General features: G+C 34.7%; 6 protein-coding genes and 4 long non-coding RNA genes across 14 annotated transcripts; 7 read left to right on the top strand and 3 right to left on the bottom strand.

Moving 5' to 3' along the window:
- Window positions 1-13943: 13943 nt before the first annotated feature.
- Window positions 13944-14991, top strand: LOC123317552. The gene has a single exon (XM_044904136.1). It carries the CDS (start codon window positions 14066-14068, stop codon window positions 14825-14827), a length of 762 nt encoding a protein of 253 aa, XP_044760071.1. The 5' UTR covers window positions 13944-14065; the 3' UTR covers window positions 14828-14991.
- A 1059-nt stretch (window positions 14992-16050) lies between these two features.
- Window positions 16051-17274, top strand: LOC123317763. Its single transcript, XM_044904373.1, has one exon. The coding sequence runs from the start codon at window positions 16051-16053 to the stop codon at window positions 17272-17274; it is 1224 nt and encodes a 407-aa protein (XP_044760308.1).
- A 3019-nt stretch (window positions 17275-20293) lies between these two features.
- Window positions 20294-25481, bottom strand: LOC123317587. Of its 3 annotated transcripts, none has more exons than XM_044904179.1 (3): window positions 25171-25481; window positions 24767-25055; window positions 20294-21079 (listed from the first exon to the last, which is right to left on the bottom strand). In XM_044904179.1, exons 2-3 carry the CDS (start codon window positions 24770-24772, stop codon window positions 20294-20296), a joined length of 792 nt encoding a protein of 263 aa, XP_044760114.1. In that variant the 5' UTR covers window positions 24773-25055; window positions 25171-25481. The 3 variants fall into 3 exon arrangements, 2 of the variants coding, with proteins under 2 accessions (XP_044760114.1, XP_044760113.1); XM_044904178.1 differs by having other exon boundaries at window positions 24767-25107; XR_006538186.1 differs by having other exon boundaries at window positions 20294-21072; window positions 24767-25107.
- Window positions 25482-31370: 5889 nt separating this feature from the next.
- LOC123317764 (ubiquitin carboxyl-terminal hydrolase 10-like) lies at window positions 31371-35757 on the top strand. The gene is made up of 7 exons (XM_044904374.1): window positions 31371-31376; window positions 31443-31460; window positions 31605-31728; window positions 31828-32292; window positions 32524-32722; window positions 32782-33022; window positions 35056-35757. The coding sequence occupies exons 1-7, from the start codon at window positions 31371-31373 to the stop codon at window positions 35755-35757; spliced, it is 1755 nt and encodes a 584-aa protein (XP_044760309.1).
- A 4433-nt stretch (window positions 35758-40190) lies between these two features.
- Window positions 40191-110796, top strand: LOC123317766 (ubiquitin carboxyl-terminal hydrolase 10-like). The gene is made up of 10 exons (XM_044904375.1): window positions 40191-40196; window positions 40263-40280; window positions 40424-40547; window positions 40647-40883; window positions 40925-41127; window positions 41183-41213; window positions 107406-107604; window positions 107664-107908; window positions 109635-109660; window positions 109830-110796. Exons 1-10 carry the CDS (start codon window positions 40191-40193, stop codon window positions 110649-110651), a joined length of 1911 nt encoding a protein of 636 aa, XP_044760310.1. The 3' UTR covers window positions 110652-110796.
- On the top strand, window positions 64187-68276 carry LOC123318001. Of its 3 annotated transcripts, none has more exons than XR_006538232.1 (3): window positions 64187-64428; window positions 64493-64766; window positions 67845-68276. It is a non-coding gene; the product is annotated as an uncharacterized LOC123318001 (long non-coding RNA). The 3 variants fall into 3 exon arrangements; XR_006538230.1 differs by lacking the exon at window positions 67845-68276 and adding an exon at window positions 64829-65262 and having other exon boundaries at window positions 64189-64428; XR_006538231.1 differs by lacking the exon at window positions 67845-68276 and adding an exon at window positions 64829-65262 and having other exon boundaries at window positions 64189-64379.
- Window positions 68448-68778, top strand: LOC123318004. Its single transcript, XR_006538235.1, has 2 exons — window positions 68448-68688; window positions 68748-68778. It is a non-coding gene; the product is annotated as an uncharacterized LOC123318004 (long non-coding RNA).
- Window positions 77938-79035, top strand: LOC123318002. Its single transcript, XR_006538233.1, has 2 exons — window positions 77938-78203; window positions 78266-79035. It is a non-coding gene; the product is annotated as an uncharacterized LOC123318002 (long non-coding RNA).
- LOC123318003 lies at window positions 104453-105132 on the bottom strand. The gene is made up of 3 exons (XR_006538234.1): window positions 104873-105132; window positions 104700-104790; window positions 104453-104637 (listed from the first exon to the last, which is right to left on the bottom strand). It is a non-coding gene; the product is annotated as an uncharacterized LOC123318003 (long non-coding RNA).
- Window positions 110797-131356: 20560 nt separating the features above from the next.
- LOC123317767 (ubiquitin carboxyl-terminal hydrolase 10-like) lies at window positions 131357-135851 on the bottom strand. Its single transcript, XM_044904376.1, has 6 exons — window positions 135749-135851; window positions 135397-135520; window positions 134758-135297; window positions 134403-134601; window positions 134103-134343; window positions 131357-132058 (listed from the first exon to the last, which is right to left on the bottom strand). Exons 1-6 carry the CDS (start codon window positions 135767-135769, stop codon window positions 131357-131359), a joined length of 1827 nt encoding a protein of 608 aa, XP_044760311.1. The 5' UTR covers window positions 135770-135851.
- Between the last annotated feature and the right edge of the window lie 8328 nt (window positions 135852-144179).

Raw genomic sequence — 144179 nt, forward strand, 5'->3', positions numbered from 1 at the left:
GTCTATTTCCAATAAAATTGATACCCTGGAAGTACTTGTGGAGGAAACTAACCCTGATGTGCTGAGTGTGGCTGAACACTGCTGTAGTTCGGGTAGTGTCAGTGTTGTGTCAATCGCGGGTTATGACCTAGCGGATTATTTTTGTCGCGAACGAATAGACGGAGAGCCAGAGCCAAAAAAATTCTCTGAGTTTCTTAAGCCTGGTTTTTTCTCAGGTGATTACAATCATAACATACAATAAAATGCTGCGGTCAGTCAAGTGGATGTTAGAACATGTGCCTCTTGTGCGCGATCAAACATGTCGTGATCACCGACATAATAAAATCAATTTCTTAAGGCTGAAACTTTATAAACTTTTGTATTTTGGTATGTAAATGAAAATTATGATAGTCAGTCAACGTTCAATCGGGACACAGCTGGTCAGTCAGCTTTAATGTGCGTAGCGCGAGGCGTAGCGTCGTTTAGAAGGGTGCAATTCGTTTATTAAGCGTGAAAATTTCTTGTAACTACTACTGACTATATTATTAATGAATTAAATGGTCAGTCAGCCATTCCGTAAAACAACGCCCGTCAGTCAGTGGATAAAAAATTAAATTTTTTTCGCTCTCTATAGATATTACATCATAATCATTCCAAGTAACACATTTATTTTAATAAGGCACTTCAATGTCGCAATTGTGCCTTAAAATCTCAGAAATAAAATTCGTTCGAAATCAACAGTGTACTCAACTAACGCAGGTATACGCACAGGTAAGAACTCCTTGATTTTCAAACATTTTTAACTAATATTCATTTAATTCATTAGGGATAACAAGCTTTAAATAATCATCACATAATTCATCATCTGAATCTTTCATATCATTATTCTCACTATCGTGATCTGACACGTCAAGCTCAGGTGTTGCAGAATCTAAAAAATAAATCAATTTGTGATTGTTTAATTCAAATAAAGATATTTCTATACCTGTATTTTCTTGTAAAGGCTGAATAATATCATCCTGTACAAGTTCTGGTAATTGATCGCCTTTGAACCGATGACACTCATATTTCTCATCCACCAATTTTCAGCCGTAGTCAGTAGGAGATAGCTCCGTTGGAATTTGACGGTGAGCATTACGCCAAATATTTGTAATTAATCTCGCTCTTAAGAGCTTCTGCATCAATTCTGATTGGCATGGTGGCATACTTGACCCATCTACATTGATTATTTTAATTTTAAAACGAGACATTTATACGTCTTCTAAAATAAAACGAATCTTGCCTCGTCAATTGATTTAATTTTTTTCAAGACGTACAAATGGAAAACAAATCCTTGAACCCTATTTAACATATTATTCTGGTTGCTTTCATCTGCAAGTCCAAGGTCAGCGAATATTTTTTGAAAATCTTCGCTCTGCTTCATTATCTGCAGAGGTTTTTTTTACCTTTCTCATAAAAAGTTGGATTAAAATCACTTTCAATTAGAGCATGCAGTCCAGGAAGGGTATTGCAAACAATTTCACAGTTTTTGATGCATTCTACGCATATTAATCATCCTTTGATGATTCCTAGTCCCAACTTCTATCTACGCACATTAATGCTGACTGACCAGCTATGTCCCGATTGGACGTTGACTGACTAACATAATTTTGATTTAGATACCAAAATACAAAAGTGTATCAAGTTTCAGCCTTAAGAAATATGGATGGGCAAGGGTGAAAAAAATATGGATATATATATTGTATCGATATTTCTCAATAGTATCGATATATATCGAGGAAAAAATATCGATATTTCGATATATCGGTAGATTCACCAAAGGTGTGATTACACGTGAGTTTTATCAAAGTATTCGGAATGAACTGAATGAAGTACGTACGTGGTTGTACAACCACATGCAATTCAACTACATTCAACTTACTGCCAACTTGTAATTGACTAAAGTCGAAATCGCTGATTCACTGTAATCCCGAGTAAGGAGAAAGCATGAAAAGGTCCAATTTTAGATCGTGCATGGGTACACACTCATATTTTCTCGTTTGACCAGATTGACTTTTAGATTCATAGTGAAACTCAATTACACAACTCGCCGCCATTATACACACATCAGATCAACGTCCTCCAAACAAAAATATCGAATTTGATACTCTGGAAAAATATCGATAGTCGATAGTATCGGAATTTAAAATATCGACGATATTTATCGATAATGTTCTGAAAAAATATCGATATTTCGATATATCGATATTTTTCGCCCATCCTTAGCTTCCTCCCCAGAATCGAGTGCGACACCCTGTCGAACGCCTTAGCGAAATCAGTATACACAACCTCGACCTGCCCATGATTTCCCAAGGCCTCAAGAACAAACTGAACGAAGACAAGTAGATTGGTCTCAACACTTCTACCCCGAAAAAATCCGTGCTGCTTAGGAATAATTTTATCATAACATCTAGACTTTATTTGATCATGAACAATAGACTCAAACAACTTAGGGATGGCACTCAGTATGGTTATTGGTCTATAATTAGAAACATCCTCCTTAGAACCCGATTTGTGAACAGGCTTGACAAACGCAGACTTCCAAGAAGTCGGGAAAATTCCATCATTCAAGGATTTGTTGAATAAAATTTGAAGCGGAAGAGCAATGGTTTGCTTACATTTCTTCAAGAATAACACTGGAATATTGTCGGGTCCAGATCCTTTATTCACATCGAGAGATTCAATGCTATTCAACACATGTTCAACATGAATCACCGGGACAGAAATCATGTCTTCGGAATCGTGATATGAGTTGTCAGTGGATTCGCTGGAAATATTCAGATCGCTCGGAATATAGACTGACTGAAAGAATTTACCGAAAGCATTGGCTATATCTTTTTCGGTATGAAAATGATCATCCCCATAACACATAACACCTGGTAAATTAGTATCGGATTTCCTAGCATTCAGATAGTTCCAAAATTTTTTAGGATTGCTACGAATAGATTCTTCGCTCTCCTTGACAAAATTATCATAGCATTCTTTAGTCAAACTCTTACATTGCGATCTGAGGCTACAAAATTTCAAGTAATCATCCCATGTGTTTGAAATCTTATATTTCTTATGAGCTATCTTCTTACTATCCTCTTATGGTTCTGTACTAGCGGCTCAATTATTTGAGTCAATATGTCAGAATATCTATCTCCTAAGGGAGAACATTCTTTAAATAATGCAAACATGTGTAGGGTTCTATCTTACCAGTTAAAGTTCCATCATAAATGTGAACATCGAGAATTGCATTATTTTTGATGGCGCAAAAAACATTGAAACTCCAGGTCTCTTGAAAGTTCCATTGTCTGAAGTGGTGGTTGTTCTCTTCATCCCAATAATGACTGTTATGAATAATTTAAAGAACCATTCTTTGTGAATTTAGATTCATCTATCCAAATTATACAGTCCAAAAAGTTTTCATTCTCTTGAAATCGAATCATCATAGCTTCGCAAAACTCTGTTCTCCTGACGAAATCAGTTTCCTTCAAATGCTGTACCCTATTGAATTTATATGGGTGCATTTTATGTTTTTTTAATATTCTCCAAACACTCGATTGAGATAATCCCAGATCAATCTCGGCATCTTTGAGAGAATTTTGAGGATTCACACGAAAAAATATATGCAAAAACTGTAATTTCGTTGTTCTCATCTTCTACTACACTTTTTTCTCTGTGTATAGTTTTCTTAACGAAAGATCCGACATTTTCAAGTTTGTCATGGTTCTGTTAATGGTATCTCTCGTTGGTCTGGGTCGGTCAGGAAAACTCTCAATGAACAGTCGAATCGTTCTATCTACAACTTTATTACATTCTCCATGAAGTAGAATGAGATTTAAATAATCTTCATAGGTAAAATTAGGCATAGTGATCGATTTTATAACTTAATACGAATTAACACCAAAATAATAGTAAACACAAAATGCTACTGAAAAAAGAGGAATTTGGCAGATGTAATCAATGATATCTATCATAAAAAAAAGAATGTAAAACATGGCAAGTTTTTGCATATGGTTCATAAGGAATTATTTATTTATCACCGATGGCCGATTAGTTGAAATAAAGAGGTTTTCGATACAAATTCGAATCAAAATTCGCCATCTATTTAGGAACAACCTCTAACTTTTTTCTCTTGCATATTAGGGTAGTAAAATCTAAAACATGGTTTAAGTAACAGTTCCTGAAAATTTCATCTTTTTGGCGTGAAGGGAAAAGAAATAGCTGAAAATTCAAGACGAAAAACAGTTTTTTGTGAATAACTCAGAAAATATCCACTTTAGGGCAAGGGTGTGATGCATACACTCACATTATTTTTCAACGTAGATTCAATATCGACCATAAAAAAATAGTGTTCTGATTTGAAAAAATTGATTTTTCACGATTTTGTCATCCCTAACTTTGAAAGCGATTTTTTCTTTTTCACCCCCTGTATCATGAATCGCGATTTCGATTTTTAAAGTGGATACATCAATCTTTCATCTTAAAAAATCCGAAAAATGAAAATTTTCCATCCAAAAACCTCGAAGTTATTCTTGTTTCAGCGGAGCTCTATTTTCGATTTTTTTTTTCGAATTTTCCCGCTCAGAGAGAATTTTCCAACCAAAACTGAAAAATTTTAAATCAAAATAACTTGAAATTTTCTAAGGAATCTATTTCTGCAATAAAAAAATGGTGTTCTAATTTGAAAAACGGAAGTTGACGTCATTTCCGGAAAAACCGGAGGTGCTCATGCCTTGAAAATATTTTAGATTTCATCAGCATCGTGAAATACTTATATAAGTGCTGAATTTCATGAAAATACGTTCAGTAGTTTTCCGTATAAATATGGGTGAGGTTCCTCGTGAAAGACCCTGTATATAGGGAGGTTTTTTCATGATTTCTTGGTCTTTTCGGATTAGTTATACACTTTTATATCATCCAGGCTTTCGGTAATTTTTATTACCTTTTTCGAGGATCTGTAATATGAATACAGTAAGTAAATAACATTGGACTAAGATGATAGCATGAACATACATATATTGTGGTTTTTGTCCTCTGAGTTATGAGCTGCATATGAATAGACTTGGTTTGATCTCACTCTCACCGGGATTAATGTTCTTTGGTGTTGACTTTATTTTATTGGATTCTGGATTTTGTTTCGCCAATTTTCAATAGCTCGAACAGATCTATATGCATGATCAATTGGCTTTGACATTTTTTTGTCAGTGGCGATGTCAAGCAGTTTGTCGGATTTCTTAGAGTTTTCTTATTCTTCGTTGGAGCCGGTATGTGGTGGCGTTGATTCCCGGAATGGTTGATGCGATATTTTTGATGAGTAGAAGTATATGCTATTCAGGTTGTTTGTGTCTTGTTTTGTGTTCATTGTGTTTTCGGATGTTACTATGGATAGCATCTCTAGGAAGAGTCTTTTATTGTAGTGAGGTTCTCTAAATAGTATCCTCGTGTCTGTGTAGTTCATTGAATGGTTGTTATTGTTAGCATGTATAGCCAGAGCACAAGTTCTTGAGTTTCTTCTTGCATCTCTTCTGTGAGAGGTAATTCTTGCTTTGATCCATCGTGAGGTTTGTCCTATGTATATTTTCTCGCAGTTTTTTCACAGGGTATGCTGTAAACAAGCCCCGATGCATATTTCTCTTTTTCTCTATCCTTGAGTCTGCTGAAGGCCAGTTTATGCAAGGTGTGTTTCATTGTATTGACTATTTTTATGTTTTATAGTCCTTGAATATTATGGAAATTTTGTTAGAGATGGCCGGTATGTATGGTATGGTGGTGCTGACAGGCTGTTCTGTTACGTTGGTATTTGCTTGCATGGTGTCAACAGGAGGAGGGGTTTCGGCAGCTACATTGTGGAGTAGCAGGTTGAGGAGTTTATTCGGGTATCCATTCAGCAGGAACAGCCCTTTGAGTTCGCTGATGCATTCTTTTTGGTAGATGGGGTGTGTCAGTCGTAGTATTCTGCTCTTCATTCCTATTTACAGGTTAAGTTCCATGTTATAGGGGTGGCAGGATTGGAAGTGGATGTATCTGCCGGAACTGGTGGGTTTTGTGTACCATTTTGTTTTCAGTGTTGTTTCCGATCTTATGATTCTCATGTCCAAGAAGGGTAAGCTGTTGTCGACTTCTTCTTCCGACGTGAACTGTAGGTGTGCGCTGTAACTGTTAAAGCAGCGAAGAACCAGGTCGATTGATCCTTTGGGGATCATACATACAATATATCGTCAACGAATTTCTTCAAGAACGGTATGGTGAATGGTATTTTCGGTAGTACTGTCCTTATTAGGTCATCCATCACGTATTGGGCCAGGATATTGGAAATCTTTCCTCCTATTGGGGTTCCCAAGGTTTGCTTGTAGTATCGTTGTTCAAATGAGAAGTAGGTGTTATTAAATAGGAAAGTGACTAGTTCTTTTAGTTCGTTTTGTGTCATCTGTGTGTGTTGTGATATTTCAATCCAGTAATTGGACTGACTGTTGTATTTCAAGGTTGAATTTGTTTATGAATAATACACTTTGGATGAGTTATTGTTTAATACTGATTCTTGTAACACAGAACACATCAAGTAGCACCTGTGTGTCCCCTGCGCAGCAGGTGGCGCACACTAATTATCTAATACTACAACATCTCCCTCTTTTCCTTTTTGTTGTTTTTTTTTTAAATAAAATAAATTCATTATTTTCACCGAAAACTCAAATCACATTCTGTATTTATTAATTCCTCAAAACAGAAAACGTCCATGTGAGTTTGTCTAATATTACTAAAAAAAAAAAATGACCAAAGTAAAAACAAAACAGATTATAATCAAACATAAATTTTTTATTTAAGGTGGAAATCTGTCAACTGGTTTCACCACTCTACCATATTTTGTTCGGTACCAATTATTCTGGGCACATGTTTCATTATCAGATTTGAAGTCATTTACATATTCACTAACGTTCAAATTCATACTTTCAAATTTTTTCGATGATGGTTTAGGATCTATTTTTAAATGTTGCCCATTTCTGGTGAATATTCTTCCAGAACTGTGTTTTACTTCATAGCTTCTGGAATTTTTATTGACCCTAATAATAGTACCAGGAATATTATATTGTTTGCCATTTTTTATTAGAACTCTTTGGCTTACTTTCAACGAGGGTAATTTTCTTGTTTTTCTATCATAATAGAATTTGCTGACTTTTTGCTTTTGCTGTAAATTTTTTCTATGTGAATGGTTGTTAATTATTTTAGGCTTTAGGTGACTTTTTGTTATAGGTAATATGCTCCTAAGGTTCCGAGACATAAGTAATTGCGCGGGGGAGTATAATTTTTTTCAATCGGAGTATTATGTAATTCTAATAGAGCTAGATAGGGATTAGTTTTTTCATAAAAGCATTTGTGAAGAATGGTTTTTATCGTACCTTTTTGTCTTTCAACTTGACCATTAGATTGCGGGAAATATGGACTTGAATATGTGCAATCGAACCCCCATTCTTCGGAAAATTTTTTGAATAGATCAGAACATAATTGTGTACCGTTATCCGATACTATTTCGGAAGGTATGCCCAGAAGCGAGAAGATATGTTTCAAATATGAAATTACGTTTTCTGACGTGATATTATTCTGAAGACATTTTATATCACAAAATTTCGAAAAGTAGTCCACAAAGCAAATATAAAAGGATCCGTTCAGTTTAAAAATATCCATGGCAATTTTTTCTCAAGCTCTGAGAGGAATTTTGTGATTGATTAAAGGTTCCATAGGAGGGGAATTCGAAAAAATAACACAGGATCGACATGATGCTATAAGGTTGTCTATATCTTTCGATATGTTTGGCCAATAAAATAGATTACGAGCTCTAAATTTTGTTTTTTCTCTACCCTGGTGGCTGGTATGTAATTTTTTCAATAACTCTGTTTGTAACGTCCTGGGAATTATAATACGCCGATTGAAAAATATAAGTCCGTCAGAATAAGATAAGTCTCCCCTAATAATGTGATATGATTTTAAATCCGAGTTCAAGCTTTTAATTTTCGGCCAGCCATTTTTTATGTACTCAATTAATTTTGATAATATTGTATCTTTTTTCGTTTCATCTTTGATGTTCTGAATCTGACGTTCAGAAATTGGTACGTTGGACTGTATTGATAAGATTTGTGATTCAGTTTTTTCATTTAATGGGAATTCGTCGTTGTTTTTATCTTTTTTCATGTCGTGTGCTCTAGATAAAGCATCTGCAATGTAGAGACTGGATCCACATCTATATTTCAGATTTATGCTATAGGGTTATAATTGAATCAACATGCGTTGTAAACGTAAAGGACATGAATTTAATGGTTTTTTCATAATTGATACCAAGGGCTTATGATCAGTTCCTATTGTTATGTCTCGACCATCGATATATTGATGAAATCGCAAACATGAATATGTAATTGCGTACATTTCTTTCTCAATTTGTGCCCAATTTTGTTGATTTTCTGATAGAGATTTTGAAATGTAATAAACTGGTAAATTACACTGAAGTAATACCCCCCCTATTGCTTTTTGTGAGGAATCTACTGATAAAGTTATTGGTTTTTTATCATCGAAAAATTGTAGTACGGGACTTTTTGTTAAAATTGTTTTTAGACGATTGAATGTATCTTGTTGGGGTTGATCCCAGTGCCATAATATGTCTTTTTTTAGAAGTTTTCGCATATTTTCGGTTTCAAACGACATGTTTTTTACAAATTTGGATACATATGTGATTATTCCAAGAAATCTTTCAACATCCTTTTTGTTTTCCGGTGTTTTGAAATTTTTTATAGCTAATATCTTTTCCTCGTCAGGTTCAATACCATTTCTCGAAATAATATGACCCATGAATTTTAGTGTTGTAACGCCAAACTCGCATTTAGAAAAATTTAACTTGAGATTTATCTGACTCGTTCTCTCTAATACTTCAGAGAGCCTTTTGTTATGTTCATTTTCGTCTTTCCCCTATATTAGACAATCATCTACATATGACGCCATGCCCTCAATATCATCAAAATGTTGACGAATGATTTTTTGAAATACTTCAGATGCTGGCTTAATGCCGTAGGGCAAGCGCAAAAATCTGAAACGACCAAAAGGTGTATTAAAAGTGCATTTGTATGAACTTTCCATATCTAGTGGTATTTGCCAAAATGCTTGACTGGCATCTAATTTCGAAAAGTATTTAGCACCAGCCAGCTTTGAAAGAATTTCGTCTACCGAAGTTAAAGGATAGTTCTCTGGTATTATTTTCCATTTAGTTTTTTGGGATCTATACAAATCCGAATATCACCATTTGGTTTATGAACCAGCACAAGACTGTTTACCCATTCTGTTGGTTCATTTACCCTACAAATAATTTGTTTTTTCTCTAGGGTTCCTAAAAGAGATTTCAACTTATTATGTAACGCAAAGGGAACTTTTCTGGGTGGATTAATTGTTGGTTTTGCATTGGGGTCAGTATTTACATGGTAACTTTGACATTTTAATGTTCCTAACCCTTCAAAAACGTCTTTGAATTCATCAAGTATTTCATTTAAATTTGATGTATTTAAGTTATGATCACTGCGTGGTTTACTTTTGCATTTCTTTTCTTTGTTATTCGATTCAACCGAGCCAATAAATTCCAATACACCCAAGCGTTCGCATTCTTTTTTGCCAAAAATAGCAGGCGCATTTTCATTTTCAACAACATAAAGTGTAATATAATCCTTAAAATTTTTATATTCACATAGTACCTTACATTTCCCTAGAATATCTATACGTGAGCCTGTGTAAGTGGATACTTTCAAATTGCTCGGTAGTAAGTTATCTTCATGAGTAGTATAGCAATGTATGTTCTAGCTCAAATTTGACCTTGAGATATTAGAAATCGTATGAATATGGGGCCCCTGAGTAGTGGGGCGCGGAGCGCTGGGTCTCCTGAAAGGGGGTTCCATTGTGGGGATTCAGAGATGTAGTTGTATTTTGGGGCCGTAATAAAAAAAAAGAAAAAGGGGGAAAAAAGAATCTTGAAGTCGACGGGATTCGAACCTAGGATAGTTTTATATAATCCGATTATCAACGCGGCCGCGCCAGCTCGCTAATAAGGAAATTGAATTGTTGGTGATACGTTGATGACGCGATCATGGACTACACGTGCCGCCTGGGAGTACACTGAACCCTGAGATGTCACTGGGGGGTCTGAATGATGTAAAAATATTGGGGGCCCCAGAGTGTCGCCTCCAGAGTATCGCCCCCCAGTTAATTGAGTCCTGAAGGTCTGGATTGAATATATTATATTTGTGATAAATAAAACTATCTAGGTAATTCAATTTTTTTATTGTTCTATAACTACAAATGTATTTCATTTCAACTGAATATAATTATAATATGAAAAAGGTTAATGATGGCATATTCCATGGAACTTCTTCGACTTCTGATCGGAAATCATCATTTTTTCAAAACTTTTAATCATCTTCTGCTTAGTTTCATAGACTTGAATTTGTTTCTTCAGATTCTGAATATTCTTGAGGTGCTCATCTAGTCTATCCATTTCAGGTGGTAGGACAATGATACCTCAATTCTAAAGTACGTTCGTTGAATCAATCCAAGAGTCATGCGACTTGTCTAAGCCCAACCAACGAACTAAGACTTTCTTTCCTTTTCTACGAAGAACTTTTTCCACTAGAAATACATCTGAATATTTTACTTTCTGTAATTCGAACTCATAAAAAGCGCCCCCTATCGGACGACTACTGGAATCCTCAAGAAGATATGTTACAGGATTGGTTATTTGAACTTTTTTTATTTTAAAAATCTCTGTGGTCCAGTTGGGTGTGTAACCTTTCGAGAATATATGTTTGACTTTGCTGATTCTCACCATATCATTAACCTTAAATTTTCCCTTTCCAGCGACCTTAATATGGTTGTATCTAGTATTCAATAAACTCTGCTCATTATTTTTATTAACATCACATGGTTTCATTCCAATAGTACGATGTTTCGTCTGATTATATTCATTAACAATACTGGATATGCTGTCGATCCATTTGTATGTTCCATGTAAACTGAAGTATTTAAACAGTTTTTCCTTAATAGTTCTTATAACTCTTTCTGCTATAGAAGCTTTGGTTTTGGAATAGGTGCAGTAATGTATTATATCATTTTCCTTCATCAGAGATTGAAAATTTACATTAAAAAATTCCTTTCCTTGATCTGTTTGAAGATTTTTCGGTTTAACTCTGCTATCTAGCAAAATTTTCTTGAAAGCGTTCGATACTTTCACACCGGTTTTTGTTTTAAGCGCTCTCACTCGAACAAATTTACTAAAACAATCTATAACTACTAAAATATATTTAAAATTTTTATTCTCCTTCGCGTAAAGATCCATTTGCGCTAAATCAGCTTGCCATAGGTCATTTAATCCTTTAATTATTGTTCTTCTGCGAGGGAAGTTTTTGCGAATTGGTTTGTGCAGTTCTCGAACCACTTGTATTTTCTCCTTCGTATACATGAAGGGTAAATTTTTCATCTAATTGTTTGATTTTATTATTTAATTTATTTAATGCTTCTATAACCTTATCTTGAAATGCGTTTAATTTATCTTCCTGGGACTTCAAATATACATCAAGTTCTAGTTTCTGATAGTATTCGTGCGAAAGTGAAGACAATGTTTGATTGCTTCGCCTTAATTCTTGTTCGAAATACTCAAACCTCTCTTTAAGATTTTCATCAGATGTCTGTTGTTTAATGTCAAAATTAACTAATCTATTATTAACTTCACCCTTAAATTGATGAAAAATCAGTCCTAACTTTCCGAATTCTGCGGTATTTAATTTGATTTGATTATGTATTGTATCGAATTGAATATCTACATATTCCTTATTAGCGCTATCGGAATCGGCAAGAGGTTTACCAACATTACATAATTTGCGGTTACCGAAATCAAAGTCACCATCTGCGGTTCGCAGAAAGATAGGGATAGTTGATTGAATATTTCTTAATTTACTTCTATGAGAAGAACGTCCGAACTTATCGAGAGACATATTGAATTTATCACTTTGCTCTCAATGCAATTCAATATATAACTTTTTCTTTTCGAAGCTCCTCGACTATTGACTCTATTTCATTATCAACAGATGTATTTCCGGCAATTTTGCACGCATATAGTAACCGAAGTCTACTAACAATTTCGTTTACATCATTCCAATAAATATACTCAATAGGTTTTTCGGTGAATGACATTAATCCATGTCCAGTTGATGGTTTTATGATTTCACGATATTTAAATCCTTTATTCGCTTTAACAGGATTATTAGAATCGAATTTTCTCCTATGAACATTAGTCATTTTCAGTATTTTCCGATAATTTTCTAAATCAGATTTATTATACTCTTGTGGCTCTTTTTTAAAGAGCAAATTATAAAGCCCATCTGTACCACTAAACCTTTCATTACCAATTAGTAAGTCGCCAGTTTTCTGATGAAAGTCTACAGTTGTTTTACCTAAGGTCCATTTTGAAAGTTTATGATTATATTTAGGTCCGTAAGCATGATCATAATTATCACGTTGTGTTAACGCCGAATAAACATAATCTCTGACCCTTTCTGGATATTGTTCCAAATAAGTTTCGGCATTATTGAAATTGCTCAATTCATTTAGAAACTGTTCAGATTCATTATTATCTCCATCGATAAAAACTGAATCATTTCCTCCATGGTCTTTATCATCATCACCATCATCATCATTTTTTGATGTAACAATTTCTTTTGTAGGTAAAAAATTCACTAGTTGACGTTTCAAACCAGTTTTTTGAGGTTTATTGAATTTCAATTTTGGTGTAAATGGCGAGGGCACTTCTTCTTCTTCTTCGTCATGCGTTTCAATCTTATTGACTTTCTCTTCTTCTTCTTCTTCGGGTGAACGGAAATGTGATGGCTTCATAATGGTACTCATTCTCTTATATGGTTGAAAAGATATCTCCTGAGTTCTTTTACGAGGAAAAACTCTATTATCTGGTGTTGAAGAAAATTGTGGTTCTGAAATCTTCTCTAGTACTTGCAGATTCTTCAAATCAGTAGTATTCTGGTTAACAGACTTTTTACCAAGTTCATCTTCTATACGCTTGAGTTGTTTTGTTATTGGAGTATATAGCCTTTCCAAAGTTTCATCACCCTCAATTTTTCCAAGTTTAAGTCCAGCATGTTTTTTCTTAATATTCTGAATGAGTTGTTGAATAATAATTTTCCTATTCCGAGCTGATTTGATCTTCATGTTGGAATGCATCGCATACGAATAAATATTAATCATCTAGTGCTATATATTTATCGGACCCCAATCGATAACGACCATTGTTCAAATCAAAGTCTTTAACAATTACCAAAAATCCAAAATTGTCATTCCAACAGATTCCACAAATTTTTTTAAATTCATCATATGTCATATCCGGTGACACATGTTCATTGAATATATGTTTAAGATTTACATCATCTTGTTTGAATATGACCAATATATTCGCATTATCTCTTATTATGTGTTTTTTGGCTGCAACATATGTCTGACATAAAAATGCTACATCTATCGATTTATGTCTACCCATAGCATAGTATGATTTAATCTTATCTTGATTTTCACCTAAGACATCGTCAAAAATAAAAATAGAATTTGCTTTCGCATCGTTTGGTTCGTCAATTTCAGCATTCTCCTTAAATGGGAAATACCCCACTCCAGGCACTTTATTTAAAATATGTTCTAAAATCTGGTATTTCGGCTGGTAGAGACTTTTTGAGTAAATATAGACATTTTCAAAATTCAAACCATTTAAATCGAAAATTAAACTCAATAACGCATTTGACTTTCCACAACCACTTGGACCAGCAAATATGAATCTACAACTGTTTGGAAAGAGATCACCATGTTTTCTCCTTTTTTCAAATTCATAATTATCATCCAGATAATCCAAATTAACAACTGGGAGCACCGTTTGATGTTGTTCAATTCGTATTTTCCCCATTACTAAGCAGAAATCCATATAGATGATGAATATATAGGACTATAAATATTGAATTCATTATGTAATATTGTCATTATTATGTTATCATTCGGAGGTGGAGGTTTAGTGAATTCAATAATTAATAAATTACCTTTCGAGTTACATTTGCCTGGATATCATTATTGTGGCCCTGGAACAAGACTTTCAGAACGTCTTGCTAGAAACGATCCGGGTATAAATAAACTTGATGAAGCTTGTAAGGAACACGATATAGCTTATTCCAAACATACGGAATTGTCTGATAGACATATTGCTGATAAAATATTAGAAGACAAAGCTTGGGAACGAGTGAAGTCCAAAGACGGCACATTTAAGGAGAAAAGTGCTGCCTTGCTAGTCACCGGAGCAATGAAAATGAAACGAAAGATGGGTATGGGTCTTCGGAATAGACAAAAATCTTTCAGAAGTTTTGTCTTGAAACCAACTCATAAAATTTTAAAGAAATCAGGGGGCGATGATTTGAGAAAATCAACGTTGATCGCCCTCAAAACAGCTCGAACTGCAATTAAGAAAGCAGGTGGAAAGAAAAATATTAAAATTCCCCGAATCATACCATTCGAATCAAAATCCGGTGGAATTCTACCACTCATACCCATATTCGCAGGACTGTCAGCATTAGGAACCATGTTAGGTGGAGCTAGCGCTGTTGCCAAAACGGTAATTGATGCTAATAATGCTAAGAAAAAACTGGAAGAAGATCAGCGACACAACAAAGCGATGGAGTCCATAGGACATGGACTTTTCATAAGAAAATCCAAACGTGGATTTGGTTTATATATTAGAAAACAGTCAAAAAACTAGATAAGCTACCCAAACGTGCCCTTTATGATTATGAAATCGAATCTTTTGCGAGAGAAATGAAAATAAAACATTTCCGAGGTGTTTTCATGAGAAATACATTACCAAAATTCCCAAAGAAGAATGAATGTGCAATTCTCAATTTAGATTCAGTTGAGGGTCCTGGAACGCATTGGGTGGCATATAAAAAGTATGGTAATGAAGTTGAATATTTTGATAGTTTCGGAAATCTCAAACCTCCCAAGGAACTAATTCATTATTTAAAATCCTGCAAAGTGAAGTACAATAGAGATACTTATCAACAATTCAATACATCCAATTGTGGTCATTTATGTTTGAGATTTCTAATTCAATAAATTAATATGATTGAAGAGATTTTTCACAGTATATCAATCATGTCGATGTTGTTCACACTCAAAAATCGATCATCAATTTTATCGATTGATTTTGCTGTTCCCATAGAGCTGAACAGTAATTTCAACTATGGTTTGGCTTTGATAGGATTCTATACATACAACACTATCCCGAATGTTGAAAAATATAATAAATTATATTATTCCGTGGATGGTGAAGATAAAGTCTTGACCTTTCCAATTGGAACTTATGAGATATCAGATATGGAGGAATTCATTAAAAGAAAACTCGAACTAGAAACTGGAAATAAAGAGGAATCTCCATTATTCTTCTTGAGACCTAATAATAATACTTTAAAGTGTGAAATATTTCATGAAAAATATGAAATTGACTTTCGACCGGAGGACTCTATTGGTGCCCTATTAGGATTTTCATCTAGGCTTCTCAAGGCAGGACAAGTTCATGAGTCAGATTTACCAGTGGATATCATCAAAGTTCGAACAATAAATATTGATTGCAACTTGATAGAGGGTTCATTTATCAATGAACTCCCATCTCATTCACTTTATGAATTTGCGATTAATAGTGATCCTGGTTACGGAGTGAACGAGATCCCCAACAAGGTGGTATACTTACCTGTAACAACACATCGAATACATAATATCACAGTGAAAGTTCTTGATCAAGACGGTGAATTGGTGAACTTTCAAGGCGAGGAGATAATTTTGAGATTACAATTGAAACGATGCTCTTAGTCGTTCCATATAAATATCAAACTACATACTACAATCAATCAGTTGATAAACAACAACTATCAAAACCACACAAACATCTTTCTCACGAAAATTGGATTTTCCTACAATCAATTGGTCATGTTGTCCAATCACGTTTTCAACCTCTATCAACCCGTAAACACCGATGAATCTATAGTAAAAATCGAAAGTCGAACCTATTTGCCATTCGTTAAATCCTTCAATCATTCCGATGTCATTGAAATCACGATAAATCGAACAGACTGTTGGCTTTTGATGCATGATGCTGCTATCATTATCAAAGGAAAAGTACAGAAAACAAAAGGCAATGGAGATGTTAAACTAGTTCAAAATGCTGGAGCATTTCTCTTCGATTCAATTATTTATGAACTCTGCGGTATGGAGATAGAGAATGTTCGAGATCCAGGTATTATATCAACAATGCGAGGATACCTAATTTATGAGGAGGATGATTCAAAACTACTCGAAACGGGAGGATGGAACTACCCGAAAACACCAACTGTGAACACAGATGGAAGTTTTATATTCAGAATACCAGTCTACCATTTATTCAACTTTTTCAAAGATTACCAAATGGCTATGTGTGGTAAGCAAACGTTCCGATTCTTCAGAGCACAAAATGATCATAATGCGATAAAAATAACATCGTCGGATCCTAAGGATCATACAGAAGCAAAAATCACCATTGATAGTATGGAATTGAAGGTGAAACATATTTATCCGAATGATATTATCAAGATGGATTTATTGAATGCTATAAGGTCTAATAAACCTATATTAATGCCATTCAGGAAGTGGGAGATTCATGAATTACCATCATTACCACATGGGGGTAATAAGGAGATTTGGGCTGTTAAAACATCTACAGAAATCGAGTGTCCAAGATTCATAATTTGTGGGTTTCAAACTGATAAGAAAAATAAAAGTTCTGAGGACATAACTGAATTCAATCATATAAATATAACAGATATTCGAGCATTATTGAATTCGGACATCATTCCGCAAGAAAATTTACGTTTGAATTTCGATAAGAATGAATATGCTGAAGCTTATCAGAATTACACTCAATTTGCTCAGAGTTATGGAATTTTCAAGAAATCCCCACTCCTGACCTTCAGCGAATTCAAAGAAAAGCCTGTTTTTGTACTGGACTGTTCCAGAAGAGATCAGACGTTCAAAGCTACAACAATTGATGTGAAACTAGAAATAGAGTCCTCGAAGGGATTTCCAAATAATACAAGAGTTTTATGTATTATAGTACATGACTGCATTATAGAATTTAAACCTCTAACAGAAGAAATTAAAAAAATTACTAATTTCTAAGAAAAATGCGTATAATCATATGTGATATTCAAGGGTTTTCGATAGATGGAGAATTCTATGTTAAGGAATTATCATTTGTATTGGGGGATAAAATATCTCATTTCATTATGATGCCTCCAAAAGAATTTTCATCTCTAAGTGACAAAGATAAGAGAACTGTTAAATTTCTTGAGAAAAAACTCCATGGGTTAAGATATACCTCCGGATACATCGAATATGGAAAGTTACCAGAGATTTTAAAGAGTATTTTACAAAGTGGAGATGTCATTTACGTGAATGGACATCAGAAGCATGATTTTTTTAAAAACATAATGATAGGAAGAGAAGTGCAAGTACTCAATGTGGAAGAGCACGGATGGACCCCACCAAAATTCGAGAAGAAACCTCCAAAGTGTATGAGTCACATACTCGATCAATGTATGTGCACTCTTAGTAATTGCGATGATCTATATCGATGGGTGTGTATGTTCCTACCGAAAGTTACATTAGTTAGTAGGCATCTCGAGTATAATGAACGCAACAATGGATAACCCAGAAGCTGTTAAAATAAATTTGGATAAATGGATGACGAATGTTTTTAAAAATGTTAATAGATTTAAAAATTTAAAATGTAAACCACGCTATATTCATCTTGTGGAATGTATTGATACAAATTAATTTTCAGTTATTTCATTATCATTATGTCTATCATGTATGAATTATGAAAATAAAATAGAAAACTTAAAAAATAAAAATAAATAAAAAATAGATTTTGTTGAAGAATACCTCAATTGAAAATATCAATGTCACTTTCATAATCAAAGAATAAAACCACAAATATTAGACTTTACGGAAGATCTACAGTTCACTCGAAGATAAGATTATACATCCTCCATAGAGAGCTATAGAGTATATACCCCTAGGTAATATAGATTTCAAAAAGGATTCCATCCATATTTATCAGAGACCGAATAATGAAATCGGACTATTCCATCATAATGAGTTTTATAGAATTGATTCGAGCAGTTTTGGGGTGATACAAAGTCATGAATATAATTGGATGGGTCTCCCACGTAGTGTGATAGTTCATGGGGTATTGAATACCTATAAAGGTAAAACATATATCTTTTATAATAATTTTTATTGTGCTGAAATTGATGAATGCAATTTATCAAGGAAATCCATGAAATATATTAGTGAAATATTCCCAACAATTTTTCATCAGTATTCAGATATATCGATGGAACGATCTATTTTCATTAAAGATAATATGATATATGAATTCAATGAATTTCTAAACAGAGCAACTGGATCATATAAATTTGAAATGGAGACACTTCTGAAAATACCATGTCAGTCAGACGGATTACTGAAGCAATTGAAAAATCTTTTGAGTATGATCATAACAAATCAAATCATTATCAGTAACACCAATTAGATGGAGTGGGGATGATGATATATGAATATGATTTTTTAAACGACTTCGATCAGTACTAGAACGTCAAAACTGTTAAAATGGACGTGTATGATTTCAATAAATCTAAAAGGTTTTATAGTTATCTCTGTCAAGAACTACATCTTGCTCTGTTATATCATGATAGTGAAAAATTCTCAAAAGTTTTGAATGATCTGGGATTATTTACACCAACAACAATTTTTCGTGAACTGGTGTTATTTGGAGCACCACAGACTATAATAAGTCAAGTGTTTCAACACAAAAAAAATAATGATTCATTTATTGAAGATATTAAAGAATCTTTCAAAAAAGATGAAATGACATTGAATGAAGTGAAGCTAATCTTGAATAATTTTGATAGTGTTTCATCCTATGATTTAATGAATATTCAGATGCTGTTGAACGGGTCATCCAAAGACATGACAGATTTTCGAAAATGTTATTCCACAAATAATATTTGGGGTGGATATAAAAAATTGAATTCATTTCTGGATGAAATGGTTAGCTTAGCAGCATATTGTGGGAATTTCATAACAATTTATCATATGCTGATGGAATTCAAGAATTGTGAAATCAATTTCGAATTTGATCCTGAGAACAATGAGAACCACAAGAAGATCCTAAGTATGGTTGATGAAGGGATATCAGGAGGTTTAATGGGTGATGATTATGCTGGGAATATAAGACCTACACAAAAAACGTATTATTATGAATTTATCAAAAACTTCTTATGTCAGAGAAATGATGTATTTTTATGATAATAAAAAGGAAATGCTATAGAATAATTCCCCCACCTCAACAGTCTCAAATCACATGACTCTTGGATTGATAAATCAAATCGCTTGTAAAACCTAGCAAAAATTTCAATTGTGAGTTTGAATTCGAGTGATCAATATGTATAAGAGTGAATTTCATCCGATAAACTATGATAGTTTAATACTGAATGTGGAAAAATCGTTCATTTTGAATATAAATATCCCGATGATTGAACATACCATTGATTTTGGATTGAGTAGTTTGAGAAATTTCGAGCCATCAGTGAAGATATCAACAAACGAAGCGTCTTTACTCCACGACAGAAAGTTATCAATATCCTTCGATATTCTACAATGGATAATGTTCATTGAAATTCTCAACTTAAATGGAGAAAATGACATTAGATATGTGGATGATATTTCTATAATAAACACAACTGTGAACGGTTTCAAAATTATACAATTATGTAGGAATGATAATTTTATATATTTAATCGGTGATGAGGTGACTAAGATACTAGAAATCAATGAAAATTCAATAAAGAAACGTTTTGACATATTAGTGAATCTCAATTTTTCATCTCATTATAGGAATTTTCTATGTGTCATGAATGATATCAGAAAAAATAGTTCTGAGTCGATTGTAAAATTAATTGAAAATTTTTGTAACCTCAATCCCTCAATTGAGAATGTAATACTGAACGAATGTTTTATTTTATATAAAGATAAAATACTTTACGACATGGAAACAATGTAAAAAGGGTTATAATAAAACAACTTCGAATTAATTTCAATGTTTTTTTTTTTTTTTTTTTTTTTCAAAATATAATCAGAAATAATTCACGTCGTCATCACCATCATTATCAGAAAAATCATGAAAGCTTTCAGACATAAGGTCAGGAACCTCTAGTTTCCAGTACAAGTAGTGAAAGCGTGGATATATTGATAACAGAAATTTAATTAATGCTAAATATTTCAAGGGTGGTGGATTATACACTATTAAATCTTTATAAGTTTTGTCATCATCGTTTTTATAAGTATGACATTTGCTGAAGTAAATATCGATTAACATAGATTCTTTTATTATTAACGCTTTCCTCTCTATATGACATGAACAATTACGACTCAAGCGTTCAAATATACTCAAATATAACTTGAATCCATCCGTTCTCTGATTATCAAACAATGTAGAATAACACATGACTTTTACTGTAATAAAGATTTCGTCTATGGAAATACTGTATGATATTGGTATAAACGTTTCCTCAGAGTCATCATCATAATCCTGGCTATCATCAGAATATTCATCCTGACTATCATCATCATCAGAATGCCACCTCTCAGAGTTTTCATGGAACCATTCTCTCATTACCAGACGATGAGGTCCCACTATCCATATTTCAATTTCATCTAATGTCTGAATTAACCCTTGTAAATATAATACAGTTTTCCCAACGATCATCCATTCTTTGACCGGAAGTTCAGTCAATTCGTTGTATTGATTCAATAATTTTATTTTGAACTGGTCGGTTAATTGAGGTTGGAAGGAAAATGTCCTCTCTATAGCTGACATAGTATACTTCAGCATTCTATCCTCACCCTTATTTTCTAAAAACTAAACTATTTTATAGTGACCCCACGGAAGTGAATGATGGTTTTCGGTTATAAAACGTTTTGTATCAGTTCTACATAGAGCCACTTTTTCTTGTTCCATTGAATAAACCCGATGATTTTCAGATATTATGTTTCTTTGAGTTATGATTTTACTTTGTCCATCAAATAGACAATTCAAATAATCATCAAATGAAATAACTTTCTTAACTACCCCCTTTTTAATTCCCTTCGCTTTTTTAGTGATATTATTGTTTGAATCAATTTTGAAAGAATACATTTTAGAGCGTAATCCAACAAACTCGCTCATTATAGCACCATTGTTCTCATCTTTCATGAGCCCTGGAACCTTTTTATTTACACGAGGAATATCATAAATATTGCTATCTGGATAATCTGAAGTATCAAAATGGGTGAGACAATCAAGTTTTATTAATTGATATGGATCTTGATCTCGAATTTCATAAATTAATGAATCAGTATCTACATATAATAGTGAAGAGTCGTTGAATTTAGTGAGACTATAATTATAATGAAAGTCGTATAAACAAGTTTTTGAAATATCTAGTACGGCAGAACCAATATACACAGGTTTATTAAAGATCAAATTAACTTTTTTCATTTCAATTGCCAATAAATTTTCCCCAAATATTATTCTTCCCTTAAAATGGGGGCTACTTATGAGATTTTTGGCGCCATAACGACCTTCCCATTTGTTCACTATTTTAACTATCCTATGTTTGCGTATGTTTTCCATTGTCTTACCAAATACGGCATTATTCATTAGTTTGTAAAGATTCTTTTCAAAATCGTTCGAAGCCTTCATTCTAAGCTCGGTATTGAGATCAATATAAGATTTAAGCCATGCTGATTGTTTGAATTTTAATACCCTATGGATTTTAGTGAGAACCATTCCGTTTTCTAAGGCCTGTTTCAAATTTCTATAATGTAAAATATATTTCTTCTTATCATATAATGTTGTTAACAATTTAGGTAATTTTGAACCTGGAGGTACTCGATTTTCCGGACAAAATGGTAAATCTGAATGTATATCATGTAGGTGTTTTGGATATTCCAGATCAACTTCTAAAAAATACCCTTCTGGAGCATTATCTGGAATTTGTATCACATCAATATTAGTGTTAGTCCACTCAAATTCATCATATGGAAGAAACTGACTCATTGCCCAACCATAGAGATTATTAACATCAAAGTAAATTATATATGATGATAACTTTTCAGAATCAAATGTAGTCATATACTTATTATTTGCCTTCGCATATCGATTAGAACACTGACTTATTCCACCTCTTATACTCTCTTCAATAAATAATATCATATCGATATCCTTGATAATTTGTAATTTCATTGATGTATATTTCAACATACAATCAAACGTAAACCCCGGGAGTGTATAATACCAAGCTGGATCTAATCCATAAGTTGTATGACAACTTACACGAAATTGTTCAAATATATCAGCTAGTAAAAGGACATCTGTTTTAAGATATAAATTGGAATAGTCTAATAAATTTTTACAATCAAAAATTGACCAGACTTGTTGAGCATGTGAATATTCCTCATCAGTTATATCTTCATCATTCAATTTATTATAAAATTTTTCTCTAGATGGGAGTGTAGTCTCTGTCAATTTTTCAATACTATCAATGTAATCATAGGGATAAATACCTTTTCTAGTAAGCAATTTATAGTGTTTAGCAGATAAATTTGGAAAATGTGAGTATAAATTAATGAATGAGTCAGGTTTCAAGTAGGTTGCTAACTTTTCAAGAGATGATTCCATAAATCGAATACTATCAATAAACCTATATTTAATTTGATGTCCCTCAAGATGAACTGTGAACGAAATATACTTTTCTTTATTCAATGGTAACACTGATATCTTAGCAAATTGAGAAAAATTTCTTATTAAGAAATGAGAGTCATAACCGCTTAAATTGTGGAAGACAACTGGTATCATAAATGATTTTTTATATTGTAAATTACATATCTTATGAGCCTGTCCTCTTATTTCACCCGTGAAATGATCATGATCTATTACAGATTCATCTCCAGCAGTAAATGACCTCTCACATATATGGCACAAATCAGACATTCCATTTTTCGGATATGATTTCATAGGTTTTATGTTCTTTATTTCAATATTCAATTTATTTGCTATCATCTCTAATTCATCATTGAACCATTTCATACAATTTTCACCAGTATAACTGTTATAAAATGATTGAGATGAATCATGATTACATTTTAAGTAATAACCCACACTCATAGGTATATGCTCCTGATACTTAAATGACTTTGAAAATGTAGTTGAAGATGAATTATGTTTCTTCAAATATGATTCAAAATCCGCATAAATTATATATGGAACTTTTTGTTTGTATACATAATTTTTGAATTCAATATGTGAATCAATAGGAAATTTGATCAATGAGGGATCATGTTTCATGCAATATTTCTTATGCTCATTTAAATTGTTTTCAGTGAGGAAATAGTTTAAACACAGGTCACAAATATACTTTTTCTTCGTATTTTTCGAAAGTTTTGAGGAAACAAGGCGAGATAAATTTTTGATTAGCACATAATGATATTTAATGGGTGTATCATCATGATCGTCATAATCAATTTCGCTATTTTCAGGAACGTATTTATCCTGAATAAGAAGTAAGTTGAAATGTCTATCGAAATTTATTTGTGTGGATATACGTGTAGGCACAACCTCGAATTTATTCTTATTCAATTGTAGCGAAAAAATATTCACTGATAAATTATTAAGTTTCTCGAATTTATGAATATCTCTAATGCTCATTGGAAATTTTATATCTTGACAACTAAGAACATTTTTGAAATATGGATAAGATTTCACACGATCACAATTTTTCTCTCTAGGATGAAGTCCAGCAACAATACTCCAAGCGAAACAAGCATTATCATAATTTTTGATATTAATACAAGCCTTTCGACGTTTGATCTCATCGGGCAACTCAATATATGAGCTACCATTCCCCATTTCAAATTTATTAATATTAACTTCAAGTGATATAATAGAATGAAGTGCGTAACCGCTGTCTTTTTCTTGAAATTCTTCTAATTTTTTTAAGATTTTATCTAATATGAGCTCTGATAAAAGTCGGTCAAGATCGCAACCAGAATCAACAATGAAATTTTCTGATTTAAAGTATTTGAAATCTAGTATTTCAGAATATCCAGATTTTTTTATGAACTCACCACAAAAAGTTGTATTCATTTTAATCATATTCAGTTTTTTCAATAGATTTTTCAATCTTCTTTTAATGAGAACAATGGCATCTACGAAAAACTCATTTATTTCAATATGTTTCAGATTTATAATAACTCCAGTTCTGACTCTACCAGTAAAGGTTGATTGAAAATCTTCCCACTTTACCCTACGAGAACGTCTATTCCGTAAATTACCCCCTTTTTTAGATGAAACCATTCGTTGTAAAATTGTTTTATATCGTTTCAAATGATTTATGTTATTTTGAATTTTGAATTTATGACTATGAATATTTGTTTTTTTCATCATCTTGTTGTATAATTTTATGTGATTATTTATAAGAACAATCCATCTGAGCTTACATTTCAAAGATTTAATTTTTTCTAAATACCTGAATGCTCTATGAAAAACTGATATAGAATCATCATTTACCTCCATGGCGACGACTTCTAACAATTTTATTCTTCACTGAATTCGAAATTTGATACAGGATACTTCGTTCCAATATCCTTCACACCTGTGAATTTTAGAAAGATCTTCCCCTCATTCAATTGATCCAGGCACTCCTTCACAGTATCGGTAGCTCGTTTCGGTAGGAAGACTTTATTTTTCTCCAGCTCTAAGAGTATGGTCTTCCCATAACGAGTTTTCAACAGGCTCGCCTTTAAAATACGAAATTTCTCTCCAAGTGGTAAGTCTCGGAGCTTGATTGTAGATTTCTCTGAATAAAAACATGCTGTATTTACTCTTTCGAAATCCATTTTTCTGGATATCTTGAATTGAGAAGAAAAAAATTTATAGAAAAACATTTTAGAATAATTTAAAATTTTACTCACCTAGATCACTATTGCACTAACTTGAGACGAATGATTGAAAACGTCGAATGATTGAAAACGTCGAATGTTATCTGTTTTTATAACTTCTTCATAACAGAGAAGGAAAAATATCTTCCATTTCCTTTATTTTTATTGCGGGAATAGGACAAATTACAATATGTCAGGTTTTCTTCATCCTGCATTGTAACAAGAAAATTCTTCGGTTGTAAAACGATGCCAGCTTCCTGTTTAAATTCTGCCAATGTTTCACTCGGTGGTATGTGATTGTATCGTATATGCGGTGTAGTGTGTCGTAGAAACCAATATCTCCCATTATATAATTATGATTTTCGATCCGCAAACTCTGTTTTTAAAAAGAATTTTATTCTTTCAATTATAAATCACAATTTCGAAAAACTAAATGACTTTATAATTGGACAGAGCGGAAAGGAGTTACAAACAGAATGAATTCTAAAATGGAACTAAATAAACTAGAATGTGTCTCTTTTCACATGGAAACCTTGGATTCTGGAAGAATCCGAGTCATCACTTTCTTCTCGCACTAACACTTTCCGCGAAGACGAAGCTGGCGTCAGCGTTCCAGTACGAGGAGCATCTCGTAATAATATCGATATAATCTTCCATTTTCTTGATTCAGAACCACATCCTCATAATCTTTTGGAACATCACAAACATCGGATATTATGACATTTACATTTTCGAAGCAGAAAAATATTTTTCAATTTCCCAATTCGGAACCGCATCCTCATATTCTTGTCGAAACACGAAAACAATTCAATCCACAATGATAACAGAACCGTGAGATTAACATTGATTATTTTTTTCTTTCAATATTCTTATTCAAATCGAACTGATGAAAAACTTAAAACTCATGGACTCAATTAACTGGGGGGCGATACTCTGGAGGCGACACTCTGGGGCCCCCAATATTTTTACATCATTCAGACCCCCCAGTGACATCTCAGGGTTCAGTGTACTCCCAGGCGGCACGTGTAGTCCATGATCGCGTCATCAACGTATCACCAACAATTCAATTTCCTTATTAGCGAGCTGGCGCGGCCGCGTTGATAATCGGATTATATAAAACTATCCTAGGTTCGAATCCCGTCGACTTCAAGATTCTTTTTTCCCCCTTTTTCTTTTTTTTTATTACGGCCCCAAAATACAACTACATCTCTGAACCCCCACAATGGAACCCCCTTTCAGGAGACCCAGCGCTCCGCGCCCCACTACTCAGGGCCCCCATATTCATACGATTTCTAATATCTCAAGGTCAAATTTGAGCTAGAACATACATTGCTATACTACTTTCATGGATATTTATTAATTTTAGATATTTAGATGGTATAGCATTGATTTGGGCACCTGAATCTAACTTGAAATTTATGTAAGTATTATTTAAATTTAAGTCAATATTCCAATCAGAGTCAGAAATCGAATTGATTGTTGCAAAATGATCATTGTGAAATTCATCGCTTTCGGAAAAGTCTGAAGTGCAATTTAAATTGTTACATTCAATTGAAACTTGATTAACAGACCTGCAAAATTTGGCAAAGTGATGTGATTTTCCGCATTTAGCACACGTTTTTCCGAAGGCTGGACATTGGTTCACTCCATGAAGTCTTCCACAATTCCGGCATGAGAACTGCCTCTTTTCTTGATTATAATTACCAGCACTATATTTCTTGCAGTGATGACAACGTTCTCCTTGAATTTTTCGAGAAGGACTTTCGCTCTTCTTGTTTCCAGTATAATTTGAATTGGATGTGGAGAATTGCCTTTGATGCACATTCACTGTGTTTAAGGTTAAGTCAGAAGTATTCTTGGTAATGGTTTCCATCTGCGCTTGTGTTCTCTCGGCGAGTTTACATATTGAAATTGCTTTTTCCAAATTTAATTCTTTCTTCAAATTGTTGTTGAAAATGCCTAATATCAATTTATCACGTATTAAGCTGTCTCGTAGATTTTCAAATTCGCAGGAACTACTTAATTGACGAAGAACTTTGATATAATTATCGATACTTTCATGTTGTTGCTGATTGCGTAGAAAAAAAATATGTCGTTCATAGGTTAAATTTTTTTCTGGTTTGAAGAAATTTTCAAATTTATTCATTACGGTATCTAAATCCATTTTCACTTCATCGTCGTTCCATTCGAACTGGTTGTATATTTTCAAGGATTCATTTCCAATGCAGCTCAAAAGTATGGAACATTTCGTTTCGGATGATTTTTTGATGAGATCTGATGCTTTCAGGTAAAGGTCGAATTTTTGCTTGAAGAATTGCCAGCTTTCGTCCAACGGGATGCTGAAATCCATTTGATCTGGTGGTGAAATTCCCGTTGCCATTTCGAAGTATAATTTTTAATATAACGATTATTAAAATGTAATTTCACTTGATGTACTTAGTATTTGTACGATCCTGTTCGCAGCGCCATGTTGTATTTCAAGGTTGAATTTGTTTATGAATAATACACATTGGATGAGTTATTGTTTAATACTGATTCTTGTGACACAGAACACATCAAGTAGCACCTGTGTGTCCCCTGCGCAGCAGGTGGCGCAAACTAATTATCTAATACTACAACAAAAATGAATAGTGACAAAAAAATTTATTATATCATGAATAATGAATATTTTTCTATTATCCATCGTGTTTCATATGTTGGAGGACTTTGAATTAAATCTTAGTGAATATCTTGAATAGAAATGGACAACAAACCTTTTGGAAAAACATTCCCTGTGATTTATTATTGAAAAAGACCCGAAATATTTGAGTTAAAAACTGTTTTTTCTGAAAATCTCAATTTTAATGAAAGTTTACTCTACATTGACTGTATAACTTTTTTTTTATATTTTCTCGGGAAGGTTTTGAACGAAACAAGACACATTAAATGGAAGTAAAATTCAGGATTTCACCGAATCTTATGTGGAAGAAGAGAAATGAACCATTTTCAAAATACTGAAATGCTGATTTAATACTTTCGTTCTCCACCGTGGAAAAATGCTGTGTTGCTCTGATGAGGCCAAATGAGGCCGAAACCATGGTCAGCATCTGCTCTTCTTCGGTGGAGCGTACTCCATTTGGGGCCTTGACGATGGCAAATTGGCTAGCTCAATTCAGATCGTAACACTTTTCGATATTCATATCGTCGGGTGGTATGCATCTGAATTTATCCTCAATAATGTTTAAGTTCACCCATATTAACTTTCTTGACCGAAATATTGGGAAATGAATTAAGACTCTTTTATCTGCATAATCCGTTCATTGAAATTTCTTAGAAAATGGGTAGGTAGGTAATAGTTCCGATTAACGGCGGTAAAGGGATTCAAACCCTTCGGAGAATGACCATTTTCAAAAGGGATGTAATTATGAATATCGATAAGAAATAGAATTCAGAAAAATAATAAAACGTTAAGTTTGAAGAGACATGCTTTTCAAAGAAAATGAGTTATGGAACAATATTGTTTGAATTTATGAAGGGAAAAAGGGTTCCTTCAGAGAAATCGATAATGAAGATGTTAAGCTTACGAGTAATATAGGTACCTGAATAAACTGTTCAATTACGTATCCTTCAGATTAGTTGACTGTTCAAAATCATTTTTCATGATTTAATACACAGGGTGTCCCAAAACTATTCGTTAAATATAGAAACGACAACAAAACTAGGAGAATAAACTCTGTACTCTATCCAAGTCATAGATTACCTATGACCTAAAAAACTGCATTTTATTACTCAATAAGGTTTTTTAACTGCTTTCCAACGAATATCATAACCATATTGTCCTTAATTTTGAGAATAGAACCATATAGCATTGAAGAATTTTGTTCAGCATATTACAGATTGAGATGAATATGTTTGTTACCTATATATTGTGTTTTTAGATTAGGTTCAAATTTTGAATGTGACGTATTTTCTTTTCACTTGTATCTTTGTTGAGCTGCAGTGATGTGAAAATAAAGTTATCTATATATCTATCTATCTAGTGAATCAAACGTCACACCACGATAGAGTAGACCAAATATTATCGAATGACACCAACATTAGTTCAACGAAAATGCACTGTTTCCAAAATAATCAGAATTTTATTAAAATACCTAAAGTTTTCGAAATATTTTTCTTGATCACAGGGCCAGTTTATGAAGAAGGATATCGATTTTAAATTATATTGAACTAAGATGGCATTTATGCCTCCTTTGGGTCCTTCATTTATTGTAAATTTTTGAGGAATTTTGGTCAATGAACTGAACTAAACTAAACTAAGTTTATTGTTTTATCTCCCCTAATTGAAATTATTTCAAGTGGTTGATCGATAACCTAAGTAAATCTAAATTAAAACAATTGCTTTTTCTACATGATTTTCATTACTCAAGATAAACCCCCTCTATAGGGGTGATAATATGGGAAAAAAACGCTATCCTTTCATATCCTTTCACAAATTGGCCTTGTGATTGAAAATCAGCAACTTTAGGTTAGGTTGTTTTCAGAAACGGTACATTTTCGCTCAACTAATGTTGGTGCCATTCAATATTTGATCTACTCTATCGTGGTGTGACGTTTGATTTACTAGTTTTGGGACACCCTGTATATCTACCTATTATTTTAAAGTCTTAAGTTTTGATATCCAATTGTTTTTATTACTTAGAAGTATGAGGATTTGAGTTTTATAATCATAAAAACAATATTTGTATGGCTTGTTACTTTTTCCCTTGAAGTAAATACAAAAATAGCTGTTACTTTCTTACTTTGAAAACACCAATACACCTGACTAGTTGAATATTTACCCAAAATAATGAAACTTTAGATTTAAGCACAGAAAACTGATAATTCGCTCATATAGAAGGTGAGTTTTTGACTCATACACATATTTCCACAGTATATTCTTGAAGTCAAAAGAAACACTTTTTTTTATACCATTTTTTCCGAATTGGCTCTTTTTGAAAGATGCAGGCTGTTGAAAAAACATAAAAAATGTTATTTTTAGTTTTATCTCACAAACGGTTTCGTCGAATGAAATGAATTTATAGTTTTTCATTTATTTGATGACCTAATCTTTTCGAACACAAGATATCACCCCCCGTCTTCCAGTTTTTTCACTATGAACATTACGTTCCATGAAAAATACCAAAAAAAAAGAATCAAACGCTTGAAACTAAGTTTGACGAAAGTTTTGTAAGATGAAAGTGTTCTTCATATTTTCTCTTATAATGCGACATTTTCGATCAATTTGATGTTGAGAAATTGAAAAGTATCTGTGAATTTTTAAAAATTGGGTACTTTGGCTGATTACAACTCTTTTTAGAAGATATACAGATGTGTCGTGTCACCAGTAAACTAATAACCCAAATTGAGTTATTAGATCACCTATCTCCTTATGAAAACTTGAAATGAAGAAATCTATTCATCAGGGTCGAATCGAAAAAAATGGTATGGGAAAAAAGTGTTTTTTTAGCTCAAGAATCTACTTATGAAATTATTGTACGAGTTAAAGACTTACCCTGTATAGATTTAAATGAATATGGAAAACTGCAAATTTCACACAATTCAACTATTCATTTTAGGCCTTAAATTGTTTCAAAAAAATTAAGAGTACCTATCCACTAATCCAACAGGCAAAAAAAATTGAGGGAATACCATTCGAGTCAAATAGAAAAGAATATGATAAATATTGAAGAATTAGATTTCATTGAAATGATTCCTTTTCTTCGACAAAACTCACATCTTAGAAGAGTTCCGGTATGTTCCATTTATGAATTTTACGCGATAAAATAATAAAAATGATTTGTGATGAAAACGAAAATACAGAAATTAGATGAAATAAAACTCAATTTTTCTAGAAAAATATCAGTATGCGCTTTTAACTGAAGAAATAGATATTGTAATATCTATTATCAAATATAGAATAACAACATTTGAAATCGAAAATTAGTCAGATTTCCAAATTGTGCGCAAGAGGGCGGTCCCAACCCCAGGTAGAAGCATGATGCCATTAGTCAGAAACGACGAAACTAGGTAGAAAGTGGGAGAAACGGCAGCGTGCTATATAACCTAGCAGTCATTTGTCGGTCTCAGAGTTGAGTTACCTCAATGATGTTAAGATTGTTTAGACTGTTTGAATACTCGCAAGTTTTCGAATATTATAAACGAACTTTAAGGTGACATTACAGTGTTGTGATTGATGCTTGATGAATTTTCAAGTTATGGATGTAAGTAATTCTTTTCTTTTATCTCTAGTCAGTTGGTTGCTATTTAATAATTTGGTTATTGTTCAGATTTTCTGTTTCAAACAGGTATGTGTTATTTTTTTATTTGAAAATGATCATGTAGGTATATGGTAGTATCTCTAGAAGTTCAAAGATATTTTCAGCACTTTGAATATAACATTATATCAACTTCAATATCTGAAATGACATTAATATTAATTTTATTTTCAGAATATGCAGTTTTTAGATATAACAGGGTTGGAAGTGGACGAGATTCGTCACATAAATTCTTGTCTGTCTGATACCTCTGAAAGAATCTCCTTGCCTTGGACTCTCAAGAAGAAATCTCCCCAAAGTGAGTATTGTGATGTATTTTTCAATAATAATGTCCTTGCAAATGTAGTCCAAGAAAGATTTGATGTAACTAGAAATTTAATAATCAACTTATTTTCAGAAAAATTACACAGAAAACCAAATGCAGCAGTCGAATGTAAGAAGCTATCAGACGTTGATGAAGAAACACTGATCTCACACGACAATGCTATATCTGTTTATACACCCACTTCTAAGACGGATCATTTCATTCCCACACAAGTTTCTACAACGGCCGACAAAGTAACAGTTCCCTCCAATAGAATTGCGGAAGAACTTCGCAATTCACCGAGTGTCCCAATATCGAACCTGATCGAAAGTAATACCGAAGTGATGCCTGTTAAAGTTGAAAATATTGTGGCAACATCCTCGAACAAGACTGAAGAAATGAAGAATAAGCCTGTGAAGGCTTATGTGTGTGATGTGAAAGAAAATGGAGTCAAATCAGATGTTAATGAACCTGTAAACGTATGGGCGAAGAAATCATCGACGAGTCTCTTCAAGAAAGAGGAACCCACGACAAATGGAGAGTTAGTGACTGAACGCAGTGATTAGAAAGTTAAATCGTTGGACACTGTTGAAAAAAGCAGAACTATTGATCCAGCCACTCACAGACTAGCATATTAGTTGTTGAAGAGACTTTGATTAAATTTTTTGAGTAGAAAAACGTTTTAGGTTTTACATAGTCAGTTGTTTGAGTTGAAGAATCAATTATTTTTGTTGTGATATCAATAAATTTTTTCTATTTTTGTTACTCAACAGTTTATTTTATTTCCAGAATTTCTATCGAATTTCGAAATTGATGGAAAAAGTGCTAATCAACAACCAAGAGGCTTAATCAATAGGAGCAATTATTGCTACATCAATTCGATTTTACAAGCCTTGCTGGCCTGCCCACCTTTATGCAATCTGCTGATAGGACTTTCGAAGAATTTGACGGAGAATGGACAGGGCCTACCACCCATCATAAAGAACATGTAAGTTTTATAACAATCCTTCGCTTTGACAACATCTAAATCAATTTGAAATCTTCCAGGTGCAAATTCATCAATAAATTCGAGAAGCTGCCCGATTCCTACCTAAACCGTATATCGAAAAGGAACAAGAAGAAACGGGGGAGTTTCGACTTCTCCTGCGGCGACTCGATCGAAGCCTCTTCGATCTACACCATCCTGAATGGTACCAGAAGCGACTCGTTTCTCGTCGAGGGACGTCAAGAGGACGCTGAGGAATTTTTGGGTCTACTGCTGAACGGACTGAAGGACGAAATGATGACTGTAAGTAGTCGAAATTATTGATTAAGCGCATGACTCTTGGTTAAACATGATGAACGAGAACACTTGACTCGGTTTCGCAATTTTTAATTAAGATATTTGTTGATACGCGTGTTTCTGGTTTTATATCATTAAACTCATGTTAAAATCGGAGATAGGCGGAAATTTAATTGATCGTTTACAATTGGTAGACTTTGTTTTTGGGCTGAGGATATTTCTAGGATTTTTCAAAGATCTAAACGTTTACCTTTATCACCTTTATGTACAATTTTTACATGATAGAAATCTACGAAGTGGTTGGGAGTTATACAAAGATTAGAGAAACCAGTTGTTGATTTAATCTGCAGAATAGATCTTCACCATTGAAAAATATTCATCTTAAATTCTTCTTATTGGTACATACGAGGATACATTGAAAATTTCTTAGTCTACAATAGAACCAAACAAAATTTCAATGTCAAAATATTTTATTAATCAACATACTCTCCTCTTAATTGGATATGCATTTATTACAAAGAACCTGCAACGTCTCTAGACCTTTCAGAAAGATGTTTCTTCTTGCTCTGAAAACCAGAACTCCACAGCTTTTATAACCTCCTCGTTGGAAGAAAATTTACGACCTTTTAAACTTTTTTTCTGTTGAGGAAAGAAATGATAGTCGGATGGAGCCAAATCTGGTGAATAAAGGGGGTGTTCTAGTAATTCAAACTCTTGATCACGGATTTTTTTCATGGCAACATTAGATTTGTGTCGGCGTTGTCCTGCAGAAACAAAACACCTTTGGATAGCTTTCCGGGTCTTTTCTCCTCAATTTTTTTCCGTAGAATGGTCAGAAATGTCTAATAGTAATCTCTGGTTATAGTTCTACCCTTATCCAAAAACTTAATCATGGTTACTCCATGCCAATCCCATAAACCTGAAACAAGAACTTTTCTTGCCGATTTTTGAACGATTTTGGGTCTTGAAGAACCAGAGTTTTGCCATTCCATCGATTTTTGCTTCGTTTCTGGATCGTAGAAATGTACCCAAATCTCATCCATAGTAACAATTCGGTCTACATCGTTTTCAAATCGAGCACAGATCGAACGCGACGCTTTTATCCTTGCACGCTTTAGGTCAACATTCAAACATTTGGGGATCCATTTTGCAGCAATTTTTCTCACGTCCAAATTGACGTGAACTATATGATGAACGCGTTCATATGAAATTTTCAGTGCTTCAGATATCCGTTTTAGCCTAATTCGACGGTCTGATAAAATCATGTCATGAACTGCATCGATATTTTCGGAGACTCACACATAAACTGTCCTTCCCGATCGGTCATCATCTTCAATGGAAAATTTACCTCTTTTGAAGCTTGCAGTCCAATTTTTCACGGTCGCATACGGAGGACATTGATCACCAAGGATATTAAGCATATCTTCGTAAATCTGCTTACCCCGTAACCATTTTAAATACACGTACTTGACGATGGCTCGATACTCCAATTTTTCGATTTTCACAATTTCGGTGGACATCTTCTTTCTTTTAATTTATTGCGTAACTCTGGTTTACTTTTTTGACTTCAAACTTCACACTGACACTTCTGATGAGTTATTTTGTTCGTTGCTATGGTAACGCAATAATTTTTTATGCATGGAACTGGTCTATGCTAACTAGATATCAATACATCCTCGTATATCGACATCGATTTATTCACTCTTTTAATCTGAATATTTAAGAATTACAAACTTCCTCTACCTCCAAAGTGAACTCAACTATAGTCTTTTAAAACTCCTCACAATTAAATTGCAGTTTAAATGAATGCTGAATTGAATTTTGAAAATGAAAATGATGTTATATGTACCAATAAGAAGAATTTAAGATCAATATTTTTTAATGGCAATAAATAGTTCAATTAAAATTGTGAAACGTAGTCAAGTATTTCCTTCTCTTCTTTTATTAATCGAATGTACGTGGTGTTTGGCATAAGTTCACATTATTACATTCAATATATTATTGCTTGTCGTATCTCACAACTTTTTTTGTCCTTTCAGATAATCAAATCCTGCAAAACTGAGAACAAGATAGAAATGAATCGCGACTCCGAAGACTGGAAACAAATGGGACCAAAGAACAAGGGTAACATCACGAGAAAGGTTCGATTCGACAAAACTCCAATCAGCGACATATTCGGCGGACTCTTGTGCTCAAAGATCCACAGAACGGGAGATAAATCCACAGAAAACATACAGCCGTTCCTGACTCTTCAGCTGAACATCAGAACGGCCAAAACCATCACGGAAGCCCTGGAACAGCTGACGATAAAGAATCAACTTGAAGGAATAACTTCGGCCAAGACGAATCAAAAGGTGGAAGCGTGGCAGCAGGTGCTGATCGAGAAGCTGCCGGCTGTTCTCGTCCTCCATCTGGAATGTTTCGGTTACAAGTGGAACGGTTGCACGAAGATTATGAAGACGATGGAGTTCCCCATCGACCTCCAGGTTGATTCCAAGATCCTGTCGGGAAAACCTAGCAGTTCTTCAGAGAAACAGTACAAGCTTTTCGCTGTCGTTTACCATGAAGGTAAAGAGGCCAGCAAGGGACACTATGTGGCGGACGCGTTCCATTCTGGACATCATACTTGGTTGAGGTTTGACGATGCAAAAGTGAGGTCAGTGTCAGTGGAAAGTGTTTTAAAACCGCATGGAGACAGAGTTCCTTATCTTTTATTTTATAAAAGAGGTGATATAGTTTAAGGTGTATAAATTGAACTATAGAATTATTAATTTGTACATATTAGCGAAAAGGATCGACTAAAATTGTTTTTTGTTATTTTATGAGTAATGTATTGTAAATCTGAAAAATTTAAATTATATTTATGATGTTATGTAAATATATACTATATTTTAATAAACAGACTTTATAATATATTTCCTTAGTTTTTTTGAGCAGAATTTCCCCGGAATGAACGATTGAAAAAAGCCTAAATTAGCAGTGAATGAAAAAAAAACAGACTAAAAGATAATCTATATATTAATAAAAGAGGATCTATGGTTTACTTCAAAATGCTTTATTGTTCAAACGATCGCACCAAATTGGACAATTCTTTATTTGTTGTGTTTATTATTGTTAGGGCAAGGTTTATAGAACAAAATATTACCAAAAAAAATTGTAGAAAACAGAAAAAAAGGCATTCTTTTGTCTTACGACCAATCGAGCAATCATAGAGTACTTATAGGTTTTAATATGCCACATTGTCACACAATCACGATGAGTCAGTTATTAATATCTACCCTAGAAATAATTTAAATGGCAAAACTAGGTTTGCCGGGTCAGCTAGTATGTAATAAACTCAATAGCCTTCTAATGACCAAGAATTGCGAAAGTTTAAAACTGGAAAAGAAATAAAAACTATTATAAATAGCATATTTCTCAAGAAAATTATCATGAGTTTTCTCTCTCATCAAGAAAATGAATAGTGACAAAAATTTTTATTATATCATGAATAATAAATATTTTTCTATTATCCATTGTGATTCATATGTTGGAGGACTTTGAATTAAATCTCAATGAATATCTTGAATAGAAATGGACAACAAACTTTCTGGAAAAACATTCCCTTGGATTTATTATTGAAAAAGACCTGAAATATTTGAGTTAAAAACTGTTTTTTCATAAGATAAAACACGAAATTTGATTCCTGTAATAATGCACTACACTGCGCAAAAAAATTAACGCACATTCTGAAAAACTCAATTTCAATGAAAGTTAACTCTACATTGACTGTATAACTTTTTTTTTATATTCTCTCGGGAAGGTTTTGAACGAAACAAGACACATTAAATGGATGTAAAATTCAGGATTTCACCGAATCTTATGTGGAAGAAGAGAAATTAACCATTTTCAAAATACTGAAATGCTGATTTAATACTTTCGTTCTCCACCGTGGAAAAATGCTATGTTGCTCTGATGAGACCGAATGAGGCCGGAACCATGGTCATCATCTGCTTTTCTTCGGTGGAGCGTACTCCATTTGGGGCCTTGAAGATGGCAAATTGGCTAGCTCAATTCAGATCGTAACACTTGTCGATATTCATATCGACGGGTGGTATGCATCTGAATTTATCCTCAATAATCTTTAAGTTCTCCCATATTTATTTTCTTGACCGAAATATTAGGAAATGAATTAAGACTCTTTTATCTGCATAATCCGTTCATTGAAATTTCTTAGAAGATGGGTAGGTAGGTAATAGTTCCGATTAACGGCGGTAAAGGGATTCAAACCCTTCGAAGAATGACCATTTTCAAAAGTGATGTGGTGTAATTATGAATATCGATAAAAAATAAAATTCAGAAAAATAATAAAACGTTAAGTCTGAAAAGACATGCTTTTCAAAGAAAATGAGGTATGGAACAATATTGTTTGAATATATGAAGGGCAAAAGGGTTCCTTCAGAGAAATCGATAATGAAGATGTTAAGCCTACGAGTAATATAGGTACCTGAATAAACTGTTCAATTACGTATCCTTCAGATTAGTTGACTGTTCAAAATCATTTTTCATGATATAATATACAGGGTGTCCCAAAACTATTCGTTAAATATAGAAACGACAATAAAACTAGGAGAATAAACTCTGTACTCTATCCAAGCCATAGATTACCTATGACCTAAAAAACTGCATTTTATTGCTCTATTAGGTTTTTTAACTGCCTTCCAACGAATATCAGGAAAGAGAGAAATTTTGTAGTCTTTAAAAAAACCATATTGTACTTAATTTTGAGAATAGAACCATATAGCATTGAAGAATTTTTTCAGCATGTTACAGATTGAGATGAATATGTTTGTTACCTATATATTGTGTTTTTAAATTAGGTTCAAATTTTGAATGTGACGTATTTTCTTTTCACTTGTATCTTTGTTGAGCTGCAGTGATGCGAAAATAAAGTTATCTATATATCTATCTATCTAGTGAATCAAAGGTCACACCACGATAGAGTAGACCAAATATTATCGAATGACACCAACATTAGTTCAATGAAAATGCACCGTTTCCAAAATAATCAGAATTTTATTAAAATACCTAAAGTTGTCGATTTTCGAAATATTTTTCTTGATCACAGGGCCAGTTTATGAAGAAGGATATCGATTTTAAATTATATTGAACTAAGATGGCATTTATACCTCCTTTGGCTCCTTTATTTATTGTAAATTTTTGAGGAATTTTGGTCAATGAACTAAACTAAACTAAACTGAGTTTATTGTTTTATCTCCCCTAATTGAAATTATTTCAAGTTGTTGATCGATAACCTAAGTAAATCTAAATTAAAACAATTGTTTTTTCTACATGATTTTCATTACTCAAGATAAACACCCTCTATAGGGGTGATAATATGGGAAAAAAACGCTATCCTTTCACAAATTGGCCTTGTGATATAAAATCAGCAACTTTAGGTTAGGTTTTTCTCAGAAACGGTACATTTTCGCTCAACTAATGTTGGTTCCATTCAATATTTGATCTACTCTATCGTGGTGTGACGTTTGATTCACTAGTTTTGGGACACCCTGTATATCTACCTATTATTTTAAAGTCTTAAGTTTTGATATCCAATTGTTTTTATTACTTAGAAGTATGAGGATTTAAGTTTTATAATCATATAAACAATATTTGTATGGCTTGTTACTTTTCCCTCGAAGTAAATACTAAAATAACTGTTACTTTCTTACTTTGAAAACACCAATACAACTGATTATTTAAATATTTACCCAAAATAATGAAAATTTAGATTTGAGCACAGAAAACTGATAATCCGCTCATTTAGAAGGTGAGTTTTTGACTCATACATATATTTCCACAGTATATTCTTGAAGTCGAAAGAAACACTTTTTTTTTTATACCATTTTTTCCGAATTGGCTATGTTTGAAAGATGCAGGCTGTTGAAAAAACATAAAAAATTTTATTTTTAGTTTTATCTCACAAACGGTTTCGTCGAATGAAATGAATTTATAGTTTTTCATTTATTTGATTACCTAATCTTTTTCGAACACAAGATATCACCCCCCGTCTTCCAGTTTTTTCACTATGAACATTACGTACAATGAAAAATACCAAAAAAAAAGAATCAAACGCTTGAAACTAAGTTTGACGAAAGTTTCGTAAGATGAAAGTGTTCTTCATATTTTCTCTTATAATGCGACATTTTCGATTAATTTGATGTTGAAAAATTAAAAAGTATCTGTGAATTTTTAAGAATTGGGTACTTTGGCTGATTACAGCTCTTTTTAGAAGATTTTCAGATGTGTGGTGTCACCAGCAAACTAATAACCCAAATTGAGTTATTAGATCACCAAGCTCCTTATGAAAACTTGAAATTACTAAATCTATTCATCAGGGTCGAATAAAAAAAAATGGTATGGGAAAAAAGTGTTTTTTCACCTCAAGAATCTACTTATGAAATTATTGTACGAGTTAAAGTCTTACCCTGTATAGATTTAAAATAATATAGAAAACTGCAAATTTCCCACGATTCAACTATTCATTTTAGGCCTTAAATTGTTTCAAAAAAATTAAGAGTACCTATCCACTAATCCAACAAGCAAAAAAAGTTGAGGGCATACCGTTTGAGTCAAATAGAAAAGAATATGTTAAATATAGAAAAATGAGATTTCATTGAAATGATTCCTTTTCTTCGACAAAACTTACATCTTAGAAGATTTCCTTTATGTTCCATTTATGAATTTTACGCGATAAAATAATAAAAATGATTTGTGACGAAAAAGAAAATACAAAAATTAGATGAAATAAAACTCAATTTTTCTAGAAAAATATTAGAATGCGCTTTTAACTGAAGAAATTATATTGTTATATCTATTATCAAATATAGAATAACAACATTTGAAATCGAAAAATAGTCAGATTTCCAAATTGTGCGCAAGAGGGCGGTCCCAACCCCAGGTAGAAGCATGATGCCATTAGTCAAAAACGACGAAATTAGGTAGATAGTGGAAGAAACGGCATTGTGCTATATATAATAAACTAGCAGTTATTTTTCTGTTTCAGAGTTGAGTTAACCTAAACGGTGTTAAGATTGTTTAGACTGTTTGAATACTCGCAAGTTTTCGAATATTATAAACGAACTTTAAGGTGATATTACAGTGTTGTGATTGATGATTGATGAATTTTCAAGTTATGGATGTAAGTAATTCTTTTCTTTTATCTCTAGTCAGTTGGTTGCTATTTAATAATTTGGTTGTTGTTCAGATTTTCTGTTTCAAACAGGTATGTGTTATTTTTTATTTGAAAATGATCATGTACCAATATGGTAGTATCTCTAGAAGTTCAAAGATATTTTCAGCACTTTGAATATAACATTATATCAACTTCAATATCTTAAATGACATTAATATTAATTTTATTTTCAGAATATGAAGTTTTTAGATATAACAGGGTTGAAAGTGGACGAGATTCGTCACATAAATTCTTGTCTGTCCGATACCCCTAAAAGAATCTCCTTGCCTTGGACACTCAAGAAGAAATCTCCCCAAAGTGAGTATTGTGATGTATTTTTCAATGATAATATCCTTGCAAATGTAGTCCAAGAAAGATTTGATGTAACTAGAAATTTAATAATCAACTTATTTTCAGAAAAATTACACAGAAAACCAAATGCAGCAGTCGAATGTAAGAAGCCATCAGACGTTGATGAAGAAACACTGATCTCACAGAACAATGCTATATCTGTTGATAAACCCACTCCTAAGACGGATCATTTCATTCCCACACAAGTTTCTACAACGGCTGACAAAGAAACAGTTCCCTCCAATGGAATTGCGGAAGAACTTCGCAATTCACCGAGTGCCCCAATATCGAACCTGATCGAAAGTAATACCGAAGTGATAACCTGATCGAAAGTAATACCGAAGTGATGCCTGTTAAAGTTGAAAATATTGTGGCAACATCCTCGAACAAGATTGAAGAAATGAAGAATAAGCCTGTGAAGGTCCAGACTTGTGATGTGAAAGAAAACGGAGTCAAATCAGATGTTAATGAACCTGTAAACGTATGGGCGAAGAAATCATGGACGAGTCTCTTCAAGAAAGAAGAAGCCACGACAAATGGAGAGTTAGTGACTGAACGCAGTGATGAGAAAGTTAAATCGTTGGATACTGTTGAAAAAGTAGTGTGTTGATCCAGCCACTCACAGACTAGCAGGTTAGTTGTTGAAGAGACTTTGATTAAATTTTTTGAGTAGAAAAACGTTTTAGGTTTTACATAGTCAGTTGTTTGAGTTAAAGAATCAATTATTTTTGTTGTGATATCAATAAACTTTTTCTATATTTGTTACTCAACATTTTATTTTATTTCCAGAATTTCTATCGAACTTCGAAATTGATGGAAAAAGCGCTAATCTACAACCAAGAGGCTTAATCGAGCCTGGAGCAATTATTGCTACATCAATTCGATTTTACAAGCCTTGGAGGCCTGCCCACCTTTATGCAATCTGCTGATAGGACTTTCGAAGAATTTGACGGAAAATGGACATGGCCTACCACCCATCATAAAGAACATGTACGTTTTATAACAATCCTTCGCTTTGACAGCATCTAAATCAATTTGAAATCTTCCAGGTGCAAATTCATCAATAAATTCGAGAAGCTGCCCGATTCCTACCTAAACCGTACATCGAAAAGGAACAAGAAGAAACGGGGGAGTTTCGACTTCTCCCGCGGCGACTCGATCGAAGCCTCTTTGATCTACACCATCCTGAATGGTACCAGAAGCGGCTCGTTTCTCGTCGAGGGACGTCAAGAGGACGCTGAGGAATTTTTGGGTCTACTGCTGAACGGACTGAACGACGAAATGATGAATGTAAGTAGTCGAAATTATTGATTAATCGCATAACTCTTGATTAAACATGATGAACGAGAACACTTGACACGGTTTCGCAATTTTTAATTAAGATATTTGTTGATACGCGTGTTTCGGGATTTATATCATCAAACTCATGTTAAAATCGGAGATAGGCGGAAATTTAATTGATCGTTTACATTTGGTAGACTTTGTTTTTGGGCTGAGGATATTTCTAGGATTTTTCAAAGATCTAAACGTTTACCTTTATCACCTTTATGTACAATTTTTACATGATAGAAATCTACGAAGTGGTTGGGAGTTATACAAAGATTAGAGAAACCAGTTGTTGATTTAATCTGCAGAATAGATCTTTACCATTGGAAAATATTCATTTCAAATTCTTCTTATTGGTACATACGAGGATATATTGAAAAATTCTTAGTCTACTATAGAACCAAACAAAATTTCAATGTCAAAATATTTTATTAATCAACATACTATCCTCTTAATTGGATATGCATTCATTACAACGAAACTGCAACGTACCTAGACCTTTCAGAAAAAAATTTCTTCTTGCTCTGAAAACCAGAACTCCACAGCTTTTATAACCTCCTCGTTGGAAGAAAATTTACGACCTTTTAAACGTTCTTTCTGTTGAGGAAAGAGATGATAGTCGGATGGAGCCAAATCTGGTGAATAAAGGGGGTGTTCTAGTAATTCAAACTCTTGATCACGGATTTTTTTCATGGCAACATTAGATTTGTGTTGGCGTTGTCCTGCAAAAACAAAACACCTTTGGATAGCTTTCCGGGTATTTTCTCCTCAATTTTTCTCCGTAGAATGGTCAGAAATGTCTAACAGTAATCTCCGGTTATAGTTCTACCCTTATCCAAAAAATCAATCATGGTTACTCCATGCCAATCCCAAAAAACTGAAACAAGAACTTTTCTTGCCGATTTTTGGACGATTTTGGGTCTTGAAGAACCAGAGTTTTGCCATTCCATCGATTTTTGCTTCGTTTCTGGATCGTAGAAATGTACCCAAATCTCATCCATAGTCTACATCGTTTTCAAATCGAGCACAGATCGAACGCGATGCTTTTACCCTTGCACGCTTCAGTTCAACATTCAAACATTTGGGGATCCATTTTGCAGCAATTTTTCTCATGTCCAAATTGACGTAAACTATATGATGAACGCGTTAGTATGAAATATTCAGTGCTTCAGATATCCATTTTAGCCCAATTCGACGGTCTGATAAAGTCATGAACTGCATCGATATTTCCGGAGACTCACACATAAACTGTCCTTCCCGATCGGTCATCATCTTCAATGGAAAATTTACCTCTTTTGAAGCTTGCAGTCCAATTTTTCATGGTCGCATACGAAGGACATTGATAAATTTCAAGAATATCTGATTAAAAATATTGAATTGCGCCGTGAGTAATGAGCACTATATCGATTAAAAATGAATCGAAAATATTGTAATTGAATAGATTATATTAACATTTTCAAGAATAAATTATAATACATCAAAGGAGGAATCGAAATACTTACATCAAATCGATAACTATACGTAGTAATAATTAGATAAATATATTGGAATTGTATAGATTTCAGCCACGCATGAAAAAAAAAAAACGATTATGTATTGAAGTAGGGATCGAAATAGTTACATCAAATCCTTGTACCAATTATTCGACAAACTCATTTTTAAGGCTTATTATTTCAAATAAAAAAGTCACGAATATTCAAGAAACACTGGCAATTATTGAAGAGGCACATGGTTATTTGTAGTAATATCAACCTACTCTGGAAAGCGCAAGGAGCAAAACTGAAGATGAATTAGGAAATCGGCGTCATATCGAGTCGAATGATAGGGAAGAGATATTTCGTGGTAACGTATTCATTATCTATCAAATTTCACCTGAGACTTCGAGAAAATCCTCGATAACTCTTCAAAAGGCTTTTATTTCAGGAAATATGCATATTCTTGGATGACTTTTTTCCCCAAAAGAAAAAAATATTATGTGTGAGGAATACATAGAGGAATGAAATCTTCGGATACTGAAGGTAAAAAAGAGATTGAAAATCAGCAGGAACTCCATGCTCTGAAAATGAGGACTGATGAAATGGAGTACTAACTCTCAGCGCTCAAAGTTAAGGAGCAGATGAGGAAGATGTACGATGGAATGGATGTAGACAATATTGATTTAGAGAATCTTGGTGCATGCAGGTTATAAAAAGTTAGCAGCAGTTGAAAAAAAATTTATGTCTGTTCGAAATTGTTTGATTTATTTTTCTCATAAATTCACATAGGAAAAATGTAACATGTGTTGCAATTCCTTTTCACAAGTTGAAATTTGCATTTATAAATGCTCTCCGAAATGACAGACCTTCACCCTCAACTTCCTGATTATTTGTCGTTTGAAACTGCTCTTCATCATCGTTTTCATCTATAATTTCATTCTCATTCTGGCGTAGCCCTATATTATATAAAACAGCTGTAGCACAAATAATGGCTACAGAAGTATCCAATTTAGTCCTTAAACCACTTCTCAAAACCGGAAATTTCCTTTTCCACATTCCAAACAATCGTTCAACTACAATTCTGGACCTTCTATGAGCAACATTATAATTTTGCTCTGGAATTGTAGCAGGCTCAAGGACTGGAATTAAAATGAAAATGTGACATGCATAACCATTATGTGCAACGAGCAGACCTGGAATCTGTAGCTTTTGAAAACGGGTTAGCAGAGCCCTTATGTTGAATATGACACTGTCATGAGTTGAAACTGGATGTATTACAACAACAAAATTTCCGAGTGAGGCCACCTGAAAAAAGGAGAGCAGGAGAAAAGGAACCAAATAATTTCATTAATAACATATATCACAATAAAAAAACAATTATTTGTAATAAATAATACAATACAGAAAAGTTTAGATAAAATACCTGTACATTCAACGAAAACAAGCCCTTTCTATTTCGGAAAACATCACTGCGATCATACCTCCTGGATTTTCAATTTTGATATGTGTACAATCAATGGCCCCGTCACCCTTGGAAAATTAGCAATTCGGTAAAATTCAGCAGTATTCCTTCTGAATTCATCAACATTCAACGGAACATATAGGTATTTCTTCAGCGGTTCCGCTAAACATAGCGAAATATTTTTCACAGCACTAGATTGACTTAAACCGAAAAAATCTCCATGAACAAGCTCTAAAGATATATAATCACATAGTTGATGAACTTGAAAAGTAAATATACCAGAAACTCTCATCTGAAAACGGAAGAAAATGAAAGCAGAAAAATGTAAAATAAGAAAATTCGATTCAATATGTCTGATTGATCTAAAATTCATAACCCAATTCAAAGAAGACTCGGAAACTGCATGTACAGCCCCAAAACACTCCTGAAATTTATAAGTGGGACAATGATTTACCAGCTATACTATTGCAGCGTCTGTGACCTGTTCTTATACGATTCAGAATACACCATATTTTCCTGGAAATATCAAAACCAGAAATTCTATTCGAAGGATCAGTATCTAGTTCTTTGTTGAAAATAGTGCATATATCTTATATTTGCCTTCACCTGAAAACTGTTACTCGCATAGAAACGAAGTGCTACCAAAAGCTGTATACTGGTAGATATTGGTGAACCGCGATTGGAATCTTTGTGTAATTTATCCTGAAGTGCTCGTCAAACGCATTCACAATATCCTGTGGTTTGTGCATTATTTGATGACCATCACATGGTACACCGGGTATACGAGAATGACCTCTGCTCTCCGGCACAAAAGACCAAAAATTTGAAGGATCTGTCGGAGGTTTGTGTTCCGAAGTACTTACAAAATATTTGTAAGCTTTGTTCATTTTTGATTTAAGTAAACTTCTAAGTTTTTTATAGCGGAGATGATTGAAGTCATTATTGTATTTCCTAAAGTTCTTTGAGGCAGTTTCTTTGAGATAAATAGTATCAATAACATCGGTTGTGTACCATGACGAAAAGCGTCTCTTTCTCAAAACCTTAACTGGTACAGTGTAAAGAAAAATATGCTGTAGAAGGAAATGAAAATTGACACAAGCCAAATCCGGATCTCCTTCGTTCATAGCAGGTGACCAGTCAGTTTTCCATATACAGCGGTACATATCTACATAGTTTGCCTTAGAACAATTAAACTTAGAATACGTATAGATAAAGTAAGATATTGAAAAATTTAAATTTCCTATGTTTCGTTAAAAAAGGAAAGAAACCTCAATTGATGGATGATGAAAGTACACTCGTACAAGTGACCATTCAACTCTCCCTAGGTACACTTAAAATTAGAAAAAACCAAATCTAACAATATATCTCCACAATTTCGTATTTCAGTAAATTGGTGAAATTCAAGTGACTCAGAAAACGTGTTGATTATTAAAGTTCGGTAATCGGATAAAGAATTCTCAGTATATTTAGGACAATTGAAGTCCTCCAGAACAACTAATCCATTGTTTGGTAATGGATTGAATGAAGACAGTTAATCAAACAGTTGTTGATAACTTGCAATATCTGTTCGTGGTGGAACATATAACAGTTCTACAATGATATAATGAGGTCCATACATGATCTTACAATCTACTGCATCGACCGAAAGGTAGGAGTTGTAAGCCCTGATAAATCAACTCCAACTGCACATAACTCACTGCGAACTGCCACTAGTACACCTCCACCCGTTGACAAACGAGTGGTAACAATTCACCATCATACACACCATCCTTCAGCCATGTCTCTCATATAATATCAAAATCACCACTTGCCACAGCAGACCTGTGTTCATGTGTTTTAGAATTGAGGCCACGTACGTTTTGATACGTGCTTCCTCGAATTGTAACTGGGGAAATTTAGTTTAAAGGTCTAATAATAGGAATACCCTTCATAAACGTCAATTCGACATTCTCACTCGAAGATTTCCGTTGCTCCAATTCAATTTTGATTTTATTGAAATAATCTGTCTGTCTCGGAGTTCTATCAGATGAGACGAATACATTGAAATCCTTCTTGAACATCTTGGATTTTCCCGAAACTTTACGTACGAGTTGACTATCATTTACGATCAGCTTAAGATCAGCTATTACTAGTAATAATCTGATCATCATTTGAAGATATGGTAATGTATTTTTTTATTTCTACATTTGTTAATCATCGATGATAAAACTTATTATTATCACTGTAAAAATTATTATGAATTACCAGATTTGCTTAAAATGTCAAAACCAAAAGCAAGCCATATTACGAGAAAGAGGAAATTCATTTGAACATTTTCAAATCCATTCTAATGCAGGGCTGTCTTTTCAAGACTTTTACAAAACAATTATTAATTAAAAACAATCCACTGATGGGAAATACCACCAATTCATTGAATTTGACACAATCGTTCATGTAGATTTTTTTTACTGTTTGAACAGCTCTTGGGCAGCTCCGGTGCATCTCGCTCGAGCGCCGACGCGTTCTTTTTGATTATGGCGTGAAGCACCGTAGCAGCTCCCGTACCCTTCCCCTGCCCCCACTTGCACCAACCGAAATGCTGGTGCACGTCGAGGGCTTGAAGCCCGTAAACAAACTTTTTAGTTATGTTTACATATGTTAACAAATATTAGAAGAAGTGTATTGTTGAAATTTGTGGATTGATTTTTTCGTCAATTGAAGCTGACAGTTAGTTTTTTTTATTGAACAAATGAATAAAGAATCAATGTTAAATGGACTTAGAACTGAATGATTTTGAATGAATATAGGATTCGTTCTTTCAGGTTTGAAGAGTGAACTAATCATTTTTGTCATGAATGCATAATTTTAAGAGTTCGAGCAAATGAATAAACGATAAGCTTCAGTTTGGTAGCGCCCATCAGTGAAAATGTAGCATTTCATTTAAAATAAGTTGATATTCCACGCACTCGAATGCAATTTTCGTGAAATCAGAACACTCCTACTTTTACCAAAGAGTGTTATTAACGAAGTTATGACAGATGAAATCATTGTTAAATAATTTTTTCAAGTTTTATATCTACAGACATATCAAGTATTTTGTATATTTTCACACTTCATAGCAATGAAAAGGTGAAGTTTACCCGGTAAATCGAGTTTTTCAACTAAATATATGGCAATAGCTTTCGAAAAAATAGTGAAACTTATTAATAAATAAATCAACGACTTCAACGTCAAACTGCAAACAAATTATCCAAAGAACCGCGAATCCGGACCTGAGTTTTTTCAAATTTGGATGATTTGATTCATTGAAACTTAAACCTGAGAATAAATTTCCTGTCGAATCGACCAAAAACATCAAGAGATATAGTCAAACGAAATTTCGAGAACTTCAAGAAAACTCCCTGCATTTCCAAAATGGAGTACCTAAGACACATGTATGAGATATTTTTGAACTCAGCTCAATATCCTCTATTCAGGGTTTTCGTTTGTCCGGTTACTTGTAAAACACCCTCTATAGTGACAGACAGCAGGAAGCGACTTTTTTTTATATTATGTAGTGATTTGGTTGTGAAATATCTCACAAATACTCTCCTATGAAAATAACGAGACGATAATACATTGATCACCAAGAAAAACAAAAATAATTTCGACAATGTTTTAGAGAGAGAGAGAGAGAAACATAACTTTATTGATACAAAGGATCAATTGGCTATCGACCGAAGTCTTCCTGCCAGTTACATATATATATTTGTTAATTAATAAATAAGTTAACTACAAAAGTCATTCTATAGATAGTAGGTGTTCGTAAAGTGGTAATGTTGGCAGTTTCGCCCGTGTTGCATACTGTGTTTCATAATGATGAATCAATGGTTCCATTATATCTTTGTTCGTCTGCTTCCCGATGAATTTCTTACCCATTCTCTCAGGTCTCTTCAGTATTGGCTCAACTCCAGTTGTTTCATAAAGTAGTGAATTAGAAGGGTTGTGCAAAGGATTATTAGGATGTCTCATTTTAGTTATTCTCCTTAAGCATGTTCTTTCAGCTACTTCAAGATTTTTGAGGGTTGTTTTAGTTGAGTTTAGTAAAATTGTATTTCCATATTCTAGCATCGGTCTGCATATCATTTTGTATATCGAAGTTGCAGTCTTCATATTGATTCCCATGTTCTTATAGGTGAGCGATCTAAAATGACCCGCACGTGTGATAGCTGCTTTTTTCTGCGTTCTTGTATGTGACTTGAAGCTCAACTTGTTGTCAATAAGTATACCCAAATATTTGCACATGTTTGTGGGCCTAATGCTGTTCTTCCCAATGTTGATATTTGGAGAGGTTCTCTTGGTTTTGTGGTTGAAAATAATGAGTTTTGACTTATTCGGATTGGGCTGCATTCTCCATCTTCTCATCCATGCTACAGTGACATCAGTTAGTTTTTGTAACTGTAAAATACACTTTCCCAATGTTGTATCGTGGGTGACAAGAGTTGTGTCATCTGCAAATTGAAGTGTGTAGGCATTTTTGTCTATTTCCTCTCCATCCATGTCTCTGTTGTGGTTATATATGTCGTGGCAGTATAGGTTAAATAGGGTTGGAGAAAGGGGAGACCCCTGAGGAAGGCCTTGTTGAGGTGTGAACGGATCTGATACCTCGTTTTGCACTCTGACCCGTGTAGTTCTTCCAGTTATAAATTGATGGATTATCTTGAGTAAATAATTGGGGCATCGTAACTGTGCTAGTTTGAATATTACACCGGCATGCCAGACACTGTCGAAAGCCTTTTGAATATCAAGAAATAATGCTGCCGATTTTTTACCTCTTTTTTTGTTGTTCTGTATATTGGTAGTTAATATAGTTAATGGGTGTATTTTGGACGTTTTATTTCTGAATCCAAACTGACATACCGGAATATCCCTTCCCAGTTCGCTATGTATCCTCTCAGTTATAATTTTTTCAAAATTCTTGCCTATTACTGTAAGCAATGTAATCGGACGGTAGTTTTCTATTTTGCTGTGGTCTGTATTACCCTTTGGAATGTTGATAATTATTCCTGTTTTCCATTCTTTGGGAAAGTGGGAGTATTTCAAGCAATAGTTATATATCTTTAGTATGTGATTATGGACATCGGGATCAAGCTTTCTTAGTACTTTTCTGGTAATGTTATCATAACCTGGTGATGTGTTTTTGCCATGATTTAATGCCTTGAAGTATTCATCCTCTGTGATTGGTTCAAAGTCCTCTTCCCCTTCCATACTCGGAAAATCATTCTGATACCATTGGTCTATTCTTTTTTTATGCTTTTTATCAAAGTTTTCATTATCAGCTTCCTTGAATATCCTTCTATAGTGCTCGGCAAATGCATTTGTAATATCTTTATCATCAGTCAGAGTTCTTCCTTGTACCTGGATTGGCTCAGTCAGATTGTGATGTGTGTATTTTGAGAGTTTTTTAATTGATTTCCAATATGTTCGGCCTTTTTGGTTTTCTATTTCTTTGCATGCTTCCAAGTATTTATGAGATCTGAATTGAAGGATTAGTGTGTGTATATCCTTATTCAATAAGTTAAATTTCCTTTTCAAACTTGGATCCTCGTTGCAACGATATTCACGGTATAACTGTTTCTTCAACCTGATCAGCTTCAATATGAAAGGTGGTAGTGATTGAATGAAATACTTTTTCTCTGAGATTGGTGTTTGGTCTTTTATTATGTCAATTAAGGAATTATGAAAGTAAGTAATATATTCTTCATTTATATCTGTGTCTGTGATAATTTTTTCATGTATTTGTTTGTTTACCTCTTCTATATTGCACTTTTCATAAAGTATTTCCATTTTCCTTGAGTATTCCGTTGGTCTTCTGTTCATGTCTATTGTGAATTCTATAGCCAGATGTTCTGCTCCTAGGTCGGGGGTGACGTGAATGTTCTGAATACTGTGTCTTATGTTTCTTGTACAAAACAGTAGATCTGGTGTGGTATCTGGGTTGTTCTCCATTAAAAAAGCTGGTGGTGTTTCTATTCTGGTAAAGTCAGAGTTGTTAAGGAAAATATCCATCTGTTGTTTTTTGTACTTGTTAGGATTGAAGTCTCCTATTATGATGCAGTACTTATATTGTGAAGACTTTATCAACAAATTTTCTTCTACTCGTCTGCTGGAGTGATGTAAGTATACCAGAAAGAAATGAAGTTTTTCCTCGCTATATGGAACAGTAAAGTGTAGAACATCGTTCCAAGGATTATTAATGTGAGGTGGATTACTTTTCCCCAATTTTGTACCTCTTTTAGCTTGGACCAAAGCACCACCAAGCAAATTTAGATTGAGAATGTTGCCGTGTTTAACTATAGAAGTCCAGTCTCTGTATTGTATGTTATCGGTGTATTTAGTTTTTGTCTCAACGAACATGGCACAGTCAATGTTGTTGTTTTCTAGATAATTCCTAATAAGTATGTTTTTATTCTTGTAGCTGTTAATGTTGGAATATAGAAATTTAAGATTGAATGTTCCTGAATAATTGTGTTCCTTCAGTAGGCTCAGTGTCCACTGGTTTATTTTCATTCTCCAAATCAATCATTAGTACGTATAACCTGTTACCAACAAATGTGGGTATTGTGCTTATATTGTAATTATCGATAAATCGCCTTTGAAGTTTTTGTATTAATTGTTGTCTATCTGTATTTTTTGGGTTATTCATTTTGTTCAAATATGTCTCTATAATGTGATCATGTATAGTAATGGGTTTATGTATTCGGCTGATCTTTGTTTTCCTAGCATCTATTTCGCTAGTCTTCTTGTTGATTGACCGTATTTTGATGTTTGGAATACCTTCTATTGGTTTCACGGGTCTTTTTGGGCGTTTTAGTGACCATGCGACATGTTCTGTTGATTGGCATGCCGAGCATTTTGGTGGCAAGCTAGTGGTACACTCTGACTCTTTGTGTTGTTGGTTGCATTTGGTACATGTTATTGTCGAAGTACATTTTTCTGTCGTATGCGTGAATTGAGAGCATCTCATACAAGGTACTGGAATTGGATCTGGAGGGTGGCTTGGTTTAACTGTGTAATGTCTACACTTGTAGAAAACTCCCTCATTAATTAATTTTTCATATGAGTGTATATCGCTGGTGATTATACGAACAAACAATGAAGGTTTATCAGTTTTTCTTGATATAATTCGTTCACAGTAACGGTGTATTATATTATTTTTGGTAAGAAAGCTACTCATCTCTTCCTCCTTTATTTCCATTTCCACTTGTGAAATAACAGCTGAAAATGATTCAAGATGTCTTTTAGGTCTCTGTGTCTGTGTTGTATCTGACACTGTAGTTTCCAAAAAGCTGATGATTTCTTTCATTTCTTTCAATTGGTTCAGAGCTTTTACAATGTGTTCTTTCAAGTTGTTCGATTTAATAATGAATCCTTGTTGGGTTTGAAATATTATATCTCGTGCGTTCGGAAACATTTTCATCCATTGGTCAACAATATGTAACCTAGTTGTGTTGGGTTTAGTGGTAATGTGAAATATATTTGTGTATGTTTTATATGAGAATATTGGTTTTGTTGATGTTTGGTTGCGTAGCGTTTGAAGGTTATGTGGGCTGTCATTTTTGTCTTCCTCTGTGTTCATTTCCATGGACTCATTCGAATTCTGTGTTGACGTTGACGGCTTTGACATTTGTGAGTGTGATGTCAACTGTGGTTCGCTCATTCTTATCTCCGGGGATTTCTTATCGTCGACTTTTTTTGGCGGTTTCTTTTTAGGTCTACCTCGTTTCTTCCGCTTTTTACCATTTACCAACGTGAATTCATTTTCGTTTGTTTCGGCTTCGTCAGAAGAAATATTGGTTGATGTTCCACTATTTTGGGACATTTCTGTATTGAATGTCCCAAAATCTTCCGCGTTATATGATCTTGCGTGTTCCACTTTGAAAATTTTTACAATTCAAACTCGCTATCACCATACGTCCGCACACCTCAGATGTTGCACAGCAACTGCAATGTTTTATATTTGATATTATTGTATTTTGAAAAGTGAAGGAAATTCAATAATTTAAAAACAATATATTATGAAATATATACACATACACACATTATGTACACACATTACTTGCATATATTCCATCGCACATCGAGTGAGGACTGTCTACTTAGTGCTCTACATAAATTATTATAAACTTAGTTGTCCTCAAGTCAAGGAAAGTAATTTACTGATATTTCCCGGCGCAGAGTACTTGATTATTGTGAATTGTGCAATATTTGTTGTTATTTTTGGTTGAAATGGCGAAACCTGCTTCTACTATTAAAGAGTTGAACGTTCGGGTTGACATGCTGTCAGAAGAACTAAGAAAAGGTATTGAAGATTTCAAAAATGAATTTTTGAAGTCTCAGTCTTCTACCCCTGCAATAACTGATATTGGTGAAAATCCATTGGATCTCCTGGAGGCATTCGAAAAAAGGATGAATGACGCTATTAATCATATCAAGGTCGACATAGATAGTCTTAAAAATAATGTAAACATGGTAAAGAAGAAAGAGCATAATTCGGAGATGAAACGTAATCTCTGTCTTCTATTCATTCATGGGATTCCTGAATCTGAACGGGATATATATGATGCTGTTATAAAGTTGTGTAATAATAAGATTGAAGTTCTTCTGAAAAAGGAGGATTTAAATCAGTGTTATCGAGTAGGAAGGAAAAAAACGGATTCTGATAAGCCCAGACCGATCGCAGTACAGTTTCTAAGAAAGTGGAATCGCGATGCTGTGTTTGTAAACAAACGTAAACTCAAAGGAACTAATATTCTTATAACGGAAATGCTAACGTTAGAAAATTTGATATTATTCAAAAAGGCAAGAAGAACATTTCGTAAATCTGTGTGGACCCTTAATGGTGTAATTTATGTTGATTTAAAAGGTAAGAAGAAGGTAGTAAACAATGAAGAAGACCTGAATGATATATTGGTGGGTTGACTCTTTGTATTCTCATAGTTATATTTCATTGGTGTTGGAATAATCAGGGTTACTGAATGAGATATAATTTTACTTTATAGTTGTTATTAATTGAGGATCATGATTGGCGAGCGTAAGTTGATTCATTTGCTCATTTTTGATTATTTGGATTTGAATATTAATAAGCAATTCTGTTGAGCACTATGATTATCATAAGATTTGTTCATTTGTCAGTATTGACTTTTTTTTTCTTGTATTTTTGCCTGCCTTTTGAGCCCCGCTATCTCATTGTTATTGTAATTTTTTCTGTCTTTGGGTTATAATTTTCCTGTATTTGTTTTTTGCTTGAAAACCTTGAGCGCTCGTATATAGTTGATGATATTCTTTTTGTTTTCTCGCAGCATGTAGTATTGGTATTTGTGTTGGGTTGCCTGCATATTTTTTTTACGCTTTTGTATCCTACACACTTCTTGATTTTTCACTGCTTCATATAATTTTAACTAGAGAAATGAAATTTGCACATTTGAATACCAGATCTGTTATACCGAATTTAAGTGACCTATCGGCTTATCTTTTGACTCATGATTTCGATGTTCTAACTTTAACTGAAACTTGGCTTTCTTGTAGCATTGATAGTGATTTTCTACAGATACCAGGTTATTCCTTTGTGAGAAATGATAGAGAGGGAAGGGGAGGTGGAGTTGCTGCTTACATAAAACAAAATTTTAAATATCAAATTATTTCAATTGGACAGCAGGTAAGTAATAAAACTGAGTATTTGCTCATAGAGTTAATTGTTGGCCATCGCAAGATAATAGTCGCCACATTTTATCGTCCTCCTCGTTATAATTTGAATAATTTTATAAATGATGTTGACATCGTATTCCCTTGTATTACCCCTACTGCGGACGAAATTCTGTGTCTTGGTGATATGAATGTTGATTTTTTGGGACCGGAAACTCCTTTGTCGACATGCCTAGAGTCATATGGCTTGAAACAATTTTTGAAGGAACCAACAAGAATAACTCGAACTACAGCTAAGTTACTTGATCCCATATTTTTCACTAGAGAGGATTTAGTTGTACGTGTGGGCACCATAGATACATCTGAAATTTCTGATCACCGGTTGGTTTACGGTGAGTTGAATTTGAAGAGTGTAAAAATGAAACCTAAATTAGTAAAATACCGGGACTTTCGTAGTTTTGCCCTTGAAGGTTTTCATACAGATCTAGAAGGTCTTCCATGGCATCGTTTAATAGCAGAGAGTGATATTGACAAGAAGGTTGAGATTTTCATTTGCTTGATTCTTGGAATTTTTGATAAGCACGCACCTCTCATTGAGAAAAGAGGTACTAAACCTCCTGCACCATGGCTGACATTTAATCTCAAATTATTAATGAGACAGAGGGACGTAGCACTTCAGAAATTCAAAAGAACTCGTTCATCAGGTGACTGGGAGAGTTACAAACAGATTCGTAATTACACAGTTTCTATGGTTAGAAATGAGAAGAGGAAATAATTGGAATCAATAAGCGTTCAGAACAATCCTGCAAGATCCTGGAGAGCACTGCGTGATCTCAAAGTTTGTTCTTCGAAAAATGTTGTTAATTTACCAGCATCCCTCTCTGATCCGGATGCCATGGGAAATTATTTCTCGTCTGTTTCCAATGCTAGAAGTCTTAATTGTGATTCGAAGATTGAATTCTATAATGAGAACTTACACTTGACTAACACCTTTGCTTTTTCCCTTGCTACTGTTGAGCAGGTTGATGATATCTTGAATGAGATGAAAAGTCATGCTGTTGGGGTGGATGAAGTATCACTGCGGATGATTCAATTGTGTAGACCATTCATTGTTAAATATATTGTTCATATCATAAATAGTTGTATCGAATCTCACTATTTTCCTCATCTCTGGAAGGTTGCCCTCGGAAAGCCGATTCAGAAAGTTAAGAACCCCTCGTCTTTTTCTGATCTCAGAATTATTAGTATATTGCCATTCTTGTCGAAGATTCTAGAGAAAATACTTCATAATCAAATCATCAATTATCTGAGATCGAACAATTTAATGCCAGATAAACAGTGTGGATTCAGAAAAAACTATAGCACTGCGACGGCACTTGCGACTGTCACCAGTGATATCATTGAGGCTTATGATTCAGGATTGGCGAGTATTCTCATATTGCTTGACTATTCGAAGGCCTTCGATACCATTAATCATGAATTGTTGATTGCTAAAATGAAATATTTTGGTTTTGACTTTTCTTCTCTGCAATTGATAAGATCCTACTTAAGTGATAGAATTCAGTATATATCCGTCGATAATGTGTTATCGTCTCCGATTGAGATTCTTGCTGGTGTACCTCAGGGTTCTGTACTTGGACCATTGCTATTTATTATTTATACAGCTGATATAATAACCTCTATAACACATTGTAAATTACTAGCGTACGGAGATGATTTACAGCTGTATTATCATTTTCCTGAAGAATCTTATGAAGAGGCATCTCGTACTATCAACAATGTCTTGCAACATGTTCATGAGTTGTCGATTGAACATAATTTGGTCATTAATCCTGAGAAGTCGAAGGTAATGTGTTTTGCCAGCAGAAACTCTGCTTCTTTCTTGAAATCTAACATGACCATCAAACTTAATAATGATAGCCTGGTATTCACTGATGTTGCTAGAGATTTGGGTTTGCTCCTGGATACTGATTTTCGCTTCTCCGAACATCTAAAAACACTGATTTCGAGGGCATATTCCAACCTGAGACTTATTTACCCCAACCGGCATATACTTGATGTGAAGACCAAGAAAACTCTTTGCGAATCTCTTGTCTTATCCCAATTTACATATTGTGATTTCATCTATGGGCCGTGTTTGACTAAGATTAATCAGGAAAGGATTCAGAAAGTGCAGAAAGCATGTTATAGGTTGGTACATGGTATAAGAAAGTATGATCCTGTCACTTATAAAATCAGGGAGGATGAGGTCCTCTTTATGGAGTCGAGGAGAAATTATCATTGGGGTTCTTTCATGCATAAACTTATTTTTGATGCTGACGCTCCACCATTTCTTAAGAAGAAATTCGTTCGTCATAGTAACATTCACTCGAGACTTACAAAATTTCAAGATAGATTCGTGCTACCAAGACATAGAACAGCCTTATTTCAAAGAAGTTTCATTTTTCGATCCATCAAATTTTATAATTCCTTTCCAAGTGATTTCAAGTTGTTGAACATAAATAAGTTCAAGTTTAAAATTAAAGGGTATATACTGTGTGGGCAATAATGTTTGTGATTTCAATATTTATAAGATATATCTGTGCTACATGTTGTGAGATTCGGGTACTCACCAGGTGTATTTCATTTGATTTACTCATGTGCTGACTTGGTGTTATTTTATAGATCCATTGTTTTATATAAGCTCATTGCTGGTCAGTGGGAGGTTGAGTTTGAATAGCATTATGCTAGACTTCGCCTTTGCTGACTTGGTCATGAGAGTATGTATTTTTTTATAGGTTTCTAATAAAGACGTCATTTATTTATTTATTTTATATATGTTAAAAGAATAATCATGATTACTTCTTATATATTTTCGAGCTATTCACTTAGTTCATACAAGATATTTAAATTTACATTAAGTTGAAATTATATTTACAATAATATGTAAATTATTCCAATGTCCTACTTCTTTTTTCTAGGCTTCTCAGTTTAATCCTTTTTTTCTCCAATGAAACTTTCGCTTTCATCTACTCAGGTTATCAGCCATAATTAATTAATCTGATTGATAATTTCTTTTCTTGCAATCCTCTCTTGCCTAGCACAAAATACGTCTTCAAATATCGAATTGAGCTTTGTTTTTTATGGTCTGCTGGTCCTTTCTAAATAAATGGAGGCTTGTGAAAGTGAATTGTTTATAAGTTGAAAATTCAATAAACTCTTTTATGATTTCCATTCATTTACCAGTGAGTTTTTTATATAAATTTCAGAATCGGGCGATCTGTTTATTAGCCGTAATTAATTAATCCATTATTGAAAGTTCTCTTTTCGGTTCTTTTCCTGCATTTTTTCCAGGGCCAGCTCAATGCCCATCTTACAATACCACACCAAATGTCGAATTGAACTGTTTATCAATAATGGTCTGCAGGTTCTATCCAAATGAATGAAGAAGTCTGAAATTTAATTTTATATTAGTTGAAAACTCAATTTACGCTTTCATGATTTCGATAGAATCAAATTGAATTAAAATGTTGCACTTACCAGTGAGACCTGCATTTTCTACTAAACTATTAGCGGCTTGCCAGAGACCCATATAGCCCAGCAAGTACGTCAAATGCTGGTTTTGGATTGACGCAGCGTTGCGAACATGCAAGGGCACCCAGATTCCTTGCTTTCTGGTGGGTGGGTCACTACCGCTCTTACCAGATGAATAATGGTTTTCTATTGATCCCACTGAACCTGATGGTGATACTGTTGATGAAGCAGTCGGTTCGGCCCCAATCTGAGAAGAAATGAATCGTGTTAATAATATTTTGAATGGTTATACGGCTTTCTGCGGAATAATACCGATTTTAAGTTTTAGTTCACTGAGCTCATGAATGAACCGAGGAGCTTATTTCCCTTTTTTTTCGACCGGTGTTAACGAACTTACCTTATTATAAAAATCTGATATTTTTTTCTCATACTCCCTATTTTCTTTTCTCTTTATTTCCAAGAGATTGAAGTACACTCTTGATTGACAGCGATAACTGGAAGAAACAAATTAATCAGAATTGTGTCGTTTTAAAACGTCAAGATACTAGTATTGAAAAGAATTTTGTATTGGTACTTACTTCAAAACGGCCAGGGTGGTGAACATTCGAGAATACATGTGTTTCTTATATCTTCCGGAAATGTATTTGTTTAGGGAGAGTGTGTCCCTGAACATCGTGAAAGCTGCCTCCTCTTTGTTTCCCTTTTTTTCCATAGCATCCCCAGTTAAAAGGAAGTGAAGAACGGCATACATGTACAACTGACAATGCTTGAAAGGATCAGACACTGAATCAGCTAAATGTTTTAGTTTTTTAGCTTCGACGAAATATTTTTCATAATCACTGCCGTCGTCAATCATGAGATTCTCTTCTTTTGATTTCATCTCAACTTTTTTCATTTTACGACCTTTATTTTTAGTCTCCTGATCTTTTTCTTCTTTCTTGTCGTCTACTGCGATGCAATTGGTGGATGCTTTCGCAGCGATGGGCGGCAGCGTCCTTTTCACAATTGGATGATCTTCGTCTTCGTCCTCACTGATATCCGACAAGGCCAGTCGCATTCGCAGATCGCTGCGGAATAAATTCAGGCTTAGTTAAATCGAATCTGAGGTTAGGGATGCGATTAGAAAGGGTTGAAGGAGAGATACTCACGCTGATGTGCCAGAGACGTTGTGCGCCGTTTGCTCGAGAGGCACTACATTTCGATCTGAAAAAAAAAGAGGGTTACTAATGATGTATTTTTCCTCGTCACCATTGGGTCATAAGTTTTATCGAAGTAACCTGGAACTTAATAACCTATCGGGATGAATTTGTGAGATTAAATTTAATTCCAGAAATTGTTGAAAAGTCGAACTACCAAATCAGCCGTGAAAGATATTCATAACGAGTTAATGAGTAATAATCGTTATCCATGTTTTTATACATCACAGAACATAAATAACTACCTATTCAGTACCAATAAAGACGCAATTTTGGTTCAATATTAATGTTTGGAATGAAAAAAATAATAATATAATGTAATGAAATTCTCACAAAGATAGAAAAATGTTTATTAACAAAAGCTGCAGATTGAGTAAAGTCGGTCTGTAAGTCTCCACTGGAGAAGTTCATTGGGGGCTGAAAAATGTGTACTGCCAATAGTTTTCCATTGATTTTCACAGAATATTTCCTTATAAAGTGGATGATGGGCCGAATTATCCCCCTAAGTGGTTTTGCCAATTCATAATGTTATTATAGCGGATTCTTCGAAATATAAATGAATGTAAGAAATTAACAGAACCTTTCGATTAAGTCGAGTCTTGAATTATTATGCGAGGAATATCAGGGTGAAATTAACTCCGAAGTGGTTGTTTGTTTTATACAGGCCTATTTTGATTATACTATTATTTCATTTGCATTTATAGTAATTTCCTGGTGTACATTTCTAATCGCATTTTTGTTGGTCTAAATGAGGGATATAATCTTTTGAATAAATTATAATTTTGAGGTATATTCTTGAAAAAGCGATAGTAAGCTGTAAGTATAGAAGGCAAATTTTTCTCATTCATTTATATTATAAACAAATTACAATGACTAATTCATGAAATCAAAAAGCCACTGAAGGGTGAATTTTACCCTGTTTTTTCCCATGTAAGAGAACTTGGTTGAATTGAAAGCTATTGTTTTTACAGATTTCTCGAACAAATTCTTGTTTTGATAAATTCAGGAAAACAACTCTAAAAGACTTAGTTTTACGAAAACTTTTGCTAATGAAGGTTTGCCTAACCAATCCTAATCCTAATCCCTAATCCATCCCTGTTTTGAAGAAGACATGGCCCACAGAAAAAAAATATATAATGAAAGCCCCAGAATGTTAGGCAAATCTTAAATTATTGCGTCATTATTGATTCTAAATAGTTACTACTGTTTTGTGATGAAAATAATCAGAATGGATTATCCTTCACAACTTTGGTATGAATATTCTTGACGGACGCCTATAACGGTTCCGTTGTTCGGCAATTTCTGGAACTTTCACGACCAACTCTACTGGCAATCTTTCTGTCGGTAAAATTGAAAGAAATAGATGTAATTATATCAAACCTACATAATATATTGAGAAATGGTGAAACTGAACTGAAATAACAAATTTTCAAAACACCATAGGAAGCTAAAATCGTCTTACATAAATTATTGACAACAAATTGTTGGAAATGTTTCTTCCCAAACAATGAATTTTTTGACATATTTCCAACAAATTGGCCATAATCTATTTTCAAATATAATGATAAGAAACATTGTTTATAAATGGATTTTTTTTTCACTATTCGATCTACATGTTTCGCCTCACTAAGGCATCTTCAGGATCTCTATAATTTTGGGAATTAGTTTAACAATATACTCCTACATCTCTATTATGTCGTCGAAAGATACAGATCAAATTATTCAAAATACAGTCTCTGATTATGCGGAATTGAATTAATTTTTTTTTATGGATGACAAGAACAAGTGCTCTTAGCATAAAAACAGCGGAACATATAAGAAAAAACAACGACGAGTGCATTTGGGAAACACTGCATTTAGTAAAGGAGAAAACGTCTCTTTCTTACACTATTATTAGGATGAGTGCAATATGTTTTACTTGATGGAAATATACGAAATATTAAAAAATCAAAGAATGAATCAGGACAATTGTTTGAACACCCAACTTGAATTCCATCCGAACTACCACCGCATTTTTGAATGTTTAATATAGTTTATATAGTTTTGAGCTGCTAATGTGTTACGTGAATCGATAAGCACCCGCTATATGTCATACCTATAAATTGTCATGTCATGTAACGTGAATTTATGCTTATTGTTTGTAACCGACAAAGAGATGAATTTTGATGCTGTAATCAATTCTTTCATTGATATTGAGAATAAACTTCAATATTGTTCATTTTGACATCCATGAAAAAGAAATTCAATTCCATATAATCACTCCGATCATCGAAATGTCACATTTGCGAAAACCTTTCGATGCCCCTCCCACACCCCCGCGTTTACTTTAAACTCGTCGCGAACTTCGAGAATGGCTCATTTGGTCAAGGAATTAATTCAACGTAGATTGAATTCGAATTTTATCGCTCGATCTGTGTTTTCGATGTTTCTACGGAAATAGAAATCATAAAAATATTTTTCTGAAGGAAATATAAGTTTGGTAACATGAATATAAAAAATATTTGGTTAACTTACTACGAGTAGAAGAATCTTTGGCCAGAGGCATCTCTGACAGCTGAAATTGAACATGGGAGTTAGGCTTTGTAGCAATGGGCGAAATTGGTGCTTTCAGCATTACCATTTCCGCAAGAGCCCTGTCCAATTCGACGTTCCCGGGAACTGAATTCTGGCGAGGCAGATTCATTGGGTCCTGTAAAATAGAAATCAGGTGTAATCGGGATAACTCCTTCTGCTGCTGACATTCACTATATCTGAAGGGTCTGGACCGGATCGGACTCGAGGTAAATTCAGTACCTACTTGGAACGTTGGCTAGCAAAATTTAAAATGAAAGAGAAAGAATCTGAGTCGAATAATGAATTCAATTACAGGTATTAAGAGAATTATGCATGCGACTACACGTCATAGTTAATAATATAGGGGAAAGTGGGGGAATTGGGAACACTTAATTTCAAATGCTGAAAAATTATACAAAAAATCACTAAAAATATTAAACTTCCATTGAAAAATGAACTTTGCTCATTTATGTACTAATCGGAAACAAAAAATTATAAAAAATCAACGTTTCCTAAAAAATATCAACGAAATCAAAAAATACTATCGTTTCTATTTACCCGACACCCTATGGGGTAATTGTGAACCGTCCCGAAGCAAATAAAAATAATTAGAAATGGCACATATCACACAAGTATCCACGTCTTGTTTCTCTTGCAGTACATTTTTCCATGTGCCCAGAGTTTACAGGTATCTCACATGATACAATCATCCATTGGTAGGGCTTCATACCTTACATAGCAAATTATGCAGAAAAATTCTTCTTTGCTGTGTAACCTGGGTTGAATTTCTCAGTCCTTTGCTTTTGGCGTGCCTTTTTGTACCCTCTTTATGTTGGTTTTAGGTTCTTTATGTATATTTTTTTCCTTGTTAACATTTCTCTGTAGGTATTTGCTTTCTTTGCTTTTCTTCGTGTTGATTTTTTATTAGTGAACTCGATAATATCTTGAATTCATTTTGTTTCAATTTTCCGAACAGAGTATGTATTTCCAGCTTAGCCTAATGTGAGCTTTTCGTTTCTTAAATCTTCCAACACACAGCAGGGATATTCAATTTCATATTTCGTTTCGGTCTTTTTTGTATAATTTCTTGGCATCTAGGTACAAAACATTTCAACGTTAAAATATTTTTTAACCATCAACCAGAGCAGCACAGAAGTAATTGGGAACGCAAGGGATATAAGGTACGTTCCCAATTGCCCACCTGACATCGTTCCTAATTACCCCAAGTTATCAAAAGAATAAAAAATGGCTGGCATTCACTTACCCATTTTTTTTCAACTTCAAATCACGAAGGTTTTGGAAAAACATAGTACCAGTATGGAATCAACAAAATATGGCACCTCTAAACTTCAAAATGAGATAGTTACAAGTATTATAACAAACGAAAAAATTAAAGTAGAAATGCGAAATCCATTCTTTGACTCACCGTGACAAGAAATATGCAACTTATCGACGCAACTTTTGAGTAAGCCCTGAGAATGGCCAGATGCATCCGTTGAAAATGTTGAAGACAGTGTCGCACATAAGGAAGTATTTTTTAACTAGCTGTTCCCAATTACCCGCCGTTCCCAATTACCCCACTCTCCCCTAACGTTGATAAAAAATGATCACTGAATCGTATCAAATTTTTTGCCATGTTGAAGTGTCGGTGGAGGGTATGGGAAATTTGAAATGGTGAGCGCCGAAGGCGCGTGACCGGGTAGACCAGTAAATGGAACACAAGAGTAAGAATCGAGCTCTCCGAAAATGCCTAGATCGTATTTTTACCCCGTCTAAAAGTGTCCGAAAATTGCGTGAGAAAATCGCAAAATTCACGATTTTCGCGAAAAGGTGCCAAAGTTATTTGATTAGCTTGAGAGATCCGCGGTAGCTCGAGAGCCGGGATGGGTGTCGAACTAAGCTCGAAGGACCCGAAATTAAAATAGGCCTGTTTTTTTTCCCGGAGTCCGAACGAAATTTCCCAAAAAAGCGTAAGAAATTTGAAAATTTTTGACGTCTACGAAAATTTGATAAATTAATTTCCAAGAGCATAGAGGTAATTTCACTTCTGACGTTTCGAAAGGGGTTTTTGCAGTTTTCGGAAACTCGAGTTGATTATTATATGAATAATGCCAAAATAGGGAAGATAAATGCTAGAGAATCATTCTCCATTGCCTGTAGCATCTCCAGGTACCCATATTTCGGCTCAATATGTACAGGTAAGTTTGCAATTTTCGATATTACGAAACCACCTCAGTTAAGCACCGTTCATAACCTTCGTTTTGGCCCTGAATATTTTCAGTCATTCCGTGATTTTTAGCGTTAAAAATTGCCAAAATAAATTTATATTAGGAAAGTCGAGGTCACTATTCAACCAAAAATAACTTAAAATTTTAAAATTTCCATAATTTTTCAATTCCTATAACGTGTTTTCCTGTCAAGTGTTGAGGGATCCTTAGGCCAGTTTCATTTGACTGTTGACAGACCGTGAAAAAATTGATGCAAATTTTTAAGGTTTAATTATTATTGAAATTAAAGGATATATTCAATATATTTACTACATTTCTCCCCGTACGATAAAACTTCGAAGCTCTCATCACAGTTGAACTTTTTTCCATAATCGGAAAGTTAGGTTATTATTGAATTCTGAGATATAAAACACAGTTCTTGGACGTGAATCTGTATGAGAGATCGAATATTATAACTGATAGTATATTTTGTCACTAATAATACTTATTTTTTCAGGCACATATCAATTTATCAGATACAGAAATGAAAAAATCCTAGGATGGCAATTATCATCCCTCGGAGAGACTGTATTTGGAATGAAAATCCTTCTTCAGGGGTAAAGTCCTGAAGCAGTTCGTTCAGGAGAGTTTCTATTTGAAATATATGATCCATTTGTCAAGTTTACATAATGTACTTCAGATCAAATTACATGCAAACTCACAGAATGAGAAACATCTTTGATCTTGGTGTATGAACATAAGAATTTCTAGATAACAAACGGTTCTTGGGGGTGAGTCTGCACAGAAAATCGACCAGGAGATTCTATATTTCATAATTGAAATTTATTTTCAGGCACATATAAATTTATCAGATCAAGAAATGTATAATATCATTTCTCGGACAGTGTTATTTGGTAAAAAAGAGGTAGTTCAGAGTAAGTTTATAAAGCATATCATTCAGGATAGTTTCTATGTGAAGTAAATGATCTATTTCGCTTTTTTTCAACTGAATACAACAGATTTCTGACAACTTCCATGCAATCGGGTAGTGTACGGAGATGATTTTCTTAGTCTAGATCTATGGAAAAATGTTTTGAGATAAGTTATTCATTTGGAATGATATAATGATTATTGAAACACAATCTATGAGTGAGTTTTTGCGTTAAAATTCTATATTTATAGACATTTGTCAAGTTTTCTCATTTAAGGTAAGATTGTTACTCTTATCGTAGAGAGAGGGACTCTGTAGGTTTTTGTTCAAAATAAACTGAATGAAATGTTATAATACTTGAAATCTTCATAATAAGGCTTCTTTTCAATTCCATATGACAGATTTTGGCCAATTTTTAAGCTTTTTGATTAGTGTACAAGGATTATTATATTTACTCATTCCAGATAATAGGAGAAATGTTTTCAAATAACTCATTCAAGTGGAATAATAAAATGCTTATTGGGATGATAAAAAGCATATTGAAACACAATCTATGAGTAAGTTTTAACATAAAAATTCTATATATGTATAGACTTTCGCCAAGTTTTTGTCATTTGAGGTTAGTTTTTTTTTTCTTATCGTAGATGAAAGGATTTTGTAGATTTTGTTCAAAATAAACTGAATTAAATATTATGATGCTTGAAATTTTTATAATTAGGCTTCTTTCCCATTCCATATAACATATTTCGGCCAATTTTTAAGCTTTTTGATTATTGTACGAGGATTATTGTATTTAATCATTCCAGATGGAAGGAAAAATGTTTTCGAATAACTTATTTGAGTGGAATGATATAATGATTATTGGAATACAATAGCAGGGTGTTTTTTTTTTGCGTTAAAATTCTACTTTTATAGACTTTTGACCAGTTATTCTCATTTCAACTTAGTTTTTTGTTTCATCGTAAAGAAAGAACTTTGTAAGTTTCTATTCAAGATGAACTGAATGCATGGAATCTCCGTTATAAGGCTTCTGTCCAACTGAATATAACTGATTTTTGCCAATTTTTAAGCTGTGTATGAGATTATTTGTATTTTTTCGTGAAATTTGCGACAATGCCTGTATATATCGAACGCTGTGAGTTATGTGTGATACTCAGTATTGTATAGTATTCGCGTATCATTAAAAGCGAGGGCCGTAGGCCCGAGCTACGGTCGGAAGGTGAATGGCGAGGGCCGAAGGCCCGAGCTACTGACGAAAGGCGAATCGCGTGGGCCGTAGGCTCGAGCTACGGCGGAAGGCGAATCACGAGGGCCGTAGGCCCGAGCTACGGACAAAAGGCGAATCTGTCCATGAAGGCGAATCTACCTACAAGGTGGATCTCCTGGCTATACTGATCTGCCAAAAAAAGTAGATCTATCAATAAAGGTAGATCTATGGGCTTACTAGTTAATAATATAACGTTGATAAAAATGATCACTGAATCGTATCAAATTTTTTGCCATGTTGAAGTGTCGGTGGAGGGTATGGGAAATTTGAAATGGCGAGCGCCGAAGGGGATACGCGGGGACATGCTGGGTATAAAAATCTAGAGGAAGAATCGAGCTTTCAGAAAATGCCTAGATCGTATTTTTACCCCGTCTAGAAGTGTCCGAATTTTGCGTGAGAAAATCGCGAAATTCACGATTTTCGCGAAAAGGAACCAAACTGATTTGATTAGCTTGAGAGATCCGCGGTAGCTCGAGAGCCGGGATGGGTGTCGAACTAAGCTCGAAGGACCCGAAATTAAAATAGGCCTGTTCTTTTTCCCGGAGCCCGAACGATATTACCTGAAAATGCGTAAGAAATTTGAAAATTTTTGACGTCTACGAAAATTTGATAAATTAATTTCCAAGAGCATAGAGGTAATTTCGATCACGTCTGACGTTTCGAAAGGGGTTTTTGCAGTTTTCGGAAACTCGAGTCGATTATTATATGAATAATGCCAAAATAGGGAAGATAAATGCTAGAGAATCATTCTCCATATCCTGTAGCATCTCCAGGTACCCATACTTCGGCTCAATATGTACAGGTAAGTTTGCAATTTTCGATATTACGAAACCACCTCGGTTAAGCACCGTTCAGAACCTTCGTTTTGGCCCTGAATATTTTCACTCATTTCGTGATTTTTAGCGTTGAAATTGCCAAAATAAATTTATATTAGGAAAGTCGAGGTCACTATTCAGCCAAAACTAACTTAAAATTTTAAAATTTTCATGATTTTTCAATTCCTATAACGTGTTTTCCTGTCATTCGAGTAAAAGTGTTGAGGGATCCTTAGGCAAGTTTCATTTTACTATTGACAGACCGTGAAAAAATTGATGCAAATTTTTAAGGTTTAATTATTATTGAAATTAAAGGATATATTTAATATATTTACTACATTTCTCCCCGTACGATAGTACTCCGAAGCTCACATCACAGTTGAATTTTTTCCCATAATCGGAAAGTTAGGTTAATATTGAATTTCCAGATATGAAAAACAGTTCTCGGGCGTGAATCTGTATCAAAATAGGATGTTTTAACAGATTGTTTATTTTGTCACTAATAATACTTATTTTTCAGGCACATATAAATTCATCATATCAAGAAATGTATGAAATTCATAAATGACAAATATCATCTATCGGAAAGTCTCATTTTAAATAAAAAAAGCTTCCTCAGGGGTGAGCTTCTAAGAAATTGGTTCAGAAGAGTTTCTATTTGAAGTATATGATCCATAAGTCAAGGTTACAGAATGTACTTCAGATTAAATTACATGCAAACTCACAGAATGAGAAACATCCTTGATCTTGGTGTATGAACATAAGAATTTTTAGATAACAAACGGTTCTTGGGGGTGAGTCTGCACAGAAAATCGACCAGGAGATTCTATATTTTATAATTGAAATTTATTTTCAGGCATATATAAATTTATCAGATCAAGAAATGTATAATATCATCTCTCGGACAGTGTTATTTGGTAAAAAAAAATGTTCTTCAGAGTAAGTTTCTTAAGCAGTTCGTTCAGAAGAGTTTCTATGTAAAGCAAATGATCTATTTCGATTCTTTTTAACTGAACACAACAGATTTCTGACAACTTTCAAGCAATTGGGTAGTGTACGGCGATGATTTTCTTAGGCTAGATCTATGGAAAAATATGTTTTGAGATAAGTTATTCAGTTGGAATGATATAATGATTATTGAAACACAATCTATGAGTGAGTTTTTGCTTTAAAATTATATATTTATAGACATTTGTCAAGTTCTACCATTTAGGGTAAGATTTTTGCTATTATCGTTTAGAGAGGGACCCTGTAGGTTTTTGTTCAAAATAAACAGAATTAAACGTTATAATGCTTGAAATTTTTATAATTAGGCTTCTTTCCCATTCCATATAACAGGTTTTGGCCAATTTTTAAGCTTTTTGATTATTGTACGAGGATTATTGTATTTAATCATTCCAGATGGAAGGAAAAATGTTTTCGACTAACTTATTCGAGTGGAATGATCTTTTTTCGTTATTATATATTTTTTTAATTGTTTCCATTCTTCAAAATTGTTGAATCATAACCTTTTCCACCTTTTCACATATTCCTAATAATCTTTTAGGCACAATTATTCAAAATTTTTCGAAAAAAAAATTTCTTCGTCTTTTTTTTTTGAGTTTCTGGAATTCACTCTGAATTATCATGTCGGGAAATATTAACGGAGGTGCATTTAACTTTACGGAAGACCATACCATATTTTCTAGGGCCATATAAACGTAAGTATTTCCAAATTAATTTTTCTATCAAATAACTCAATTCAATTTGAAATTTTCAGATCATCATCAAGGAATAAAGGAGAAAGCTGACGAAAACCAACCTACCTTATCCCATCTGTTGCATAGCTGTTATTCTTATGTATATATTGTGTATATATTGTTAGTAATGCATATAGAATTGTTTTTAATTTTTGTAATGTATATAGAAATGTTTTTAATGTTTATAAACACGGGGAGACAAGGTTTTTTCTGCTGAGGTTTTTCCCTGAGCTTTTATATCATACGCAAAACAGTATGGTACCCCGTTGCACTAACCCAGCAAAATTGATTGAGTATTTTTTCAATATTCGATATAATAATATTCACTTTCGAAAACCAATTAAATTTGAATATATCTTTCATCTTTCCATTGTTTTCTTAATATTCAATTTTAGATTTTCGAAGACAGGTTGTGGTATGTTACTCAAAGATTTGATAAACTGACTACTCAAATTATGTATATGTTCTAATTGATTTTAATGCATTGGAATATATGCGCATAACACAGTTTCCTATTAAACACACTAACTTTGTTAGAAGTTTCAGATGAAATAATAATGGTCCTAATAGACCATGCATCGATAGTTTGTTGAAATCAGGTTGTTGAGGAGTTTTGAAAAACATAATAATATACAGGGTGTTTTATTTGAAATGAAACGGATAGACTGAATGAAACTGCACGAATCACCCTGTTAATTAAATTTATGTTTAACATTCAGGCGTTGGAGTAATCAAGTGGGTTTTAGCCCGAAAAGGCGTCTCAGCCCAAAAAGTCGAATCAGCCCGAAAAGGCGAATCTACCTACAAGGTGGATCTCCTGGCTATACTGATCTGCCAAAAAAGGTTGATCTATCAATAAAGGTAGATCTATCAATAAAGGTAGATCTATCAATAAAGGTAGATCTATGGGCTTACTAGTCAATATAATAACGTTGATAAAAATGATCACTGAATCGTATCAAATTTTTTGCCATGTTGAAGTGTCGGGGGAGGGTATGGGAAATTTGAAATGGCGAGCGCCGAAGGCGCGTGGCCGGGTAGAGCGGTACATGGATAGCTAGAGGAAGAATCGAGCTTTCCGAAAATGCCTAGATCGTATTTTTACCCCGTCTAAAAGTGTCCGAAAATTGCGTTAGAAAATCGCGAAATTCACGATTTTCTCGAAAAGGTACCAAATTGATTAGATTAACTTGAGGGATCCGCGGTAGCTCGAGAGCCGGTATGGGTGTCGAACTAAGCTCGAAGGACCCGAAATTAAAATAGGCCTGTTCTTTTTCCCGGAGCCCGAACGAAATTTCCTAAAAAAGCGTAAGAAATTTGAAAATTTTTGACGTCTATTAAAAATCGAGTGACATTCCACAAAATTAAATAATTTTCTATTGATTATCAGAGAAAATTAAGTGTAAGTGCACTTTGACAATCGATGTCAGAGTGTGATTTAAAGGTTAACGTCAGTTTTGACGGAATTGTCAGCGATCACAGAACGAGGTGCCTTAAATCGATCGGACTTTTGAGAAGACGTTTTTGGCCTAGATATTTATAAAAGGGGAATCGAACTATGGACGAAAGGCGAACTGCGAGGGCCGTAGGCCCGAGCTACGAACAAAAGGCGTATTACGAGGGCCGTAGGCCCGAGCTACGGACGAAAGGCGAATCTGCCAGTAAAGGTGAATCTACCTACAAGGTGGATCTCCTGGCCGTGCTAGTTAATACTATAACGTTGATAAAAAATGATCACTGAATCGTATCAAATTTTTTGCCATGTTGAAGTGTCGGTGGAGGGTATGGGAAATTTGAAATGGTGAGCGCCGAAGGCGCGTGGCCGGGTAGAGCGGTAAATGGAACGCAAGAGTAAGAATCGAGCTTTCCGAAAATGCCTAGATCGTATTTTTACCCCGTCTAGAAGTGTCCGAAAATTGCGTGAGAAAATCGCGAAATTCACGATTATCGCGAAAAGGTACCAAACTGATTTGATTAGCTTGAGAGATCCGCGGTAGCTCGAGAGCCGGGATGGGTGTCGAACTAAGCTCGAAGGACCCGAAATTAAAATAGGCCTGTTCATTTTCTCGGAGCCCGAACGAAATCTCCTAAAACAGAGTAAAGAAATTTGAAAATTTTTGACGTCTACGAAAATTTGATAAATTAATTTCCAAGAGCATAGAGGTAATTTCGATCACGTCTGACGTTTCGAGAGGGGTTTTTGCAGTTTTCGGAAACTCGAGTCGATTATTATATGAATAATGCCAAAATAGGGAAGATAAATGCTAAAGCATCATTTTCCATATCCTGTAGCATCTCCAGGTACCCATATTTCGGCTCAATATGTACAGGTAAGTTTGCAATTTTCGATATTACGAAACCACCTCGGTTAAGCACCGTTCATAACCTTCGTTTTGGCCCTGAATATTTTCTGTAATTTCGTGATTTTTAGCGTTGAAATTGCCAAAATAAATTTATATTAGGAATGTTGAGGTCACCATTCAGCTAAAAATAAATTAAAATTTTAAAATTTCCACAATTTTTCAATTCTTATAACGTGTTTTCCTGTCATTCGAGTAAAAGTGTTGAGGGATCCTTAGGCAAGTTTCATTTTAGTGTTGTCAGACCGTGAAAAAATTGATTCAAATTTTTAAGGTTTAATTATTATTGAAATTAAAGGATATATTTAATATATTTACTACATTTCTCCCCGTACGATAGCACTTCGAAGCTCACATCATAGTTGAATTTTTTCCCATAATCGGAAAGTTAGGTTATTATTGAATTCTTAGATATAAAACACAGTTCTTGGACGTGAATCTGTATGAGAGATCGGATATTATAATTGATAGTATATTTTGTCACTAATAATACTTATTTTTTAGGCACATACAAATTCATCATATCAAGAAATGTATGAAATTCATAAATGTCAAATATCATCTACCGGAAAGTCTCATTTTAAATAAGAAAGCTTCTTCAGGGGTAAGCTTCTAGGCAATTGGTTCAGAATAGTTTCTATTAAAAGTATATGATCCATTTGTCAAATTTACATAATGTATTTCAGATTAAATTACATGCAAACTCACAGAATGAGAAACATCCTTAATCTTGATGTATGAACATAAGAATTTTTAGATAACAAACGGTTCTTGGGGGTGAAGAAAATCGACCAGGAGATTCTATATTTTATAATTGAAATTTATTTTCAGGCATATATAAATTTATCAGATCAAGAAATGTATATTATCCTCTCTCGGACAGTGTTATTTGGTGAAAAAAAATGTTCTTCAGAGTAAGTTTCTTAAGCAGTTCGTTCAGGAGAGTTTCTATGTGAAGCAAATGATCTATTTCGATTCTTTTCAACTGAACACAACAGATTTCTGACAACTCTCAAGCAATTGGGTAGTGTACGGAGATGATTTTCTTAGGCTAGATCTATGGAAAAATATGTTTTGAGATAAGTTATTCAGTTGGAATGATATAATGATTATTGAAACACAATCTATGAGTGAGTTTTAGCGTTAAAATTCTATATTTATAGACATTTGTCAAGTTCTACCATTTAGGGTAAGATTTTTGCTATTATCGTTGAGAGAGGGACCCTGTAGGTTTTTGTTCAAAATAAACAGAATTAAACGTTATAATGCTTGAAATTTTTATAATTAGGCTTCTTTCCCATTCCATATAACAGATTTTGGCCAATGTTTAAGCTTTTTGATTATTGTACGAGGATTATTGTATTTAATCATTCCAGATGGAAGGAAAAATGTTTTCGACTAACTTATTCGAGTGGAATGATATAATGATCATTGGAATACAATGGCAGGGTGTGTTTTTTGCGTTAAAATTCTACTTTTATAGACTTTTGGCCAGTTATTCTCATTTCAAGTTAGTTTTTTGTTTCATCGTAGAGAAAGAACTTTGTAAGTTTCTATTCAAGATGAACTAAATGCATGGAATCTCCATTATAAGGCTTCTGTACAACTGAATATAACTGATTTTTGCCCATTTTTGAGCAGTGTATGAGATTATTTGTTTTCTTTCGTGAAATTTGCGACAATGCCTGTATATATCGAACGCTGTGAGTTATGTGTGATACTCCGTATTCGCGTATCATCAAGTGCGAGGGCCGTAGGCCCGAGCTACGGGCGGAAGGCGAATCGCGAGGGCCGAAGGCCCGAGCTACGGAGAAAAGGCGAATCTGTCCATGAAGGCGCATCTACCTACAAGGTGGATCTCCTGGCTATACTGATCTGCCAAAAAAGGTAGATCTATCAATAAAAGTAGATCTATGGGCTTACTAGTTAATACTATAACGTTGATAAAAAATGATCACTGAATCGTATCAAATTTTTTGCCATGTTGAAGTGTTGGGGGAGGGTATGGGAAATTTGAAATGGTGAGCGCCGAAGGCGCGTGGCTGGGTAGAGCGGTACATGGAACGCTAGAAGAAGAATCGAGCTCTCCGAAAATGCCTAGATCGTATTTTTACCCCGTCTAGAAGTGTCCGAAAATTGCGTGAGAAAATCGGGAAATTCACGATTTTCGCGAAAAGGTGCCAAAGTTATTTGATTAGCTTGAGAGATCCGCGGTAGCTCGAGAGCCGGGATGGGTGTCGAACTAAGCTCGAAGGACCCGAAATTAAAATAGGCCTGTTTTTTTTCCCGGAGTCCGAACGAAATTTCCCAAAAAAGCGTAAGAAATTTGAAAATTTTTGACGTCTACGAAAATTTGATAAATTAATTTCCAAGAGCATAGAGGTAATTTCACTTCTGACGTTTCGAAAGGGGTTTTTGCAGTTTTCGGAAACTCGAGTCGATTATATATGAATAATGCCAAAATAGGGAAGATAAATGCTAAAGAATCATTCTCCATTGCCTGTAGCATCTCCAGGTACCCATATTTCGGCTCAATATGTACAGGTAAGTTTGCAATTTTCGATATTACGAAACCACCTCAGTTAAGCACCGTTCATAACCTTCGTTTTGGCCCTGAATATTTTCAGTCATTCCGTGATTTTTAGCGTTGAAATTGCCAAAATAAATTTATATTAGGAAAGTCGAGGTCACTATTCAACCAAAAATAACTTAAAATTTTAAAATTTCCATAATTTTTCAATTCCTATAACGTGTTTTCCTGTCAAGTGTTGAGGGGTCCTTAGGCCAGTTTCATTTGACTGTTGACAGACCGTGAAAAAATTGATGCAAATTTTTAAGGTTTAATTATTATTGAAATTAAAGGATATATTCAATATATTCACTACATTTCTCCCCGTACGATAAAACTTCGAAGCTCTCATCACAGTTGAACTTTTTTCCATAATCGGAAAGTTAGGTTATTATTGAATTCTGAGATATAAAACACAGTTCTTGGACGTGAATCTGTATGAGAGATCGGATATTATAACTGATAGTATATTTTGTCACTAATAATACTTATTTTTTTCAGGCACATATCAATTTATCAGATACAGAAATGAAAAAATCCTAGGATGGCAATTATCATCCCTCGGAGAGACTGTATTTGGAATGAAAATCCTTCTTCAGGGGTAAAGTCCTGAAGCAGTTCGTTCAGGAGAGTTTCTATTTGAAATATATGATCCATTTGTCAAGTTTACAAAATGTACTTCAGATCAAATTACATGCAAACTCACAGAATGAGAAACATCTTTGATCTTGGTGTATGAACATAAGAATTTCTAGATAACAAACGGTTCTTGGGGGTGAGTCTGCACAGAAAATCGACCAGGAGATTCTATATTTCATAATTGAAATTTATTTTCAGGCAAATATAAATTTATCAGATCAAGAAATGTATAATATCATTTCTCGGACAGTGTTATTTGGTAAAAAAGAGGTAGTTCAGAGTAAGTTTATAAAGCATATCATTCAGGATAGTTTCTATGTGAAGTAAATGATCTATTTCGCTTTTTTTCAACTGAATACAACAGATTTCTGACAACTTCCATGCAATCGGGTAGTGTACGGAGATGATTTTCTTAGTCTAGATCTATAGAAAAATGTTTTGAGATAAGTTATTCATTTGGAATGATATAATGATTATTGAAACACAATCTATGAGTGAGTTTTTGCGTTAAAATTCTATATTTATAGACATTTGTCAAGTTTTCTCATTTAAGGTAAGATTGTTACTCTTATCGTAGAGAGAGGGACTCTGTAGGTTTTTGTTCAAAATAAACTGAATGAAATGTTATAATACTTGAAATCTTCATAATAAGGCTTCTTTTCAATTCCATATGACAGATTTTGGCCAATTTTTAAGCTTTTTGATTAGTGTACAAGGATTATTATATTTACTCATTCCAGATAATAGGAGAAATGTTTTCAAATAACTCATTCAAGTGGAATAATAAAATGCTTATTGGGATGATAAAAAGCATATTGAAACACAATCTATGAGTAAGTTTTAACATAAAAATTCTATATATGTATAGACTTTCGCCAAGTTTTTGTCATTTGAGGTTAGTTTTTTTTTCTTATCGTAGATGAAAGGATTTTGTAGATTTTGTTCAAAATAAACTGAATTAAATATTATGATGCTTGAAATTTTTATAATTAGGCTTCTTTCCCATTCCATATAACATATTTCGGCCAATTTTTAAGCTTTTTGATTATTGTACGAGGATTATTGTATTTAATCATTCCAGATGGAAGGAAAAATGTTTTCGAATAACTTATTTGAGTGGAATGATATAATGATTATTGGAATACAATAGCAGGGTGTTTTTTTTTTTTTGCGTTAAAATTCTACTTTTATAGACTTTTGACCAGTTATTCTCATTTCAACTTAGTTTTTTGTTTCATCGTAAAGAAAGAACTTTGTAAGTTTCTATTCAAGATGAACTGAATGCATGGAATCTCCGTTATAAGGCTTCTGTCCAACTGAATATAACTGATTTCTGCCAATTTTTAAGCTGTGTATGAGATTATTTGTATTTTTTCGTGAAATTTGCGACAATGCCTGTATATATCGAACGCTGTGAGTTATGTGTGATACTCAGTATTGTATAGTATTCGCGTATCATTAAAAGCGAGGGCCGTAGGCCCGAGCTACGGTCGGAAGGTGAATGGCGAGGGCCGAAGGCCCGAGCTACTGACGAAAGGCGAATCGCGTGGGCCGTAGGCTCGAGCTACGGCGGAAGGCGAATCACGAGGGCCGTAGGCCCGAGCTACGGACAAAAGGCGAATCTGTCCATGAAGGCGAATCTACCTACAAGGTGGATCTCCTGGCTATACTGATCTGCCAAAAAAAGTAGATCTATCAATAAAGGTAGATCTATGGGCTTACTAGTTAATACTATAACGTTGATAAAAAATGATCACTGAATCGTATCAAATTTTTTGCCACGTTGAAGTGTCGGTGGAGGGTATGGGAAATTTGAAATGGCGAGCGCCGAAGGCGCGTGGCCGGGTAGAGCGGTAAATGGAACGCAAGAGTAAGAATCGAGCTTTCCGAAAATGCCTAGATCGTATTTTTACCCCGTCTAGAAGTGTCCGAAAATTGCGTGAGAAAATCGCGAAATTCACGATTTTCGCGAAAAGGTACCAATTTGATTCGATTAGCTTGAGAGATCCGCGGTAGCTCGAGAGCCGGGATGGGTGTCGAACTAAGCTCGAAGAACCCGAAATTAAAATAGGCCTGTTTTTTTTCCCGGAGCCCGAACGATATTACCTAAAAAAGCGTAAGAATTTTGAAAATTTTTGACGTCTATTAAAAATCGAGTGACATTCCACAAAATTAAATTATTTTCTATTGATTATCAGAGAAAATTAAGTGAAAGTGCACTTTGACAATCGATGTCAGAGTGTGATTTAAAGGTTAACGTCAGTTTTGACGGCTTGGCAGCGATCACAGAACGAGGTGCCTTAAATCGATCGGGCTTTTAAAAAACGTTTTTGGCCTAGATATTTATAAAAGGGGAATCGAGCGAGGGCCGAAGGCCCGAGCTACGAACAAAAGGCGTATCGCGAGGGCCGTAGGCCCGAGCTACGGACGAAAGGCGAATCTGCCAGTAAAGGTGAATCTACCTACAAGGTGGATCTCCTGGCTATACTAGTTAATACTATAACGTTGATAAAAAATGATCACTGAATCGTATCAAATTTTTTGCCATGTTGAAGTGTCGGTGGAGGGTATGGGAAATTTGAGATGGTGAGCGCCGAAGGCGCGTGGCTGGGTAGAGCGGTACATGAAACGCTAGAAGAAGAATCGAGCTCTCCGAAAATGCCTAGATCGTATTTTTACCCCGTCTAAAAGTGTCCGAAAATTGCGTGAGAAAATCGCGAAATTCACGATTTTCGCGAAAAGGTGCCAAAGTTATTTGATTAGCTTGAGAGATCCGCGGTAGCTCGAGAGCCGGAATGGGTGTCGAACTAAGCTCGAAGGACCCGAAATTAAAATAGGCCTGTTTTTTTTCCCGGAGTCCGAACGAAATTTCCCAAAAAAGCGTAAGAAATTTGAAAATTTTTGACGTCTACGAAAATTTGATAAATTAATTTCCAAGAGCATAGAGGTAATTTCACTTCTGACGTTTCGAAAGGGGTTTTTGCAGTTTTCGGAAACTCGAGTCGATTATTATATGAATAATGCCAAAATAGGGAAGATAAATGCTAAAGAATCATTCTCCATTGCCTGTAGCATCTCCAGTTACCCATATTTCGGCTCAATATGTACAGGTAAGTTTGCAATTTTCGATATTACGAAACCACCTCAGTTAAGCACCGTTCATAACCTTCGTTTTGGCCCTGAATATTTTCAGTCATTCCGTGATTTTTAGCGTTGAAATTGCCAAAATAAATTTATATTAGGAAAGTCGAGGTCACTATTCAACCAAAAATAACTTAAAATTTTAAAATTTCCATAATTTTTCAATTCCTATAACGTGTTTTCCTGTCAAGTGTTGAGGGATCCTTAGGCCAGTTTCATTTGACTGTTGACAGACCGTGAAAAAATTGATGCAAATTTTTAAGGTTTAATTATTATTGAAATTAAAGGATATATTCAATATATTTACTACATTTCTCCCCGTACGATAAAACTTCGAAGCTCTCATCACAGTTGATTTTTTTTCCATAATCGGAAAGTTAGGTTATTATTGAATTCTGAGATATAAAACACAGTTCTTGGACGTGAATCTGTATGAGAGATCGGATATTATAACTGATAGTATATTTTGTCACTAATAATACTTATTTTTTTCAGGCACATCAATTTATCAGATACAGAAATGAAAAAATCCTAGGATGGCAATTATCATCCCTCGGAGAGACTGTATTTGGAATGAAAATCCTTCTTCAGGGGTAAAGTCCTGAAGCAGTTCGTTCAGGAGAGTTTCTATTTGAAATATATGATCCATTTGTCAAGTTTACATAATGTACTTCAGATCAAATTACATGCAAACTCACAGAATGAGAAACATCTTTGATCTTGGTGTATAAACATAAGAATTTCTAGATAACAAACGGTTCTTGGGGGTGAGTCTGCACAGAAAATCGACCAGGAGATTCTATATTTCATAATTGAAATTTATTTTCAGGCACATATAAATTTATCAGATCAAGAAATGTATAATATCATTTCTCGGACAGTGTTATTTGGTAAAAAAGAGGTAGTTCAGAGTAAGTTTATAAAGCATATCATTCAGGATAGTTTCTGTGTGAAGTAAATGATCTATTTCGCTTTTTTTCAACTGAATACAACAGATTTCTGACAACTTCCATGCAATCGGGTAGTGTACGGAGATGATTTTCTTAGTCTAGATCTATGGAAAAATGTTTTGAGATAAGTTATTCATTTGAAATGATATAATGATTATTGAAACACAATCTATGAGTGAGTTTTTGCGTTAAAATTCTATATTTATAGACATTTGTCAAGTTTTCTCATTTAAGGTAAGATTGTTACTCTTATCGTAGAGAGAGGGACTCTGTAGGTTTTTGTTCAAAATAAACTGAATGAAATGTTATAATACTTGAAATCTTCATAATAAGGCTTCTTTTCAATTCCATATGACAGATTTTGGCCAATTTTTAAGCTTTTTGATTAGTGTACAAGGATTATTATATTTACTCATTCCAGATAATAAGAGAAGTGTTTTTAAATAACTCATTCAAGTGGAATAATAAAATGCTTATTGGGATGATAAAAAGCATATTGAAACACAATCTATGAGTAAGTTTTAACATAAAAATTCTATATATGTATAGACTTTCGCCAAGTTTTTGTCATTTGAGGTTAGTTTTTTTTTCTTATCGTAGATGAAAGGATTTTGTAGATTTTGTTCAAAATAAACTGAATTAAATATTATGATGCTTGAAATTTTTATAATTAGGCTTCTTTCCCATTCCATATAACATATTTCGGCCAATTTTTAAGATTTTTGATTATTGTACGAGGATTATTGTATTTAATCATTCCAGATGGAAGGAAAAATGTTTTCGAATAACTTATTTGAATGGAATGATATAATGATTATTGGAATACAATAGCAGGGTGTTTTTTTTTGCGTTAAAATTCTACTTTTATAGACTTTTGACCAGTTATTCTCATTTCAACTTAGTTTTTTGTTTCATCGTAAAGAAAGAACTTTGTAAGTTTCTATTCAAGATGAACTGAATGCATGGAATCTCCGTTATAAGGCTTCTGTCCAACTGAATATAACTGATTTTTGCCAATTTTTAAGCTGTGTATGAGATTATTTGTATTTTTTCGTGAAATTTGCGACAATGCCTGTATATATCGAACGCTGTGAGTTATGTGTGATACTCAGTATTGTATAGTATTCGCGTATCATTAAAAGCGAGGGCCGTAGGCCCGAGCTACGGTCGGAAGGTGAATGGCGAGGGCCGAAGGCCCGAGCTACTGACGAAAGGCGAATCGCGTGGGCCGTAGGCTCGAGCTACGGCGGAAGGCGAATCACGAGGGCCGTAGGCCCGAGCTACGGACAAAAGGCGTATCTGTCCATGAAGGCGAATCTACCTACAAGGTGGATCTCCTGGCTATACTGATCTGCCAAAAAAAGTAGATCTATCAATAAAGGTAGATCTATGGGCTTACTAGTTAATAATATAACGTTGATAAAAATGATCACTGAATCGTATCAAATTTTTTGCCATGTTGAAGTGTCGGGGGAGGGTATAGGAAATTTGAAATGGCGAGCGCCGAAGGCGCGACGCGTGGACATGCTGGGTATGAATATCTAGAGGAAGAATCAAGCTTTCCGAAAATGCCTAGATCGTATTTTTACCCCGTCTAAAAGTGTCCGAAAATTGCGTGAGAAAATCGCGAAATTCACGATTTTCGCGAAAAGGTACCAAACTGATTTGATTAGCTTGAGAGATCCGCGGTAGCTCGAGAGCCAGGACGGGTGTAGAACTAAGCTCGAAGGACCCGAAATTAAAATAGGCCTGTTTTTTTTCCCGGAGCCCGAACGAAATTACCTAAAAAAGCGTAAGAAATTTGAAAATTTTTGACGTCTATTAAAAACCGAGTGACATTTCACAAAATTAAATTATTTTCTATTGATTATCATAGAAAATTGAGTGTAAGTGCACTTTGACAATCGATGTCAGAGTGTGATTTAAAGGTTAACGTCAGTTTTGACGGAATTATCTTGGCAGCGATCACAGAACGAGGTGCCTTAAATCGATCGGGCTTTTAAAAAAACGTTTTTGGCCTAGATATTTATAAAAGGGGAATCGAGCTACGCACAAAAGGCGTATCGCGAGGGCCGTAGGCCCGAGCTACGGACGAAAGGCGAATCTGCCAGTTAAGGTGAATCTACCTACAAGGTGGATCTCCTGGCCATGCTAGTTAATACTATAACGTTGATAAAAAATGATCACCGAATCGTATCAAATTTTTTGCCAAGTTGAAGTGTCGGTGGAGGGTATGGGAAATTTGAAATGGTGAGCGCCGAAGGCGCGTGGCCGGGTAGAGCGGTAAATGAAACGCAAGAGTAAGAATCGAGCTTTCCGAAAATGCCTAGATCGTATTTTTAGCCCGTCTAAAAGTGTCCGAAAATTGCGTGAGAAAATCGCGAAATTCACGATTTTCGCGAAAAGGTGCCAAAGTTATTCGATTAGCTTGAGAGATCCGCATTAGCTCGAGAGCCGGGATGGGTGTCGAACTAAGCTCGAAGGACCCGAAATTAAAATAGGCCTGTTTTTTTTCCCGGAGTCCGAACGAAATTTCCCAAAAAAGCGTAAGAAATTTGGAATTTTTGACGTCTACGAAAATTTGATAAATTAATTTCCAAGAGCATAGAGGTAATTTCACTTCTGACGTTTCGAAAGGGGTTTTTGCAGTTTTCGGAAACTCGAGTCGATTATTATATGAATAATGCCAAAATAGGGAAGATAAATGCTAGAGAATCATTCTCCATATCCCGTAGCATCTCCAGGTACCCATATTTCGGCTCAATATGTACAGGTAAGTTTGCAATTTTCGATATTACGAAACCACCTCGGTTGAGCACCGTTCATAACCTTCGTTTTGGCCCTGAATATTTTCAGTAATTTCGTGATTTTCAGCGTTGAAATTGAAAAAAATAAATTTATATTAGGAATGTTGAGGTCACTATTCAGCTAAAAATAAATTAGAATTTTAAAATTTCCATAATTTTTCAATTCCTATAACGTGTTTTCCTGTCATTCGACTAAAAAGAGTTGTTACTCTTTGTCCTTAAGCAAGTTTCATTTTACTGTTGACGGACCGTGAAAAAATTGATGCAAATTTTTAAGGTTTAATTATTATTCAAATTGAAGGATATATTTAATATATTTACTACATTTCTCTCCGTACGATAGTACTTCGAAGCTCACATCACAGTTGAATTTTTTCCCATAATCGGAAAGTTAGGTTATTATTGAATTTCCAGATATGAAAGACAGTTCTTCGACGTGAATTTGTATCAAAATCGGATGTGATAACTGATAGTTTATTTTGTCACTAATAATACTTATTTTTCAGGCACATATTAATTCATCATATCAAGAAATGTATGAAATTCATAAATGTCAAATATCATCTATCGGAAAGTCTCATTTTAAATAAAAAAAGCTTCTTCAGGGGTGAGCTTCTAAGCAATTGGTTCAGAAGAGTATCTATTCGAAGTATATTATCCATAAGTCAAGGTTACAGAATGTACTTCAGATTAAATTACATGCAAACTCACAGAATGAGAAACATCCTTGATCTTGGTGTATGAACATAAGAATTTCTAGATAACAAACGGTTCTTGGGGGTGAGTCTGCACAGAAAATCGACCAGGAGATTCTATATTTTATAATTGAAATTTATTTTCAGGCATATATAAATTTATCAGATCAAGAAATGTATAATATCATCTCTCGGACAGTGTTATTTGGTAAAAAAAAATGTTCTTCAGAGTAAGTTTCTTAAGCAGTTCGTTCAGGAGAGTTTCTATGTGAAGCAAATGATCTATTTCGATTCTTTTCAACTGAACACAACAGATTTCTGACAACTTTCAAGCAATTGGGTAGTGTACGGAGATGATTTTCTTAGGCTAGATCTATGGAAAAATATGTTTTGAGATAAGTTATTCAGTTGGAATGATATAATGATTATTGAAACACAATCTATGAGTGAGTTTTTGCGTTAAAATTCTATATTTATAGACATTTGTCAGGTTCTCCCATTTGGGGTAAGATTTTTGCTATTATCGTAGAGAGAGGGACCCTGTAGGTTTTTGTTCAAAATAAACAAAATTGAATGTTAAAATGATTGAAATTTTTATAATCAGGTTCCTTTCCAATTCCATATAATAGATTTTGGCCAATTTTTAAGCTTTTTGATTATTGTACGAGGATTATTGTATTTAATCATTCCAGATTGAAGGAAAAATGTTTTCAAATAACTTATTCGAGTGGAATGACATAGTGATTATTGGAATACAATAGCAGGCTGCGTTTTTGCGTTAAAATTCTACTTTTATAGACTTTTGGTCAGTTATTCTCATTTCAGGTTATTTTTTTGTTTCATCGTAGAGAAAGAACTTGGTAAGTTTTTATTCAAGATGAACTGAATGCATGGAATCTCCGTTATAAGGCTTCTGCCCAACTGAATATAACTGATTTTTGCCAATTTTTGAGCAGTGTATGAGATTATTTGTATTCTTTAGTGAAATTTGCGACAATGTCTGTATATATCGAACGCTGTGAGTTATGTGTGATACTCCGTATTGTATAGTATTCGCGTATCATTAAGTGCGAGGGCCGTAGGCCCGAGCTACGGGCGAAAGGCGAATCGCGAGGGCCGAAGGCCCGAGCTACGGATAAAAGGCGAATCTGTCCATGAAGGGGAATCTACCTACAAGGTGGATCTATTGGCTATACTGATCTGCCAAAAAAGGTAGATCTATCAATAAAGGTAGATCTATGGGCTTACTAGTTAATACTATAACGTTGATAAAAAATGATCACCGAATCGTATCAAATTTTTTGCCATGTTGAAGTGTCGGTGGAGGGTATGGGAAATTTGAAATGGCGAGCGCCGAAGGCGCGTGGCCGGGTAGAGCGGTAAATGGAACGCAAGAGTAAGAATCGAGCTTTCAGAAAATGCCTAGATCGTATTTTTACCCCGTCTAGAAGTGTCCGAAAATTGCGTGAGAAAATCGCGAAATTCACGATTTTCGCGAAAAGGTACCAAACTGATTTGATTAGCTTGAGAGATCCGCGGTAGCTCGAGAGCCGGGATGGGTGTCGAACTAAGCTCGAAGAACCCGAAATTAAAATAGGCCTGTTTTTTTTCCCGGAGCCCGAACGATATTACCTGAAAAAGCGTAAGAATTTTGAAAATTTTTGACGCCTACGAAAATTTGATAATTAATTTCCAAGAGCATAGAGGTAATTTCGATCACGCCTGACGTTTCGAGAGGAGTTTTTGCAGTTTTCGGAAACTCGAGTCGATTATTATATGAATAATGCCAAAATAGGCAAGATAAATGCTAGAGAATTATTCTCCATTGCCTGTAGCATCTCCAGGTACCCATATTTCGGCTCAATATGTACAGGTAAGTTTGCAATTTTCGATATTACGAAATCACCTCGGTTAAGCACCGTTCATAACCTTCGTTTTGGCCCTGAATATTTTCAGTAATTTCGTGATTTTTAGCGTTGAAATTGCCAAAATAAATTTATATTAGGAATGTTGAGGTCACTATTCAGCTAAAAATAAATTAAAATTTTAAAATTTCCATAATTTTTCAATTATTATAACGTGTTTTCCTGTCATTTTGGTAACAGTGTTGAGGTAGCCTTAGGCCAGTTTCATTTTACTGTTGACAGACCGTGAAAAAATTGATTCAAATTTTCAAGGTTTATTTAATTATTATTGAAATTAAAGGATATATTTACTACATTTCTCCCCTACGATAGCACTTCGAAGCTCACATCACAGTTGAATTTTTTTCCATAATCGGAAAGTTAGGTTATTATTGAATTTACAGATATGAAAGACAGTTCTTGGACGTGAATCTGTATCAAAATCGGATATAATAACTGATAGTTCATTTTGTCACTAATAATACTTATTTTTCAGGCACAGAGAAATTCATCATATCAAGAAATGTATGAAATTCATAAATGTCAAATATCATCTCTCGGGAAGTCTCATTTTAAATAAAAAAAGCGTCTTCAGGGGTAAGCTACTAAGCAATTGGTTCAGAAGAGTTTGTATTTGAAGTTTATGATCCATTTGTCAAGTTTACATAATGGATTTCAGATTAAATTACATGCAAACTCATAGAATGAGAAACTTCCTTAATCTTGGTGTATGAACATAAGAATTTCTAGATAACAAACGGTTCTTGGGGGTGAGTCTGCACAGAAAATCGACCAGGAGATTCTATATTTTATAATTGAAATCTATTTTCAGGCACATATAAATTTATCAGATCAAGAAATGTATAATATCATCTCTCGGACAGTGTTATTTGGTAAAAAAAAGGTTGTTCAGAGTATGTTTATAAAGCAATTCATTCAGGATAGTTTCTATGTGAAGTAAATGATCTATTTCGCTTTTTTTCAACTGAATACAACAGATTTCTGACAACTTTCATGCAATCGGGTAGTGTACGGAGATGATTTTCTTAGTCTAGATCTATGGAAAAATGTTTTGAGATAAGTTATTCATTTGAAATGATATAATGATTATTGAAACACAATCTATGAGTGAGTTTTTGCTTTAAAATTCTATATTTATAGACATTTGTCAAGTCTTCTCATTTAAGGTAAGATTGTTACTCTTATCGTAGAGAGAGGGACTCTGTAGGTTTTTGTTCAAAATAAACTGAATGAAATGTTATAATACTTGAAATCTTCATAATAAGGCTTCTTTTCAATTCCATATGACAGATTTTGGCCAATTTTTAAGCTTTTTGATTAGTGTACAAGGATTATTATATTTACTCATTCCAGATAATGGGAGGAATGTTTTCAAATAACTCATTCAAGTGGAATAATAAAATGCTTATTGGGATGATAAAAAGATTATTGAAACACAATCTATGAATAAGTTTTAACGTAAAAATTCTATATATATAGACTTTCGCCAAGTTTTTGTCATTTGAGGTTAGTTTTTTTTTCTTATCGTAGATAAAGGGATTTTGTAGATTTTTGTTCAAAATAAACTGAATTAAATATTATGATGCTTGAAATCTTTATAATAAGGCTTCTTTCCCATTCCATATACCAGATTGTGGCCAATTTTTAAGCTTTTTGATTATTGTACGCGGATTATTGTATTTAATCATTCCATATGGAAGGAAAAATGTTTTCGAATAACTTATTCGAGTGGAATGATATAATGATTATTGGAATACAATAGCAAAATTCTACTTTTATAGACTTTTGGCCAGTTATTCTCATTTCAGGTTAGTTTTTTGTTTCATCGTAGAGAAAGAACTTTGTAAGTTTCTATTCAAGATGAATTGAATGCATGGAATTTCCGTTTTAAGGCTTCTGCCAACTGAATATAACTGATTTTTGCCAATTTTTAAGCAGTGTATGAGATTATTTGTATTCTTTCGTGAAATTTGCGACAATGCCTGTATATATCGCACGCTGTAAGTTATGTGTGATACTCAGTATTGTATAGTATTCGCGTATCATTAAGCGCGAGGGCCGTAGGCCCGAGCTTCGGACGGAAGGCGAATCTCGAGGGCCGTAGGCCCGAGCTACGGACGAAAGGCGAATCACGAGGGCCATAGGCCCAAGCTACGGACGACAGGCGAATCGCGAGGGGCGTAGGCCCGAGCTACGGTCGGAAGGCGAATCGCGAGGGCCGTAGGCCCGAGCTACGGACAAAAGGCGAATCTGTCCATGAAGGCGAATCTACCTACAAGGTGGATCTCCTAGCTATACTATTCTGCCAAAAAAGGTAGATCTATCAATAGAGGTAGATCTATCAATAAAGGTAGATCTCCTGGCCATACTAGTTAATACTATAACGTTGATAAAAAATGATCACCGAATCGTATCAAATTTTTTGCCACGTTGAAGTGTCGGTGGAGGGTATGGGAAATTTGAAATGGCGAGCGCCGAAGGCGCGTGGCCGGGTAGAGCGGTAAATGGAACGCAAGAGTAAGAATCGAGCTTTCCGAAAATGCCTAGATCGTATTTTTACCCCGTCTAGAAGTGTCCGAAAATTGCGTGAGAAAATCGCGAAATTCACGATTTTCGCGAAAAGGTACCAATTTGATTTGATTAGCTTGAGAGATCCGCGGTAGCTCGAGACCCGGGATGGGTGTCGAACTAAGCTCGAAGAACCCGAAATTAAAATAGGCCTGTTTTTTTTCCCGGAGCCCGAACGATATTACCTAAAAAAGCGTAAGAATTTTGAAAATTTTTGACGTCTATTAAAAATCGAGTGACATTCCACAAAATTAAATTATTTTCTATTGATTATCAGAGAAAATTAATCAAAGTGCACTTTGACAATCGATGTCAGAGTGTGATTTAAAGGTTAACGTCAGTTTTGACGGCTTGGCAGCGATCACAGAACGAGGTGCCTTAAATCGATCGGGCTTTTAAAAAACGTTTTTGGCCTAGATATTTATAAAAGGGGAATCGAGCGAGGGCCGAAGGCCCGAGCTACGAACAAAAGGCGTATCGCGAGGGCCGAAGGCCCGAGCTACGGACGAAAGGCGAATCTGCCAGTAAAGGTGAATCTACCTACAAGGTGGATCTCCTGGCTATACTAGTTAATACTATAACGTTGATAAAAAATGATCACCGAATCGTATCAAATTTTTTGCCACGTTGAAGTGTCGGTGGAGGGTATGGGAAATTTGAAATGGCGAGCGCCGAAGGCGCGTGGCCGGGTAGAGCGGTACATGGAACGCAAGAGTAAGAATCGAGCTTTCCGAAAATGCCTAGATCGTATTTTTACCCCGTCTAGAAGTGTCCGAAAATTGCGTGAGAATATCGCGAAATTCACGATTTTCGCGAAAAGGTACCAATTTGATTTGATAAGCTTGAGAGATCCGCGGTAGCTCGAGAGCCGGGATGGGTGTCGAACTAAGCTCGAAGAACCCGAAATTAAAATAGGCCTGTTTTTTTTCCCGGAGCCCGAACGATATTACCTAAAAAAGCGTGAGAATTTTGAAAATTTTTGACGTCTATTAAAAATCGAGTGACATTCCACAAAATTAAATTATTTTCTATTGATTATCAGAGAAAATTAAGTGAAAGTGCACTTTGACAATCGATGTCAGAGTGTGATTTAAAGGTTAACGTCAGTTTTGACGGCTTGGCAGCGATCACAGAACGAGGTGCCTTAAATCGATCGGGCTTTTAAAAAACGTTTTTGGCCTAGATATTTATAAAAGGGGAATCGAGCGAGGGCCGAAGGCCCGAGCTACGAACAAAAGGCGTATCGCGAGGGCCGAAGGCCCGAGCTACGGACGATTGACGAAAGGCGAATCTGCCAGTAAAGGTGAATCTACCTACAAGGTGGATCTCCTGGCTATACTAGTTAATAATATAACGTTGATAAAAATGATCACTGAATCGTATCAAATTTTTTGCCATGTTGAGGTGTTGGGAGAGGGTATGGGAAATTTGAAATGGCGAGTGCCGAAGGCGAGACGCGGGGACATGCTAGGTATAAAAATCTAGAGGAAGAATCGAGCTTTCAGAAAATGCCTAGATCGTATTTTTACCCCGTCTAGAAGTGTCCGAAAATTGCGTGAGAAAATCGCGAAATTCACGATTTTCGCGAAAAGGTACCAAACTGATTTGATTAGCTTGAGAGATCCGCGGTAGCTCGAGAGCCGGGATGGGTGTCGGACTAAGCTCGAAGGACCCGAAATTAAAATAGGCCTGTTCTTTTTCCCAGAGCCCGAAGGATATTACCTAAAAATGCGTAAGAAATTTGAAAATTTTTGACGTCTACGAAAATTTGATAAATTAATTTCCAAGAGCATAGAGGTAATTTCGATCACGTCTGACGTTTCGAAAGGGGTTTTTGCAGTTTTTGGAAACTCAAGTCGATTATTATATGAATAATGCCAAAATAGGGAAGATAAATGCTAGAGAATCATTCTCCATATCCTGTAGCATCTCCAGGTACCCATATTTCGGCTCAATATGTACAGGTAAGTTTGCAATTTTCGATATTACGAAACCACCTCGGTTAAGCACCGTTCAGAACCTTCGTTTTGGCCCTGAATATTTTCAGTCATTTCGTGATTTTTAGCGTTGAAATTGCTAAAATAAATTTATATTAGGCAAGTCGAGGTCACTGTTCGGCCAAAACTAACTTGAAATTTTAAAATTTCCATAATTTTTCAATTCCTATAAAGTGTTTTCCTGTCATTCGGGTTACAGTGTTGGGGGAGCCTTAGGCCAGTTTCATTTGACTGTTGACAGACCGTGAAAAAGTTGATGCAAATTTTTAATAAGGTTTAATTATTATTGAAATTAAAGGATATATTTACTACATTTCTCTCCGTACGATAGCAGTGATAGCACTTCGAAGCTCAAAACACAGATGAATTTTTTCCCATAATCCGAAAGTTAGGTTATTATTGAATTTCCAGATATGAAAGACAGTTCTTGGACGTGAATCTGTATCAAAATCAGATGTAATAACTGATAGTTTATTTTGTCACTAACAATACTTATTTTTCAGGCACATATAAATTCATCATATCAAGAAATGTATGAAATTCACAAATGTCAAATATCATCTCCCGGAAAGTCTCATTTTAAATAAAAAAAGCTTCTTCAGGGGAAAGCTTCTAAGCAATTATTTCAGAAGAGTTAGTATTTGAAGTATATGATCCATTTGTCAAGTTTACATAATGGATTTCAGATTAAATTACATGCAAACACACAGAATGAGAAACATCCTTAATCTTGGTGTATGAACATAAGAATTTCTAGATAACAAACGGTTCTTGGGAGTGTTCTTACACAGAAAAGCGACCAGGAGATTCTATATTTTATAATTGAAATTTATTTTCAGGCATAGACAGTGTTATTTGGTAAAAAAAAAGTTTTTTCAGAGTAAGTTCATAAAGCAATTCGTTCAGGAGAGTTTCCATGTGAAGTAGATGATCTATTTCTCTTCTTTTCAACTGAATACATCAGATTTCTGACAACGTTCAAGCAATTGGGTAGTGTACGGAGATGATTTTCTTAGTCTAGATCTATGGAAAAATACGTTTTGAGATAAGTTATTCTGTTGGAATTATATAATGATTATTGAAACACAATCTATGAGTGAGCTTTTGCGTTAAAATTCTATGTTTATAGACATTTGTCGAGTTTTCTCATTTAAGGTAAGATTTTTCTCTTATCGTAGAGAGAGGGACTCTGTAGGTTTCTGTTCGAAATAAACTGAATTAAATGTTATAATACTTGAAATCTTCATAATTAGGCTTCTTTCCCATTCCATATAACAGATTTTGGCCAATTTTCAAGCTTTTTGATTAGTGTACAAGGATTATTCTATTCGCTCATTCCAGATAATAGGAGAAATGTGTTCAATTAACTTATTCAAGTGGAATAATGAAATGCTTATTGGGATGATAAAAAGATTATTGAATCACAATCTATGAGTAAGTTTTTACGTAAAAATTCTATATTTATATAGACTTTCGCCAAGTTTTTGTCATTTGAGGTTAGTTTTTTTTCTTATCGTAGAGGAAGGGATTTTGTAGAGTTTTGTTCAAAATGAACTGAATTAAATATTATGATGCTTGAAATTTTTATAATTAGGCTTTTTTCCCATTCCATATAACAGATTTTGGCCAATTTTTAAGCTTTTTGATTATTGTACGAGGATTATTGTATTTAATCATTCCAGATGGAAGGAAAAATATTTTCGAATAACTTATTCGAGTGGAATGATATAATGATTATTGGAATACAATGGCAGGGTGTGTTTTTTGCGTTAAAATTCTACTTTTATAGACTTTTGGCCAGTTATTCTCATTTCAGGTTAGTTTTTTGTTTCATCGTAGAGAAAGAACTTTGTAAGTTTCAATTCAAGATGAACTGAATGCATGGAATCTCCGTTATAAGGCTTCTGTCCAACTGAATATAACTGATTTTTGCCAATTTTTGAGCAGTGTATGAGATTATTTGTTTCTTTCGTGAAATTTGCGACAATGCCTGTATATATCGAACGCTGTGAGTTATGTGTGATACTCAGTATTGTATAGTATTCGCGTATCATTAAGTGCGAGGGCCGTAGGCCCGAGCTACGGGCGGAAGGCGAAGCGCGAGGGCCGAAGGCCCGAGCTACGCACAAAAGGCTAATCTGTCCATGAAGGCGAATCTACCTACAAGGTGGATCTCCTGGCTATACTGATCTGCCAAAAAAGGTAGATCTATCAATAAAGGTAGATCTATGGGCTTAATAGTTCTATAATAAATTCAGGAATCTTTCAGCACTAATTGAGTAAGGCACAATGCATTGAAGAGCTGGTCTTTCTACTTACCACTATAGGAGCGGCTAGACGGGATAATGTATTATTAAGAGGGCGACCCATAGACACTGAACGACACAACATTTGTCGAACTAGACCGTTATCGTTTTGTTTGTGGGTGGCACAGTTTATGTTATCCTGCCTCACCTGGTGGTTCTGACGAGGGCCTCGTTCGTCAATTCTGTCGGGAATAAAGGGAAATCCAGGATAGTGGTGATTGTTAGGCTGCGTGGTTGCAACATAAGGCCGCCTGCAAGATAAAAAATAGATGAGTTTTTCTTGAATATAAAGTAAAGTTAACTAAGGTTTTCAACAAGGTACAATAATGAAGATACGAGGCGTACACATAACGGTACAGAAACATTTTGGTCGTAACTTTACTCTGTATATATATACAGGATGCCTTTTAAAATGGTTTTTTTTTAACCGAAGGTAAAACTGGTCAAAATGATAATTTTTTATTGAACGACTCATTTTGATGAGTTCTACCTTCTGTCAAAGAAAAATCCCCACCTTTGCGAACGGCCTCTATATATTCACCTGTAAATTAGCGCAATATTTTCTGTAATGAAAAAGCTAAAATAATGAAAATATCCATGATGTTCTTCAACAGTGATATTTTACCGACCAAGTAGAAGTATTTTGAAACAAGTTTAAAAAGGCGTTGTTGAGTTCCATTTTACTTTTTTAGTGTCAATTCTTGTATTACTAACCTGTTTGCTAATTGATGGTTTGACACATTGTGTGCCCTCCGTTGCGCAGCATATACACGGTATATGCCGGGGGCGATAAAAACCTTTTTCCCCTGGTATAGGTGCTTCACCTTGCCATAATCTCCCAGTATCCTATTCAGTTTTCCCGTTAACGGATCATCCTTCGTTGAAGGAACCTGGGGAAATTTGAAAACATAAATAAATTCGGTTTAAAGTAGACTAAAGCGAGCTTATGATAATTTCCACAAATCACACTTATGCCAATACTTCTTAGTTAGTATCTTCGAGAAATATTAGGATATCATAAACTGCCTCTACTATTTTATTGAGTTGTCGCAAAAATTGAGGGAATTTCCTCGAGGACATCATGAAAACAACGTTAAACTTCACAAGGATCATTATGAATAGGTTGTCAGAAATATATCAAGCAAACTGTGCAGTAAAGAGCGAGAACAAGAATAGGCAAACAAACCGGACTATGCAGAAGAAATCAAAATTGATAATCAGGATAACCTCGTTTCGAAAACCCCCACGATGAAGTTTGAATGTTCCAATTTTTTATGAGAGATTCGCGAAACCTTCTTGAAAAAAATTGTACAATCGAAATGATAGTGTCCTTTTTATATAAACTTGCCTCAAAGGACCAGTTCGTTGCTCTTCAACCGATTATATTTCGCAAAATATCTGTTAGAAACTATGCTGTAAAGAGAATTCGCCAGAAAATTTTATTCATTCAAATCAATAATGTAATAATTTTAGCGTAAGTATCACCCAGCTCTGTTGGGGGGCACATAAACCTTGACGTCGAAAAGAAATGTAACCCCCCTAACAAACAATACAACTATGAACCGTTAGTATTCATTCTTTCAAATGAAAATAAAATATAAATTTAGTAAATTATACTTGACGTGACCGATTCGATTCACCTTGAGTTACAACTCGAGTTGGCCATTATTTCAACAAGAGAAGATAGAGTTGAGAAGTATACGAATCGTTCCATCACTAAATATTGATTATGGTCTTTGTGAATGACACGTCTCCTTGAGGAACACGAGAAATTCCATGCAGGAGCATTAGTTGTATTTTGTGGAAATATGAAATAAAAAGTTCATAGCTTACCTTAACTGGATTTCCGAAAAGGGGAGGAATAACTACTGGTTGACATCCTGGTTTTCCTTGCATTCTGGCTCTCAGTTGGTTCTCCCGTTTTCGCTGGCGTTCCCTGTCAACAATGAAAAGGTTAATATCACGCCCAACAAGGACACGACTATCAAACGCTACAAAAAGCAAGCAAAACAAAATTATTATTATTATTATTATTATTTATTTAAATAAGAGTAGAGGAATACACCTATAAACTCACATAAAAACTAAGTTTAAATTGAACTCCTGAAGATGAACTTAATACATATGATTGAAAACAAAGAGAAAAAAAAAATTATAGAAACACCGTCATCTCGACGAGGTCACCCATCTGTCAAAGCTGTTCTTGAACCCATTCACTGAAGACGATTCTACGACGGTTTCAGGCAAGGAGTTCCAAACTGGACACTCGGTTTGACAGAAACATTTGCCTCTGGGTAGTCCTGAATTTTTCCTTCGCGAGCTTAAATCCATGGCCCCGTAAATTGTTCGTGTTCATACGGTACATATTCATAATATCCGGACCAAAGTGACCATGGACCGCTCTGTAGGAGAATATTAAGTCGCCTCTCGCACGTCGTTGTTCAAATGTGGGCATATCGAGCACTCTCAACCTTGTTGCGTAGTCAGGTCTCCTAACACCGTAGGGAATTCTGGTGCACCATCTCTGAACAGACTCCAACCCATCCACCTCGCCTCGCAAAGAAGTCCACCAAGCCGGACCAGCATTCATTCATTCATTCATTGCTGTATCCCGTTACCGAGAATAAATCTACAAAAAAAAGAAGAAAAAAAAAATTCGAACAGACTTGTAACTTCTTAGTGCTAGTTGCGACTGTGTGCCCTCCTGTGACTAAAGAGACCCAACCGTGACCTGCAGATCCTTCCACACTCAGGGCATGGATAGTCTCCAACCAGATCTGGCCGCCGCTGTATCCTTCTCGATTCTCCATTATAACTGTGGACCAAAGACCTCCATTGTGACCTGTCTAACGCTAGTTGTTCCCAGTTATGATTAGCATTAACTGATTTTAGGGATTGATGTAGTGTATCCTTAAACCGCTTATACGGACCAGCATACTCCATTATCGGCCGAATGTAAGATTTATAAATCATGCCCCAGGAGACAACATCAGTGTTTGGGAATGCCTTGCTGAAGAGGTAGATCATCTGTCTCGCCTTTGTTGATACTGACGCGATGTGGTCCGACCAGCTCAAATCTTCCGCTATAGTCACACCGAGATCCAAGTGGCGAGTCACTGTGCCAAGTCTTACCCCATCGATGTAATTGGGGGCCCGAGGGTTGTTCTTTGCTATGTGCATAACACAGCATTTGCTCAAATTCAGGGGCATCATCCACCTCTGGCACCAACTGCTTAGATTATCGAGATCCTGCTGAATTAATCGTGAATTGATTGAGCGATTGAAAATCTTCGTGTCATCAGCGAAGAGTGCACATTTAGATCTAATTGATGCAGGTAAATCGGCTGTATATAAAATAAAAAGAAGTGGGCCCAGAACCGAGCCTTGTGGGACACCACTCTTAACAGTTTTCGCTGACGTAGACAGATCACCACCAACTCGTACACGAAATGACCTATCCGACAAAAAAGATCGGAACCACTCCAGTAGTCTCCCCCGGATCCCCATGTGTTCCAACTTGTGCAGAAGACGCCGATGAGGGACTCTGTCAAAGGCCTTCGCGAAGTCGAGATACACCACATCCATTGGAATGCCCATGTCAAGTGCCCTACTCCAGTCATCAACACAAGTGAGCAAGTTAGTGAGTGTTGACCTCCGAGGCAGAAAACCATGTTGCTCCTTGGGGATCAAGTTATTTTGTGATGCAAACTCAAGTACCTGGTCGCTAATTATTTTCTCCAGTACTTTGGAAACTGTCGACAGGAGGCTTATTGGGCGGTAATTGCAAGCTGACAGTTTGTCCCCACCCTTGAAGATAGGTGTTATCAAAGCAGATGACCAAGGCTTGGGAATACTGGATGTCGATAGAGATCTTCTAAATATAATGCACGAAGGCTCGGATAAGGCTTGTGCGCAACGTCGAAGTATCGATGTGGATATCCCATCAGGACCAGGTGACGAACCTTCCCTACAATTAGAAAGATATCTTTCCACCATGTTTCTAGTGATGGTTATGTCATCTAAGCAAGATGTTGTTCGGGCGGTATGCATCGAGGGGACAGCGCCCTGAGGTTCATTCACAAATGCCGATGAGAAATGACTCGCTAGAATATCAGCCGATTCGGCCGGTGACGCACTTACAACTCCAGATGAATTTTTCACAATAGGGACACTGATTTTTGCGTTCATGTGGGATCGAACGTACTTAAAAAACTTCTTTCTGTTACTTTTCATCGTCAGATTTCTCTCGTAATCAGATCTCGTCTTCTGGATTGTAGAGGACAAAAAGTTGGAGAATGACCGATGATCGTCATAGCTTCGAGCTGATCTATCTCTCAAATACCGCTGCCACAAGGATTTTTTGCGCCGTAACATCCCCAGCAGATGACTGTTTATCCAGGGTCTTGAGGGAATCTGCTTGATATGTATGTCCTCCGAGCAAGCCGATAATGACTCGTCAAGGATTCTTGAAAAGGTTGACCACATCCTATCAATGTCATCGGATTCGGGCAAGAGATCATTCCAACTGTATGATAGCAGTTTTTCGGAGAGTCTCTGGTAGTTGGTTTTCCTTGAAGTTCTAATATGTTTGGGAGCGGTGGGTGAGCAAACAAGCTGAAGCTCCGTTGATAACACTGCGTGATCGGACTTACCGAACGGCGGTAGATGAGATATCTCCGAAGTAAGGTTAACGTCGGAAACAATTAGCAGGTCCAGAAGTGAAGGCACCTGGCCAGAGCGAAATCTAGTAGGCTTTGACGGAACTAATAGATATGTGCGCACAAAAATCAGCGAGACTTGAATTTCATTATCGGTGTGTCAACGTTGATCAAATCCGATCTTGTTTCTGATATCGCAGTATCAAAAGACAAAAAAAAGAGCAAGAAATAATTAGATAGTGAGACGGCATGTTCGGTTCGAGATAGAGCAGTGGACCTCAATTTCTTGCACAAGGAGGCGTTCAGTCATTTAGATAGTATACAGAAAATTGAAGAGGATATAAGGGGGTGATAATTGCGTGCGCTCTAAATTGTTGACTGAAATTTTCCTTATCGATAATTTCCGATGCTTATGAGCATGTTCTATGTGTCATATATATTCCGTAAATTCAACTAGATACAAGCGATATACCCTCTAATTTTTTCATTTTGATGTTTCATCGATTATGGAGATAATGTACGTATATTGCTCATTATTTACTACAATTAAATTGAAAATATTCAATAATATCTCAAAAAGAGCATTGCTTCGTACATGCAAAATATAAAAGCCGATTTGGTTGGAAAACCAAAAAAAAATCATTACCCTTCTGTCAATTTCAATCTTTACAATCAGAAAACTTGAGTTTACTGAACGTTGAATGTGAAACATCCATCCAACCCTTTCTCTTATATTCCATAAGATCGTTGAGATCGAGCGTTCTATTCGAATGAAGGTATTCCAGAAATCTTCCTTTAAGTCCGAGAAATTCTCTGTAAGCAAGGAGAAAAATCTAGATAATACTCATTGATCTTTCAAACGAGAATATAGTTTCGAAACTATATTCGAGATATTGAAGCAAAAAGCGAATATTCGGAATTAATTTGAATCAGTATCCCTCCCCTTGATAAAATTTTGTTTATTGTGGAACATTTTTCTGAATTCGAATTCAGAAAACAAAATTTTATCAAGGGGAGGGATACTGATTCGAATTAATTTCGAATATTCGCTTTTTGTTTCAATATCTCGAACTAAACAAAAGACAATTTCAGTTTCGTCGTTTATTAATTTCAGATTTTGAATGAACAAATCACGAAACTGAACAAAGCTTCTCCAACGATCGAAATGACGAAGAAAACTTCTCCGAAACACACTCAAGGGATGCTGTAGATAATGCAGATTAAATCAAGTAGAAGGTAGGGGAAAGGAAATGATTTTATATACATTAATTATTCAACTTGTTTGACGTATGTGAATATAATGTTCAACAATATATACTTATTCCTTAGTACACAGTTCTATGCAGAATTGTATTTATCATTAAAAATCAACAGAAAACCCTTTGTTTATCTCGAATATAATAATTATTCAATGTGAATGATATACAGTTTTAGCAGAGGTTAGCGTAAACGGGGTACCATACAATTTGGTGTATGATACAAGAGCTTAGGGAAAACCTCAGTAAAAAACCCTTTCTTCCCGTTAGTGTACTGGATTGTGAGAAATAAAAATGTTCCCGAAATGAGCTGACATATTTCATGTTGAAGGGCATCTCGCACTGCAAAACTTGATCCTTTTTTCAACAAAAAGAAAATCCAGAAAGTCTTCTCCAAGATACCAGAAACTTTTATCTGAAGTAGAGAGGAAACTAAAGCAGAAAAAAGGAAAATAATTTTTTTAGATTCAATATGTCAGACTGACCTAAAATTGACAACACAATTCAAAAACTATAAGGAAACTACATGAAGAGCTCTAAAACCATCCCGAAAAATATAAATCGGAATATGATTAACCAGATGATTTATGGTTCCTTCTGGATCTCCGCATTCACAACTAGGGCTTTTAACTGAATTCCACATGAAAAGCATACGGTACTATATGTTTACCTTCATGTAACCACGCTTCACCCCGAGAGAAAACCCAGTGATTTATTGGAAATTTTGAATGAGAAATTTTCCGATGCCAGTTGTGTGATTTGCCACCAGTCTAGAGGGCCTACCATAGAAGATAGACCCTCAACAAAAATAAAATCCATCAATAAGTATAATTCGAGCCGAGTGATAAGTATAATTCATCAGAATTCACAGTAACTGGGAAATAGCGTCAACGAATTTGAAACACTTCTATCTGACAATTCAGATTGTCTTATATTCTGTTCAACCGAACATTGGAAATCTCAATATCAAATCAATCAAATGGGCCTGAAAAACTTCAAATTGGCTGAAAGTGTGTGCCGTACAGAAGGTAAACACGGAGGTTCCGCGATTAATATCAGTAATCACTGCAAGTCAAGAAAATATCGAAACATAAGAGATCTATCCATGATGGGAGAATTTGAGTATAGTGCTGTGGAATGTGCCATTCACAAGTTAAGATTCGTGGTTCTTTCAGTGTATAGACCACATAAGGGAAAAATTGATGTATTTCTCGAGATTATTGAGAAAATTCTAGTTGAGAGAATCGATTTTAATAGCACCATCTTCATTGCAGGTAACTCAAACATTGAATTGAAGGATAAGAGTGTTGTTAAAATTAGTTTTTCTCATTTCTTAACAATTTTTGTATAAAAGTCCTTATTGAATGGAATAACTGGTCATTCTAAGAGCTGTTTAGATAATATCTGTAAAAATTCCTCGAAGCAGAAGTTATGGAATATCATATATCTGTTAACAAAACACGAAAGGTTAGTTTTCATATAATTAAATATGTTGCTGATGAACTTGTTCGAAAAGGGTTCTTAAACGAGAATAATAAATCAGCATTCATTAGTTAGCTATAAAAACAAACTTGGGATAATGTTTATTGCATTTATTGCGAGGTCCGATGTAAATGAACAATGGACCAATTCATGCGTGAGCTTTAGAATTAATTCGATGAATGTGTTTCAATTCAACAAGTGTATAAAAATTAAGAATATCTAATTACAAAGAAGAATCCTGCCCTACAGAAAATTGAACAACAGATAGTCAACTTGAAGTTATTATCTGAATTTGACGTTTCATTCCAATCACAATACAATAAATTGAAAAGAGATTATAATATTATATTGAACTCAAAAAAAGTTGATTATATAAGGACAGAATCGAAAGATATTATTGAAAAAAAAATCTACGTGGACTATATGTCATGAAATAACAGGAAAGAATACAACTCAGGAAAAAACTGTTTGAGAAGATCCTTCAAAGTTATCGTATGACTTCAATGAACATTTGATACGAGTTATAAAAAATATCCATATGAGTCAAAAGTCTGTGACCTTTATTTATTTATTTATTTATTTTTATTTATTTATTCACAAGGGGATACAAACAGGTACAAAAACCCACTAATGAATCCTCAGATAAAACGAACAAAATTACAGTGATTATAAGTACATAGATCAATTCGATACAAGATTACTAACTTAACTAATGATCATGAGTACAACTGACAAAATTCAACAGAAAAAAGCGAGAAAACAAGAATGCCCCAAAAATGGCAATAACGTACAATTCTTTTTTAAAATCTTTCGGACCTGTTCCAGAGACATAAAAAAATAATCAACTTGACCACTTAACATGTTGCTGGTCCGAGATATTCGACATAGAGGCGAGTGCTGAGCCGTGTATGTGTACCTAAAGGGTACCATAAAAAGCTCACAGGCTCTGAGAGACCTCTGGGGAACATTGAAGCACAAGCCACCAAGAATATATGAGCTCTGAAGTTTATTGTTCAAGATTTTAAATGCAAACAATGCCTCGGAGACCATACGTATGCTCGACAATGATAGAATTCCGAAATGCTCGCGCGCCAAAACATAGTCTCCATCAGATATGACAAATTTCGTTTTGAAAGTAAGAAATCTTATAAATTTATTTTGAATACTCTCAAGGCGATTGATGTTACTTTTTTGCCTAGGATTCCACACGACACTTGCAAAGTGTCGCAACTGCTCTTGTGCAGGTCGCAATCAGCGAAATAATATCAGAGAAAATGACAAATCTATGTTCCTCAGACCTGTGAGCATTGATGAATTGTTTGAATTGAAAATTGAATCACAAATTTTGATGACAATACCAATATATTTATTACTGGACTCAATTCAACAGATATTATTGAAAAAACAGAAAGCTGATTTGTGGAAACCAACAATTATTTTGCCATGAATGAGCTGACAATAAATGAATGGGTGGTACTATAGGGCCTTTCCAGTCATTAGCTGGGGCGCACCGGGTGCGCCCCATGAGCGTATCGCTCCAAATTTTGACCGTTCCAGTACGCAGAGTGTCAAGCTCCGGGTTTCCTTGCCCTCTCCCCTGAAGCACCCCTCGCATTTCTGAGGCTTCATTCACTGTCACTTGTGAAACGCCATATATAAAAATTTTGTTGATTAATAGAGAAACTGTAGAGTATTAGGATAAATGAATTGTAATATGTTAAGTAGTATATAGATAATATTTCAGGAAATATCTATATTCTTGGATGACTTCATTTGTTTTTGTTATTTCAATTTTATCTCTGATTTTGAAAGCATGAAGTAAGTTTGGAGAGAAAAATAACGACGAAACTGAATCATAAGAAAAAATTGATCATAAAAAGCATTCTTTATGATGACAATAATGATTCAAATATTAGAACCTTCAAGAATATTGAATTAAAAATATCGATCTTCACCTAAAGTTGCGATCACTATGAGTAGAAATAATTAATTAAAAATATTGAAATTGTATAGATTTCGGCCACGCATTGAAAAAAAGATTATGTATTGAAGTAAGCATCGAAATAGTTACAGCGAATCCTTGTAAAAATCGTTCGATGAACACATTTTCGAAGTTTATTCAACTCGAATAAAAAAATCACGAATGTTCACGAAACTCTGGTGACGATTGAAAAAGCAAAAGCATATTCGTAAGAATGCTTACCTTCTCTGGAAAGCAAACGAAACAAAACTGATGAAAAATCTGGAGTAGGATATTATTTGGAGTTGAATTGTATGAGTGGGGTTTGTCGAAGGAATATTTTCATAATCTGTCATTCTTCACATGAGAATCCGAGAACATTCTGGAAAACTTTTCGCAAGGCTAATAGTTCGAAGCATATCTATATTTTTGAATGAAAACATTGATTTTTGGTTATTTTTATTTCGTTACTGAGTTTCAAAACAGGAATTGTGCACAACGAGGAAAGGACTATGAAACTGAATCAGAAAAAAATTCATCAGACAGAGCATCTTATATGATGAGAATAATGATTTAAATATTAGAACCTTCAAGAATATTGAATTAAAAATATCGATCTTCACCTCAAGTTGCGATCACTATGAGTAGAAATAATCGATTAAAAATATTGGAATTGTATAGATTTCAGCCACGCATTGAAAAAACGATAATGTATTGAAATAGGCATCGAAATAATTACAGCACTTCCTTGTACCAAACCTTCGATGAACTCATTTTCGAAGTTTATTCAACTCGAATGAAGAAATCACGAATATTCACGAAACTCTGGTGATGATTGAAAAGACAAAAGCTTATTCGTAAAGTATATCTTCGTGTATTTTGATTTTTAGCCTGTGAAGATGTCAATAAATTTGACGAAACGTCGGCAAATGAATTGAGTTTGTTTTTTTGCTCTTTGTTCCACGTAGCCAACAAAATACACGAAGATATACTTAATTATTGGAACAATTAATTGAACCACCTCTATTGGATTGGTTTCCACATACTTATTCGTAAAAATATTCACCTCCTCTGAAAAGAACACGAAGCAAAACTGAAGTAGAATATTATATGGAGTTGAATTGTATGAGTGGGGTTTGTCGAAGGAATGTTTTCATTATCTGTCATTCTTCTCATGAGAATCCGAGAATATTCTGGAAAACTCTTCAAGAGGCTAATAAATCCAAACATATCTATATTTTTGAATAAAAACATTGATTTTTGGTTATGAGTGAGTTTCAAAACAGGAATTATGCACAACGAGGAAAAGACTACGAAACTGAATCAGAAAAAATTCATCAGAGAGAGCATCTTATATGATGAGTCTGAAGATTAAAATATACAAAATTCAAGAAGATAAGATTGAAGATATTGAATTTCACCTTGAGTTGTGAGCACTATATCGATTAAAAATAAATCGAAAATATTGAAATTGAATAGACTATATTAACGCGTTCAAAATTAAATGATAATATATAAGAGTAGGAATCGAAATACTTACATCAAATCCTTGTACCAATCATTCGATAAACTCATTTTTAAGGCTTATTTATTTCAAATGAAAAAGTCACGAATATTCAAAAAACACTGATAATTGATTAATGGAAACGCACAGGCTTATTTGTAGAAATATCCACCTCGTCTGAAGAACGCACGAAACACAACTGAAGATGAATTAGAAAGTAGACGTTATATCGAGTTGAATGGTAGGGGTGAGGTATTTCGTGGCAACGTAATCATTATCTATAAAATTTTACCTAAGACTTCCACAACATTCTAGATAACTCTTCAAAGGGCCAATATCTCAGGAAATATCTATATTCTTTGATGACTTCATTTGTTTTGTTATTTCAATACCATCTCTGATTTTGAAAGCATGAAGTAACTTCTAAGAGGAAAAAAACTACGAAAATGAATTATAAAAAAAATTCATCATAAAGAGCATCCTATATGATGAGAAAAATGATTTGAATATCAGAACATTGAAGAATATTGAATTAAAAATATCGATCTTCACCTCAAGTTGCGATCACTATGAGTAGAAATAATTGATTGAAAATATTGGAATTTGTATGGATTTCAGCCACGCATTGAAAAAACGATAATGAATTGAAGTAGGCATCGAAATAGTTACAGCAAATCCTTGTACCAATCCTTCGATGAACTCATTTTCGAAGTTTATTCAACTCGAATGAAAAAATCACGAATATTCACGAAACTCTTATGATGATTGAAAAGGCAGAGACTAATTTTTTTCGAACACAAGATATCACCACCCGTCTTCCAGTTTTTTCACTATGAACATTACGTACCATGAAAAATACCAAAAAAAAAGAATCAAACGCTTGAAACTAAGTTTGACGAAAGTTTCGTAAGATAAAAGTGTTCTTCATATTTTCTCTTATAATGCGACATTTTCGATTAATTTGATGTTGAAAAATTAAAAAGTATCTGTGAATTTTTAAAAATTGGGTACTTTGGCTGATTACAACTCTTTTTAGAAGATTTATAGATGTGTGGTGTCACCAGTAAACTAATAACCCAAATTGAGTTATTAGATCACCTAGCTCGTTATGAAAACTTGAAATTACTAAATCTATTCATCAGGGTCGAATCGAAAAAAATGGTATGGAAAAAAAGTGTTTTTTTACCTCAAGAATCTACTTATGAAATTATTGTACGAGTTAAAGTCTTACCCTGTATAGATTTAAAAAAATATGGAAAACTGCAAATTTCACACAATTCAACTATTCATTTTAGGCCTTAAATTGTTTCAAAAAAATTAAGAGTACCTATCCACTAATCCAACAGGCAAAAAAAGTTGAGGGCATACCATTTGAGTCAAATAGAAAAGAATATGATAAATATTGAAGAATTAGATTTCATTGAAATGATTCCTTTTCTTCGACAAAACTTACATCTTAAAAGAGTTCCGGTATGTTCCATTTTTGAATTTTACGCGATAAAATAATAAAAATGATTTGTGACGAAAACGAAAATACAAAAATTAGATGAAACTAGTATGGCCAGGAGATCTACCCTTATTGATAGATCTACCTCTATTGATAGATCTACCTTTTTTGGCAGAATAGTATAGCTAGGAGATCCACCTTGTAGGTAGATTCGCCTTCATGGACAGATTCGCCTTTTTTCGGTAGCTCGGGCCTACGGCCCTCGCCATTCGCCTTCCGACCGTAGCTCGGGCCTATGGCCCTCGTGATTCGCCTTTCGTCCGTAGCTCGGGCCTACGGCCCTCGAGATTCGCCTTTCGTCCGAAGCTCGGGCCTACGGCCCTCGCGCTTAATGATACGCGAATACTATACAATACTGAGTATCACACATAACATACAGCGTGCGATATATACAGGCATTGTCGCAAATTTCACGAAAGAATACAAATAATCTCATACAATGCTTTAAAATTGGCAAAAATCAGTTATATTCAGTTGGCAGAAGCCTTAAAACGGAAATTCCATGCATTTAATTCATCTTGAATAGAAACTTACAAAGTTCTTTCTCTACGATGAAACAAAAAACTAACCTGAAATGAGAATAACTGGCCAAAAGTCTATAAAAGTAGAATTTTTACGCAAAAAACACACCATGCTATTGTATTCCAATAATCATTATATCATTCCACTCGAATAAGTTATTCGAAAACATTTTTCCTTCCATATGGAATGATTAAATACAATAATCCGCGTACAATAATCAAAAAGCTCAAAAATTGGTCACAATCTGGTATATGGAATGGGAAAGAAGCCTTATTATAAAAATTTCAAGCATCATAATATTTAATTCAGTGTTTTTTTGAACAAAAATCTACAAAATCCCTTTATCTACGATAAAAAAAAAACTAACCTCAAATGACAAAAACTTGGCAAAAGTCTATATATATAGAATTTTTACGTTAAAACTTACTCATAGATTGTGTTCCAATAATCTTTTTATCATCCCAATAAGCATTTTATTATTCCACTTGAATGAGTTATTTGAAAACATTTCTCCTATTATCTGGAATGAGTAAATATAATAATCCTTGTACACTAATCAAGAAGCTTGAAAATTGGCCAAAATCTGTCATATGGAATTGAAAAGAAGCCTTATTATGAAGATTTCAAGTATTTTAACATTTGATTCAGTTTATTTTGAACAAAAACCTACAGAGTCTCTCTCTACGATAATAGCAAAAAGCTTACCCTAAATGGGAGAACTTGACAAATGTCTATAAATATAGAATTTCAACGCAAAAACTCACTCATAGATTGTGTTTCAATAATCATTATATCATTCCAACTGAATAACTTACCTCAAAACATATTTTTCCATAAATCAAGCCTAAGAAAATCATCTCCGTACACTACCTTATTGCTTGAAAGTTGTCAGAAATCTGTTGTGTTCAGTTGAAAAGAATCGAAATAGATCCTTTGCTTTACATAGAAACTCTCCTGAACGAATTGCTTTAGAAACTTACTCTGAAGAACATTTTTTTTTTACCAAATAACACTGTCCGAGAGATGATATTATACATTTCTTGATCTGATAAATTTATATATGCCTGAAAATAAATTTCAATTATAAAATATAGAATCTCCTGGTCGATTTTCTTTGCAGACTTACCCCCAAGAACCGTTTGTTATCCAGAAATGCTTATGTTCATACACCAAGACTAAGGATGTTTCTCATTCTGTGAGTTTGCATGTAATTTAATCTGAAATACATTATGTACACTTGACAAATGGATCATATACTTCAAATAGAAACTCTTCTGAACCAATTGCTTAGAAGCTTACCCCTGAAGTAGCTTTTTTTATTTAAAATGAGACTTTCCGATAGATGATATTTGACATTTATGAATTTCATACATTTCTTGATATGATGAATTGATATGTGCCTGAAAAATGAGTATTATTAGTGACAAAATAAACTATCAGTTATTACATCCGATTTTGATACAAATTCACGTCCAAGAACTGTCTTTCATATCTGGAAATTCAATAATAACCTAACTTTCCGATTATGGGAAAAAATTCAACTGTGATGTGAGCTTCGAAGTGCTATCGAACGGGGAGAAATGTAGTAAATATATTAAATATATCCTTTAATTTGCATCAATTTTTTCACGGTCTGTCAACAGTAAAATGAAACTTGCCTAAGGATCCCTCAACACTTTTACTCGAATGACAGGAAAACACGTTATAGGAATTGAAAAATTATGGAAATTTTAAAATTTTAATTTATTTTTAGCTGAATAGTGACCTCAACAGTCTTGATATAAATTTATTTTGGCAATTTCAACGCTGAAAATCACGAAATTACTGAAAATATTCAGGGCCAAAACGAAGGTTATGAACGGTGCTTAACCGAGGTGGTTTCGTAATATCGAAAATTGCAAACTTACCTGTACATATTGAGCCGAAATATGGGTACCTGGAGATGGTACAGGCAATGGAGAATGATTCCCTAGCATTTATCTTCCCTATTTTGGCATTATTCATATAATAATCGACTCGAGTTTCCGAAAACAGCAAAAACTCCTCTCGAAACGTCAGACGTGATCGAAATTACCTCTATGCTCATGGAAATTAATTTATCAAATTTTCGTAGACGTCAAAAATTTTCAAAATTCTTACGTAATATCGTTCGGGCTCCGGGAAAAAAAACAGGCCTATTTTAATTTCGGGTTCTTCGAGCTTAGTTCGACACCCATCCCGGCTCTTGAGCTACCGCGGATCTCTCAAGCTAATCAAATCAGTTTGGTACCTTTTCGCGAAAATCGTGAATTTCGCGATTTTCTCACGCAATTATCGGACACTTCTAGACGGGGTAAAAATACGAACTAGGCATTTTCGGAAAGCTCGATTCTTAATCTTGCGTTCCATTTACCGCTCTACCCGGCCACGCGCCGTCGGCGCTCGCCATTTCAAATTTCCCACACCCTCCACCGCACTTCAACATGGCAAAAAATTTGATACGATTCAGTAATCATTTTTATCAACGTTATAGTATTAATGAAACTCAATTTTTCTAGAAAAATATCAGTATGCGCTTTTAACTGAAGAAATAGATATTGTAATATCTATTATCAAATATAGAAAAACAACATTTGAAATCGAAAATTAGTCAGATTTCCAAATTGTGCGCAAGAGGGCGGTCCCAACCCCAGGTAGAAGCATGATGCCATTGGTCAGAAACGACGAAATTAGGTAGAAAGTGGGAGAAACGGTAGCGTGCTATATAACCTAGCAGTCATTTTTCGGTCTCAGAGTTGAGTTAACCTCAATGGTGTTAAGATTGTTTAGACTGTTTGAATACTCGCAAGTTTTCGAATATTATAAACGAACTTTAAGGTGATATTACAGTGTTTCTAGTCAGTTGGTTGCTATTTAATAATTTGGTTGTTGTTCAGATTTTCTGTTTCAAACAGGTATGTGTTATTTTTTTATTTGAAAATGATCATGTACCTATATGGTAGTATCTCTAGAAGTTCAAAGATATTTTCAGCACTTTGAATATAACATTATATCAACTTCAATATCTGAAATGACATTAATATTAATTTTATTTTCAGAATATGCAGTTTTTAGATATAACAGGGTTGGAAGTGGACGAGATTCGTCACATAAATTCTTGTCTGTCCGATACCCCTAAAAGAATCTCCTTGCCTTGGACTCTCAAGAAGGAATCTCCCCAAAGTGAGTATTGTGATGTATTTTTCAATAATAATATCCTTGCAAATGTAGTCCAAGAAAGATTTGATGTAACTAGAAATTTAATAATCAACTTATTTTCAGAAAAATTACACAGAAAACCAAATGCGGCAGTCGAATGTAAGAAGTCATCAGACGTTGATGAAGAAACACTGATCTCACACGACAATGCTATATCTGTTGATACACCCACTTCTAAGACGGATCATTTCATTCCCACACAAGTTTCTACAACGGCTGACAAAGAAACAGTTCCCTCCAATGGAATTGCGGAAGAACTTCGCAATTCACCGAGTGCCCCAATATCGAACCTGATCGAAAGTAATACAGAAGTGATGCCTGTTAAAGTTGAAAATATTGTGGCAACATCCTCGAACAAGACTGAAGAAATGAAGAATAAGCCTGTGAAGGTCCAGACGTGTGATGTGAAAAAAAATGGAGTCAAATCAGATGTTAATGAACCTGTAAACGTATGGGCGAAGAAATCATGGACGAGTCTTAAAAACGTTTTAGGTTTTACATAGTCAGTTGTTTGAGTTGAAGAGTCAATTATTTTTGTTGTGATATCAATAAACTTTTTCTATATTTGTTACTCAACATTTTATTTTATTTCCAGAATTTCTATCGAACTTCGAAATTGATGGAAAAAGTGCTAATCTACAACCAAGAGGCTTAATCAATAGGAGCAATTATTGCTACATCAATTCGATTTTACAAGCCTTGCTGGCCTGCCCACCTTTATGCAATCTGCTGATAGGACTTTCGAAGAATTTGACGGAGAATGGACACGGCCTACCACCCATCATAAAGAACATGTAAGTTTTATAACAATCCTTCGCTTTGACAGCATCTAAATCAATTTGAAATCTTCCAGGTGCAAATTCATCAATAAATTCGAGAAGCTGCCCGATTCCTACCTAAACCGTATATCGAAAAGGAACAAGAAGAAACGGGGGAGTTTCGACTTCTCCTGCGGCGACTCGATCGAAGCCTCTTCGATCTACACCATCCTGAATGGTACCAGAAGCGACTCGTTTCTTGTCGAGGGACGTCAAGAGGACGCTGAGGAATTTTTGGGTCTACTGCTGAACGGACTGAAGGAAGAAATGATGAATTTAAGTAGTCGAAATTATTGATTAATTGCATGACTCTTGGTTAAACATGATGAACGAGAACACTTGACCCGGTTTCGCAATTTTTAATTAAGATATTTGTTGATACGCGTGTTTCCGGTTTTATATCATTAAACTCATGTTAAAATCGGAGATAGGCGGAAATTTAATTGATCGTTTACAATTGGTAAACTTTGTTTTTGGGCTGAGGATATTTCTAGGATTTTTCAAAGATCTAAACGTTTACCTTTATCACCTTTATGTACAATTTTTACATGATAGAAATCTACGAAGTGGTTGGGAGTTATACAAAGATTAGAGAAACAAGTTGTTGATTTGATCTGCAGAATAGATCTTTACCATTGAAAAATATTCATCTTAAATTCTTCTTATTGGTACATACCAGGATATATTGAAAAATTCTCAGTCTACTATAGAACCAAACAAAATTTCAATGTCAAAATATTTTATTTATCAACATACTCTCCTCTTAATTGGATATGCATTTATTACAAAGAACCTGCAACGTCTCTGGACCTTTCAAAAAGATGTTTCTTCTTGCTCTCAAAACCAGAACTCCACAGCTTTTATAACCTCCTCGTTGGAAGAAAATTTACGACCTTTTAAACGTTTTTTCTGTTGAGGAAAGAGATGATAGTCGGATGGAGCCAAATCTGGTGAATAAAGGGGGTGTTCTAGTAATTCAAACTCTTGATCACGGATTTTTTTCATGACAACATTAGATTTGTGTGCAGGGGCGTTGTCCTGCAAAAACAAAACACCTTTGGATAGCTTTCCGGGTTTTTTCTCCTCAATTTTTTCCCGTAGAATGGTCAGAAATGTCTAATAGTAATCTCCGGTTATAGTTCTACCCTTATCCAAAAAATCAATCATGGTTACTCCATGACAATCCCAAAAAACTGAAACAATAACTTTTCTTGCCGATTTTTGGACGATTTTGGGTCTTGAAGAACCAGAGTTTTGCCATTCCATCGATTTTTGCTTCGTTTCTGGATCGTAGAAATGTACCCAAATCTCATCCATAGTAACAATTATGTTTAAGAAGTCTACATCGTTTTCAAATCGAGCACAGATCGAACGCGATGCTTTTACCCTTGCACGCTTTAGGTCAACATTCAAACATTTGGGGATCCATTTCGCAGCAATTTTTCTCACGTCCAAATTGACGTAAACTATATGATGAACGCGTTCATATGAAATATTCAGTGCTTCAGATATCCGTTTTAGCCTAATTCGACGGTCTGATAAAATCATGTCATGAACTGCATCGATATTCTCGGAGACTCACACATAAACTGTCTTTCCCGATCGGTCATCATCTTCATGGAAAATTTACCTCTTTTGAAGCTTGCAGTCCAATTTTTCACGGTCGCATACGGAGGACATTGATCATCAAGGATATTAAGCATAGCTTCGTTAATCTGCTTACCCCGTAACCATTTTAAATACACGTACTTGACGATGGCTCGATACTCGAATTTTTCGATTTTAACAATTTCGGTGGACATCTTTTATCTTTTGATTTATTGCGTAACTCTGGTTTACTTTTTTGACTTCAAACTTCACACTGACACTTCTGATGAGGTATTTTGTTCGTTGCTATGGTATCGCAATAATTTTTTATGCATGGAACTGGTCTATGCTAACTAGATATCAATACATCCTCTTGTATCGACATCGATTCATTCACTCTTTTAATCTGAATATTTAAGAAATACAAACTTCCCCTACCTCCAAAGTGAACTCAAATATAGTCTTTTAAAACTCCTCACAATTAAATTGCAGTTTAAATGAATGCTGAAATGAATTTTGAAAATGAAAATGATGTTATATGTACCAATAAGAAGAATTTAAGATCAATATTTTTTAATGGCAACAAAGAGTTCAATTAAAATTGTGAAACTTAGTCAAGTATTTCCTTCTCTTCTTTTATTATTCGAATGTACGTGGTGTTTGGCATAAGTTCACATTATTACATTCAAAATATTATTGCTTGTCGTATCTCACAACTTTTTTTGTCCTTTCAGATAATCGAATCCTGCAAAACTGAGAACAAAATAGAAATGAATCACGACTCCGAAGACTGGAAACAAATGGGACCAAAGAACAAGCGTAACATCACGAGAAAGGTTCAATTCGACAAAACTCCAATCAGCGACATATTCGGCGGACTCTTGTGCTCAAAGATCCACAAAACGGGAGATGAATCCACAGAAAACATACAGCCGTTCCTGACTCTTCAGCTGAACATCAGGACGGCCAAAACCATCACGGAAGCCCTGGAACAGCTGACGATAAAGAATCAACTTGAAGGATTAACTTCGGCCAAGACGAATCAAAAGGTGGAAGCTAGGCAGCAGGTGCTGATCGAGAAACTGCCGGCTGTTCTCGTCCTCCATCTGGAATGTTTCCGTTACATTTGGAACGGTTGCACGAAGATTATGAAGAAGATGGAGTTCCCCATCGACCTCAAGGTTGATTCCAAGATCCTGTCGGGAAAACCTAGCAGTTCTTCAGAGAAACAGTACAAGCTTTTCGCTGTCGTTTACCATGAAGGTAAAGAGGCCAGCAAGGGACACTATGTGGCGGACGCGTTCCATTCTGGACATCATACTTGGTTGAGGTTTGACGATGCAAAAGTGAGCTCAGTGTCAGTGGAAAGTGTTTTAAAACCGCATGGAGACAGAGTTCCTTATCTTTTATTTTATAAAAGAGGTGATATAGTTTAAGGTGTATAAACTGAACTATAGAATAATAAATTTGTACATATTAGCGAAAAGGATCGACTAAAATTGTTTTTTGTTATTTTATGAGTAATGTATTGTAATTCTGAAAAATTATAATTATATTTATGATGTTATGTAAATATATACTATATTTTAATAAACAGACTTTATAATATATTTCCTTAGTTTTATTGAGCAGAATTTCCCCGGAATGAACGATTGAAAAAAGCCTAAATTAGCAGTGAATGAAAAAAAAAAACATAGACTAAAAGATAATCTATATATTAATGAAAGAGGATCTATGGTTTATTTCAAAATGCTTCATTGTTCAAACGATCGCACCAAATTGGACAATTCTTTATTTGTTGTGTTTATTATTGTAAGGGCAAGGTTTATATAACAAATTATTCCCAAAAAAAATTGTAGAGTACAGAAAAAAGGCATTCCTTTTTCTTACGACCAATCGAGCAATCATAGAGTACTTATAGGTTTTCATATGCCACATTGTCACACAATCACGATGAGTTAGTTATTATTATCGACCCTAGAAATAATTTGAATGGCAAAACTAGGTTTGCCGAGTTAGCTAGTCTATATATAATAATAAAAGAGGATCTATGGTTTACTTCAAAATGCTTTATTGTTCAAACGATCGCACCAAATTGGACAATTCTTTATTTGTTGTGTTTATTATTGTTAGGGCAAGGTTTATATAACTAAATATTCTGAAAAAGAATTGTACAGAACAGAAAAAAAGGCATTCCTTTTTCTTACGACCGATCGAGCAATCATAGAGTACTTATAGGTTTTCATATGCCACATTGTCACACAATCACGATGAGTTAGTTATTATTATATACCCTAGAAATAATTTGAAAGGCAAAACAAGGTTTGCTGGGTCAGCTAGTATGTAATAAACTCCTTAGCCTTCTAATGACCAAGAATTGCGAAAGTTTAAAACTGGAAAAGAAATAAAAACTATTATAAATAGCATATTCCTCAAGAAAATTATCATGAGTTCTCTCTCTCATCAAGAAAATGAATTGTGACTAAAATTTTTATTATATCATGAATAATGAATATTTTTCTATTATCCATTGTGTTTCATATGTTGGAGGACTTTGAATTAAATCTTAGTGAATATCTTGAATAGAAATGGACAACAAACTTTTCGGAAAAACATTCCCTGTGATTTATTATTGAAAAAGACCCGAAATATTTGGGTTAAAAACTTGAAAGTTTACGCTACATTGACTGTATAACTTTTTTTTTATATTCTCTCGGGAAGGTTTTGAACGAAACAAGACACATTAAATGGAAGTGAAATTCAGGATTTCACCGAATCTTATGTGGAAGAAGAGAAATGAACCATTTTCAAAATACTGAAATGCTGATTTAAAACTTTCGTTCTCCACCGTAGAAAAATGCGGTGTTGCTCTGATGAGGCCAAATGAGGGCGAAACCATGGTCAGCATCTGCTTTTCTTCGGTGTAGCGTACTCCATTTGGGGCCTTGACGATGGCAAATTGGCTAGCTCAATTCAGATCGTAACACTTGTCGATATTCATATCGTCGGGTGGTATGCACCTGAATTTATCCTCAATAATGTTTAAGTTCACCCATATTAACTTTCTTGACCGAAATATTGGGAAATGAATTAAGACTCTTTTATCTGCATAATCCGTTCATTGAAATTTCTTAGAAAATGGGTAGGTAGGTAATAGTTCCGATTAACGGCGGTAAAGGGATTCAAACCCTTCGGAGAATGACCATTTTCAAAAGGGATGTAGTGTAATTATGAATATCGATAAGAAATAGAATTCAGAAAAATAATAAAACGTTAAGTCTGAAAAGACATGCTTTTCATAGAAAATGAGTTATGGAACAATATTGTTTGAATTTATGAAAGGCAAAAGGGTTCCTTCAGAGAAATCGATAATGAAGATGTTAAGCTTACGAGTAATATAGGTACCTGAATAAACTGTTCAATTACGTATCCTTCAGATTAGATGACTGTTCAAAATCATTTTTCATGATATAATATACAGGGTGTCCCAAAACTATTCGTTAAATATAGAAACGACAAAAAAACTAGGAGAATAAACTCTGTACTCTATCCAAGTCATAGACTACCTATGACCTAAAAAACTGCATTTTAATGCTCAATAAGGTTTTTCAACTGCCTTCCAACGAATATCAGGAAAGAGAGAAATTTTGTAGTCTTTTAAAAACCATATTGTCCTTAATTTTGAGAATAGAACCATATAGCATTGAAGAATTTTGTTCAGCATGTTACAGATTGAGATGAATATGTTTGTTACTTATATATTGTGTTTTTAGATTAGGTTCAAATTTTGAATGTGACGTATTTTTTTTTCACTTGTATCTTTGTTGAGCTGCAGTGATGTGAAAATAAATTTATCTATATATCTATCTATCTAGTGAATCAAACGTCACACCACGATAGAGTAGACCAAATATTATCGAATGACACCAACATTAGTTCAACGAAAATGCACCGTTTCCAAAATAATCAGAATTTTATTAAAATACCTAAAGTTGTCTATTTTCGAAATATTTTTCTTGATCACAGGGCCAGTTTATGAAGAAGGATATCGATTTTAAATTATATTGAACTAAGATGGCATTTATGCCTCCTTTGGGTCCCTCATTTATTGTAAATTTTTGAGGAATTTTGGTCAATAAACTAAACTAAACTAAACTAAGTTTATTGTTTTATCTCCCCTAATTGAAATTATTTCAAGTATTTGATCGATAACCTAAGTAAATCTAAATTAAAACAATTGCTTTTTCTACATGATTTTCATTACTCAAGATAAACCCCCTCTATAGGGGTGATAATATGGGAAAAAAACGCTATCCTTTCACAAATTGGCCTTGTGATTGAAAATCAGCAACTTTAGGTTAGGTTTTCTTCAGAAACGGTACATTTTCGCTCAACTAATGTTGGTGCCATTCAATATTTGATCTACTCTATCGTGGTGTGACGTTTGATTTACTAGTTTTTGGACACCCTGTATATCTACCTATCCATCAAAATATTCAAGATTCTGGCAATTTTCCGCATACAAATGTGAAAATTGGTTCAAAAAAGGAAAGCGAACATTCATTGATCCCGTATGTGTGGTAAGATCCAGGCACATATTGATACGATAAACAAGGAAGTAAATTCAAGAATAAATAAAGAGTACCATACGCTCACATACTAGATTGATGATGCCACAAAATAACGGAGAAGAAAATATTACATTAACAGATCTACTGCACGAAATAAAGAACTCAAAGGACGAAGTAAAGAATTGTATTTCGGCAACAGAAGTAGGACTGCGGTTGAAAATTCAAGAACTAAAATATAAAAACGAGACTTTAGAAAAAGAGAAAGAAATTTTGAAAGGAAGGCTGGAAAGAACCGAGCAGTTTTGCAACAAAAATAATATTGTCATATTTGGCTTGAATAAAGGTTGTCCATTGAAAGCAGACTACCTTTGCAGTGAAATTAATCGAATATTGGATGTGCAGATCGAACCGGAGGAGGTATGGGATTATTATGATTATTACACATTAGGAAAAGAAGATAATAGCCCAATTAAGATAGAATTCATCTCTAATCAAAGTAAGAAAATAATATTTGAAAGTGCTAAAAAACTTAAGGGTACATGAGTGGCTATTGCGAATGATCTAACTCTGAAGCAACGACAGGACCTACAGAAGCTAAAGTCTTTTTTACGAGAAGCTAGAACAAAATATTCAGAGAGATCATTTTTGAAAGGAAATAAACTAATAATTGGGGAAGAATCATACACTTTGAAGGAATTAGAGAGATTCGGACTCGAACGAAACAAAACTAGGAGTGCTCCAAATACACCGAGTATAAATTAGGAAAGTGATTATGTGAGAGAGGAGATTCCGACAACTTCAAGGTCGAAAGAAGTAACAAGGGAAATAACATCAAAAGAAGAAATAAATGAAGCTAGGAAATTCCACAATACCCTTCGATTACCCACACATAAAAAAAGATTTTTCAAAAAAATAGGTCCCAACCAGAAAAGATTGTGGGGATGACCCTAAGACATAAATCAACATCAGAGAGAAAAAACTAGCCAGACCATAAAAGTAAGTAAATATTACGAAATAAAACAAATAATAATAAAACAAATAATTATAAAAAAATATATATATATATAAAAAAAAATCAAATAAGAAAAATTAAGTAAAAAAAAATAATCACAAGAAACTGAAATAAAAAAAAAATTATATAATTGTTGTTACTACATTTTTTTGGAACGAGTAATTAAATTTTGAAATTCGGATGAATTTGTAATGTCAAAATGGACCCTCTTATTAGACAATATCGAAATGACGACTCTAATACTATCATCGTCGAGAAAGTTGATGAAATTGAGGATTAATGAAATGTTTAATATCCTACAGATGAATATAAGAAGTATTCAAAGGAATTTTGAGGAGTTACAAGTATACCTAGAAGGAATGACTATATCATTCGATATCATCATACGGACGGAAACATTTGTGGTAGATGACATAAATTTATTTAAATTAAATGGATACCGGCATGTCTATAATGAAGGTAGATACAATAGAAATGATGGTACAATCGTTTATGTGAGGGAAAATATAAATTTTGAACATGAGAACATACAACTGGGGGAAATAACAGCTATAGATTTGAATATTCAGAAAAACAAAGAAAGAATTAGATTAACTGCAATATATAAGTCACCTAAATATGTAATCACTGATTTCAATGAAAAATTAGCGCTTTACTCAGAGGATAAAAAACATTGTAAATAACACATTATCACAGGAGATATAAATATTGATTTATTGGAGAATGAACATGTAGTAGAAGAGTACAAGAATATATTGAACTTCTTTGGCTTCACATCGTATATAAATAAATATACACGACCTGAAAGTAAATCGTTTCTAGATCATTTTTTCGTGAAGGGTTTTCAACGGGGAGAATCGGACATCAAAGGTCCGAGTCAAGACGTGAACGTCATGGCGCATAACAGTGAATTTGCTAGTGAGCTGTTAAAGTTCAAAAAAGAATATTTAATCGAAATAATAATTACCAGGAAAGTTCCCGAGGGTGTAAATGTGTCTCCAGGATTACGTAAATTAATAGAGGTGGGCTCCGAAGAAAATTTTAGCGAGCCTGCCGATAGTTGCAAAAATCTAAGCAAGAATAACCTTCAAACCATCAACCATCAACCATCAACAAACACTTTGTTTACTGGCGAGGACAGATCACAATTAATGGAATTGGAGATAACTTACCTGAAGAAGACGTTGAACACACTGGAACAAATAATAAGTGGAAACCCATGATAATTTCCAGTGTGTGAAATATCGACTGATGGATTGTAATGAGGAATGATATTGATCGGGTTAGCAGTCAGTATTAGGTGTTTACTTTCTCTTTATTGTTTAGGCCTAGCTTTCGGAAAACCTCGTTTCCATCTTCAGGGCCACTAAAATGTATATGGTAATAAAAACAAGAAACATACAATATGACAACAGAGACTTACATCAATGCGAGAAGAAAAATATCTGTCGTAATAAATGCATTGGTACTCAGTCCTATGTAAGCTCGAAACACATAAATTGTCACAAAATGAATACACACGAAGAGAAACCGTGTTACAAATAATCAAAACAATAGATAAGACCCGGAACATAGACAAATAGCTAAGCGAGGTTATACATTACCATAGAAATATGATGTCAAAAAACAAGGAAAGGCAAAGACAAGCAGAAAGGGAAAAGACAGAAAGGGAAATGACAGACCCGGACATTGCATTGATGTAAGTCTCTGTTGTCATATTGTATGTTTCTTGTTTTTATTACCATATACATTTTAGTGGCCCTGAAGATGGAAACGAGGTTTTCCGAAAGCTAGGCCTAAACAATAAAGAGAAAGTAAACACCTAATACTGACTGCTAACCCGATCAATATCATTCCTCAAATAATAAGTGACAAGAATATGATTATTGATTTATTGAATAAGAATCAACAAAATTTGAGAACATTTTCGTTCGATGTCAGAAGCGACGTTGCCGTTGTTGACAAACAGGCGGTAGATCTAACTAATGTTCCAGATAAGCAACAGGAGAAGCAGGTCAAGTCACAACATTTAAGAGAACACAAACCCGAGGAAATCTCGAGGAAGATTCACACCATAGAGAAAGGGAAAGAGGAGAGTAGTCAATTCAGTGTTATTCATGGGCGACACGTTTAGTGGCGCCCCCCTTGGCTACTGGAGAAACTAATCCGAAAAAATTTGCGCGGGAAATTCAAATAACGGCCTCGTTTTTGAAATAATATTTACCAAGTTCGAAAAATACACTCCGTCGCCTCTCTCTACTCCTATTGTTCTTTTTATCGAGATTAGTGGGAAAGATTCGATTAAAAGAACGATAGGAGTAGGGAGAGTCGATGGAGTGTATTTTTCGAACTTGGTAATTATAGATTTTTAGACGAATCATGAAATAGTGTAATAAAATAGAAAATCAACTGAAATAAATATATATTCATGAAAATATTAGAAAATTACATTTGTATAGAAAAAATATACAGAAAATTAACCGAAGTGAATATATAATAGAAATATTTGACAATAACAACTATAATTACAATATTGTACAGGATACATTATATAAAGGAACTGATCTTGTAAAGGGTTGAATGGATAAATAATATGGGCCAAACTAAACACAAAAACTGAACTTTGATATACATGAATAACTGAATTTGATGGATTCAGGCTTTATTTCTATGTGGTCATATCATATTGTATATTATCGTAATACTTTCTTACAATTATTAGAGAAATACATATCATACTCCAATTAATCATGAACAACCGAGTCCACATGTTCTCCACATGTAAACCAGAAAAATGTTACATGCAAAACAATTTCAACTTAGGGGTTATCGATGCAATATGTACAAATGGCGGACAATATGCCATTCTCATCATTTTCATAACTCTTGTTAGATTTAGAAATGGTCAAATATCAAATTATTGCAGTTTTATATGATGTAATAATAACAGTTCGAAAAGCAGCAAACATATTTCCCGGAGGATCCCCTAGATTGAGACTTCTAGTTCTCAAAAACTTGAATCCCTGGTCCCTACAACTTTTGTGTGGCATTTATTCTTTGAAGCCATACAGACTTGAAAGCCATTTGAGTCTTTCTTGTTTCTTCTGGGCATGGGATCTGAAAGAATATTCTATATTTTGGTATCCCAAAAATGAATAACATTCCGCAATTTTGTAAAATCAAGCAATACATAATTTTAATTGATTATAGAAATATATGCAAAAACTCACCATGTGTTCAAAAGAAAACAATTTCTTTTTCGGGGAATAAACAAAAATCTCGAAATACTCTAACTTTTTGCATTAAACAAAACAAACTCAGACGGAATGACGGAAATCAGCTGACTTGAGTTCTGTCATAGATTACAGATTTCTTTCATCCACATCCACTAGTTCTTGAACTGGCCACCAAACACTAGCGCCATTTCCGACGGGATTCCAAAAATTCTTAACCTAATTCTAAAAACGTGTCCCCCGTGTTGCCTATCTATTCGGCAGTCTCTCTTTTCTCTTGTCTCTGATTTACACGTATAAGGAAGGGAAGACTGAACAAACAAAAAAGAGACCTAAAAATTCAGTTGTACAGGGAACAGCCAAGTCATCGTCTATTAGTGGCGCTCCGAAATATGCCTGGATTCATGTGGGTAGAGCAGGTTTGAAAACGGACGAGAAAAGTGTCGAACAGCATCTCAAGTTGAAATTTCCTAATAGAAAATTCATTGTGGAAGCACTACCACAAAGGAAAGGTGCAAGTAGCCGCTCATTTAAGGTAGGTGGTGATTTGGACATGGTCGAAGAACTTTATAAGAGTGAAAATTGGGCAGAGAATATATCAATAAAAAGATATAAATTTCTTCGAATCATAGATAATATCAGGGATAAATAGGCGTAAAATAAACCAACCACAAAAAAAGAACCATTTTCAATAGCGAACGTTAACCTGCAATCCTTAAAAAATAAAATTGATTTTTTCTCGAGTATTCTAAATGATAATAATTATGATTTGTGCTGTGTTTCTGAACATTGGGCATCAGAGGATATTCTGAGCCGGGTAAATATCGCTAATTACGTAATTGCAGACTCTTATTCCCGCTCTGACGAGGATTATGGTGGGGCAGCAGTTTTCATAAAGAACACAATACATTACAATAAATTACCTGAAATAAAACAAATGAGTATTGATCATCATTTTGAGGTAGCCGCTGTAAAAATTCCTGACAAACATTTAGTGATTGCTAGTATATATAGACCACCTAAAGGCCAATTTGATCTTTTCATATCGGGATTGTCTGCATGTTTGGATGAGATGACGAGGGGGACGTTAGAGAAGATTTGTGTTGCAGGTTATATATTGCAGTTAATCTAATTCTTTCTTTGTTGTTCTGAATATTCAAATCTATAGCTGTTATTTCCCCCAGTTGTATGTTCTCATGTTCAAAATTTATATTTTCCCTCACATAAACGATTGTACCATCATTTTTATTGTATCTACCTTCATTATAGACATGCCGGTATCCATTTAATTTAAATAAATTTATGTCATCTACCACAAATGTTTCTGTCAGTATGATGATATCGAATGATATAGTCATTCCTTCTAGGTATACTTGTAACTCCTCAAAATTCATTTGAATACTTCTTATATTCATCTGTAGGATATTAAACATTTCATTAATCCTCAATTTATTGATTTCATCAACTTTCTCGACGACGATAGTATTAGAGTCGTCATTTCGATATTGTCTAATAAAAGGGTCCATTTTGACATTACAAATTCATCCGAATTTCAAAATTTAATTACTCGTTCTAAAAAAATGTAGTGACAACAATTATATAATTTTTTTTTTTTAATTTCAGTTTCTTGTGATTATTTTTTTAACTTAATTTTTCTTATTTGATTTTTTTATATATATATATATTTTTTTTATAATTATTTGTTTTATTATTATTTGTTTTATTTCGTGATATTTACTTACTTTTATGGTCTGGCTAGTTTTTTCTCTCTGATGTTGATTTATGTCTTAGGGTCATCCCCACAATCTTTTCTGGTTGGGACCTATTTTTTTGAAAAATCCTTTTTTATGTGTGGGTAATCGAGGGGTATTGTGGGATTTCCTAGCTTCATTTATTTCTTCTTTTGATGTTATTTCCCTTGTTACTTCTGTAACGTTTTCTTCGCTTGATTAAAACGTCCAACTTATTAAAATTATTTATTTACACTTAATACACATATAACTCACAAACTAACTATTACACTACTATTTATTTCCACTCTTGTTTATTTCCACTAGTCGCTTGCACTATTACTGTAATTGTACTTGTACCTGCCTACCTGCTCCTCCGCTGGGCTTATATAGGCGCCGGAAACATTCAGGTACCTTCGCGAACCTTTCGCGATTCTTCTAGAAGGAAGCGACCGCCCTGGTTCTCGAAAGGTCCGACCGCAAGGGCCGGACTGGTTACACTGTCCCCTCCTTAAGCCTGTTCTGTCCCAGAACAGATTTAGTGAATTTCTCCGAGGACCGTGGCGAAACTTGCAGTCATCACCATTCCTACAGTAGCCATTCTGATGGAAGTAGCACTCCACAGTTTTTCCAGGCTCTCTGGCCTGCTTTGGGTTGAAACTGCACACCAGGATCCGTATACCAGTCCCCTGAAATACCACCTCCAACATGCTTCGCACAACTCGCCAATTTAGCTGGTCCAATCCACAACCGAGCTTGGGAACAGCTAATTTCCTAACCCCAAAGCGTTGAAGGTCTTCTTTCAAGCTTTGCAGTGCCGTCCATAGATTCTGATAGGTTGGCTTCTGATAGGAATGTTGTTTTGTGACTAGGTAATAAATGAACCGACCTTCAGCCTTCAATTTCAAAACTTTTCCGATTCTTGGCTGCTGTCGCAATAGTTGTTCCTGACGTCCAAATTTTTTTCTGAATACTCTGGCTATTCCTTTGCTCATACGAAGGTCCTCCGCTACGCAATGAGCGAGAGAGTATTCCTCAGACACGGTAAAGAGATCTTGATGTACTTCCTGTGTAGCGCCGAACCGTGCAACGCGTGTCTCCCCATAACGATCCATAAACTTCTGGTAATCGCTGCTACCTTGCATCGGGGCTTCCACAAGACGTACCTCTTCTTTGTCCTGCGCGTACGGGGCTAATCGGTTGAAATGGACAACCTTTGGTTTTCCTCTGGGGAGCTTCCTTATCCGGTAAACTACATCATTTATCCTCTTGATTATTTCATACGGTCCCTCCCACTGTCTCTGCAGCTTTGGTGAAAAACCTTTCCTCCTTTGTGGATTATGTAGCCACACCAGATCTCCAGTGGTGAATCCACCTTCAATAGCCTTGATGTCGTAGCGCATTTTCATTCGATCACTTGCTTGCTGCATCTGATTGCGTACCTTGTCATGAATGTAATCCAGCTTGTTCCTTAATTTACTAACGTAGTCCTCCCCAGCTACGTCTTCTCCAGGCTTACATCCAAACTCTAAGTCGCAAGGCAGCCTTATTTCTCGGCCGAACATTATACTGGATGGAGTTTCCTTGGTAGATTCTTGAACCGAAGATCTATATGCCATGGTGAATAGATGTAAATATTCATCCCAATCCCGCTGGTGATCAGAAACTACTTTGGCTAGATGTTTTCCCATGGTCCGATTCATTCGTACGACCATGCCGTCTGATTGTGGATGAAGAGGTGTAGTCCTTGTTTTGTGAATTCCCAATTTGCTGCATACTTCTTGGAATAACTTCGATTCAAAATTTCGGCCTTGATCACAATGCAGCTCCAGAGGTATTCCAAATCTGCAGAAGAATTCTCTGACCAATTTATCAGCTACCGTACTTGCCTCTTGATTAGGAATACCGTAGGCTTCCACCCATTTCGTGAAATAGTCCATGGCAACCAAAATGTACTTGTTTCCATGGTCTGTTTCGGGAAAGGGGCCAGCGATGTCGATAGCTACTCGTTCCATGGGGGATCCGACGTTATATTGCTTCATTGGTGCTTTTCCTCTACCATAAGGTCCGTTAGCAGCAGCGCAAACCTTGCATCTTCTACACCAATCTTTAACGTCCCTCTTACAATTTGGCCAATAGAATCGCTGCCTGACTTTTTCCAATGTCTTGGTTATCCCGAAATGTCCACCTGAAGTTCCGTTATGTAGTCTGGTCAGAATGTCTGTCACACGGCTCTTTGGCACAATCAACTGAAGTCTCTGCTCAGTTCCATCTTCATTTTTCCAACAACGTTTCAGAAGACCTCCATCAATCTTCAGCGTTTCCCATTGTGCCCAATACGACTTTACATTCTGGCTCAGTCTGGATACTTCTTCCCAAGTAGGTCGTCTACCGCTCTTCTTCCAACTCAGGATTACTTTCAAGTCGTTATCTTCCGCTTGTGCTCTTTGAATTTCTTCAGGTAGCCAGTCGTCTTCGATTACGGTGGTCCGCCTTAAATCGATCTTTTCTTCCAGGCGTGAACAATGGCTGCAATTCTCGGGACAAGGTCTTCTTGATAACGCGTCTGCATTGCGATGGCTAGTCCCCGCTCTGTGTTCAGTGTCAAAGTCATACTCTTGCAGCCTCTCAATCCATCTAGCCACTTGTCCTTCCGGGTTCTTGAAACTCAGGAGCCATTTCAAAGCAGCATGGTCCGTTCTTAGTAAGAATTTCCTTCCGTACAAATATTTGTAGAAATGTTCTACGGACTTGATGACTGCTAAAAGTTCTCTCCTGGTCACGCAATAATTCCGTTCTGGTTTGGACAACACCTTGCTGAAGTACCCGATGACTCTTTCCTGTCCATCCTGGACTTGCGATAGAACGCCGCCAATGGCTGTATTACTGGCGTCGGTGTCGAGCACAAATTTACCTTCAGCCCTTGCGTAACTCAGAACTGGAGCTGTGACCAGAGCCTTTTTCAATCGTTCGAAGGCTTCAGCGCAATCATCGGACCATATGTACTCCTGTCCATCTTCCGTCAATTTCGTCAGCGGCTTGGCAACGTTGGCAAAACCAGATACAAATCTTCTATAATAAGTGCAAAGGCCTAAGAAACTCCGCAACTCACTCTTGTCTTTCGGTGTTGGCCATTCCTGCACTGCCTTGATCTTATCCGGATCAACTTTCACACCTCCCCGTGAAACTACGTGTCCTAAATATTTCACCTCTGTTCGAAACAGATTACACTTTTTAGGACTTAGTTTTAGGTTGGCATCACGAAGTCGCTGGAAAACTTCGGATAGGTTGTGTAGGTGATCTTGGAATGATTTTCCCACTACTATCACATCATCAAGATACACCAGACAAGTTTTCCAGGAGAGCCCTCTCAATATTGTCTCCATCAGACGTTCAAATGTGGCAGGAGCATTGCATAGACCGAAAAGCATAACTTTAAACTGCCACAGACCCGTTCCAATACTGAAGGCAGTCTTTTCTTTGTCTTTTGGATCCAAGCCAACCTGCCAATATCCACTCTTCAGATCCAAGGTGGAAAACCAACGTGATCCCGAGAGTGTGTCCAGGGTATCGTCAATTCTCGGTAAGGGATAGCTGTCCTTTTTCGTGGCCTGATTGAGCTGCCTGTAGTCTACGCAGAATCTAGTGGTTCCATCCTTCTTCTTCACTAATACAACGGGCGATGTCCAGGGGCTATCGGACGGTTCGATTACACCTTCTCTCGCCATGTCTTCAATAATCCTTTCAGCTTCTTCTCTTTTTGCCAGAGGAAGACGTCTAGGATGCTGTCGGATAGATTGTGCATCACCAGTATTGATTTTATGCTGCACAACATCAGTCTTCCCTGCTTTTCCGTCCGTAGCAAAAACGTCGGAGAACGTTTGAACCAATTTTCTCACTTCGAGTAGTTGGTATCGGTCGAGCTCTTGACATTTTGAAGTGAGGAGGGACACCAGTTCTTCAGAATTGCTTTTCGATTTTGAGACTTCTGCAGTACTTATCCCACCCGAAATATGGTACACAGGTACACCACGTCCAATCAAGGTATCCTTCTTCAGGGTGACTGGAAACATGTTGACATTTAGCAATCGGATGGGAATGCTGTCTCTTACCCTTATCAAGGTCTTCCCAAGTAGTAGTCCTTTAGCTAAGGTTGTATCGTCAGAGGGCTCAATTACTCTCACGCAGCTACTCCTCGTTACATCGTCACATCTACCAGTCACTATGCCTTCAGTTCGCCCTGGCAACGTGATGTCCTCGGTCAGTCGAATCCGATATATCTTGTCCTCCACATCATTGAATGGAATCTCTTCACTTCCTAGCCGAAGTACATCACTCTTCATATACAATTGGCATCCAAGCTTCTTAACAAGGTCCAATCCCAGAATAACTTCTTCCGTGATTTCAGCTACCAGAACTTCGTGGCTAACTGTTGTGTTTCCCAATTCAATAGTGTAGATGATCGATCCATAAGTCGGTATTTCTTGTCCAGACGCAGTTCGAAGTTTGATCCTAACTGGGCGAATCTTGAATCCTTCAGCAATTTCTGGACGCACAATGGTTTTAGTCGAGCCAGTGTCTACCAGTATTTTCACACTTCTATCATTTATCTTTCCTGGGATAACTATGCTTGATAAATCCTTAGAAATTATTCCTCGGATTATCACTTCGGGGGCATTTTTGGCTTGGGTCGATTTATGCCCCTTATCACCGACCCCTTTTAGTTTCCCTGCTGAGACTCTTTTTCCAATTCTGGACAGTTTCGCTTAAAATGCCCACTTTTGTTGCAGTTCCAGCACACAGCATCCTTTTTCCTAACTTGTGATATTCTGCGGATTTCTTCTCTGACAATGTCCTGAATAGATCGGTCTGTTTCTTGGACTTGTCTTACACGAAGGTGTCCTCTATGTGACGCTTGCTTTGCTGCCTCAATTTCTAAAGCCTGGGCTAAGGCATCATCAATGGTTCTAGGGCGTGCTAGTCTCAGGGCTTGTTGTATTTCACTATCCCTTATCCCATCCACGAATGTCTGGATTGATAGCTGTTCCAGAAAGCTATCTGGAGCAGATGGATAAGCCAGCCTGACTAATCTCGCCACATCAGCTTCAAACTCTTGGAGATTTTCCCCTGTTTTCTGCACTCGGTTCTTTATTTGTGCATGGTATACTTGTTGTAGATGAGCATCACCATATCTCATCTGAAGTTTCGATGTAAGAACTTCGTAACAGGCATTTCTTCAAACTTGCCGTTAACCTTGTCAAACTTTTCATCAACTTCGTCAAATTTTCCACTCACTATATCGAATCTCTCGTCCACTTTATCGAATTTTTCATTTATGGTTTCCAGTTTCTCATCCAATTTATCTGATAGTTGACTCACCACATCGTTACAATTTTCCCTAATCTGGTCCATTTTCTCATTCAATTTCTCATCAATTTTCTCATTTAATTTTCTGGAATTTTCTTCCATTTGTTCATTCAACTTACATGAGTTCTCGTCCATTTTCTCATTCAACTTACAAGAGTTCTCGTCCATTTTCTCATTCAATTTTCGAGAATTTTCTTCCATTCTTTCGTTCATCTTACTCAAAAAGTCCATTACCGCTTGAGTCTCCATTGCGTTCTGTAATCTTGTGGTCACTGGCATGAACAAATAACCGAAAATATTTATTTAATTCGAGCGATGTTGAACCTCACACGTGACACCAATGTAACGTTTTCTTCACTTGATTAAAACGTCCAACTTATTTAAAATTATTTATTTACACTTAATACACATATAACTCACAAACTAACTATTACACTACTATTTATTTCCACTCTTGTTTATTTCCACTAGTCGCTTGCACTATTACTGTAATTGTACTTGTACCTGCCTACCTGCTCCTCCGCTGGGCTTATATAGGCGCCGGAAACATTCAGGTACCTTCGCGAACCTTTCGCGATTCTTCTAGAAGGAAGCGACCGCCCTGGTTCTCGAAAGGTCCGACCGCAAGGGCCGGACTGGTTACACTTCTTTCGACGTTGAAGTTGTCGGAATCTCCTCTCTCACATAATCACTTTCCGAATTTATACTCGGTGTATTTGGAGCACTCCTAGTTTTGTTTCGTTCGAGTCCGAATCTCTCTAATTCCTCCAAAGTGTATGATTCTTCCCCAATTATTAGTTTATTTCCTTTCAAAAATGATCTCTCTGAATATTTTGTTCTAGCTTCTCGTAAAAAAGACTTTAGCTTCTGTAGGTCCTGTCGTTGCTTCAGAGTTAGATCATTCGCAATAGCCACTCCTGTACCCTTAAGTTTTTTAGCACTTTCAAATATTATTTTCTTACTTTGATAAGAGATGAATTCTATCTTAATTGGGCTATTATCTTCTTTTCCTAATGTGTAATAATCATAATAATCCCATACCTCCTCCGGTTCGATCTGCACATCCAATATTCGATTAATTTCACTGCAAAGGTAGTCTGCTTTCAATGGAAAACCTTTATTCAAGCCAAATATGACAATATTATTTTTGTTGCAAAACTGCTCGGTTCTTTCCAGTCTTCCTTTCAAAATTTCTTTCTCTTTTTCTCAAGTCTCGTTTTTGTATTTTAGTTCTTGAATTTCCAACCGCAGTCTTACTTCTGTTGCCGAAATACAATTCTTTACTTCGTCCTTTGAGTTCTTTATTTCGTGCAGTAGATCTGTTAATGTAATATTTTCTTCTCCGTTATTTTGTGGCATCATCAATCTAGTATGTGAGCGTATGGTACTCTTTATTTATTTTTGAATTTACTTCCTTGTTTATCGTATCAATATGTGCCTAGATCTTACCACACATATGGGATCAATGAATGTTCGCTTTCCTTTCTTGAACCAATTTTCACATTTGTATGCGGAAAATTGCCAGAATCTTGAATATTTTGATGGATAGGTAGATATACAGGGTGTCCAAAAACTAGTAAATCAAACGTCACACCACGATAGAGTAGATCAAATATTGAATGTCACCAACATTAGTTGAGCGAAAATGTACCGTTTCTGAAAAAAACCTAACCTAAAGTTGCTGGTTTTCAATCACAAGGCCAATTTGTGAAAGGATAGCGTTTTTTTCCCATATTATCACCCCTATAGAGGGGGTTTATCTTGAGAAATGAAAATCATGTAGAAAAAGCAATTGTTTTAATTTAGATTTACTTAGGTTATCTATCAACTACTTGAAATAATTTCAATTAGGGGAGATAAAACAATAAACTTAGTTTAGTTTAGTTTAGTTTATTGAGCAAAATTCCTCAAAAATTTACAATAAATGAAGGACCCAAAGGAGGCATAAATGCCATCTTAGTTCAATATAATTTAAAATCGATATCCTTCTTCATAAACTGGCCCTGTGATCAAGAAAAATATTTCGAAAATCGACAACTTTAGGTATTTTAATAAAATTCTGATTATTTTGGAAACGGTGCATTGTAGTTGAACTAATGTTGGTGTCATTCGATAATATTTGGTCTACTCTATCGTGGTGTGACGTTTGATTCACTAGATAGATAGATATATAGATAACTTTATTTTCACATCACTGCAGCTCAACAAAGATACAAGTGAAAAGAAAATACGTCACATTCAAAATTTGAACCTAATCTAAAAACACAATATATAGGTAACAAACATATTCATCTCAATCTGTAACATGCTGAACAAAATTCTTCAATGCTATATGGTTCTATTCTCAAAATTAAGGACAATATGGTTTTTAAAAGACTACAAAATTTCTCTCTTTCCTGATATTCGTTGGAAGGCAGTTGAAAAACCTTATTGAGCAATAAAATGCAGTTTTTTAGGTCATAGGTAATCTATGACTTGGATAGAGTACAGAGTTTATTCTATTAGTTTTGTTGTCGTTTCTATATTTAACGAATAGTTTTTGGACACCCTGTATATTATATCATGAAAAATGATTTTGAACAGTCAACTTATCTGAAGGATACGTAATTGAACAGTTTATTCAGGTACCTATATTACTCGTAAGCTTAACATCTTCATTATCGATTTCTCTGAAGGAACCCTTTTGCCATTCATAAATTCAAACAATATTGTTCCATAACTCATTTCTTTTGAAAAGCATGTCTTTTCAGACTTAACGTTTTATTATTTTTCTGAATTCTATTTCTTATCGATATTCATAATTACACCACATCCCTTTTGAAAATGGTCATTCTCCGAAGGGTTTGAATCCCTTTACCGCCGTTAATCGGAACTATTACCTACCTACCCATTTTCTAAGAAATTTCAATGAACGGATTATGCAGATAAAAGAGTCTCAATTCTTTTGCCAATATTTCGGTCAAGAAAGTTAATATGGGTGAACTTAAACATTATTGAGGATAAATTCAGATGCATACCACCCGACGATATGAATATCGTCAAGTGTTACGATCTGAATTGAGCTAGCCAATTTGCCATCGTCAAGGCCCCAAATGGAGTACGCTCCACCGAAGAAAAGCAGATGCTGACCATGGTTTCGACCTCATTTGGCCTCATCAGAGCAACACAGCATTTTTCCACGGTGGAGAACGAAAGTTTTAAATCAGCATTTCAGTATTTTGAAAATGGTTCATTTCTCTTCTTCCACATAAGATTCGGTGAAATCCTGAATTTTACTTCCATTTAATGTGTCTTGTTTCGTTCAAAACCTTCCCCAGAGAATATAAAAAAAAAGTTATACAGTCAATGTAGAGTAAACTTTCATTAAAATTGAGATTTTCAGAAAAAACAGTTTTTAACTCAAATATTTCGGGTCTTTTTCAATAATAAATCACAGGGAATGTTTTTCCAAAAAGTTTGTTGTCCATTTCTATTCAAGATATTCACTAAGATTCAATTCGAAGTCCTCCAACATATGAAACACAATGGATAATAGAAAAATATTCATTATTCATGAGATAATAAAATTTTTTGTCACTATTCATTTTCTTGATGAGAGAGAAAACTCATGATAATTTTCTTGAGAAATATGCTATTTACAATAGCATTTTTCCAGTTTTAAACTTTCGCAATTCTTGGTCATTAGAAGGCTAAGGAGTTTATTACATACTAGCTGACCCGGCAAACCTTGTTTTGCCATTTAAATTATTTCTAGGGTAGATAATAATAACTAACTCATCGTAATTGTGTGACAATGTGGCATATGAAAACCTATAAGTACTCTATGATTGCTCGATTGGTCGTAAGAAAAAGGAATGCCTTTTTTTCTGTTCTGTACAATTTTTTTTCAGAATATTTAGTTATATAAACCTTGCCCTAACAATAATAAACACAACAAATAAAGAATTGTCCAATTTGGTGCGATCGTTTGAACAATAAAGCATTTTGAAGTAAATCATAGACCCTCTTTTATTATTATATATAGACTAGCTAACCCGGCAAACCTAGTTTTGCCATTTAAATTATTTCTAGGGTAGATAATAATAACTAACTCATCGTGATTGTGTGACAATGTGTCATATGAAAACCTATAAGTACTCTATGATTGCTCGATTGGTCGTAAGAAAAAGGAATGCCTTTTTTTCTGTACTCTACAATTTTTTTTTTGGGAATAATTTGTTATACAGGGTGTCCCGTAAAGACCACGTCAAACGAAAACGGAAAGTAGATCAGAATGTGCTCTGACTGATGTGAAAAAATCGTTCATATGAAAGTCTCACAGTTTTCGAGATATTTGATGTTTTATGAAAATGTCGAATTTTTTCACTTAAAATGCTTTCTCTCTTGCGGAAGCTACAATTAAATACTTTTCGAATCAGTTTTTTTTCCGTAAATTTTGTTGAATGATTACCTCAGTTTATGCAATGAAAAATAGCACAAAATATTATACAGGGATTCTGAAAAAAAAAATTAAAATTCATGTTCTGAAGGAAGTGTTTTTTTTTGCTGAATTCGTTCTGACGTGGTATAAAAAAAAGACACTAGACCTTTTCTGCATATTACGTTGAAAAGTTGCCTATTTTGTGAGGATTCCGAAAAGGTAAAATGCGGGTGATAACCTTCGTCACGAAAAAAGATATTTGAATGTTTATCGAGAATGGATCATTTCTGTGAAAAACTGATTTTGTCACCTTTTCCACAAATTCTTTCATTTTGCAGATTCTGCTGTAACATATTGAATGATTCGCTTGAAAAATGTCAGTTAGTCCCTAAATTACTTATAAAATGAAATTATTCTGTTTTTTTCTTTAATTGCAATGATATAATAATAATAACGCACAGGACCTTCAACATCAACAAATCTATTGTGAAGAAACTTCATAAAAATATCAATAATAAAAATTCAGGATTCTTCTGAGAGCAAATGCTCAAAATGACCACCCCCTTCGCTAATACATGCCCATCATCTATTGAGAAATACCTTTTTTAAAACCATACAAACTTCTCCCCGCAATTTTGGCTGCTGAAAAACGAATGCTGTGTGCTTCATCTCTTATAGGATTTGAATAAATTTCCTTCTTTCAAAAAACCCCAGTAAAAAATTCCAGAGGATTTAAGTCTGGTGAATCATTGAATCGCATCACATCATATCGATGTTCGAGAGTTCTTTAGGCAAAGAAAAAGAAATAATAAAACTCATTCAGTGAATTAGCATCTTAATAACATTTTGTTGATTTGTTGATTGATTATTTTCATTAGGAAGTGCAAAATTAAAGTATTTATGGAAAAGGTGGGAAAAGCAGTTTTTCATAGAAATGTTCCATTCTCGATAAACATTCAAATATCTTTTTTCGTGACGAAGGTTATCACCTGTATTTTACCTTTTCGGAATCCTCACAAAATAGGCAACTTTTCAACGTAATATGCAGAAAAGGTCTAGTGTCTTTTGTTTATACCACGTCAGATAGAATTCAGCACAAAAAAACACTTCCTTCAGAACATGAATTTCAATTTTTTTTTCCAGAATCCCTGTATGATATTTCGTGGTATTTTTCATTGCATGAATTAGAGTAATCATTCAACAAAATTTACGGAAAAAAACTGATACGAAAAGTATTTAATTGTAGCTTCCGCAAGAGAGAAAGCAGTTTAAGTGAAAAAATTCAACATTTTCATAAAACATCAAATATCTCGAAAACTGTGAGACTTTCATATGAACGATTTTTTCACATCAGGTAGAGTACATTCTGATCTACTTTCCGTTTTCGTTTGACGTGGTCTTTACGGGACACCCGGTATAAACCTTGCCCTTACAATAATAAACACAACAAATAAAGAATTGTCCAATTTGGTGCGATCGTTTGAACAATAAAGCATTTTGAAGTAAACCATAGATCCTCTTTTATTAATATATAGATTATCTTTTAGTCTATGTTTTTTGTTTCATTCACTGCTTATTTAGGCTTTTTTCAATCGTTCATTCCGGGAAAATTCTGCTCAATAAAACTGAGGAAATATATTATAAAGTCTGTTTATTAAAATATAGTATATATTTACATAACATCATAAATATAATTATAATTTTTCAGATTTACAATACATTACTCATAAAATAACAAAAAACAATTTTAGTCGATCCTTTTCGCTAATATGTACAAATTTATTATTCTATAGTTCAATTTATACACCTTAAATTATATCACCTCTTTTATAAAATAAAAGATAAGGAACTCTGTCTCCATGCGGTTTCAAAACACTTTCCACTGACACTGACCTCACTTTTGCATCGTCAAACCTCAACCAAGTATGATGTCCAGAATGGAACGCGTCCGCCACATAGTGTCCCTTGCTGGCCTCTTTACCTTCATGGTAAACGACAGCGAAAAGCTTGTACTGTTTCTCTGAAGAACTGCTAGGTTTTCCCGACAGGATCCTGGAATCAACCTGGAGGTCGATGGGGAACTCCACCTTCTTCATAATCTTCGTGCAACCGTTCCCATTGTAACGGAAACATTGCAGATGGAGGACAAGAACAGCCGGCAGTTTCTCGATCAGCACCTGCTGCCACGCTTCCACCTTTTGATTCGTCTTGGCCGAAGTTATTCCTTCAAGTTGATTCTTTATCGTCAGCTGTTCCAGGGCTTCCGTGATGGTTTTGGCCGTCCTGATGTTCAGCTGAAGAGTCAGGAACGGCTGTATGTTTTCTGTGGATTCATCTCCCGTTTTGTGGATCTTTGAGCACAAGAGTCCGCCGAATATGTCGCTGATTGGAGTTTTGTCGAATTGAACCTTTCTCGTGATGTTACGCTTGTTCTTTGGTCCCTTTTGTTTCCAGTCTTCGGAGTCGTGATTCATTTCTATTTTGTTCTCAGTTTTGCAGGATTCGATTATCTGAAAGGACAAAAAAAGTTGTGAGATACGAAAAGCAATAATATTTTGAATGTAATAATGTGAACTTATGCCAAACACCACGTACATTCGAATAATAAGAGAAGAGAAGGAAATACTTGACTAAGTTTCACAATTTTAATTGAACTATTTGTTGCCATTAAAAAATATTGATCTTAAATTCTTCTTATTGGTACATATAACATCATTTTCATTTTCAAAATTCAATTCAGCATTCATTTAAACTGCAATTTAATTGTGAGGAGTTTTAAAAGACTATAGTTGAGTTCACTTTGGAGGTAGAGGAAGTTTGTATTTCTTAAATATTCAGATTAAAAGAGTGAATGAATCGATGTCGATACAAGAGGATGTATTGATATCTAGTTAGCATAGACCAGTTCCATGCATAAAAAATTATTGCGTTACCATAGCAACGAACAAAATAACTCATCAGAAGTGTCAGTGTGAAGTTTGAAGTCAAAAAAGTAAACCAGAGTTACGCAATAAATCAAAAGAAAGAAGATGTCCACCGAAATTGTGAAAATCGAAAAATTTGAGTATCGAGCCATCGTCAAGTACGTGTATTTAAAATGGTTACGGGGTAAGCAGATTTACGAAGATATGCTTAATATCCTTGATGATCAATGTCCTCCGTATGCGACCGTGAAAAATTGGACTGCAAGCTTCAAAAGAGGTAAATTTTCCATTGAAGATGATGACTGATCGGGAAAGACAGTTTATGTGTGAGTCTCCGAGAATATCGAAGCAGTTCATGACATGATTTTATCAGACCGTCGAATTAGGCTAAAACGGATATCTGAAGCACTGAATATTTCATGCGAACGCGTTCATCATATAGTTTACGTCAATTTGGACGTGAGAAAAATTGCTGCAAAATGGATCCCCAAATGTTTGAATGTTGACCTAAAGCGTGCGAGGGTAAAAGCATCGCGTTCGATCTGTGCTCGATTTGAAAACGATGTAGACTTCTAACCTAATTGTTACTATGGATGAGATTTGGGTACATTTCTACGATTCAGAAACGAAGCAAAAATCGATGAAATGGCAAAACTCTGGTTCTTCAAGACCCAAAATCGTCCAAAAATCGGCAAGAAAAGTTCTTGTTTCAGTTTTTTGGGATTGGCATGGAGTAACCATGATTGATTTTTTGGATAAGGGTGGAACTATAACCGGAGATTACTATTAGACATTTCTGACCATTCTACGGGAAAAAATTGAGGAGAAAAAACCCGGAAAGCTATCCAAAGGTGTTTTGTTTTTGCAGGACAACGCCCCTGCACACAAATCTAATGTTGCCATGAAAAAAATCCGTGATCAAGAGTTTGAATTACTAGAACACCCCCTTTATTCACCAGATTTGGCTCCATCCGACTATCATCTCTTTCCTCAACAGAAAGAACGTTTAAAAGGTCGTAAATTTTCTTTCAACGAGGAGGTTATAAAAGCTGTGGAGTTCTGGTTTTGAGAGCAAGAAGAAACATCTTTTTGAAAGGTCTAGAGACGTTGCAGGTTCTTTGTAATAAATGCATATCCAATTAAGAGGAGAGTATGTTGATTAATAAAATATTTTGACATTGAAATTTTGTTTGGTTCTATAGTAAACTAAGAATTTTTCAATATATCCTTGTATGTACCAATAAGAAGAATTTAAGATGAATATTTTTCAATGGTAAAGATCTATTCTGCAGATTAAATCAACAACTGGTTTCTCTAATCTCTGTATAACTCCCAACCACTTCGTAGATTTCTATCATGTAAAAATTGTACATAAAGGTGATAAAGGTAAACGTTTAGATCTTTGAAAAATCCTAGAAATATCCTCAGCCCAAAAACAAAGTATACCAATTGTAAACGATCAATTAAATTTCCGCCTATCTCCGATTTCAACATGAGTTTAATGATATGAAACCGGAAACACGCGTATCAACAAATATCTTAATTAAAAATTGCGAAACCGAGTCAAGTGTTCTCGTTCATCATGTTTAACCAAGAGTCATGCGATTAATCAATAATTTCGACTACTTACATTCATCATTTCGTCCTTCAGTCCGTTCAGCAGTAGACCCAAAAATTCCTCAGCGTCCTCTTGACGTCCCTCGACAAGAAACGAGTCGCTTCTGGTATCATTCAGGATGGTGTAGATCGAAGAGGCTTCGATCGAGTCGCCGCAGGAGAAGTCGAAACTCCCCTGTTTCTTCTTGTTCCTTTTCGATATACGGTTTAGGTAGGAATCGGGCAGCTTCTCGAATTTATTGATGAATTTGCACCTGGAAGATTTCAAATTGATTTAGATGCTGTCAAAGCGACGGATTGTTATAAAACTTACATGTTCTTTATGATGGGTGGTAGGCCGTGTCCATTCTCCGTCAAATTCTTCGAAAGTCCTATCAGCAGATTGCATAAAGGTGGGCAGGCCAGCAAGGCTTGTAAAATCGAATTGATGTAGCAATAAATGCTCCTATTGATTAAGCCTCTTGGTTGTAGATTAGCACTTTTTCCATCAATTTCGAAGTTCGATAGAAATTCTGGAAATAAAATGAAATGTTGAGTAACAAATATAGAAAAAGTTTATTGATATCACAACAAAAATAATTGATTCTTCAACTCAAACAACTGACTATGTAAAACCTAAAACGTTTTTCTACTCAAAAAATTTAATCAAAGTCTCTTCAACAACTAACCTGCTAGTCTGTGAGTGGCTGGATCAATAGTTCTGCTTTTTTCAACAGTGTCCAACGATTTAAATTTCTCATCACTGCGTTCAGTCACTAACTCTCCATTTGTCGTGGGTTCCTCTTTCTTGAAGAGACTCGTCCATGATTTCTTCGCCCATACGTTTACAGGTTCATTAACATCTGATTTGACTCCATTTTTTTCCACATCACAAGTCTGGACCTTCACAGGCTTATTCTTCATTTCTTCAGTCTTGTTCGAGGATGTTGCCACAATATTTTCAACTTTAACAGGCATCACTTCGGTTTTACTTTCGATCAGGTTCGATATTGGGGCACTCGGTGAATTGCGAAGTTCTTCCGCAATTTCATTGGAGGGAACTGTTTCTTTGTCAGCCGTTGTAGAAACTTGTGTGGGAATGAAATGATCCGTCTTAGAAGTGGGTGTATCAACAGATATAGCATTGTCGTATGAGATCAGTGTTTCTTCATCAACGTCTGATGGCTTCTTACATTCGACTGCTGCATTTGGTTTTCTGTGTAATTTTTCTGAAAATAAGTCGATTATTAAATTTCTAGTTACATCAAATCTTTCTTAGACTACATTTGCAAGGATATTATTATTGAAAAATACATCACAATACTCACTTTGGGGAGATTTCTTCTTGAGAGTCCAAGGCAAGGAGATTCTTTGAGGGGTATCGGACAGACAAGAATTTATGTGACGAATCTCGTCCACTTCCAACCCTGTTATATCTAAAAACTGCATATTCTGAAAATAAAATTAATATTAATGTCATTTCAGATATTGAAGTTGATATAATGTTATATTCAAAGTGCTGAAAATATCTTTGAACTTCTAGAGATACTACCATATAGGTACATGATCATTTTCGAATAAAAAAATAACACATACCTGTTTGAAACAGAAAATCTGAACAACAAACAAATTATTGAATAGCAACCAACTGATTAGAGATTAAAAAAAAGAATTACTTACATCCATAACTTGAAAATTCATCAATCATCAATCACAACACTGTAATATCACCTTAAAGTTCGTTTATAATATTCGAAAACTTGCGAGTATTCAAACAGTCTAAACAATCTTAACACCATTGAGGTTAACTCAACTGACTGACCGAAAAATGACTGCTAGGTTATATAGCACGCTACCGTTTCTACCTTTCTACCTAATTTCGTCGTTTCTGACCAATGGCATCATGCTTCTACCTGGGGTTGGGACCGCCCCCTTGCGCACAATTTGGAAATCTGACTACTTTTCGATTTCAAATGTTGTTATTCTATATTTGATAATAGATATTACAATATCTATTGCTTCAGTTAAAAGCGCATACTGATATTTTTCTAGAAAAATTGAGTTTTATTTCATCTAATTTTTGTATTTTCGTTTTCGTCACAAATCATTTTTATTATTTTATCGCGTAAAATTCAAAAATGGAACATACCGGAACTCTTCTAAGATGTAAGTTTCGTCGAAGAAAAGGAATCATTTCAATGAAATCTAATTCTTCAATATTTATCATATTCTTTTCTATTTGACTCAAACGGTATGCCCTAAACTTTTTTTGCCTGTTGGATTAGTGGATAGGTACTCTTAATTTTTTTGAAACAATTTAAGGCCTAAAATGAATAGTTGAATTGTGTGAAATTTGCAGTTTTCCATATTTTTTTAAATCTATACAGGGTGAGTCTTTAACTCGTACAATAATTTCATAAGTAGATTCTTGAGCTAAAAAAACGCTTTTTTCCCATATCATTTTTTTCGATTCGACCCTGATGAATAGATTTAGTAATTTTGAATTTTCATAAGGAGATAGGTGATCTAATAACTCAATTTGGGTTATAAGTTTACTGGTGACACGACACATCTGTATATCTTCTAAAAAGAGTTGTAATCAGCCAAAGTACCCAATTTTTAAAAATTCACAGATACTTTTCAATTTTTCAACATCAAATTAATCGAAAACGTCGCATTATGAGAGAAAATATAAAGAACACTTTCATCTTACAAAACTTTCGTCAAACTTAGTTTCAAGCGTTTGATTCTTTTTTTTGGTATTTTTCATGGTACGTAATGTTTAAATTAAAAAAACTGGAAGACGGGGGGTGATATCTTGTGTTCGAAAAGATTAGGTAACTAATCTTAAATCCTCATACATCTAAGTAGTAAAAACAATTGAATATCAAAACTTAAGACTTAAAAATAATAGGTAGGTATACAGGGTGTCCAAAAACTAGTAAATCAAACGTCATACCACGATAGAGTAGATCAAATATTGAATGGCACCAACATTAGTTGAGCGAAAATGTACCGTTTCTGAAAAAAACCTAACCTAAATTTGCTGATTTTCAATCACAAGGCCAATTTGTGGAAGGACAGCGTTTTGTTCCCATATTATCACCCCTATAGAGGGGGTTTATCTTGAGTAATGAAAATCATGTAAAAAAAAACAATTGTTTTAATTTAGATTTACTTAGGTTATCGATCAACTACTTGAAATAATTTCAATTAGGGGAGATAAAACAATAAACTTAGTTTAGTTTAGTTTATTGACCAAAATTCCTCAAAAATTTACAATAAATGAAGGACCCAAAGGAGGCATAAATGCCATCTTAGTTCAATATAATTTAAAATCGATATCCTTCTTCATAAACTGGCCCTGTGATCAAGAAAAATATTTCGAAAATCGACAACTTTAGGTATTTTAATAAAATTCTGATTATTTTGGAAACGGTGCATTTTCGTTGAACAAATGTTGGTGTCATTCGATAATATTTGGTCTACTCTATCGTGGTGTGACGTTTGATTCACTAGATAGATAGATATATAGATAACTTTATTTTCACATCACTGCAGCTCAACAAAGATACAAGTGAAAAGAAAATACGTCACATTCAAAATTTGAACTAATCTAAAAACATAATATATAGGTAACAAACATATTCATCTCAATCTGTAACATGCTGAACAAAATTCTTCAAAGCTATATGGTTCTATTCTCAAAATTAAGGACAATATGGTTTTTTGAAAGACTACAAAATTTCTCTCTTTCCTGATATTAGTTGGGAGGCAGTTAAAAAACCTTATTGAGCAATAAAATGCAGTTTTTTAGGTCATAGGTAATCTATGACTTGGATAGAGTACAGAGTTTATTCTCCTAGTTTTGTTGTCGTTTCTATATTTAACGAATAGTTTCTGGACACCCTGTATATTATATCATGAAAAATGATTTTGAACAGTCAACTAATCTGAAGGATACGTAATTGAATAGTTTATTCAGGTACCTATATTACTCGTAAGCTTATCATCTTCATTATCGATTTCTCTGAAGGAACCCTTTTGCCCTTCATAAATTCAAACAATATTGTTCCATAACTCATTTCTTTTGAAAAGCATGTCTTTTCAGACTTAACGTTTTATTATTTTTCTGAATTCTATTTCTTATCGATATTCATAATTACACCACATCCCTTTTGAAAATGGTCATTCTCCGAAGGGTTTGAATCCCTTTACCGCCGTTAATCGGAACTATTACCTACCTACCCATTTTCTAAGAAATTTCAATGAACGGATTATGCAGATAAAAGAGTCTCAATTCATTTCCCAATATTTCGGTCAAGAAAGTTAATATGGGTGAACTTAAACATTATTGAGGATAAATTCAGATGCATACCACCCGACGATATGAATATCGACAAGTGTTACGATCTGAATTGAGCTACCTAACCTAACCTAACCTAACCTAACCTGCAATCCTTAAAAAATAAAATCGATTTTTTCTCGAGTATTCTAAATGATAATAATTATGATTTGTGCTGTGTTTCTGAGCATTGGGCATCAGAGGATATTCTGAGCCGGGTAAATATCGCTAATTACGTAATTGCAGACTCTTATTCCCGCTCTGACGAGGATTATGGTGGGGCAGCAGTTTTCATAAAGAACACAATGCATTACAATAAATTACCTGAAATAAAACAAATGAGTATTGATCATCATTTTGAGGTAGCCGCTGTAAAAATTCCTGACAAACATTTAGTGATTGCTAGTATATATAGACCACCTAAAGGCCAATTTGATCTTTTCATATCGGGATTGTCTGCATGTTTGGATGAGATGACGAGGGGGACGTTAGAGAAGATTTGTGTTGCAGGTGATTTCAATGTAAATTTCCTGGAAAGTAATAAGTATTCAAATGAAGTCTTGAATTTGTTCGAGTCGTACGGATTATTCCCGGCTTTCAATGAGCCTAGCAGAGTTAGTCGAAAATCAAAAACTTGTGTTGACAATATATTTATTACGAACATATACAAGGAAACTTACAAAGTAAAACATACGACCCACACTTGTCGGATCATTCAGTACAAGAAATTAAATTGCTTAATGAGACATCTGTAACAAAGAGGAAATATATAACTAGGCATATGATAACGAGGAGAAATATAATTAAATTTGAGGAGAAACTAAGTGATATTGACTGGGATTCACTCAAATCCGAAAGAGCTGAAGAGACTTTTGATAGATTTTATGCAGTATTCAAAGGCTGCTTCGATAGCTGTTTTCCTTTGAAGACGGTAAATGTAAACAGGAATAAAAAATATGTTCACAGAAATGCTTCAAATGTGGCTTTGAAGAAGGCAGTTGATGCGGCTCTGACAATCCACAGTATTCGTCAGAGTGATGACTCCAAGAAACTCGTAAAATTGTTGAAACGATCTCTGAGAGAAAGTCACACTGCAGAAAAGAAGAAAGTGAACAGTGAGTATATAAGTTCATCAGAGGATAAAACAAAGGCCATATGGAGAGTAATAGGGGAAGAAACTGCTGAGTCGAGAGAGAAGAGGAACGAAGAAGGTAAATTGACCGCAGATGAACTCAATTGTTTCTTTTCTAATATAGGAACGACAATTTCAAATCAGTGCTCACCTTCTGCCATAGAAGCAATAAATTTGATGAGAAAGACTGCTTCGAGGGTACCCAGATCCTCAGGTTCAATGTTCAACTATCCGGTTACAATCGATGAGCTGAATCAGATTATTAAAAGGTTAAAGAATAAAAAAAACTAGGGATATCTACGGAATGAATGTGGTATTGATGAGAAGGATTTACCCAAAAATCTCTGAGTTTATGTGTGATATCTTTAATCAATGTCTCGAGCAGGGAGTTTTTCCTGAACCACTAAAATTTGCAAGAAAATTCCCGTTCATAAAAGTGGAAATGAAGACGAATGCACTAATTATAGGCCAATATCTATTCTGCCTACTTTTTCGAAAATATTGGAGGAAATATTGAAGGGAAGATTGTTGGGTTTTCTCGACAGGACACTGGTTCTTGATCAATGCCAGCATGGATTTAGATCAGGTAGATCAACCATGACAGCGCTGATTGCGTTGATGGATAATGTTATTGAGGCAGTTGATAGAGGTAGATTAGTTGAGGTTTTGGCCTGCGACCTATCCAAGGCATTTGATAGTGTGGTAGGAGAAATACTACTTCAGAAGTTGGAAATTTATGGAGTTAGAGGAAATGCGTTGGCTATTTTCAAATCATACCTTGAGAATAGAACACAGGTGGTCTCGTGGAATGATGCAGTATCACGGGTGGGGGGTTCTTAGATATGGAGTGCCCCAGGGATCAATTTTAGGTCCCTTATTGTTTTTGTTATACGTAAATGACTTACCGCTGAATGTACCGTGCTCCCTTACCTCGATGTTTGCAGATGACACCAGCTTTGTAAATGACTCGTCCAGGAGAGCAGAACTAGAAATTGGAGGTGCCAAGACCTTGGCTTGTGCTGAAAAATGGTTTAGCGTGAATGGATTAAAACTCAATGTGGATAAGTCCCACCGTATGATAGTAGCCGGCAATGAGGCTCCGCAGTGTATCAGATTGTTAGGTGTGACTGTGGACAATCGACTTACCTGGAACACTCACACAACATTACTATTGAAGAGGCTTTCGACTGCAATTTTCACATACGTAGGATGAGGGAGGTTGCAGGCACGGACATATCTAGGTTGACCTATTACGCCAACTTCCACCAGACTGCTACATACGGCATAATATTATGTGGTCATAGTTCCGGACTGATTGACGTACTCCTGAAACAAAAGGAAGCTGTCAGAGCCATTCTTGGAGTCCCAAGAATCATTTCATGCAGAGAGTTGTTTCGATCATTGGGTATACTCACCGTAACATCTGTGTATATACTTAACTGTATAATGTATGTCCATGATAATAGAGCTAAATTCAGGAAAAATGATGACAATCATCACTATGGTACACGGAACAGAAATGAACTTAGCATTGAGTATCATCGCCTGAAAAAAACACAGACTGGCACTAATCATTTTGGGGTTAAATTTCATAATAGACTTCCATCAAAAATGCGGATGCTTCCACGAAATAGGTTGCTGAAGAAGATTAAGGAAACGTTAATTAAAAACACTGTTTATAAGTTCGAAGAATTCTGGAACATTAAGTTCGATGAATAACCGTGCTTACATTTTTACATTTACATGTTTGGACCTTTTGTATGTGTATTCAAATGTTTCTCGTCTTTTATATTTATATAGTTATGAATAACGTATCCAAAAGTCTATTTTTAAAAAGAAATAGATAGATAGAAAGGATATCGTTTTTATTTGTACAAGGAACAAGCAAGTGAATCTATCTAACGCTAGACATCAACTAACTATTATTCAAATTATGAAAACGGAAAAGAGTCACAATCGGTGGTCACGCCTTGTGTCGTCTTCCACACTGAGAGAACGAAATAGTGAAATTACAGTGAAAATCTTGGGTTATTTGTGACCAACGATAATCACTGGAATTTCACAAGGAATATTCTGAAACGAAAACCTTGTAAAATCACAGAACATATAAATCACAAGTAGGTTGTGATTTCACATGAAATTTTTTCTAACGATTTTTCTAGAAACTAAACCTGTGAATACTCATTGTGAAATCACAATAGAATTTTATGGTATCAACTGTAAAATTATATTTATTCTGTGAATTCGCAAAGGATTATTACAGAAATAAATTGTAAAATTAAAAAAATTTTGGAAAATTACAGGATTCATTGTGGAATCACCTCTCGTTCTCGCGAAAATACGTCGTGAAATTTAGCATCAATTAGACCGTAAAATACTATAATGTTGTGAATAAACAGAGCAGATTCACAGAATTTAATTGTGAATTTCAAGTATTTGTTCAAATTTCAGAATTCATTGCAGAAATACCTCACATCCTTTTAAAATTACTTCGTGAAATAACCATGAAATTTACTGGATAATTGTCTTTATTTTGTTATTGATCAAAGTATTGTATTAATAGTTGTACAGAACGAAATTGTGAATTTCAAAATTTAACTAAATTTGGCACAATCACTGCCTAAAATATACACTTCAATATGAAAAAAACCATTAAATTAATTAAAAATAACAACTACAACATAAAATATAGTCATCAATATGGAGAACAAAAAATTTGACATTATATCAGTTAAAAAACAACCACAACATGAAATTAATATAATTTTCAATAAAAAAAACAATATGAAACATTACATCAAACAAAAACAACAACCACAAATATCATCTAAAATGATAAACATTTTTTTCAAAATATAAAAACAAATCAACATAATTGTTAAGCATTCAACTATGAAATATCAGTTTCTAAAAATATTGATATAAGTGAGCGCTTATTTAGACGTTCATATTATAAGAGTATAAAATTAAAATTGAAATTCAAAAACGAAGTATACCTAGTCTTTTTCCAACAAAAAAGACACAATCTTCTGGAATAGATAAATTTATGAATTTGTTTTCTATAAAACTTGCTTTTGTCGTGCTTGACTTCTTACTCCCAGAATCCGGATGAATGTTGAAATGCATGCTTCGGAACATCTCCATAGATTAAATTGAGGGCCTCCCTGAATACATAGGTTGTAAACACATCGTTTTTCCATAAATAATTCGTATCGGTGGTTTATTCCTGAAAAAAAAAATGAAATAAGTAGGAATCCAATAAGCAATATTTCGATACAGAATAATTGAATAATAAGTTGTATGCATGCGGTGTTCAATTTTTTCCATTAGTATCTGCAAAAGGAAAACCACAAATCGAAAAAATAAACATCGCATTCAAAAAATGTGAACTATCTACTTACCAGTACATATTTCTTTTGTCACACACTTGAAACCTTCAAGAAACTTGGAAGGCAGAAATACTTGGAACTTGAAAGAACTAAATCATATTAAACAAAAAACTGAACCATGTATAACTCTTCGCACTTCGGAGTTCTCGAAGACACAGTGGATCATTCCAGATCCAGAATGAATTGGGTTATGGCCGTTATGGGGTAAGTTAGTGAGTATCTACGATAGGATATGGGATTGGGCAACGAGCCGGTGCCAGTTGCAGAAAAGGTTTTGATTGGCCACGGAATGAATCTAGAAGCAGATAAAAGTTGTGATTTTACAATTGCATTATGAAATTCCATTGAAGCTGTGAATTCGGATCCAGCCGAGCGACGTCACGTACCGCATAGGTGGAAAATGACTGGATATTTGCAATCATATTGTAATATTACGTTCAAGCTATGAATGTGTTTAACACATTTTTAAAATAGATATTTTACAAAAATACCCAGACTTACGAGTTTTTTCAGCAGTAGGTACCTACTCAAAATATTTTCTGACCAAGTGACAGAATTTGTTTTTCGATTATGGTTGAGGAGGAATGCAGGAACCTATAATCTCCTATATGAATGATACAAAGAATAGAATAAAATATATTTTATTTATATCCTCAGAAATGTATTCATATAAAGAACAAGTCGTGAAAAAATTTTCTACAAAAAACGTCATTGTGGACTGTCTCAATGCGATGAATAAATTGGACAAAAAGTAATCTGTATGGACTCCATGTTGTACTGATGGACCAAAATTAGAAAGAGGTACAGGCATTGGGGTGTGCATGTGGACAGAGATCAATATAAGGCAGCAGTCCAAAATGAGGAGGGGAGGAAGCAATAAAAAAATCATGTACACACACTCCTAGACATGCACAGAATAGTTATAACAACAAAAAAATTCGCCTTTCCTTCACCGATCTACACCCGAAAGATCCTGGAGCTGCCACTAGATGAGCTTCTGAAAAGTCAGCTTCAGACTCTGCGTGGATCGGAAAAAGAACAGCACAATTTTGGCCTTCGTAAGATCATCAGTTGTTTATTAAATTTCAAGCGGCATCTTTGGAACGCTCTAATGGAAACCGATTGATCAATTTTTTTTTATTCTGTTTTCATATTCGAGAGAAATGTTTTGACCATAATAAATTTCAACAATTTCGCGTTAGATTTTTCTCTTGCTGTAGACATGTAAATAAAAAGTGTTCGATC

Source organism: Coccinella septempunctata, chromosome 7 (assembly GCF_907165205.1).
Source record: "Coccinella septempunctata chromosome 7, icCocSept1.1, whole genome shotgun sequence".
Classification (NCBI taxonomy): domain Eukaryota; kingdom Metazoa; phylum Arthropoda; class Insecta; order Coleoptera; family Coccinellidae; genus Coccinella; species Coccinella septempunctata.

Bases quoted from the DNA above. Each gene is read 5' to 3' on its own strand.
- LOC123317763 (XM_044904373.1), top strand. From the start codon at position 16,051: ATGTTGTCCAATCACGTTTTCAACCTCTATCAACCCGTAAACACCGAT.
- LOC123317766 (XM_044904375.1), top strand. The intron at 41,128-41,182 runs GTGACTGAACGC...TTGAAAAAGTAG, and splicing joins CCACGACAAATGGAGAGTTA to TGTGTTGATCCAGCCACTCA. The intron at 107,909-109,634 runs GTAGTCGAAATT...TGAATATTTAAG, and splicing joins GGAAGAAATGATGAATTTAA to AAATACAAACTTCCCCTACC.
- LOC123317764 (XM_044904374.1), top strand. The intron at 31,729-31,827 runs GTGAGTATTGTG...ACTTATTTTCAG, and splicing joins CAAGAAGAAATCTCCCCAAA to AAAAATTACACAGAAAACCA. The intron at 32,293-32,523 runs GTGATTAGAAAG...TTTTATTTCCAG, and splicing joins AGAGTTAGTGACTGAACGCA to AATTTCTATCGAATTTCGAA.
- LOC123317767 (XM_044904376.1), bottom strand. From the start codon at position 135,769: ATGAATTTTCAAGTTATGGAT. The intron at 135,298-135,396 runs GTGAGTATTGTG...ACTTATTTTCAG, and splicing joins CAAGAAGAAATCTCCCCAAA to AAAAATTACACAGAAAACCA. The intron at 134,344-134,402 runs GTAAGTTTTATA...GAAATCTTCCAG, and splicing joins CCACCCATCATAAAGAACAT to GTGCAAATTCATCAATAAAT.
- LOC123317552 (XM_044904136.1), top strand. From the start codon at position 14,066: ATGTTATCATTCGGAGGTGGAGGTTTAGTGAATTCAATAATTAATAAA.